The sequence below is a fragment of the Hevea brasiliensis genome, chromosome 1 (assembly GCF_030052815.1).
Source record: "Hevea brasiliensis isolate MT/VB/25A 57/8 chromosome 1, ASM3005281v1, whole genome shotgun sequence".
Classification (NCBI taxonomy): Eukaryota; Viridiplantae; Streptophyta; class Magnoliopsida; order Malpighiales; family Euphorbiaceae; genus Hevea; species Hevea brasiliensis.
Genome location: NC_079493.1, coordinates 116802483 through 116946661, shown reverse-complemented (window position 1 = coordinate 116946661; position 144179 = coordinate 116802483). Strand labels below are relative to the sequence as shown.

General features: G+C 32.4%; 2 protein-coding genes, 1 non-coding gene and 4 pseudogenes across 3 annotated transcripts in view; 5 read left to right on the top strand and 2 right to left on the bottom strand.

Annotated features, from left to right (window-relative positions):
• LOC110652377 (lupeol synthase) overlaps positions 1–7450 on the top strand; it is an 8205-nt gene extending 755 nt beyond the window's left edge. The window contains 17 exon segments of the mRNA XM_058148389.1: positions 1255–1558; positions 3681–3864; positions 4132–4180; positions 4182–4218; positions 4352–4518; positions 4644–4832; positions 4935–5048; positions 5256–5375; positions 5470–5592; positions 5703–5801; positions 5940–5996; positions 6111–6157; positions 6256–6399; positions 6485–6662; positions 6744–6824; positions 6940–7023; positions 7295–7450. Of these exon segments, the coding sequence (XP_058004372.1) occupies positions 1255–1558; positions 3681–3864; positions 4132–4180; positions 4182–4218; positions 4352–4518; positions 4644–4832; positions 4935–5048; positions 5256–5375; positions 5470–5592; positions 5703–5801; positions 5940–5996; positions 6111–6157; positions 6256–6399; positions 6485–6662; positions 6744–6824; positions 6940–7023; positions 7295–7417 (2100 nt within the window). The 3' untranslated portion in view covers positions 7418–7450.
• A 21870-nt stretch (positions 7451–29320) lies between these two features.
• On the top strand, positions 29321–57275 carry LOC110650236 (lupeol synthase-like; annotated as a pseudogene).
• Positions 57276–86368: 29093 nt separating this feature from the next.
• Positions 86369–91441, top strand: LOC131180759 (lupeol synthase-like). Its single transcript, XM_058148370.1, has 18 exons — positions 86369–86761; positions 86966–87151; positions 87241–87330; positions 87426–87623; positions 87741–87825; positions 87954–88120; positions 88274–88462; positions 88577–88690; positions 88808–88927; positions 89054–89176; positions 89269–89367; positions 89606–89662; positions 89904–89950; positions 90076–90219; positions 90283–90460; positions 90720–90800; positions 90889–90972; positions 91221–91441. The coding sequence occupies exons 1-18, from the start codon at positions 86561–86563 to the stop codon at positions 91341–91343; spliced, it is 2286 nt and encodes a 761-aa protein (XP_058004353.1). The 5' UTR covers positions 86369–86560; the 3' UTR covers positions 91344–91441.
• Positions 91442–91629: 188 nt separating this feature from the next.
• LOC131183621 (pleiotropic drug resistance protein 1-like) lies at positions 91630–92754 on the bottom strand (annotated as a pseudogene).
• Positions 92755–93906: 1152 nt separating this feature from the next.
• Positions 93907–99509, top strand: LOC131180758 (lupeol synthase-like; annotated as a pseudogene).
• A 3753-nt stretch (positions 99510–103262) lies between these two features.
• Positions 103263–103369, bottom strand: LOC131169549 (small nucleolar RNA R71). Its single transcript, XR_009140482.1, has one exon. It is a non-coding gene; the product is annotated as a small nucleolar RNA R71 (small nucleolar RNA).
• A 37532-nt stretch (positions 103370–140901) lies between these two features.
• LOC131183605 (lupeol synthase-like) overlaps positions 140902–144179 on the top strand; it is a 3872-nt pseudogene continuing 594 nt past the window's right edge.

Here is a 144179-nt window from a genome sequence, read left to right as displayed (position 1 = left end):
TAAAAAAATTTAAAAAGTTCAATTTCTCATTAAAACCTTTAAAGCCTTGTATGGGTGGAAGTAACTCGTTCGAAAACTCCAAGTTACAAGGAAGTGTAAAAATTTGTCTTATTTGATTGATATTTTATTTTAACTCCTAGATAAGCAATTTCTTTCGGTTCACACTACTTAGAGAGTGTTTGTTTTAGAAGTTTTAAAAATAAGTTAATTTGTTTATTTATAATAATTTTTAAATATATAAGTTGTGTTTATAAATTAAAAAAAATAAGTTAGAAATTTAATTTTTTATTTTTGTGTTTATAAGCTCTATATTTATAAATTAATTTAATTAAATATTTTATTATATTACTTTTATTTAATTTTTAAAATTTCAATAATAAATTTTATTTAATATGCTTTTTAGTTATTTTAATAATAAATATATTTATAAATTATTTTTTACTAAACACAATACTTATTTATCAATCATTTATCAACACTTAACCAAACTATTTTTTACTAAATATATTACTTATTTATCAATTACTTATCAGTACTTAACCAAATATATAAGTATTTAAAATTTTAAATACTTACAAGTTTAAATCAGCTTATAAACACTAGATACTTATAAGCTAACTTTTATAAGTTAGACCAAATAAAAGACATTTATGTTAACTTATAAACTCTAAAAATAAGTTAACTTGTTTATAACTATTTTTGTAAGTTAGACCAAATAAAAGACATTTATGTTAACTTATAAACTCTAAAAATAAGTTAACTTGTTTATAACTATTTTTGTGTTATAAATTGAGCTTACAACTTAAAAATTAAAGATAAAAAATTAAAGACACTTATTTTTTTATTTTAATGTTTATAAGTTAATTTAATAAAGTCTTTTATTATATTATATTTATTTAAATTTTAAAATTTTATTATAAATCTTATTTAATATTTTTTTAATTATTTTAATAATAAATATTTTTATAAGTTATTTTTCATTAAATACATTAATTCTTTATCAGCTATTTATAATCACCCTAATCAAATATGTAATTATTTAACATATTAAATACTTATAAATTTAAATTAATTTAAGCTTATAAATTACTTTAAATCCACTTTCAGCGAATGAAAAAATTGAATCAAACAAGACCACACACACACATATATATATATATATGTAAACTTCTCTTACCCTCAATCACTGTTACAAAAATCTCAAGGTATTGGATTATCATTCTAGTTACTGAAAGGACTTGGCTTGGAACGTAGTTTCTGAGAGAGAAAAAGTTCAAACAAACAATTCCTCAAGTAAAGATTTAGGACGGTGAGGAAATTACATCTGAAACTGCCGCTGCCGCATTAAGGAGGAGCATCCACTTGTTCTCAGCCTTGCAGGCTAGCGATGGCCACTGGTGTGCAGAAAATGCAGGACCAATGTTCTATTTTCTCCAATTAGTATTGTCCGCTTTGGCCCATGGGCCTCACGGATTTGTCCCTTGGGAGTTTTATTCCCAAAAGCGTGCTGACCAGGTGAGGAAGGCTCCCACATATATGGCCCAAATCTTTTCTTCCCGTTTCCGATGTGGGACAAGAAGTTTCCACCCCATTGCGTAGCTGGTTGAACAAGCACGTCCCAACCCCATCCCTGGGTCGTGACAAGCCCACCAGCTTCCGCCTGGTGCGTCCTCGCACCACACACCATACTAGAGGGAGTCCAGCTCTGATACCACAAATGTAACGGTCCGGCCCACTAGTGATATTGTCCGCTCTGGATGAAAGCCCTCACAGTTTTAAAACGCGTTACTAGGAGTTACGAACCACCAACTTATAAACCCAGCATCTCTCCCGTGTTTTGCTGATGTGGGATTTGCCTAGGGTATTACAATCCACCCCCCTTATGGGACTCAGCGTCCTCACTGAGGTTTGCCCCACCATCGTTCAAGGTTGCACGCGGAGCGGCTCTGATACCACAAATGTAATGGCCCGGCCCACTAGTGATATTGTCCGCTCTGATACCACTAAATGTGATGCCCCTTACCCGTTTATTGTATAGCCGAGCAAGAAGTGCAACATTCGGTGCCGGAGCACCCTATCTTGTCTTGTCATGTCTATTGTAAATTTTAATGTCATTTAAATCAGGTAATTTATGTATAGAATTTTTTTTTTTTAATATTATTTCTGTGGAGACCCGGACGGATCCTCCTCTGTTTTATTAGCATCTGGCGGGTTCCACTATCACCTGTTAACATATTCATAGTCTTCTCACATATTTCCATATCATATTCTCTTTTATCATATCATTCACAACTATTTATGAGATCTTAAAATGAAGTGTCATCTATTGCATTCATATGAAAATTCACAGATAATAAATTATAAGTTTTCATTTCAAGTCCAAAATAAAATACATCATAAACTAGTAATTACATAATGACTAAACATAATGAACCAAAATACTAGTCTATACATGGGCCCTACCAAAATACAAAAGACTGGTGAGGTGACTCTGGTCGGTGGCAGATCTGCTCGGAACTCTGTCCGAATACTATTGTGGCGGCTGTTGATCTTCAGTACCTACGCGATGGAAAACCAACGTGCTAAGCATAACGCTTAGTGGTGCATAATTTATAATAACAATAATTTAACAATTGAAATAATATCTACAAATCATAATTTCTGGGTCTTTTATATTTTTATTGCTCTTTGGAAACAATTAACATTATCGGGATCTTTCATGTTTACTTATTGTATATTCAGTATTAATTAATTATTATCAATGCCCAAGAAACCTATAACAAATTATAAAAGCTGGATACACGGGTGTATACTGGTTAGACAGCCATATGTCTGTCCAGTATACATCTGCCAGGCACGAAGCCAGCTGTCGGGCACGAGACCCGCTGTCAGGCTTGTAAAGCCAGAAATAAAATAGGCACAATGGCTAGTAAGTAAGCATATAGCCTGTAGAATAATCATACCAGACATATATTGTCAGTTTATGATTTTCTCAGTAGGCAGTACTGCTATCTGTAGTCCCTAATTGGTATACCAATTTATCCAAACTAAATAAATAAGTCTAGGTATACTATGGGCAATTAAACATTTTTAATTATTTTAGCACTATTCACTGTTACTATTTTTTGGTACTGTTCATTGATACAATTAATTTCATATTAATAGGACATTAGTCCCAATTTACATATTCATATCATTTTTAATATTTAATTATCCTTATGAGTATTTTAATTATCATATATAGCATTTTTCCCATGAACATTTCTTTAGGTTCATATTGATGTGTTATCTTTATCTAGGAATTTGACTAGGTTAGGATGTCTATTTAGTCACACTTCCTTCATAACAATTGCTCCTCTATGTTTAAACTTGAATTTCAGTTTTTGAATCACTGAATTTGGGATTATAGAACTCAAGTTATGGTCAAAATACCATAACTGGTCCGTTTGCCTCTAAGCTGTCCAGAATTTACAATTCCTGGTCAATAAACTTTGACCAGTGATTTGATCATTTTATGGTCATTTTTAGACTTAGGTTCCTTCACAAGATATGTTCCTCTATATCTTAGGGACTCCCAGGTACAATTTCATAATTTTTCAACCTTGATTTTCCAAGCTTCCACACACCAACTTATAAACTCAGCATCTCTCCCGTGTTTTACCGATGTGGGATTTGCCTAGGTATTACATTACACATTGAACGTCACAGTACCATGTTCTGTACAGTTCTTAACTATATATGTATGCGCATACTTGGCCAAGGACGTGATGGTGGAAGGGATAATGCTTGTAAAAGAGGGCGACAATGGATTCTTGATCATGGTGGTGCCACTGCCATAAGCTCGTGAGGAAAGACGTGGCTATCAGTACGCTTATATTTATAACATATTTACATCAATTTCCAATCTCCAAGGAATAATTTCTTTGGAGAATTTTTGGGTCTATTATAATAATGGTTGCTAATTCACAATGATTTTATTGTCTTCGCAAAACTCAAATGTCTCACAATTTCATCACCGAATTATAATTTTGTTTTTCTGACCATTGTTATAATTTACCTGAAATTAGTCTGCTAGATTCTTTTCAGATTGCTTTTATTTGTTAACTCTGGTTCTAATTGATTGAAATTTCAAATACTTGGTGTTTATGAGTGGGATGGAAGCAACCCTATGCCCCCAGAGGTTTTGGGTCTTTCCTACTATTTTTCCCATGCATCCAGGTTTGCAATTTATTTTTCCCATCCATCTTTCCAATTGTTTGGGCCATCCCTTTTCTGAATTTAGCTGCATACTTTGAATACATGTGTGCTTATGCCTCTCACATTCTAATCATCATTTATTACATAAATGCAGCAAAAATGTTTTGCTACTGTCGACTCACTTGCATGCCTATGTCGTACTTGTATGGTAAGAGGTTTGTTGGTCCAATCACAGCTATTATTTTACAAATAAGAGAAGAAATATATAATGAACCTTATCACGAAATCAAGTGGAAGAGTGTGCGCCATTTATGTGCAAAGGTGAATTGACATTCATTTTGATCTTCACACATAGTGGTCTGTAAAATTTTGAAGCATTTTTCTATCCTGTGAAACTTTATTTTGTGTTCAGATAAGCAGTGTGATCAATGAAAATGTTATTGCAGGAAGATAATCACTACCCCCACACTTTGATACAAATATTGATATGGGATGCTCTTTACACATTTGGTGAGCCTCTCTTCACTCATTGGCCCTTCAACAAATTGAGAGAAAAGGCTCTCAAAGTAACGATGGATCACATTCATTATGAAGATGAAAACAGTCGATACATTACCATTGGAGGTGTGGAAAAGGTAAAATAAGGACCCAAAAAAAATTTATACAGATGTAGTGATAATTTTTTTTCTATTGTTTCTTATCATCTAGAGATTTTTGTGCTGACTCAACTGGAACAGCCACTATGTATGCTTGCTTGTTGGGTTGAAGATCCCAATGGGGATGCTTTTAAGAAGCATCTTGCTACGGTAGCAGATTATGTATGGGTTGGAGAAGATGGAATAAAGATGCAGGTTGGTACACACTTCTCTGCCTAATAGTGCTAGAGATTCTGAAATTCCTGTTTCATTACTAATTGAAAGTGGACGATTCTTTTCTTAGTTTTGTTTGTACATCTACGTATTTAAACTCCCTTTGTGCCTAATAGTTGTCTTCAAAGCACTTGATTATTAAGTAACAAATAGCATACAAAAAGGATAAAGTGATGAATTTATCTGCAGAGTTTTGGCAGTCAAGTATGGGATGCAAGTCTTGTCCTCCAAGGTTTGATTGCTAGCAACCTTTCTGATGAAATAGGGCCCACACTTAAGGAAGGACACAACTTTATAAAGAATTCTCAGGTTTCCAAGTTTATGTCCTAACTGTTCTTTGTAGTATCAAGACATAAATCATAATTTCAGTCTCTCTTTTCTGTTCTGACTTAAAATTTGGAAGGTCACCGAGAATCCTCCTGGTGACTTCAAAAGTATGTTTCGTCATATATCCAAAGGATCATGGACTTTCTCTGATAAAGATCATGGATGGCAAGTTTCCGATTGCATTGCAGAAAGTATGAAGGTATTTAATTCTGTTTAAAGTTTAAACTATATTTCAAACAAATTCAGAATTTAAACATCATGATAATATTTGGCGAAGTTCATCATTAAGTTCTCCTATATGTTTCATAGTGTTGTCTGCTTTTCTCTATGATGCCCGCGCAAGTTGTTGGTGAGAAAATGGAACCTAAGAAGCTGTACGATTCTGTCAATGTCTTACTTTCTCTTCAGGTATGGATTAGTCGCAATAATACAGTGCTTGTTCATATCTTATTAACCTCAGAAAGTATTTCCTTGTGTTTGCTTCTTCCTCATGCATGGTTCTTAGAAAGAAATTAACAATCAGCTAAATTTTATAAAATATTGTAGAGTAAAAATGGTGGTTTATCAGCCTGGGAACCAGCAGGAGCAAGATTATGGTTGGAGGTAACTAATTCAAGATGGTGAACTAATCTTAAAGAAGTGAATTGAAAATCTTTTACATATATCATTCCTCCAAAGTTTTCAATGATTTTAATTACATTTCCCCTTTTTAATTAGTGGCTCAATCCTGTGGAGTTTCTTGAAGACCTTGTAATTGAGCACGAGTGAGATTCTTGCATCATTTCCTTCTATAGCATGCAAAGTTTTTCTTTAGAATGTCTAGATTATGTGAGTTCCTAGATGACGTAAAATAGTTATCCAGGTATGTGGAGTGTACTTCGTCATCAATCCAGGCCTTAGTTCTATTCGAGAAGTTATATCCTGAGCACATGAAGAAAGAGATCGAAACGTTCATCGTAAATGCTGTGCAATTCCTCGAAGACATACAAAAGCCTGATGGTTCATGGTATGATTAATCTACTAATGATTGCTGGTTGTAAACCCAAAATATATGCAGAAATCAGTTATATATATAACAAGGATTACCACAGGTATGGAAATTGGGGAATATGCTTCCTTTATGGCACATGGTTTGGGCTTGGAGGGTTAGCTGCTGCTGGCAAGACTTACAACAATTGTGCTGCTATTCGTAAAGGTGTTGATTTTCTTCTCAAATCACAAAGAGATGATGGTGGATGGGGGGAAAGTTACCTTTCCTGCCCAAAGAAGGTAAGCCCCTTTGGCTTGTACTTAAAATTAGGTGCTTCCTTTGATTATTTCTTCACCAACCATGCGTATACTTTGTTACAGGTATATACTCCTCTTGAGGGTAGCCGATCAAATTTGGTACAGACTGCCCTGGCTATGATGGGTTTGATTCATGGCGGACAGGTGTCAGTTTATACTTGTAACTCGACATCTAATATCCAATCTCTTCCTGGATTGTTTTTATCCACAATTCAAACTCAGAGAGTAAATAATATATTTTCATGTACATATATGATAGGCCCAAAGAGACCCTACACCTCTACATCGCGCTGCAAAGTTGTTAATCAATTCACAGACAGAACTTGGTGATTATCCACAATAGGTATATATCTCATTGATTTGAACATATATATACGTGTATGGTATACAATCAAACATTGTTGCATTTCCATCTTAACCTTTTTTTCCTTTTAGAGTGTATTTCAATAGATGGAGATTTAAAATGAAATAGGATTTCAATCGGACATTATATTAAATAATCAAAGGTAAAGATTAGAGAAAGAGAAGAACCACAACATGTGTTAGTAAATTACAGTATGCTTTTTCTTCATATTCAAACGTTTACTATTGACATGCTTATGAATTTATGGCAGGAAATAATGGGAGTGTTCATGAGGAATTGTATGTTACACTACTCGGCATATAGGAATATTTTTCCCATGTGGGCTCTGGCAGAATGCCTCCGCCACGTTCCTTTGCCTTCCAAAAATATCTAAATCAAGTCTAAAGTGTTGGCAAATGTAAGATTTTTCTAAATAATTACTATAATTAATAATTAAGATAAAATAAACTATATTCATGTATCCAGAGAAATAAAGTTAAGTACCTGAATTAGGATGATTAAATAATTATTTGTATATCTGGGAATGTGTGATTAGACAATGACCTTTGTATCTAACAATGTGTGCTAACCTTATTGTATTATATTATATATGTGAAGGGTATGGAAATGACTACGGAGATGAAGTGGAAGGCTATGCAAATAAAGTGAATGTTTATGGTTATGAATGTGTGAATCACCTCCTTCCCTTCCATGTATTTATCCGTTTATATCACAATTTAATTTTAATATTTTTGAATCCTATATAATTAATAGATTTGAAATATTAAATTAAATTATCAATTTAATATAAGTTGTGTCTATAACTCAAATTGACAAAAAATTAACAATCAAACTAACTAAATAATTACTCGTTTAAGTAAATTGATAAAAAATTTAATAGGTGTTATTTTTTTAGCGTCTAAAAATATCTATTGAAAATAAGCATGAAAGTGGAGCAGTGGTCAAGTGGATGAAGTGGTGTGAATGGATAGTTGTGGGAGTTATGGGTGGTTACAAGTAATTATGAGTGGTTATGGATAGTGAGGGAATGGTGAGAAGAAAGTGTAAGTGGTGGTGGAGGTGATAACCACTAAACTTGACCATCAAGCAAATATTTTTCTATAAATGGATGTGTTAGGCTTCATTTAGGAGGGCACAACAATAATCTTGATAGACATAATGACTTAACTCAATTTTTTTCTAGTTTAACAATCTCTTTATATTTTTAAGTAATTTTTTATATTTTGGTCTCGTCTCAATTTCAATTTTAGTATTTCATTTTTAATTTAAGCAATCAATTTATTTTTTCCCTGCAAATATTTCTATCCTTATAATCAATCTTTTCAGTTTTCATTACAATTTATAATTTTTTGTTCACATTCTAGTTTCTGCAAATCAGCTCTTTAATTTCAAGCAAGTTAACAATTTTCTACAAATGTTTACATTTTTAAGCAAATTAGTCTTTTAATTTCTTAAAACTCTCAGTTACATTTGTTGCACATATTTATATTTTCTCAATGGTTAATTTTTTCAATCAAGTATAAATTTTATATTTTCTGCACATATTTACTTTCCAAAGCAATCAACAATGATCAGCGTTTACTTTTCAAGCACAACATTTGCTCTTTCATATATAAGTGATCTTTAATTTCTTAACAGTCAGTTTCAGTTCTCAAACTTTTCAAGTTGATCAAATAAAGATCTTGACAAAGCACATCCCAATAAAATCAAAGAATTCAAGAGAAAATTTAATTCTTTATTTCTCACCAATTGCTCCAATTAAAAGTCAGACTGGTGTAAATACACTTACAAATAGGATTATACACGTCCTTGGTACGCCCACAATCCAACCCTTACGTACAATTAGTTTACATGAAAATACTATCAATTTTGATTTTGCTAACAAGTGGTATCATAATTGCTAACATAAAGAACATGCTAGTTAGGTTAGGCAACCCCTATTTCCATAGCCACACTTAGGCCACAATTAATTTAATCAATAATAATTATATATGCTAATTAATATATAATCCCATGATCACTATCTTCATCCCATATTTGTAGCCTACGACTCCTCTTATGCCTTATTCAATAAGGATGTGACGCCCCTTACCCGTCTACTGTATAACCGAGTAAGAAGTACCACATTCGGTGCCGGAGCACCCTATTTTGTTTTAGAATATCTATTGTAAACTTTAATATCATTTAAAAGTAGTAATCTATGTGTAGAAATTTTTTTTTTTTATAACTTATTTCTGTGGAGACCTGGACAGAGCCTCTCCCCTGTTTTATTAGCATCCGGCGGGTTTCACTAATTACCTATAAACATATTCATAGTCATCTCACACATTTCCATATCATATTCTCTTTAATCATATCATTCACAACTATTTATGAGATCTCAAAATGAAGTATCATCTATTGCATTCATATGAAAATTCATAGATAATAAATTATAAGTTTTCATTTCAATCTCAAGTTTAATTACAAGTTCAAAATGAAATACATCATAAACTAGTAATTACATCATGACTAAACATAATGAATCAAAATAACTGTCTATACATGGGCCCTACCAAAATACAACTGTAGAGGTGACTAGTAAACACTGGCAGATCTGATCGGTCTCTGTGTGAGCACTACTACTGCTGCTGCTGCGGCTACGGGGACTGATCTCCAGTACCTACGCAATGAAAGACCAACGCGCTAAACATAACGCTTAGTGGTGCATATTTTATAATAACAATAATTTAACAATTGAAATAATAGTTGTAATTCATAATTTCTGGGTCTTTTACATTTTTAGTGCACTTTGGAAATAATAAAAATTATTGGGATCTTTTCTGTTTACTTATTGTATATTCAGTATTAATTAATCATTATCAATGTCCAAGAAACCTATAACAATTTATAAAAGCTGGATGCACGAAAGTATACGGGTTAGACAACCATATGTCTATCTTGTATATATCTGTCAGGCACGTGGCTAGCTATCGGGCACGAGACCCGCTGTCAGGCTTGTAAAGCCAGAAATAAAGTAGGCACAATGGCCAGTAAGTAGGCATATAGCCTGTAGAACAATCATACCAGATATATATTGTCAGTTCATGATTTTCTCAGTAGGCAGTACTGCTATCTGTAGTCCCTAATTGGTATACCAATTTATCCAAACTAAATAAATAAGTCTAGGTATACTATGGGCAATTAAATATTTTTAATTATTTTAATACTATTCACTGTTACTATTTTCTGGTACTGTTCAGTGGTATCATTAATTTCATATTAATAGGACATTATTCTCAATTTACATATTCATATCATTTTTAATATTTAATTAGCCTTGTGAGTATTTTAATTACCATGTATAGCGTTTTTCCCATGAACCTTTCTTTAAGTTCATTTTGATGTATTATTTTTATCTAGGAATTTGGTTAGGTTAGGATGTCTATTTGGTCACACTTTCTTCATAACAATTGCTCCTCTATGTTTAAACTTGAATTTCAGTTTTTGAATCACTTAATTTGAGGTTATAGAACTCAAGTTATGGTCAAAATACCATAACTGGTCCCTTTGCCTCTAATCTGTCCAGAATTGACAATTTCTGATCAATAAACTTTGACCTGTCACTTGATCATTTTATAGTCATTTTTAGACTTAGGTTCCTTCACAAGATATGTTCCTCTATGTCTTAGGGACTCCTAGGTACAATTTCATAACTTTTCAAGCTTGGCATAGTGAGTTATGGTCTATGTATTGACCTGGACTCTTAATCCTATAAAGGCAATAGTCAAACTTCAGGTTAGTATGTTTGGCCCTCTTTTTAGGGTCTTTACACTTAGAATTTGGCAAAGGTGTCTAAATAAACATTATAGGCCTAAGTATCATGTTTCCAGATCATATTGGCACATCTCAAATGGAATTTCCTAGTGAGAGTTATGGCCAAATGAACACACGGATATAAAATGACATTTTGGGTTCAACTTAACATTTTTCAGATTTCAGTTCCTAATTTTGGCTAATATTTTCCCTATGATGCAATTGGTTTTGAAGCTTGGTCAAAAAAATTGTTGAGCTATGTCTTATAAAACTTTTGACACTGGTTTCACTCAATTTGCTACTTTGGAGATCAAGTTATGGCATTTTTTTCCAAAACTGGTCAAGCATACCAAAGGAACAGTGTTTTGGTCAATTTCTGGGTTGGCAGTTTTAGTGACCCAAACTATGCTAACAATTTGACTTGGTTAAGGACAAATCTGGGTCAAGTGGTCTTTATAAAAAGTGTAGCCCTATGTCTAGGCTTTCCATTGATATAAATTTTAGGTCATTTGAACTAGTACAGAGAGAGTTATGACCAAATGAACACGTATTGTTCCTTTGGTCATTTTCTGGGTTTCAGTGTTTGGTCATCTAGGTTTGGGCAGAGAATTGATCATGATTTTGACAAAATTTAGGCATAGTGTCTGCATAAAAAAGGGGCTATTTTGAGTCTAATTTCACCTCCAATTGGCCTCATATCAATTGGAGTCATACATTTTTAGTTATGGTTCAATAAAGGGACTGGACTCCTTAAGTCCCAACCTACAGAAAATCAAACACTCCCAATATCTCAATTCCTCCAACTTCCTTACCTTCATTTGCATGCAATACACTTCTATAAGTAACAATCTCAACTCAATAGGTCAATTTCAAGCATTTACACAAACCCTAGTTTTCAAAGTTTCAAATTTACACAAACACTACACAATCAAACTCCCAAACATTTCAACTCATCACACATTCTCATGGAACCATTTTTCATCACTTAAAAGCAATAACTTCAAGTTCTATGGCTGCCAAAAATTTAAGGGTTCTTTTCTCAAGATTTTATTTTTATTTCATGCACATTTTCACTTGATTTAGCATGATATTCATGCTTAAAGTAGAGATTAAAAGTTTAAAGCACTAACCTTTGTGGTGATCCAACTTCAAGCTTCCTAAACTTCAACTTTTCTCTTTTTTATGGGTATCTATAGCTTCCTTAGGGTATGGGGAGTATTTTTAATGAAGGGAACTATGGGTTTCAATGTGTGTAAGATTAGGAAAACAAGCTTAAAAGCTTGACAAAAATGGTAGAGAGGGGGCACAAGGGTGAACGGCACAAGGAGAAAGAGAAGAAGAAGAAGAAGAAGAAGTGAGTTGATGGGGTTTTGTCCTCTTATGCTATATATATTTATATATTTATGTGTACTTAATTTGTTTTAATTTTCATAGACCTTTTTTCTTTTCTTTTCCTTTCCTTTCTTTTCTTTTCTTTTCTTCTTCTTTCTCTTCTCATTTCTCTAATTCAAATTCATAATTTTTAATTTGTGTTAATTATTTTATTCTCTAAATTTTTTTTTTAACATTTAGGTCAAAATTCACCTTTGGGGGTGAAATGACCAAAATGCCCTTCATAATGCATATCGAGTCACTTTTATTATTTTTGTACAAGTTAATGAATTCTCTAAATTTTATTTTATTTTTCTCTAAATTTTTCCTATATTTTCTTAACATTTATTCCATCAGTTTATGCCTCTTCATTATAGTTTAAATGTAGTTCCAGCCATTTTGACTGTCCGAATAGACATTCGTCGTCGGAACAGTAAAATGTACGAATTACCTATGGTGAGGGCGTTATAAATGATTAACAATAAAAATATAAATTATTTTAGTGACAAATGTGCCTTTTTTATTTAAATAGGGATAAAAAGAATTGCCGTATTTCATATATCTCAAATGCAACCATTTGTATTCAATAATGTTAGGTAAAATTTTTCAGTATAATTAATTTCAATTTAAATTCTTATAATGCCAAAAATAACTTAGATATTACAAAAGTAAAAGTCATTGATAATAATGATATTGTGATTAGAGAAGGGGTATTCGAATCGACCACAAGTGTACTAGCCTCCAAAATTTTAAAAAATTTTGAGGGTACATATGTAATTTACAATCCCTAAAACCCTTAGTGCATCTGTAGTAGACCCAAATTTCATTCCGCTAAAATTCCAGCGGACAACTAAGTTTTTTTTTTTTTTTTTCCATTTTCTTCTCCTTCCCACAAGATTATCAAAGCTACAGCTATCAAACCAAAAAGTAGGTTTTCTCTCAATTCTTAGTAACCATTTTTACTCAATGTATGTGAATTTTAGTAGAAATAAGTTCAATTAAGCCCCTTAATTTTTTTTCTCAAACTCCAAATAAGCTAAATTTAAACATAATTTTGGTTCAAATAATTCAAAAACTTTTCATTTAAGGTGTCACACCTTACCCCTCTGTAAGGCATAACATGATCCCGTAGAATACCTAATGAACTACCGAACTTCACCTACAAATAACTCATTAAGTACCCCGCAAGGGATTTTAAACAATTTTCTTACTTTTGATAAGTGGTGAGCATTTTCTAATAGGTATTTAAAACATATGATTAAAATTAAATCTAATTAATATTTTTGGTCCATTTTAGTTTTCCGCAAATTTTATAAAAATTTTGACAGAGTTCTGTCTGTATTTTGAGAAACCAGTTCTTCAAATACCTGTAAAAAGCACTTCTAAAAGTTTTTCTCAACCACTACTTCGATTTCACCATCAAACTCAATCAAGTTCACAATCATTTCAATAAATTTCTCAAGTTCAAAATTCAATAATCCTCAACATACTAGCAATACATTTCATTTAAATTAAATAAAATAGTTGTACTCATATTTCATTAGAGACAACACAATTTATGTACATTCTTACAAAATTTACATCAAAAGAAATATAAACTAAACTTTATTACAAACTTCATACAAATTTTTGTACAAGCTGCTCAAGACCCATTTGCACGTCCATACATTTATATGCAGTACATACATGAAAAGAAATATTTACAATTAGGGTATAAATTATACCCGAAGACTTTAAGCTGATAGCTCCTCATGCCTCAGCAGCTCAGTCTGCTGCTCCTCTAGTCTCTGTATCTGCAACAGCAATAGAAGCCATCGCTGAGTACTAGGACTCAGTGGTGCACAATATAATAAAATAATCTTTATGCAGAATATAATCACATTTATTCAAAAATTTGACTAAACATAAGCATTAAACACAAAACATGAATTATGAAATTTTAATGCAAACCAAGTTCATTTTGAAGTATCAAAATACATTTCATAAAACCCACAGTTAGATCATGCCATCCGAAACAAATAGAATCTCAATAGCCAGAGGCTAAAGAGAAATCACATCACAAAGCTAGCTAGCTCAAATATATGGATATCCATTCACATCCTCTTCTACTGGCACACCTCAACACTTCTCCAGAGAAGGAATCAAAATTCGAAACTAATTACCTTCACTAGTCGTGCTAGTGAGGTGTTCAAATATATGGTCATGACACTGTGGTTTCAAAACTTATCTTAACAATTTGCTAAACATTGTCATTTCAATATACATAATAACTTTTAATAATTTAAATCAAAATATCATAAGAATGCCATAATTCAATATTTCACATCATTCAAAACAGTATGCAAAAAGATGATTATAAAAAGTATACGTTGTGCACAAACCTCAAGCGAGTCGCCTCTTGGCCTTGACTTGGTTCCTCGGGTTTTTTTCCCGATATTCTTTTCAACTGAAACACACAATTTTACAATGTTTCAGTACTAGAACTTAACAAAAATCCCAAAATAAATTTAGCTTCACATTTACCTAGTTCTAACGTGTTAAATTCGACGTTCTCGAAATTTTTGTGTTTTGGGTTACTATTCACTACACTATTCAAGTCAAATAATTGACTTTCTAAGGCTTAATAGGTATGGGAACTCCAACTTCACCCACATACCACATTTTGGTCACTAAACTTGTTGGTTTTGGTTGTTTACTCAAATCCTAGGTCTTTTAGGCAAATTTAGTAAATTTCAGTTTTGGAGTCCTAAGTTGCACTGTTCCATTGGTCACTTTATTGTTGGAATTTGGCAAAACTTTCTTCATAGAAAATGTTCCCCATTGTCTTAAGTTTATTCTCCTTTTTGAATCACCCCAATTGGAGTTTTATAGGTTCAGTAACTCAACTTTGCTCAATAATTTGATTAGGTTAATGGCATAATTTGAGTTGGTGTTCTTCATGAAAGTTTTATATCTATATCTTATCCAATTACTGGTAAAATTTCAGGTCATTTTGACCTTCCTAGCTCGAGTTATGACCAAATGAATAGTTACTGTTCATTTGGTCAGTTTGTGCAGTGGTAGACTGCTCTTAACCAACTTTGGTCAATTGGTTCACTAGGTTTTGGTCAGTTTTTGGGCATGGTTCCTTAACGAAAATTGTGTCATTTTATGTCTATTTTCATCCCCAATTGGTGGCATATCAATTGGACTTATAAAATTTCTGTTTTGGTCCTTCAAAGTTGGCTTGGTCATGCTGCCAGCAGCATGACCATTTACCCTACGAATTTGACTTTCATTCTAACAATTCCCACACATCTCCTTTGGTCATTATTAACCATTTTTCACTTCACAATAGGTCAAAGTCATCATTTATGCATTTTTTCAAAATTTACCTCAAAACCCTAGGCCTCCAAACCCTAATCTCACTACTTAATTACCATTAGTAATTTCAAAGTTCCCAATTATAATCATTCAACTAAAGGAGGTCCATAACTCATTCAAACCCATTAAATTCATGCAAATCATGGCCCCCTTCAAGCTGGCCGAAAATTCAATAATGGTCCTTCCCCCATATTTTCATTTCATTTCATTAATTCTAAGCTCATTTCAACCATCACATATGCATTTAAAATGAAAAAATGACAAGTTAACAAACTAACCTCAACCTAAACACCAAATCTTAAATTGTTCTCTTTCTTTCTTCTTTCTTTCTTGTTCTTAAGTTGAGATTGCAAGGTCTAGTGAGGTTTTTAGGGGAGTTATGTAAATTGGGTGAAGGAATTTAAGCTTAGATGTAAGCTTAGATGAAGGATTTTCATGGGAGTTTATGGAGGAAGATGGGGCAGCAATTGGGAGAAGAAGAAGATAACTAGTTAAATTTTTTTTTCTTTTCTTTTCTTTATGTATTTTGGCTTATGGAAGACCACAAAAACCTAATTAATTAATTTATTAATTATACCTTTTATGGCATCATGCATGATGTCATGCATAATGTCATCACCCTTTTTACTTTTTCATTTTTCTCTTTTTTTTTTCTTTTTTTCTATTCGTTCTTTAATTTAATTCTCGATTCCGAATTTTTTTTTTCTCCGATTTTATTTGTGATTAGGTCGAGTCGACTCGTGGTCAATTGACCAAATTGCCCCTCGGCGATTCATCGGTTTGCAAGTAATTCCATATTTCTTCCCGCTCACGACCTAATTATTTGGTAGCTTAACAGCTTCTTTTCGTGATTTTCTCTTTCCCACTGTGTTCATAAGGGTCCTAAGGACCGCAGCGTCACTTTTTACGGTTCGAAATTTGAGTTTAAAATGACTTCGCAGTCATTCCCGAGAAGGTCACCCATCGCTGTGACTCTCGGCTCGTTTAACTTCTTCTGTTCTAGTTTTCTTGTTTATACTTAACTAATTGAACATTACTAATTATTTGTGTTTATGGTTTATCTAGTTGTCTTAAGTGCGGTTCTAATCCCCTTAATTGTTCGGACCGACACCGGTCACCGGAACAGTGAAATATACCAGGCTATACAAATAGGGGTGTTACATAAGGCCATTTAACTCTAACATCTAACAGCAATCAGGCAAGTTACATACAAGTCTAATAATAGAGAGTGAAATTTCCTCAAGGAGAAAGAAATATAATAATATTTGTACTTTGTCCCGTTTAACTTTGTGACAAATAAATATAATAAGAGGAAATATTGTTATATTTGTTCCAATGACAATGGACTGATTTCCTGAAGGAGAAAGAAATATAATAATAGGACATAAGAATGGAGAGAAAAGAAGAAAATGGAAAAGAAAAAAGAAGCTAGAGGAGGTGATTACTGATGTCTTTTAGTGTTATGTATTTATTAGGTTTTAATTTCTTTACTAAAATAGAGAAAGAAAAAACAATGTAAAAGGAAGTGTTAATTCCTAATTACACCTTAAATGGTTAGGCAAATCCATTATCTTAGGTATCAGTTTATTTTAATATAGATTTATACAAGTCATTAAATTATTTTATATATCAAAATAATTAACCAATTTATTGTTATAATTCAACCTTATATTCACCTTTTTCATTTCCAATGCTCTAGCATGTGAATGTATCCCACTTTTTAACAACTTACTTGCAAATAAGCCACAAGTATTTTTCTTCTGATCATAATGTTTTAAAGGTTGTTACAAATAAGCCAAGAAAATAATATAAGTTGTCAATATGTAACTGATTTAAGTTGTAAACAATTTATGATTGATGTGGTATTTAATTGTTATTTTAATTTGATCTTATTATTTTCTAATTATATAAATTTTTGCTAATTTTTTTTTTCTCTATTTTATGTATACTTACATACAATTTTGTTTGAAAAAGTGTAACTTAATTCAACTTAACTCAACTCAACTAAGCCTTTATCCCAAAAATTTGAGGTCAGCTATATGGATTCGCTTTCTCCACTCTAAACGATTTTGGGTTAAATCCTCAGAAATGTGTAATGCTTCTGGGTCATGTTGTACTACTCTCCTCCAAGTCAATTTAGGTCTACCCCTTTTTTTCTTTCTATCCTTTAACCTAATGTGCTCTACTTGTCTAACTGGAGCCTCCGTATGTCTACGCTTCACATGACCAAACTACCTCAATCTCCCTTCTCTCAACTTATCTTCAATTGGCACCACTCCTACTTTTTCTCTAATACTCTCATTACGGACTTTATCTAGTCTAGTATGGCCACTCATCCACCTTAACATTCTCATCTCTGCAACTCTGATCTTAGACGCATATGACTCTTTCAGTGCCCAACACTCACTACCATATAATATAGCCGGTCGTATCGCTGTACGGTAAAATTTTCCTTTTAACTTATTGGGGATCTTACGATCACATAAAACTCCCGTGGTATGTCTCCACTTCAACCATCCGGCTTTAATTCTATGACTAACTTCCTCCTCACATCCTCCATCTACTTGAAGGATTGAGCCTAGATATTTAAAGTGATTACTTTGGGACAGTACTACTCCATTCAAACTAACTCCTTCCCTATCACCATTTTGGCCTTCACTGAACTTACAATGCATGTATTCTGTCTTCGTTCTACTTAACTTAAAACCCTTTGACTCTAGAGTACTTCTCCAAAGTTCTAGCTTTCTATTGCCTCCTTCTCGTGTCTCATCTATCAGAACAATATCATCCGCAAACATCATGCACCAAGGAATACTCTCTTGTATATGTTTCGTCAATTCATCTAAAACTAATGTAAAAAGGTAAGGGCTTATGGCTGATCCTTGGTGTAATCCAATTGAGATCGGAAAATCTCTTGTGTCCCCTCCCGCTGTGCGCACAATAGTAGTTGCTCCTTCACACATATCTTTCAACACTTATATGTACCTAATAGATACCCTCTTTTGTTGTAACACATTCTATAAGACATCTCTTGGAACACTATCATAAGCCTTCTCTAAATCAATAAAAACCATGTGTAGATCTTTCTTCACATCTCTATATTTCTCCATCAAGCTTCTAATGAGAAAGATCGCTTCCATAGTTGAACGACCGGGCATGAAACCAAATTGATTGAGAGAGATAGAAGTATCATGACGTAGTCGATGCTCCACAACTCTCTCCCACAACTTCATAGTATGGCTCATGAGTTTAATTCCCCTATAGTTTGAGCAACTCTGTATGTCTCCCTTATTTTTAAAAATAGGTACTAAAATACTCTTCCTCCATTCATCAAGCATTTTCTTTTAATTTAGAATCTTATTAAATAATTTAGTTAACCATGCCACTCCCATATCTCCCAAATACTTCCACACTTAATTGGTATTTCATTGGGTCCACAAGCTTTACCCACTTTCATTCTCTTAAGTGCTTCCTTTACTTCTAAAGATCTAATCCTTCTAGTATAATTCACATTCTTTTCTATTGTTCTATAATCTATATTCATGCTATTACCATTTTGACTAGTATTAAAGAGATCATTAAAATAATTTCTCCATCTTTCTTTAATGTCCTCATCTTTCACCAACACTTTTCCTTCTTTATCCTTAATGAACCTAACTTGATTGAGATCTTGACATTTCCTTTCTCTTCTCCTTGCTAATCTATAAATATCTTTCTCCCCTTCTTTAGTTCCAAGTTTTTCATATAACTTTTCAAAGGCCTGTGCTCTTGCTTGACTAACTGCCTTTTTGGCCTCTTTCTTTGCTATCTTATACTGTTCATATGTCTCATTATTATACTGGTATACTCTCGGACCGAGGAAGAACACGTGTGGCACTTGAGGATGGTGTTGCAGACGTTGAGGGAGCACCAGCTATATACCAAATTTTCAAAATGTGAATTTTGGCTAGAAAGCATCTCATTCTTGGGACACGTGGTTTCTAGTGACGGCATTCAAGTGGATCCCAAGAAAATTGAAGCTGTAACTAATTGGCTTAGGCCTACAACAGTCACTGAGGTGCGAAGTTTTCTGGGTTTAGCTGGCTACTATAGGCATTTTGTACAAGATTTCTCCAGGATAGCGGCTCCCCTAACTAAGTTGACCAGGAAGAATGTTCCATTCATTTGGATGAGATATTTGTGAGGTGAGTTTCCAGAAGCTCAAGGAGTGTCTAACCACTGCCCCTGTGTTGACACTACCTGTGAGTGGTGAAGGATACACCGTGTATTGTGACGCCTCCAGAGTTGGCCTAGGGTGTGTTTTGATGCAGAATGGAAAGGTAGTGGCTTATGCTTCAAGGCAGCTGAAGAGGCATGAGCAGAACTACCCCACCCATGATTTGGAAATGGCGGCTGTAATCTTTGCACTAAAGATCTGGAGACACTATCTGTATGGTGAAGTGTGCGAGATATACACCGACCACAAGAACTTGAAGTACATCTTCCAACAGAGGGATTTAAACTTGAGACAGAGGAGATGGATGGAGCTTCTGAAAGACTATGATTGCACCATCCAGTACCACCCTGGAAAGGCCAATGTTGTGGCAGATGCCTTGAGCAGAAAATCTTACAGCGGTTTGGCGCACATTTCAGTAGAGAAGAGACCATTGATTCAGGAGGTACATGAGTTGATGGATCAAGGTTTAATCCTAGATCTTTCAGATGAGGGGGTATTGTTGGCTCACTTTTCAGTGAGGCCAGACTTGAGGGACAGAGTTAGAGTTTCCCAGCACAGAGACCAACAATTGATGAAGATTATAGAAAGAGTACAGCAAGGTGAAGGTGGTGAGTTTGGATTTGCCAATGATGGAGCCCTAGTGCAAGGTTCTAGGATATGTGTGCCCGATGTGGATAACCTCAGGAATGAAATCATGCGAGAGGCACACTACACACTGTACAGTGTCCACCCAGGTTCCACCAAGATGTACCATGATGTGAAAGATAGCTATTGGTGGAATGGCATGAAGAGAGACATAGCAGACTTTGTGTCCAAGTGCTTGACTTGTCAGAAGGTGAAGTTTGAATACCAGAGACCGTCAGGGAAGCTGCAAGAGCTCCCTATCCCAGAATGGAAGTGGGAAATGATCACCATGGATTTTGTGACTGGGTTGCCTCGTACCACGCGAGGATATGATTCGATATGGGTAATTGTAGACCGTCTAACCAAATCAGCTCACTTCTTGCCTGTGAAGACTACATATTCTGTGGCACAGTATGCCCGACTCTACATTCGAGAAATCGTCAGATTGCATGGAGTTCCAGCTTCCATAATATCCGGCGAGGGCTGATTCACTTCTCGGTTTTGGAGAAAGTTGCAGAGGCACTTGGCACACGCTTGAACTTCGATGCGGCTTTCCACCCTCGCATGACGGGACAGTCCGAAAGGACAATCCAAACACTGGAAGACATGCTTCGCATGAGTGTCTTGGATTTTGGAGGTCAATGGGATGAGCAGCTAGCTTTGGTGGAGTTTGCCTACAACAACAGTTATCACTCCAGCATAGGGATGGCACCCTATGAGGCATTATATGGAAGAAAATGTAGGTCTCCTCTGTGTTGGACAGAAATGGGGGAAGCGAAGGTGCATGATGTAGACCTAGTGCAGTACACTTCAGAGGTAGTTCCTTTAATCGAGAGCAGTCAAACTTTCAGTGGGCAGAAGAGTTATGCAGACCCCAGACGGAGGAATGTGGAGTTTGCAGTGGGCGACTATGTATTCCTGAAGGTTTCTCCAATGAAGGGAGTCATGAGATTTGGAAAGAAGGGAAAGTTGGCACCTCGGTATATTGGACCTTTTGAGGTTACTGATAGAGTTGGAGCAGTTGCCTACCGGTTGGGGCTACCACCCAACCTTTCTCACGTTCATCCCGTGTTTCACATCTCCATGCTTAGGAAATACATTCCAGATCCTTCTCATGTACTACAGCCGGATGTGATAGAGCTAAAAGGGAACTTGACATTTGAGGAGCAGCCTGTAGCCATAGTGGACTACCAAGTGAGACAGCTGAGATCCAAACAGATCCCTATGGTTAAGGTTTTGTGGAGGAGTCAGTCAGTGGAAGAGTGCACCTGGGAGTCAGAACGGGACATGCGTAGCAAGTACCCTTATCTGTTCAATGTATAATCATGTGCTTTATTCTGCCTTGTGTAAAATTCGAGGACGAATTTTCTGTAAGGGGGGAAGAATGTAACACCCCAAAATTTTAAATTTTATGAGCATTTTTGGTATTTTAATTTTATTTAAATTTTAGGAATTTTTTTGAGATTTTTCGGATTTTAAAAATCAGGTTCGATTTTCCGAAAATATAAACTTTGATGAATTTTAAAAATTTATTTAAAGACCACGTGGCAAAACTAAAAATATATTTGGAGTCTACGTATTTTTCTGAGTTTTCTGGAATTTTTTCGGAACTTTTGGACCTCGTTTTCGGTCCCGAGGCAGAGTAAAAATTCAAAATTTTATATTCTGAATCGAACCGGCCGAATCGAACCGAACCGGTCGAATCGGACCGGTCTTCTTCTCTTTTTCTCCTCCCTCCCGCGCGCGTCGACCCTCCCCTCTTCTCTCTCTCTTTTCTCTCTCCTCCCTCCTCCCCTTACCGCGCCGCCGCCTCCCCTGCGTCCCCACCTCGTCGGCGCCCCACCTCGGCCTTCCCCCACAGCCGGCCGCCGCCTGGAACGCCGGAAAACGGCCTTGGAATGGACACGCAGCCCGCGCGCGACTGTTGGACTTCCCGGCCAAAATTCGGCCGATCCGGCCACCAATTGGACCGGGTCTTGTGTCTAAAATCATCTACTCGGCGAGAGCTTTCCATAGACACCAAGAACGCCGAAATCCATCGAGCGGTTTGTCCGATTTTTGCTCGGGAAGATTTTAGCCCATTTCAACTTTTGGGCTAGATTTCTCGAAACCGTGAATCCCACGAGAAAACCGAGGCTACCAGCGCGCTCCACTCGTCGAGAGCTTCGCGGCGACATAAATTTCGAATTTTTCCTACACCGTTTTTCGGTGGGTCCCACGGAACTTCGCAGTGTTTTTCCGAGCATTAAATGAGCTTAGAAAATTCTGAAAAATTTATGTACTAACCCCCGTGTTATGGGCTTCGTGTAGGTATCCTCGATTCGCGGAAATTCGACGATTGGCCAATGCGAAATTCGGCGAACAGCACGTTACCGGAAAAGTCTCCGAATTGGACCGAGGTTTTGGCTAGCCCCCTATTGTCAGACGTCCCGAGCGCGTTCCCGAAGTCGGAATCGGCAAAGGTAAACCCGAACCTTGTTTTTACGTAATTTTCTAGTGCTTAAATAGGATTAAAAATCCGTAAAATATTCGTGGTAGCTTAGAAAATTATGATTCTTTTTGCAATAGCTTAGTAATATTGCTAAGGACCGCGGGGCAAAGTTTTAGAATTTTTAGAGCTTATTTGGGCAGTTTTTGCAAAAATGGTCAATTATAAGGACTAAATTGAAATATTACATACTGTGATGGATGATTAATTTGATGGGCCCAGGAGGGGCTGTGTGATATGATTGAGTTGTGGATATATGGATTGTGAGTATAGAAGTGTGTTTTGAACCCTTTTGCAGGTTGGGTAGGTCCTAGGTATAGGGGAGACTCTGCCGGATTTTCGGCACGACTTAGGACGTATTGGTCTTTTTCTTTGTTTGTATTGAGTCAGATTGTATTAAATAATTGTAATATAATTGTCAGGTGAGCCGGGACAGCCTTCTTCCTCCGCCCAGCCGCCACAGTGATTGTCGTCAAGTCTGTGAGTAAAATATTAATTTTAATTGTAATTTCGATATTATTATATGTTTAGCATGCCCATGCATCACTTATATGCATATATTTATGTAGTTAAACTCTAGGCACGATTTATGTTGCATTGATAACTGTTAAAGTGCCGTGAATGTTGTTGCGGTAATTTGGAGCAGTGTGCGTGCGTTGGCGTGCGTGTGATGTGGTGTGGACTACGGATAGGACGGGTAGTCACGGCTTGAGTTCTTCGCTGGGACCCGATCCTTCGAGGGGTAGTCACGGCTTGAGTTCTTCGCTGGGACCCTCGATTTGGTTATTAAGTGGAAGTCCGAGCTGAGTTCTTCACTGGCACCAGGTTGGATTTAAGAGAGCTGTATAGGGGATCAGCTCCCATATATTATGATTGATGTTACAGGGTGCGTGAGTGCTCCAAATTACCTTTTTGATGTTATGATGTGAAAATGTTGTGTATGTTGCATTTCACTCCACAGGGTGCATTAGTTACAGATAATTATAGAGATTATGGTTAAAATTGATATTTTACTCTCTGAGTCGAACGCTCACTCCTGTTCAAAAATTTTTACAGGCCACAGGAGGATATTTTTTGAGGTTAACCTGCTTTCTCCCTCGCAGGTCAATTATTACTGTTTGTATAAACTTGTTAAACCTTAGAATTTCCGCATGTGTTAGAAATGTTTATTTGATTTGGATCTGTAAACTAAATTATTATTTTGGGACCTGTAAACTTAATATGCTATGCATGTTTGATGGATTGGATGAGGGAGCTGAGCTCCCATTTATTATTATGTTGATGAGTATGTGGAGGGTGAGCTGAGCTCCCCAATTGACTATATATTGTGTTTACAGGTCGGGTGAGTAGAAAACTCTCCGTTGGTAAGTCCATTTTATGGCCGGACTCTGTCCATTTGTTTTCTTGAAATTGGGCCCAAATGGGCCTTAGAGTTGGGTTAATGAACAGTTAGGCTTACTACGGGCCTCGGGGGCTTTAGGCTGGCCCAGGTCCTAGTGCCGGTCCGGCCCATAGGTTGGGTCGTGACAATGCCACTCCCCGCCCTCATCGGACCACTTTCCCGGGTTGGGTCGTCACAAGCCCACCAGCTTCTGCCTGGTTCTGTCTCGAACCACATATCTACTAAAAGGGGTCCGGCTCTGATACCATCTGTAACGCCTCTGCTCCAACCACTAGAGGAATTGTCCGTTTTGACCTACCCCATCCTGAGCCTTACGGTTTTGTCCCATATGTGAAATTGAGAACTTTTCCAGGAGGTCACCCATTTTAGCATTTCTCTCAAGCGAGCACGCTTAACCTCGGAGTTCTTCCAACTCTCCTACCAAAAGGCGCCTATAGTGATTAGTTTTCCCCATTTCAATGTATGATTCGATTTATTCCTATGCCCCACATTCCACTACCCTAAGTAGCTTTGCCATCCTAGAAGTCTGCCAAGAGTTTACTCTCTTATGCCACTCCCTGCCCTTATTGAAAAGTTTGACTACATTGATGATATTTCAATATATATGCATATATTGTATATTTCATTAAAATTTTAATTTTTATGAAATTTGTGTATTTTATAATATAAATTTAAGCAATAATCATTTTTAAAGAATTGTTTTATAATCTATAAGATTAATAAAAAAAATTAAACTTTATAAAATTTTAAAGATATAATATTTTTTAAAAATAATATAATAAAATATTAATTTTAATAAATAATAATTGTTTATATTTTTTATTATTAAAATTAAATAGTGCAACTCATTATTATTAATTTAATATAATTTTTTATTATATTAAAAATAAAAATTATAAATTACTCATAAAAATTGAGCTCATATTTGCTGCAACTCGGTGGTGGTAGGCTCTTATCTACTTAAGAATTTCTTTCCCCGCAATGTGGGGCGAGAGGGAGTGATTCCGTGTCCACGAGGAACATGAGGGTATCTGGTCGTCAAGCGCACATCTATCGTCCGAAAAAAACTTTAAATTGGGTTCTGTTTTCGGTTATATCAAATTTAATTTGCATTTTAAGCCCTCCTACTTTCTGATATTTGAAATACTTCCCCGTCAAATTTTTAAATTAATGGAATGAGTTTAATATTAAGTTGTCCATGGCCTACCTAAAACAATGTTTCATTATATTTGTAATTTTATTATGATATATTAATTAGAATCTTTAAGTATGAATAAAGTTTTGTAAAAGAAAATTTTAATTTATTTAGCCTCCATTTATTTTATAAAATTTTTTTGATAAAAAATACTTTTCTAATAAAAAATTAAGTTAATTTTTAAAAGAATGATTTTTTATTTTTAAAGAAATAAATTATTTTTAAAATTTAATAATTATATTAAAATATAAAAATATTTATACATAATATAAAATATATATTATTAATTTAACATCTAAAAAAAAATAAAATAACCATTAATAAAAAAAATAAAACTTTGAAATTTGATATTTCTTATAAAAATATATAAAAAAGAAAACTCAACTTATCTTTCACTTGCATTAATTGTGCCCAACTGTTGTGTTGATTATATTGGCAAAATAGTCAACATAGTTTCTGACAAATATCTCTTTTCCAGCCTCTAAAATTATTTGTGCATTATTATGGGTACAACAATTTGATGCAAATAAGCTATCACTGATTGTGTGAGACTTTTGACCTTATACTTGTATTACATCGATTGATTAGTTTGAGATATGTGTATATAAATATGACAAATATATTATTTAGTTAGTAATTATTTGAATATATGTATTTATATATAAGTCTTATATGTATATATAAATTAAAAGAAAAAAATTAATTTATGTGTGAGCGAGTCAGTAAGCGGGTCAGTAAGCTATTATGCTGATTATGTGAGGTTTTTAGTTTTGGACTTGTCTCACATCGATTGATTAACTTAGAGTGTGTGTGTAAGCATGGCAGGTGCACCGTGTGTGCTTATACAATAAATCTTATGCATATGTAAATCCTTTGCTTTTAAAATAAAAGACCAACTTTTTGAACTCATTCTAATTTTACATTATTTTCTTACAAGGCTCTCCTCATATTAACATAACAAGAAAATAATACATTTAGAGGCAGTTTGAAAAAGAAAAATTATTATTACTTTTATGATGAGAAAATAAAATAATTATTTCTTGTTATGTAACTTACCGATTGTTATCCAATTTATTGTGCTCTATTAAATTAAAAAATATATTTTTTTTTGTTAAAATACAAAGAAAAAAAAAGAAAAGAGAGAAATTTGTAAAGGTCATTAAACGTAGAAGATAAGGGCATATTAAGCTTACTCTATTTTTCTATATAAGAAGAGGGTTAATTAGAAGAAGGGGTGTGCATTCAACCTCGAAATGAGGGAATTGTAATTTTAATTAATTAAAAATTTAATTAATTTTAAAATATTAATCAAATTCAATAAAAATTTTAAAAAAATTAAACTTAACTGAAATTGACAATATTTAATTGATTATCAGTTAATATAATTCATGTTTAGTTAAAGAATAATTATAAATTGTATTATTAATAAAATTATAAATATAATAATTATAATAATATATTATTAATAATTATAATATATATTAATTAATAAAAATTTGAATATTTGATTACAAAACAAAGATAATAAAATTAATAACTAAAAAATAAAAAATTATAGGAATTATTAAATGATAATAGAACCAAATTTATTAATAAAATAAAATGGTAAATAATTTTAGTAACATCAAAACGAAATCAATTTTGAATATTACTAAACTAGTATTGCAAGATTTAATTACCAAATCTGAGAAGATTTAATTTGGCTTAATTGTATTCAACCTCATAGAATTAAGTAATTAAAAATGTAAAATGAATTTCAAATCAAACATATAATCAGCCTGAAAAATTTATCAATTTATACCAAACTAAGATTTTATAAGATTTTGGTGGCTTTTCAAGTTGATTTTAATATAATGTCTGACCTTTTGCTCCTCTCTAAAACAAGAGAAAGTTCCCTGCAAGGTTTATGCACAAATTGATGGTAAAATTTATCAAATGTTGAAATTGAAATATTGTATCTTTGAAAATATAAAAACCTAGATATTCTGGCACTTTGATTTGTCATAGTATAGTAGGGTCATTGTCACAGCATCACTCAATTTTTTAAGTACTTTCATAAAAATTATTAAATTTTATTTTTTTTTATAAACTTATTAAATTTCAATTTAATTTCATAAAAATTACTATAGACAAAAATTAAAAAATTTCAAATTAACCTACTGATCTGTCGATTGCTTTATAAATAAAATTACCTTATTCTTTTAATTTCTTTAAAAAAGTGAAAAAAAATTACCTTCAAACTATTTCTCTTTCTCTTTTTTTCCTCACTAGTAAATACTAGTTAAGTAATTTTATTTGTAAAATAGTTGATAGATCATAAGGTTAACCTAAAAATCTTTAATTTTGGGTCACAATAATTTTTATGAAATCAAATTAAGATTCATTGAATTCTATGAAAGAAATTAAAATTTAGTCTTTTATGAAAACATTCATAAAGTTAAATGATCGCATGTGATAATTACTTATATATAGTAATAATTTAATTAATTTTAATAAATTGTATAATTATGCAATTTAACAAGGGTTCAAGGTTTGAAATTAATGTTTCAAAATATTAAGTATATTAATTATGATATAATATTTTGAACCTTTAAATAGCAAAAGAAAACTTTATTATAATTGATTTAATGCATTTATAACTTAAAGTTTAAAAAAATTAAGGAAAATTTATTTTAAAAATTTAATACATTTATAATTATAAGTTGTTGAGAAAAATTAGTGGAGTGAGAGAGATAATATTAACGTGATTATAGTACATTTAAAAAAAGTTTCATAATATTTATAATTTTATTATGATAGAGTAATTAGAATATTTAAGCATTGATAAAATTTTGTAAAAAAAAATTTAATTTAATGCATTGATCATTATAAATTGTTAAGACAAACTAAATTAATCATTATAAACTGTTAAGACAAACAAAATTACGTACCATTATTATAAATGTATACCTACTATTATTAATTATTAATTTAATACATTAATAATTATAATTGTTAAGACAAACTAAACAGTAATACGCTAATCATTATTATAGATGTATACCTGCCATCATTAATATTGTTAATCATTATATATAATCAATTATTATAAATGAATTATATATGGGTGTGTAGTTCTAGTCTAATTTCAGTTTGATTTTTTTGTAAGACGTAGAATTAAAATCCAATTTCAATTCCTTATTTTTTTTTTAGAACTAAAAGAGGAATTAAATTTTGATTTTAGTTCTAATTCAGTTTTAAATGTTTTCAGTTTCAATTCAATTCTAATTTTGTTTCTGATTTCCATTTTAAATTTGTTTCTGATTCAGTTTGATTCTCCATTATTATACTCAAATTACAATATTATTGTATTCTTTAAAAAAAATAATTATATATTTTTAACATTAAAATATCAATAAGAATAATGACTATCCAGATACTGTCCCTGGATTGACATCCATAAAAAAACTCAAGCCAAAAAGTCACTCCCCATTTATGACCTAGCTCTTGAAATCCTACGCAAAGAAGGATATCAACCTCCTTCTCCTCCGGCTGAGATCCCACCTGCCATACCTTTAGTCCAACCATGTATGATGTTTTCTCTAATATTATATGATTCAGACTTTTCTCCTAATAATTATCAATATTAAAATAAAATATTAATAAAGTAACATAAATATAATAATTTATTAAAACAATATTAAAATTAAATTAATAATTTTTACATAAAAATTATATCAGATACCCTCAATAAATTATTTACTATTTTCATCTAAATTATAAAATAATAGCAAAGAAATAAGTATAATATGAGTTAGAATCAATGTAACTATTTTCATCCAAATGCAGGTTTTCTCTCTGTATATTACAGGCCATCTTAATACTGTGTTCTCTGCAGAGCATCGCAAAGAGATCCTACGTTACATATACTGTCATCAGATGTGATGCTGCTGTTTAACAATTAATTGTGTAAAAGAACTCATATTTTTTATAATTAAGAGTTACCCTTTTCTTCATTTCTTGTTCTGAATTCTGATTTTGGTAAATGGTAATGGTAGAATGAAGATGGTGGGTGGGGATTACACATTGAAGGTCACAGTACCTTGTTCTGAACAGTTCTTAACTATATATGTATGCGCGGACTTGGCCAAGGACTTGATGGTGGAAGGGATAATGCTTGTGAAAGAGGGCGACAATGGATTCTTGATCATGGTGGTGCCACTACCATAAGCTCATGGGGAAAGACGTGGCTATCAGTACGCTTATATTTATAACATATTTACATCAATTTCCAATCTCCAAGGAATAATTTCTTTGGAGAATTTTTGGGTCTATTATAATAATGGTCACTAATTCACAATGATTTTATTGTCTTCGCAAAACTCAAATGTCTCACAATTTCATCACCGAATTATAATTTTGTTTTTCTGACCATTGTTATAATTTACCTGAAATTTGTCTGCTAGATTCTTTTCAGATTGCTTTTATTTGTTAACTCTGGTTCTAATTGATTGAAATTTCAGATACTTGGTGTTTATGAGTGGAAGCAACCCTATGCCCCCAGAGTTTTGGGTCTTTCCTACTATTTTTCCCATGCATCCAGGCTTGCAATTTATTTTTCCCATCCATCTTTCCAATTGTTTGGGCCATCCCTTTTCTGAATTTAGCTGCATACTTTAGATTCATGTGTGCTCATGCCTCTCACATTCTAATCATCATTTATTACATAAATGCAGCAAAAATGTTTTGCTACTGTCGACTTACTTACATGCCTATGTCGTACTTGTATGGGAAGAGGTTTGTTGGTCCAATCACACCTCTTATTTTACAAATAAGAGAAGAAATATATAATGAACCTTATCACGAAATCACGTGGAAGAGTGTGCGCCATTTATGTGCAAAGGTGAATTGACATTCATTTTGATCTTCACACATAATGGTCTGTAAAATTTTGAAGCATTTTTCTATCCTGTGAAACTTGATTTTGTGTTCAGATAAGCAGTGTGATCAATGACAATGTTATTGCAGGAAGATAATCACTATCCTCACACTTTGATACAAATATTGATGTGGGATGCTCTTTACACATTTGGTGAGCCTCTTTTCACTCGTTGGCCCTTCAACAAATTGAGAGAAAAGGCTCTCAAAGCAACGATGGATCACATTCATTATGAAGATGAAAACAGTCGATACATTGCCATTGGATGTGTGGAAAAGGTAATATAAGGACCCCAAAAAAAAAAAAAAAAAACGGATGTAGTGATAATTTTTTTTCTATTGTTTCTTATCATCTAGAGATTTTTGTGCTGACTCAACTGGAACAGCCACTATGTATGCTTGCTTGTTGGGTTGAAGATCCCAATGGGAATGCTTTTAAGAAGCATCTTGCTAGGGTAGCAGATTATGTGTGGGTTGGAGAAGATGGAATAAAGATGGAGGTTGGTAGACCCTTCTCTGCATAATAGTGCTAGAGATTCTGAAATTCCTGTTTTATTACTAATTGAAAGTGGACGATTCTTTTCTTAGTATTGTTTGTACATCTACGTATTTAAACTCCCTTTGTGCCTAATAGTTGTCTTCAAAGCACTTGATTATTAAGTAACAAATAGCATGCAAAAAGGATAAAGTGATGAATTTATCTGCAGAGTTTTGGCAGTCAAGTATGGGATACGAGTCTTGTCCTCCAAGGTTTGATTGCTAGCAACCTTTCTGATGAAATAGGGCCTACACTTAAGGAAGGACACAACTTTATAAAGAATTCTCAGGTTTCCAAGTTTATGTCCTTAACTGTTCTTCCTTTGTAGTATCAAGACATCTATTATAATTTCAGTCTCTCTTTTCTATTCTGACTTAAAATTTGGAAGGTCACCAAGAATCCTCCTGGCGACTGCAAAAGTATGTTTCGTCATATATCCAAAGGATCATGGACTTTCTCTAATAAAGATCATGGATGGCAAGTTTCCGATTGCACTGCAGAAAGTATGAAGGTAGTTAATTCTGTTTAAAGTTTAAATTATTTTTCAAACAAATTTAGAATTTAAATGATTGCGTATTTCGCATGTATACGGATCGTTCAAGTAGTAAAAAAAAGATATCGTCTCACAAAGAATTGTTGTTTGAGTACCAAACTATAAAGGTCACGATTATTTGGGCTATAAATAATTTGTTCCAAAAATAAAGTAAAAGATGCAGCAAAATAAATTGAGAAAGTAAGGAAATTATAATGAATTAAGCAATTAAAATTCTAAGCATTATACTAATTTGCTAAAATTTCAGCAAGTGACAAAAGATTTAATTAATTAATGGTAAAAATTGATTCCAGAGTTAAAGTTCAAATTTCATTGGGATTTGGGTAGGCAAAACCAAGATTAAGGAAAATACATGTTTGAAGGAAGTTGATTCTGATTTCCTTCAATTTTTCTTTCAAGTAAACTAAAGTGTGTTTTAAAGGAAACTAAACCCCATTCTCATACGATGTTTAATTACCCAAAACCCTTTAAGCACTTTAATCAACTTGAAATTCCTCTTAACCCACTAGTTTATTTCTAACACTAGGTGATTAAGCTCATTATCTTGATTATCTATCATAGATTTTCACCTTTCGATCTGATGGGCATATCTGCAAGTATACGGGTCGTCTCAAGTAATAGAGTGATGAATCAAGTATCGTTCCCACGAGGATTTGCCGTTTGAGTACCAAACTATGAATGAAGCGATTATTTGGGCTAACGATTGATGAATAAATGATAAATGTAAATGAGCAAGGTAAATTGATTAATCTAATTAGAATGGGTAAAGAGCAAATAAATAAACTCTAAATCTAGTTTGTAATTAAACTAAATTAATAATGGGTAATTTAAATCAAAGTCTAATTATGTTAAAAGTGATTCCGGAGTTGGAGGTTTATGCATAAATTAATTGGGATTTGTCTTGGGCATTCCAATTTTTGGGAAAAATAGAGTTTGAAGGAAATTGATTTTAAATTCTTTTGATATCTTTTTCAAGCAAATCAAATTATGTTCTAAAATAACCAAACCTACTTTCGTATGTTATTTGATTACTTTAAAACCCATTGAGTTTTGTAACCAATCATTAATTCCTCTTAAAATCCTAGTTTATTTCTTAATCTAGGCGATTTTAAGTTCCAATCCTTGATTATCTATCAATGACTTTCACCTTTCGGTCCTTCAATGAAAGATTAACACAGTACCCAATGGGTACCAACATTAGGTAAATAAATCAAGCACATAAGGAAGGAATCAAAACTTGTATTTATGTAAAATAAGGAAATACCCAGTCCAAATTCATAAATTAATCTAAAATATATTTCCCAACTCTGAAATCTAAAGAGTTTACTCACTCATAATGGTATTTACAAGAAAGATTGATGGAAAAGTAAAGAAAAACATGATAAGAGGACTAAAATAGAAAAACTCAGGTAGAAGAACCCAAAACTCTGGTTTCTGGAGCTCTAAAAGATGGTTGCAGCAGCTCCTCTCCAGAAAAAATGGCATTCTCCTCCTCTCTATTTATATTTCTTTCCTTTTTCTTTTCTCCCGTTTCCTCTTATGGCAAAAACTAGGAAATGATGAATTTATATGGTCCCAAAAAGTTTCCCTAAAAGTAAATAGGAGCCAAGGAGTGGATAGGAAATGAGGTATAAAATTATCCAAGTCAGCAGCATTATTCACATTCTGGCAGCTTCTTACCAAATTTCAGCCTCTGGTTGTACTGTCTGGTTAAGGTTAAGTAGACCCTCAACAAATCTTTACATACTTGGAGTAAAATGGACTTTTCTGCTCATGCTTGACTTTCAGCTTGACTTGTGCTGCACCTTAAGCACTACCGCTTTACCCAAAGCAGGATCTTAAGCAATTCTGGGTAGGTTGTAGAGTAAAAGCTTGAATATGTAGGATTTAAGCCGTGCTTGACTTTCAGCTTGAACAGGCTTAAGGTTAAACTTATATGACATACCCTAAGCAACATCATAAGCAAAGTCTCAAACAAATTTCGGCTAACTTGCTCTTTCAAAGCTTGATTTCTTCAACTTTCCTCTATGCTTAAAGAATTCCAAATTTCTTCAAATCACTTCCTAATGCACTCATTGATCTTTGATTTGCCACAAAATCCTATCAAAAATAATAAAATTATAAAAATCAAATATAAAGTATCTAAAGTTAACAAATAAGCTAAAATGAAGTTAAAAACATAAAATATACTAAAATATAAGGGCAAAATGGATGCAAAACTACCCTAAAATGCCTATATGAAATGAGTATAACAAATTTCCCCAAACTCAAACCTTTGCTTATCCTTAAGCAAATTAAAAACAATTAATGCAATTTGGGGTACCTTACCTTAAATTTATGAAAATTACTTATCCAAACTCTCAAGCTTGCTTTTAGCCACCAACAAACCATATACCCACTTTTAAGATACAAAGAGTTTAATCCTCACCAAAGTTATCACCGCTTAGCCTTGGGTCAATTATCCATATCATCAAAGCCCAAACCAATCAATCACAAAGAATAATCATGCCTAAATAGACTATAGGGTAATCCATAAACTAAAGTGTCTCAAATAATGATGGAAGTAAGTGAATGGATTAATGATATCCCAATCCCATAGGCAATTCTCCTATTCCAATCTCCACTAGTGTAGCAAAACACCATCAAAAGATCAAAAGGACTTTCAAGGGTTGTAATGGGGCTAAGGGGGTGATAATGTGGCTAACAAGGAAAGGATAAAGGTAACAAAATATGAGAATAATTAAATTATTAAAAGATCAAGACACACAAAATTATATATATATATATATATATATATATATATATATATATATATATATATATATATATATTTGAATCAAATGGGAGAAGGAACTTTACAACTATTCACTAATGCTAGCATATAATTTTGAAGCTTTTGGAGGGACTACATAAATAACATTGACTTTGAATTACAATTGTCCCTTTCAATTCACCCCCAAATTCATTTCTTTGTGTACTTGAGTGGTGAATTACTTTACATACCATAATTGAATTTACTAGCATTTTTACTTTAGTCACTTCTCCCAACTAATTATTATATATATATATATATATATATATATATATATATATATATATATTTTTTTTTTTTTTTTTTTTTTTTTAAGTGTATTTATCACTCAAAGAATTATTCTCATAGAGGGTGGGTAAGTGTTTGGGTTTATGGCTAGGCATTGATGTGGGTTCTAAAGGAATAAGAGAGATAAATGTAGGCTCAAATTGGTTCTAAATGTAATGGCCCAGCCCACTAGTGAAATTGTCCGCTCTGGGCTGAAGCCCTCACGGTTTTAAAACGCGTCAATAGGGGTTACGAACCACCAACTTATAAACCCAGCATCTCTCCCGTGTTTTGCCGATGTGGGATTTGCCTAGGGTGTTACAATCCACCCCCCTTATGGGACTCAGCGTCCTCACTGAGGTTTGCCCCACCATCGCTCAAGGTTGCACGCGGAGCGGCTCTGATACCACAAATGTAACGGCCCGACCCACTAGTGATATTGTCCGCTCTGGGCCGAAGCCCTCACGGTTTTAAAACGCGTCAATAGGGGTTACGAACCACCAACTTATAAACCCAGCATCTCTCCCGTGTTTTGTCAATGTGGAATTTGCCTAAGGTGTTACAATCCACCCCCTTATGGGACTCAGCGTCCTCGCTGAGGTTTGCCCCACCATCGTTCAAGGTTGCACGCGGAGCGGCTCTGATACCACAAATGTAATGGCCCGGCCCACTAGTGATATTGTCCGCTCTGGGCCGAAGCCCTCACGGTTTTAAAACGCGTCACTAGGAGTTACGAACTGTCAACTTATGAACCCAGCATCTCTCCCGTGTTTTGTCGATGTGGGATTTGCCTAGGGTGTTACAATCCACCCCCCTTATGGGACTCAGCGTCCTCGCTGAGGTTTGCCCCACCATCGTTCAAGGTTGCACGCGGAGCAGCTCTGATACCACAAATGTAATGGCCCGGCCCACTAGTGATATTGTCCGCTCTGGGCCGAAGCCCTCACGGTTTTTAAAACGCGTCAAAAGGGGTTAGGAACCTCCATCTTATGAACCCAGCATCTCTCCCGTGTTTTGTCGATGTGGGATTTGCCTAGGGTGTTACAATCCACCCCCCTTATGGGACTCAGCGTCCTCGCTGAGGTTTGCCCCACCATCGTTCAAGGTTGCACGCAGAGCAGCTCTGATACCACAAATGTAATGGCCCGACCCACTAGTGATATTGTCCGCTCTGGGCCGAAGCCCTCACGGTTTTAAAACGCGTCACTATGAGTTACGAACTGTCAACTTATGAACCCAGCATCTCTCCCGTGTTTTGTCGATGTGGGATTTGCCTCGGGTGTTACAATCCACCCCCCTTATGGGACTCAGCGTCCTCGCTGAGGTTTGCCCCACCATCGTTCAAGGTTGCACGCGGAGCGGCTCTGATACCACAAATGTAATGGCCTGGCCCACTAGTGATATTGTCCGCTCTGGGTCGAAGCCCTCACGATTTTAAAACGCGTCAATAGGGGTTAGGAACCTCCATCTTATGAACCCAGCATCTCTCCCGTGTTTTGTCGATGTGGGATTTGCCTAGGGTGTTACACCAGTACTACTCCCCAGGTTAATCTTCAGCCCGTCGCTGCCACAAAATCCTCCTCGCTTGAGAAAGAGGTCGAGTTCATAACTCGAAGTGGGAGGTGTTACGGGAACGAAGAGAAAGAAAAGAGAAAAGGGAAAGTAAAAATGGGAGAGTTACTGAAGAATACAGAAGAGGAGGTTGAGAAAACGGAGGAAGTAGAACCTACCGGACATAAAGGAGAGGAAGAACTGCTGCTCCAAATAATGAAACAGAGTGAATACGATGTGGTGGAGCAGTTGAGAAAGACACCCGCCCGAATTTCATCATATCACGATCCTGAGCTCAGAAGTGCACCGACAAGCCTTGCAGAGAATCCTGGATCAGGCCTTTGTAAACCCCGATATCACTCCGGGGCAGTTTGAGAAGATAGTGGGACAAATCCAGGCATCCAGTTTTGTTACTTTCTCGGAAGACGAGATAGACCCAGCGGGTTTAAGGCACACTAAAGCTCTGCATGTAACAGTGAAATGTAAGGGTTGTATAGTAGCCAAGGTACTTATTGATAACGGATCAGCTCTCAATGTACTGCCCAGTGCTACCTTGGCTAGATTGCCAGTTGACCAATCAGATATACGTCAAAGTGCTATGGTGGTAAGAGCCTTTGACGGTACCAGAAGAGAAGTGTTGGGAGATATTGATTTACCACTCCAAATTGGCGCATGTACCTTCAACGTCACATTCCAGGTGATGAATATTGAACCGGCCTACACTATGTTGCTGGGGAGGCCGTGGATCCATTCTGCGAACGTCGTTCCCTCAACTCTGCACCAGAAGATAAAATACATTATGGACGGCAAAATCATCACTGTAAGAGGAGAAGAAGCCATTTTGGTCACCAAGCCACAATCACTCCCTTATGTGGAAGCGGCTGAGGAGTCGTTGGAAAGCTCCTTCCAGGCCCTTGAGTTACAAGAAACCAGAAATGAAGGGGCTATGGCTATAGTAGCCAAGATAATGTCGAGGAGTGGGTACGAAGAAGGCAAAGGCCTAGGCGCCACATTACAGGGAATCGTGGAACCCATACCGGCTATCCAGAAGGTAGGCCATTGTGGTTTGGGATATGAGGAAGACGCCCTTATGGATGGGCGATTCTGGATGAGGAAAATGCTTCGGGATCAAAGATTTGACCAGAAAATGGGAAAAAGGAAGGTAGCCCCGAGAATCGCAGAGATCTTCACTAAACCGGTCATTGAAAATCCGGCAGATGTGGAAGAATCACCTGATGAACCATCCATTGATGTCGTCCACCTGGATTCCTTATATGAGGCTCTGGTCTCGCCAATAGCTGAGGGCAAGAGCTAGACAACTGGACAGCAGAGGACATCCCTGTACTCAATCTCGAGTAAAGTACATTTGGTTATCTACACATGATCATTTTGTCCATGGTGGCAAGTGTAACTCTGTAAATGGACCTTTTTCTTATGGCATAAATATTAATGAATTAATAGTGCATTTTAAATCCAATTCTCTCTTTCTTTCCTTTTGAATTCCATCCTTATAATATGTTCTATTTTCATTCATTCAGGACCATTCATCAATTAACACCTAATAATTTAATAGACTCAGAAATTCCTCTGGTTAATTTTGAAATCCCCATGACTGCCATTACTTCAAGGAATCTGAGGAAGATCTTACAGAAAAAAGAGGTGAAAATGATGAACCTTCCCTAGTGCCTTGTGGAGACAAAACATGCACCATAAACTTAGGCACTAAAGAAGTAAAAAGGGAGCTTAAGATAGTGGAGAGTGAAGAATCAGGAGACATGATCAGTTTGCTTAGAGAATTCCTCGACGTATTTTCCTGGAGCTATGATGATATGGTTTGTTTAGACCCCCAGATAGTGACGCACAAAATTCCCCTTATTCGGGGGACAATCCCTGTGAAGCAGAAACTAAGAAGAATGAATCTTGACACACTGCTCAAAGTTCGGGATGAAGTCAAGAAACAGTATGATGCTGGGTTCCTAGAAGTAGTCAAACTGTTAAAGTGCCGTGAATGTTGTTGCGGTAATTTGGAGCAGTGTGCGTGCGTTGGCGTGCGTGTGATGTGGTGTGGACTACGGATAGGACGGGTAGTCACTGCTTGAGTTCTTCGCTGGGACCCGATCCTTCGAGGGGTAGTCACGGCTTGAGTTCTTCGCTGGGACCCTCGATTTGGTTATTAAGTGGAAGTCCGAAATGAGTTCTTCATCGCACCGAGTTGGATTTAAGAGAGTCAGATAGGGATCAGCTCCCATATATTATGATTGATGTTACAGGGTGCGTGAGTGCTCCAAATTACCTTTTTGATGTTATGATGTGAAAATGTTGTGTATGTTGCATTTCACTCCACAGGGTGCATTAGTTACAGATAATTATAGAGATTATGGTTAAAATTGATATTTTACTCTCTGAGTCGAACGCTCACTCCTGTTCAAAAATTTTTACAGGCCACAGGAGGATATTTTTTGAGGTTAACCTGCTTTCTCCCTCGCAGGTCAATTATTACTGTTTGTATAAACTTGTTAAACCTTAGAATTTCCGCATGTGTTAGAAATGTTTATTTGATTTGGATCTGTAAACTAAATTATTATTTTGGGACCTGTAAACTTAATATGCTATGCATGTTTGATGGATTGGATGAGGGAGCTGAGCTCCCATTTATTATTATGTTGATGAGTATGTGGAGGGTGAGCTGAGCTCCCCAATTGACTATATATTGTGTTTACAGGTCGGGTGAGTAAAAAACTCTCCGTTGGTAAGTCCATTTTATGGCCGGACTCTGTCCATTTGTTTTCTTGAAATTGGGCCCAAATGGGCCTTAGAGTTGGGTTAATGAACAGTTAGGCTTACTACGGGCCTCGGGGGCTTTAGGCTGGCCCAGGTCCTAGTGCCGGTCCGGCCCATAGGTTGGGTCGTGACAATGCCACTCCCCGCCCTCATCGGACCACTTTCCCGGGTTGGGTCGTCACAAGCCCACCGGCTACGCACAGTTACATCTCGAACCACATATCTACTAAAAGGGGTCCGCCTCGATACCATCTGTAACGCCTCTGCTCCAACCACTAGAGGAATTGTCCGTTTTGACCTACCCCATCCTGAGCCTTACGGTTTTGTCCCATATGTGAAATTGAGAACTTTTCCAGGAGGTCACCCATTTTAGCATTTCTCTCAAGCGAGCACGCTTAACCTCGGAGTTCTTCCAACTCTCCTACCAAAAGGCGCCTATAGTGATTAGTTTTCCCCATTTCAATGTATGATTCGATTTATTCCTATGCCCCACATTCCACTACCCTAAGTAGCTTTGCCATCCTAGAAGTCTGCCAAGAGTTTACTCTCTTATGCCACTCCCTGCCCTTATTGAAAAGTTTGACTACATTGATGATATTTCAATATATATGCATATATTGTATATTTCATTAAAATTTTAATTTTTATGAAATTTGTGTATTTTATAATATAAATTTAAGCAATAATCATTTTTAAAGAATTGTTTTATAATCTATAAGATTAATAAAAAAAATTAAACTTTATAAAATTTTAAAGATATAATATTTTTTAAAAATAATATAATAAAATATTAATTTTAATAAATAATAATTGTTTATATTTTTTATTATTAAAATTAAATAGTGCAACTCATTATTATTAATTTAATATAATTTTTTATTATATTAAAAATAAAAATTATAAATTACTCATAAAAATTGAGCTCATATTTGCTGCAACTCGGTGGTGGTAGGCTCTTATCTACTTAAGAATTTCTTTCCCCGCAATGTGGGGCGAGAGGGAGTGATTCCGTGTCCACGAGGAACATGAGGGTATCTGGTCGTCAAGCGCACATCTATCGTCCGAAAAAAACTTTAAATTGGGTTCTGTTTTCGGTTATATCAAATTTAATTTGCATTTTAAGCCCTCCTACTTTCTGATATTTGAAATACTTCCCCGTCAAATTTTTAAATTAATGGAATGAGTTTAATATTAAGTTGTCCATGGCCTACCTAAAACAATGTTTCATTATATTTGTAATTTTATTATGATATATTAATTAGAATCTTTAAGTATGAATAAAGTTTTGTAAAAGAAAATTTTAATTTATTTAGCCTCCATTTATTTTATAAAATTTTTTTGATAAAAAATACTTTTCTAATAAAAAATTAAGTTAATTTTTAAAAGAATGATTTTTTATTTTTAAAGAAATAAATTATTTTTAAAATTTAATAATTATATTAAAATATAAAAATATTTATACATAATATAAAATATATATTATTAATTTAACATCTAAAAAAAAATAAAATAACCATTAATAAAAAAAATAAAACTTTGAAATTTGATATTTCTTATAAAAATATATAAAAAAGAAAACTCAACTTATCTTTCACTTGCATTAATTGTGCCCAACTGTTGTGTTGATTATATTGGCAAAATAGTCAACATAGTTTCTGACAAATATCTCTTTTCCAGCCTCTAAAATTATTTGTGCATTATTATGGGTACAACAATTTGATGCAAATAAGCTATCACTGATTGTGTGAGACTTTTGACCTTATACTTGTATTACATCGATTGATTAGTTTGAGATATGTGTATATAAATATGACAAATATATTATTTAGTTAGTAATTATTTGAATATATGTACTTATATATAAGTCTTATATGTATATATAAATTAAAAGAAAAAAATTAATTTATGTGTGAGCGAGTCAGTAAGCGGGTCAGTAAGCTATCATGCTGATTATGTGAGGTTTTTAGTTTTGGACTTGTCTCACATCGATTGATTAACTTAGAGTGTGTGTGTAAGCATGGCAGGTGCACCGTGTGTGCTTATACAATAAATCTTATGCATATGTAAATCCTTTGCTTTTAAAATAAAAGACCAACTTTTTGAACTCATTCTAATTTTACATTATTTTCTTACAAGGCTCTCCTCATATTAACATAACAAGAAAATAATACATTTAGAGGCAGTTTGAAAAAGAAAAATTATTATTACTTTTATGATGAGAAAATAAAATAATTATTTCTTGTTATGTAACTTACCGATTGTTATCCAATTTATTGTGCTCTATTAAATTAAAAAATATATTTTTTTTTGTTAAAATACAAAGAAAAAAAAAGAAAAGAGAGAAATTTGTAAAGGTCATTAAACGTAGAAGATAAGGGCATATTAAGCTTACTCTATTTTTCTATATAAGAAGAGGGTTAATTAGAAGAAGGGGTGTGCATTCAACCTCGAAATGAGGGAATTGTAATTTTAATTAATTAAAAATTTAATTAATTTTAAAATATTAATCAAATTCAATAAAAATTTTAAAAAAATTAAACTTAACTGAAATTGACAATATTTAATTGATTATCAGTTAATATAATTCATGTTTAGTTAAAGAATAATTATAAATTGTATTATTAATAAAATTATAAATATAATAATTATAATAATATATTATTAATAATTATAATATATATTAATTAATAAAAATTTGAATATTTGATTACAAAACAAAGATAATAAAATTAATAACTAAAAAATAAAAAATTATAGGAATTATTAAATGATAATAGAACCAAATTTATTAATAAAATAAAATGGTAAATAATTTTAGTAACATCAAAACGAAATCAATTTTGAATATTACTAAACTAGTATTGCAAGATTTAATTACCAAATCTGAGAAGATTTAATTTGGCTTAATTGTATTCAACCTCATAGAATTAAGTAATTAAAAATGTAAAATGAATTTCAAATCAAACATATAATCAGCCTGAAAAATTTATCAATTTATACCAAACTAAGATTTTATAAGATTTTGGTGGCTTTTCAAGTTGATTTTAATATAATGTCTGACCTTTTGCTCCTCTCTAAAACAAGAGAAAGTTCCCTGCAAGGTTTATGCACAAATTGATGGTAAAATTTATCAAATGTTGAAATTGAAATATTGTATCTTTGAAAATATAAAAACCTAGATATTCTGGCACTTTGATTTGTCATAGTATAGTAGGGTCATTGTCACAGCATCACTCAATTTTTTAAGTACTTTCATAAAAATTATTAAATTTTATTTTTTTTTATAAACTTATTGAATTTCAATTTAATTTCATAAAAATTACTATAGACAAAAATTAAAAAATTTCAAATTAACCTACTGATCTGTCGATTGCTTTATAAATAAAATTACCTTATTCTTTTAATTTCTTTAAAAAAGTGAAAAAAAATTACCTTCAAACTATTTCTCTTTCTCTTTTTTTCCTCACTAGTAAATACTAGTTAAGTAATTTTATTTGTAAAATAGTTGATAGATCATAAGGTTAACCTAAAAATCTTTAATTTTGGGTCACAATAATTTTTATGAAATCAAATTAAGATTCATTGAATTCTATGAAAGAAATTAAAATTTAGTCTTTTATGAAAACATTCATAAAGTTAAATGATCGCATGTGATAATTACTTATATATAGTAATAATTTAATTAATTTTAATAAATTGTATAATTATGCAATTTAACAAGGGTTCAAGGTTTGAAATTAATGTTTCAAAATGTTAAGTATATTAATTATGATATAATATTTTGAACCTTTAAATAGCAAAAGAAAACTTTATTATAATTGATTTAATGCATTTATAACTTAAAGTTTAAAAAAATTAAGGAAAATTTATTTTAAAAATTTAATACATTTATAATTATAAGTTGTTGAGAAAAATTAGTGGAGTGAGAGAGATAATATTAACGTGTTTATAGTACATTTAAAAAAAGTTTCATAATATTTATAATTTTATTATGATATAATAATTAGAATATTTAAGTATTGATAAAATTTTGTAAAAAAAAAATTTAATTTAATGCATTAATCATTATAAATTGTTAAGACAAACTAAATTAATTATTATAAACTGTTAAGACAAACTAAATTACGTACCATTATTATAAATGTATACCTACCATTATTAATTATTAATTTAATACATTAATAATTATAATTGTCAAGACAAACTAAACAGTAATACATTAATCATTATTATAGATGTATACCTACCGTCATTAATATTGTTAATCATTATATATAATCCATTATTATAAATGAATTATATATGGGTGTGTAGTTCTAGTCTAATTCCAGTTTGGTTTTTTTGTAAGAAGTAGAATTAAAATTCAATTTCAATTCTTTATTTTTTTAGAATTAAAAGAGGAATCAAATTTTAGTGTCAGCTTTAATTTAATTTTAAATGTTTTCAATTTCAGTTCAATTCTAATTTTATTTTTGATTTCTATTCCAAGTTTGTTTCTAATTCAGGTTGATTCTCGATTATTATACTCAAAATTATAATATTATTATATTCTTCAAAAGAAAATAATTATATATTTTTAATATCAAAATATCAATAAGCATAATGACCATCAAGATACATGGATTGATATCTAGCAAAAAAATCACTCTCCATTTATGACCTGGCTCTTGAAATCCTATGCAAAGAAGGATATCCACCTCCTTCTTCTCCTTCTCCTCCGGCTGAGATCCCACCTGCCTTACCCTTAGTCTAATCATATATGATGTTTTCTCCGACATCATGTGATTCAGATTTTCCTCCTAATAACTATCAATATTAAAATAAAATATCAATAAAGTAACATAAACATAATAATTTATTAAAAAAATACTAAAATTAAACTAACAATTCTTACATAAAAAAATACCAAATATCCTTAATAAATTATTCATTATTTTCATCTAAATTATAAAATAATAGCAAAGCAATAAATATAATATGAGTTATAATCAATGTAACTTAAGCAAAAAGTATAAAATTACATAGTTTTGGGCTGTAGATAAATTATTTATTATATTTTTACTTAATCTTTTAAAGTCAAAACTTTGTAGGGCAATATAAATTTTTAATAGTTTAAATTATGGTTCATAATAATAAGTATTAAAAATAAAAAAAATAATTTGATTTTAATATAATAAATGCTTAAAAAAATTGGGTTGATTATAATTAAAATTTTTTCAAATTGAAAATAAAATACTTAATATTCACTCTTATATACTATTTTGGTTTAAACTCTCAATTATCACTGTAGAAATTATAAATTATTTTATTTGAATTACATCATTGACCTTATAAATTAATTCACTTATAACATATATTTTAATAAGTACATTCTATTATCTTATATATATATTTAAATTATATAATTTTTAATTATAAAATATACTCTATGATTAAAAAGTAATTTAACCATATGATTAATGACCATAAAACAATTTAATGTATTTATAATTAAAAATAATAAAAAATTAATATTATGCTACATATATACACTTTATAATTAATGACAAATTAAGTTATATATATATATATATATATATATATATATATATATATATATATATATATATATATATATATATATATATATTCTTAATTCCATATAATATATATAATTTTATTTAAAATAGATAATATATCTAAAAAATATAAAAACCACAAATATTACATACTTAATTCCATATAAATATATAATAATTATATTATTTATGTAATATATCTGCAAGATTATGGAGAAATACATTAGTGTTTTTTTTTTATATATGCATTTCAATTCTTTTCAATTTAATTAAAAAAAAAGAACTGCACACATCTGTAATAAAAAATAAATTACAAATAAAATAAACTTAATAGAAAACAACCATAAAAAAAAAAGTTTGAAATCTTTATTTTTTTCAATATAAAAAACTTTTTTTTATAAGCAAGAATTTTATTAAAAATAAAAATATAAAGGAAAAGGAAAAAAAGAAAGAACAACTACAAACCATGTGAACGTGAACAAATCATAAGAATATTTGCTTTCAAAATAATTATTCTAATTTTTATTTTCTTGCAAAGCTGTAGACATATTTCTATCCATTTAATTAATAATTATGTTAACATCGCATGACAATAATAGGCTTAGAGGCTCTTAGACAGAAAATTGCCAGGCTATTGCATTCGTTAACTTTTAAATTGACAATAATATGCTCTTTTTCAGCAATCTAATTAAATTGAATAAAACTCTTTAACTTTTAAATTTAATATTCTCTCAATTTATTTTTATTTATCATTTAAGATTTTATATAATAATTAAAAAAATAATTAAATTATATAAATTATAATAAAATATTTATTAATTTAATTAAATTATTTTTTATCTAAGAGAGATGATAAAATAAGTTTTGAGAAATTATAAAAATAAATATTATATTTAATAAAAGTAAAGGTAAAATTAAAAAATTTATTAATATTTTTTAATTTTTGAAAAATGGCTGATAATTAAAAAAAATAAAAATAACATATAAAATCAACAGATAATTATGTATTTTTTATAAAAAAACTTTCCTTAAAAGCAATGAAGTGTCAGAGATTGAATATCAATATCACATATTATATTATAAAATATCAATCGTTCTGTGTTGTCCAGGATTAGGATAGCATTGAATAAAAGCCACTGAACATGTTAGGTTGCAGCAGCTATTATTCCCAATCCAAACTCAACAACAATCCATCGGACATCAATGCTTTTTTAATTAGAGTTGCCACCCGCAGACTGGAAGTACCAACACAGCACTGATAATGGGTAAAAATTCTTCATTTGAATTTAAATTAAATTGGTAATTTTAATATTTAAATTTATTTAAATTCAATTCAAATTTTCAAATTATTTAAATAATATCCAAATCCTTTTAATTTATATATTAATTAATAATATATATAATATAATTTTTATTAATTATTTAATTTTAAAATTTAATAATTTTATAAAATATTTAAATTTTATTTATTTAAAATATATATATATTTAATTATTTATTTATATAAATAAGTTTAAGCACCATTTCTTATCTTGCATATCACTCCAAACCGACTAGCTTCAGTGAGTGCACTAGCCAACCCAGAGACCCTACTAGCCGTGTGGCACTTATCCAAGGGCTTACTTGTTTGCAGATAGGTGAATTATATAAATAACTTATATAGATAATTATGCATAATTAGTTTATAATTTTTATTTTTTAATTTAATTTTTAAATAAAATAAATTATTACTGTTACATTGATTTTAAATTAATATTTTTTTCTTATATAATTTAATTTAAATAAATTTTAACTTATTATAATAATAAAATTTTAATTAATTTATGATATAATTAATTAAAATATCTATTTAAATTTTTTATACATATATTAATAGTAATTTTATAATTATTTTATTTAAAATGTAATACAAGTATTTTATTTAAAAAATAATTTAAATTTCATAAAATATTTATATTTTATCTCATAATTTATATAAATTAATATTTATTTTATTTAAATTATAAAAAATATATTAAATTAATGAGAAAATAATATTATTTTAAAAATATAAAAATATCAAATTATTAATAATGAATTAAATTATTTAATTTTAATAATAGTGAAAATATATAATATATTTATTAATTAAAAATAACATTTTATTATATTATTTTAAAAAAATACTATGGTTAAGTGTAATTTTTTTATTAATTTAACATATTTTTTATAAAATAATTCTTTAACAAAGATGTTATCAATTTATATAAATTTGTAATATAAAATAAATTATATATTTCATAAATATTAAAATTTTAAAATATCATCATTTTCTATTAATATAATAAATATTAAAAATATATATTATTTTTTAAAAGATAGATTCTATAATTTTAATATTGTAATTTTAATTTTTTTAATCATATTTATTTATAACTAAATGTTCTATGCAATCATATTTGCAATTTATTTTTAAAATTTTATTTTTATATAAAAATATAATTGAGAAATAATTTTTACATAAAAATATAGATATTTAATTAAAATTTTAAAATAATTATACTGAAAATTAATAATAATAAAATATAGATAATCAAAATATTAATTATAATTATATTCAATATATAATTATGATGAAATAAAATATTCAAAAATTTTTAGAAATATTAAATAAAAAATTTATAAAAAATTAATAATTAAATAAGTATTAATTAAATATATTTAAATAAAAAATTTTGAGAATAATAATTAATAATTTTTGAAAGAAATAATAAAAAAAAGTACAAATAGAAAAAAAAAGATTTGAGAACATTTAGGTGAAATAAAAATACTTGGTGAGAGAGAAGAGTGCTTAATATATATCAAATGTCTTATACGATATACCATATATAGACAAATAAATAAAAATTATTTAAATAAAAAATTAATTTATAATTAAATATTATTTAATTAAAAATAGTAACAAAAATATTTAAATTTAATTTTGTACCAGTAAAATATTTTCTATTTATTTAGCCATTTCAATTAAATGGGTATAATAATAATAATAATAATAATAATAATAATAATAAGTATTAATTAATCTTAGAAAGTTGAAATAAAAAGAATATGTAACACACTAGGCAAATCCCACATTGGCAAAACACGAGAGAGATGCTGGGTTTATAAGTCTGTGGTTCGTAACCCCTATTGACGCGTTTTAAAACCGTGAGGGCTTCGGCCCAGAGCGGACAATATCATTAGTGGGCCGGGCCATTACATTTGTGGTATCAGAGCCGCTCCGCGTGCAACCTTGAACGATGATGGGGCAAACCTCAGCGAGGACGCTGAGTCCCATAAGGGGGGTGGATTGTAACACCCTAGGCAAATCCTATATCGGCAAAACACGGGAGAGATGCTGGGTTTATAAGTCGGTGGTTCGTAACCCCTATTGACGCGTTTTAAAACCGTGAGGGCTTCGGCCCAGAGCGGACAATATCACTAGTGGGCCGGGCCATTACAGAATATTTAATTATTAACATAAAAAATAATATACACTAATTATAAATTAGTCAAATTTCTATATTTTATTTTTAAAATTTTTATGTAGACTATACTTTTTATCTCTCAAATTTTTTAATAAGGATTTCATAATTAAAATAATAAAAAATATAATAATATAATAAAATTATTTATTGAAGATATGAAATAATTTAATGTTGATTAAATTATATAATAGTTTATTATGAGATTACAAATTAATGGTCAATTTTCTTTAAATTAATAATTATCAATGACCAAGTATTATTATTATTATTATTATTATTATTATTATTATTATTATTATTATTATCTTTTAAATTATTTTTTATTTTAAACTATTATTATTATTTAGAAAGAGGAAAATAAAGTTTATAAGTTGTTTTCATTTATTTAGAAAAAAGAAGAAAAATAAGAAGAGAGAGGAAAATTTGTCTTATTTTTTATTTATTTTCTTTTTAATTTAAAGAGAAAATAAGAAATTAAAGAGTTAAAGTACTCATTTTGTTATTTTTTATTTTTCATCATCTATTTTTTTTTACTTATCCAAACATAAGAAGGAAAAATAAGTGATGAAAAATAAGAAAATATTTTATTTTATTTTATTTTATTTTCTCTCTAATTATTTATTCAAATAGAGTGTTAATATCAAAATTTTGTGAAGCGTTAAAATTAACGTGAAGCTCTTAGTATAAAATTAAGAAAATAGAAATGAAAAAGCAAGTTATACTCAGATGAGTTAAAAATTAAAGATAAAAATTTTGAAACTTAAGGATAAAGATATGATGATAGAAGATATTTACAAACATAAAAATTTTATAATTAAAGACATTCAAGAATTTAAGTTATATATAATTAGTAAATTTTGAGTCAACGTAAAAATTTATTAGGATATAACTCAAAATTTTAATGGTATTTAAAATTTTCTTTTCCTAATTTTTAAGTGGGAGAAGATTTTGATTAATGAAAAGAGAATTATTTTCTATATAAAATATGACTATTTTCGTAGTAATGAAATTAGGATTAAGGGGAATAGGGACGAAAAACTTTTTACATTTATTTAAATTATTAAAAATCTTAATTTTAATAACTAATTTTATTAATTTGTTTCTAAAATTTTTTCTTTAAATTAGAAAATAATAATTTTATCAAACTTAGTATTTAATAACAATGTCAATTTATACTTTTTGTCTCAATTTTAACGTATTGTGCAAGATTGGCGGCTCACGTAGACATTTTTATAGTTATATTGCATTGTCCATGCATTAATTTGTCCACTCTTGTCTATGTATTTTTTTTTTAATTTTTATGGTTGTACTGCATTCTCATATGTATGAGAATGCGCAACTCATTGTCACTTTTTTTTTCTACATATAATTTACATGTATGATTTATCAAAAAACAATGAATATGATTACTATTTGATAAAAGATATAAATTTTTACTCATTGGACTCTGAGTCTACTCTAACTGTAACACCCTAGACAAATCTTACATCGGGAAAATACGGGAGAGATGCTGGGTTTATAAGTTGGTGGTTTGTAACCCTTAGTAACGCGTTTTAAAACCGTGAGGGTTTTGGCTCAGAGCGGACAATATCACTAGTGGGCCGGGCCGTTACATTTGTGGTATCAGAGCCGCTCCGCGTGCAACCTTGAACGATGGTGGGGCAAACCTCAGCGAGGACGCTGAGTCCCACAAGGGGGGTGGATTGTAATACCCTAGGCAAATCTCACATCGGCAAAACACGGGAGAGATGCTAGGTTTATAAGTTGGCGGTTTGTAACCCCTAGTGACGCGTTTTAAAACCGTGAGGGTTTCGGCTCAAAGCGGACAATATCACTAGTGGGCCGAGCCGTTACACTAACTTGTGAATCTTGCCTTCAGGGCCAAATGACTAGATCACTCTTTGTTGGACAAGGGCTAAGAGCTGAAAATATTTTGGAGCTAATACATAGTGATGTATGTGGTCCATTTAAAGAAATGGCTAGAGGCGGTTTTCATTACTTTATTACCTTTACTGATGATAAATCAAGGTTTGGGTATTTGTATTTGATGAAATACAAACATGAATCCTTTGAAAAGTTCAAAGAATTTAAATCTGAAGTAGAAAATCAAACAGAAAAGAGTATTAAAGCTCTTTGATCAGATCGTGGAGGTGAATATTTGAGTACTGAATTTGATGAATACTTAAGAGAGCACGGCATTGTTTCCCTGCTAACTCCTCCATGAACACCACAGCTGAATGGTGTATCTGAAGGGAGAAATCATACCCTATTGGATATGGTACGTAGTATGATGAGCTATACTAATATACCAATCTCTTTTTGGGGATTTGCATTAGAATCAGCTTTGTATATTCTGAATAAGATTCCATTAAAATCAGTATTTTCCACGCCTTATGAGATATGACATGGAAGAAAACCAAGTCTTAAGCATGTTAAGATTTGGGGTTGTCCAGCTTATATCAAAAAGCTGAACACTGATAAATTGGAAACCAGATCAGAAAAAGGTCGATATCCAAAAGATAGTTTTGGATATTATTTTTATTTGCCTGCATCACAAAAGGTTGTTATAAGTAGAGATGTCATATTTCTTGAACAACAGTTTGTTCAAGAAGGAGGCAAAGTAAGGCAAATAGAGTTGAAATTGAAGAATTATGACCAATCAACAAATCAGATGGATATAGATCCATCTAGTCAACCTACACCTATTAATGAAACATCTACAGCTGTTCCTCATAGAACAACCAGGGTATCTCACCCACTAGTGAGATATGGTTTCCTTCATGAAGAAGAACAAGAGTTGTCAACTCATGAAGAAGTAGATCATGGAGATGATCCACTTACCTATGAAGAAGCTATATCAGATATAGATTCTTTAAAATGGATTTATGCTATGAAATCCAAAATTGATTCCATGTATAAGAATCAAGTTTGGGATCTTATTGACCCACTTGAAGGTATTGTACGATCTTGTTGACCCACTTCAAGGTATTGTACCTATAGGGAACAAATAGGTTTTTTCAAGAAGAAAATTGGTTCTGATGGAAAGGTAGAGACTTATAAGGCAAGGCTAATAGTGAAAGGGTTTTGCCAAAGGCAAGGAATCGACTATGAGGAGACTTTCTCGCCTGTTGCCATGCTTAAATCAATTATGATTCTATTACTAATAGCTGCATACTATGAATCCCAAGATGGTTCCAAAGTGCGCAAGCTAAAGCGATCTATTTATGGGTTAAAACAATCTTCGAGGAGTTGGAATGCCCGTTTTGATGAAGCCATTAAGTCATTTGGTTTTATAAAAAATGAGGATGAGCCATGTGTATATAAGAAGGTTAGTGACAGTGCTATCACTTTTCTTGTCTTATATGTGGATGATATTCTGTTAATGGGTAATGACACAGGTATGTTGACAACTGTAAAGGTATGATTGTCAAATACATTCTCCATAAAAGACTTAGGGGAGACAACCTATATTCTTGGGATTCGCATCTATAGAGATAGAGCGAAAAGAATAAATAATTTATCCCAGAGTCTATACTTGGAAAAGGTGTTAAAGAGGTTTAACATGCTTGATTCCAAGAGATTCCAAGAGAGGATTGTTACCAATGAGACATGTTATCCACCTTTCTAAAGAGATGTCTCCAAAGACACCTTAAGAAAGAGATAAAATGGCCAGGATTCCTTATGCTTCAGCTATTGAAAGTTTGATGTATGTAATGTTGTGTACTAGGCCGGATATTGCATATGCTGTTAGTTTGATTAGCAGGTATCAATCCAATCTAGGTTTGAAACACTGGATAGCTGTCAAGAATATCCTTAAATACTTGAGAAGAACTAAGGATTTATTCTTGATATATGGAGGTGGAGACTTGCAATTGGATGGTTATATTGATTCTGATTTCCAATCAGATATCAATGATAGAAAGTCTATCTCTAGGTTTGTGTTCATTTGTAATAGAGGTGCAATTAGTTGGAAGAGTTCCAAACAGAGTATGACTGCAGATTCCACTATCGATGCCGAGTATATTGCTGCATCAGATGCTGCAAAAGAAGTTGTTTGGATATAAGGAACCCTGGTCTCACTAGAAACCCAAACACATAGAAAGGCCCTACCATATTATCAGAGAGATAGTTGGGCAAGGTGATATAGCCATGCAGAAAATAGCATCAGCTAAAATATCCAGCTGATTCATTCATTAAGCTTTTGTTACAAGCTCAGTTAGACCAACATCTTGAGAAGATGGGTCTAAGGTAATGTAATGAATAGCTTTAGTGCTAGTAGGAGATTGTTAGTAGTATGCCCTAGAGCATATCATTTAGTATGTATCTTATGCATGTTTTATTAATAAAAGGCATTTTCACTTTTTCGTTTATATAATATATTTATGGGCAATAGAAAAGGTTCATTGATATTTTGTTAAAAATTCTGTTCTTAAGTTGTTAAGAATATGAGTATCAGTATTTTGATGTGGGCGAATCCGCAAGTATACGGGTCGTCTCAAGTAATAAAGTGATGAATCAAGTATCGTTCCCACAAGGATTTGCTGTTTGATTACTAAACTATGAATGAAGCGATTATTTGGGCTAATGATTGATAAATAAATGGTGAATGTAAATAAGCAAGATAAATTGATTAATCTAATTGAAATGGGTAAAGAGCAAACAAATAAATTCTAAATCTAGTTTATAATTAAACTAAATTAATAATGGATAATTCAAATCAAAGTCTAATTATGTTAAAAGTGATTCCAGAGTTGGGGGTTTATGCATAAATTAATTGGGATTTGTCTTGGGCATTCCAATTTTTAGGGAAAAATAGAGTTTGAAGGAAATTGATTCTAAATTTCTTTGATATCTTTTTCAAGCAAACCAAAGTGTGTTCTAAAATAACCAAACCTACTTTCGTATGTTATTTGATTACTTTAAAACCCATTAAGTTTTGTAACTAATAATTAATTCCTCTTAAAATCCTAGTTTATTTCTAAATCTAGGTGATTTTAAGTTCCAATCCTTGATTATCTATCAATGACTTTCACCTTTCGGTCCTTCAATCAAAGATTAACACAATAACCAATGGGTACCAACATTAGGCAAGTAAATCAAGCACACAAGGAAAGAATCAAAACTCATATTTATGTAAAATAAGGAAATACCCAGTCCAAATGCACAAATTAATCTAAAACATATTTTCCAACTCTGAAATCTAAAGAGTTCACTCACTCATGATGGTATTTACAAGAAAGATTGATGGAAAAGTAAAGAAAGACATGATAAGAGAACTAAAATAGAAAAACCCAGGTAGAAGAACCCAAAACTCTGGTTTCTGGAGCTCCAAAAATGGTTGCAGTAGCTCCTCCCCAAGAGAAATGGCGTCTTCTCCTCTCTCTCTCTATTCTATTTTCTTTTCTTTTTTTTGTTTTTCCTCCCTTTCCTCTCTTTTTTAGCAAAAATTAGAAAATGATGAATTTATATCATCCCAAAAAGTTGCCCTAAAAGTAAATAAGAACCAGCATTATTCACGTTCTGGGCAGTCTGCTTAGGGTTCTGCTTAACCCTAAGCAGCTTCTTAGAAAATTTCAGCCTCTAGTCGCACTGTTTGCTTAAGGTTAAGCAGACCCTCAGCAAATCTCGACAGACTTAGAGTAAAATAGACTTTTCTACTCATGCTTGACTTGTGCTGCACCTTAAGCACTGCCGCTTTACCATAAGCAGGATCTTAAGCAAAGTCTCAAGCAAATTTCGGCTAACTTGCTCTTTTAAGACTTGATTTCTTCAACTTTCCTCTATGCTTAAAGAACTCCAAATTTCTTCAAATCACTTCCTAATGCACTCATTGATCCTCGATTTGCCACAAAATCCTATCAAAAACAACAAAATTACAAAAATCAAATATAAAGTATCTAAAATTAACAAATAAGCTAAAATAGAGCTAAAAACATAAAATATACTAAAATATAAGGGCAAAATAGATGCAAAACTACCTTAAATTGCCTATATGAAGTGAGTGTAACATATTTCTAGCACAAAGTATCATAAATAAGTTCACAATCGAGGATACTTCACAATAAGGACATGACTTATCTAGAAAGATTGTAATCATGTTTGTTCTCAAGTTATTTATATGAGATGTAAATAAGATAGAATAGTGAGTCTCATGCCATAAAACAAATATGATAGGCACTTATACATGATAAGTAGGTCGAACCAGTGACATTTATGATAAGCACATAGAGTTTACTCTTGTCAATGTATTGTCATAAATTATATCAGTGCATATAATCTTTAGATCTGAGATAGCACAGTTATCTTATATATAGGTGGTTTGAGTTTGATATTGCTTTCATACTTGTACTGTGTATGGGTATATGGGGCATGTGTTGGCTCCTACTAGTTATATATGGAGGTAAGTGTTGATCAAGATGGAATATGTACCTCTAAGTAAATAGGGATAAAATCCTATATTCATTTAATTGTTCTTGATGTTTCAAGTTCCTGGCAAGGACAGATAGATTTAATCAGAAAATAATTTCTGATGAGAAAATCTTTTTAATCAAGAACTGGAAGTAAAAGAGAACATAATATTCATAGCAAATGGAGTTTGGCATAAAACATGACTCCAGCTCGAATTGGGATTTTGTAACAGAGAGATTCTAGTGCATGGTAACATATGATTATAGGTTCATTTAAGGTAAACCTTATTACTGATTGGGTGGCCATGACATGCTATGCTTGGTGTTAACCATGGTCTATGAGGTGTATAAAATGATTTAGAGAAATCATTTATGGTAAGAAGAGTTCTGATGATATTAAGAGTTGATATCATGTCTCATTGCCAATTAGTGATGAGCCTAGTCAGTCACACACATACACAAGTAATCACCAAATTAAATATGATTTAATTAATTATTTAAAGAGTTTAATTGATTAATTAAAGATGTTTGGTTTGCAATTAGATTGCAAAGTCCCTAGCATGGCTTGAAACCAAATATAGATTATTAGATGTATAGTATAAGTTAAATTTATATTTAAAGTGTTTAAATATGAATTTAATTAATGAGAAATTAATTAATAGAGATTAATTAATTAATTTATATTTGATATAAATTGATTAGAATAAGAGAAATAATTATTTTGGGTTGAGAACTTAAAATTAAAACACAAGGGTATTTTGGTCATTTCACAGGGTGACATGTGGTACCATGAGATAGTGACACATGGCACTACACATAAGCTTGCCATATGTCTTTTAATCATGTAAGATGATTAAAATCAAGATTAAATATAGGTTTGACACTTGGCACAATGTAATTGGGTCAATTAAACTTATAGCCAATCATAAAGTAACATGTGGCAAGGGTTTTAAGTGGTGACCTAGCTATATAAGTATTGTTATGAAAGAGTAAAATGTGTGGGCTACTATTCTCTCTTTGTGCCGCTACCCTTGGCTGCCCTCTTCCCTCTTCTTCTTTATCTCTCATCAATTCAAAGAGATTAGTAAACAATCTCTTGAATTAAAAATACTAGAAATTATTTCTAGTGTCCTGTTTACATCTATAATCTCTTAAAAGGTAAAACTTAATTTTCTAATTTATAGAAAAAGCTTTAAAAGCTGTTCAAGGGCTGCCATAGGTGATCTTGGTGTGGACAAGCTAGAGGGACAACATCTGGTGTCCTAAAGACGCATCCCAAAGGTGCCAAACACACTGCTGTGCATCAAAATGTTAGTACACTTGTTCTTGATCTAATCTAGGGTTCTAATGAATTAATCTGTTAATTCTAAAATTTTAATAGATCCAAAAATATATTAAAAGAGTTTTAATATGTTGTTTATCATTGAAATCAAATAGATAAAAATAAATATTGTATGATGCATGTGACTCTAGATGAAAAATTTTGAATTTTAATGATCTAAACTTGTGTTTTTCATGCTTCCGCTCCTTCAGTTATGTCCTGAGCACAGGAAGAAAGAGATCGAAACGTTCATCATAAATGCTGTGCAATTCCTTGAATACATACAAAATCCTGATGGTTCAGGGTATGGTTAATTTACTAGTGATTGCTGGCTGTATAAACCCAAAATATCTGCAGAAATCAGTTATATATATAACAAGGATTACCTAAGGTATGGAAATTGGGGAATATGCTTCCTTTATGGCACATGGTTTGGGCTTGGAGGGTTAGCTGCTGCTGGCAAGACTTCCAACAATTGTGCTGCTGTTCGTAAAGGTGTTGATTTTCTTCTTAAATCACAAAGAGATGATGGTGGATGGCGAGAAGTTACCTTTCCTGCCCAAAGAAGGTAGCCCCTTTGGATTGCACTTAAAATTAGGTGCTGCCTTTGATTATTTCTTCACCAACCATGCGTATACTTTGTTACAGGTATATACTCCTCTTGAGGGTAGCCGATCAAATTTGGTACAGACTGCCTTGGCTATGATGGGTTTGATTCATGGCGGACAGGTGTCAGTTTATACTTGTAACTCAAACATCTAATATCCAATCTCTTCCTGGATTCGTTTTTATCCCACAATTCAAACTCAGAGAGTAAATTCTATATTTTCATGTACATATATGATAGGCCCAAAGAGACCCTACACCTCTACATCGCGCTGCAAAGTTGTTAATCAATTCACAGACAGAACTTGGTGATTATCCACAACAGGTGTATATCTCATTGATTTTAACATATATATACGTGTATGGCATACAATCAAACATTGTTGCATTTCCATCTTAACCTTTTTTTCCTTTTAGAGTGTATTTTAATAGATGGAGATTTAAAATGAAATAGGATTTCAATTGGACATTATATTAAATAAGCAAAGGTAAAGATTAGAGAAAGAGAAGAACCACAACATGTGTTAGTAAATTACAGTATGCTTTTTCTTCATATTCAAACGTTTACTATTGACATGCTTAGGAATTTATGGCAGGAAATAATGGGAGTGTTCATCAGGAATTGTATGTTACACTACTCGGCATATAGGAATATTTTTCCCATGTGGGCTCTGGCAGAATACCTCCGCCACGTTCCTTTGCCTTCCAAAAATATCTAAATCAAGTCTAAAGCGTTGGCAAATGTAAGATTTTTCTAAATAATTACTATAATTAATAATTAAGATAAAATAAACTATATTCATGTATCCAGAGAAATAGAAAGTGAAGTACCTGAATTAGGATGATTAAATAATTATTTGTATATCTGGGAATGTGTGATTAGACATTGACCTTTGTATCTAAGAATGTGTGCCTAACCTTATTGTATTATATTATATATGTGAAGGGTATGGAAATGACCATGGAGATGAAGCGGAACGCTATGCAAATAAAGTGAATGTTTATGGATATGAATGTGTGAATCACCTCCTTCCCTTCCGTATATTTATCCGTTTATATCATAATTTAATTTTAATATTTTTAAATTTTATATAATTAATAGATTTAAAATATTAAATTAAATTATCAATTTAATGTAACTAACTAAGTCTATAATTCAAATTGATAAAAAATTAATAATCAAATTAATTAAATAATTATCTGTATAGGTAAATATTATTTAATAGGAATTATTTTTTTAGCATCTAAAAATATCTACTAAAAATAAACATGAAAGTAGAGCAGTGGTCAAGTGGATGAATTGATGTGAATAAGTAGTTGTGGCAGTTATGGGTGGTTACAAGCAGTTATGAGTGGTTATGGATAGTGGGTAATAGTGAGAAGAAAGTGTAAGTGGTGATGGAGGTAGTAACCATCAAACAAATATTTTTCTATAAATCGATGTGTTAGGCTTCATTTAGGGGGATACAATAACAATTTTAACAGACATAATGTCTTAACTCAATATTTTTTCTAGTTTAACAATCTTTTTATATTTTCAAGCAATTTTTTATATTTTAGTCTAGTCTCAATTTCAATTTTAGTATTTCATTTTTAATTTAAGCAATCAATTTACTTTTCCTCTAAAAATATTTCTATCGTTATAATCAATCTTTTCAGTTTTCAATGCAATTTATAATTTCCTGTTCATATTCTAGTTTTTGCAAATCAGCTCTTTAATTTCAAGCAAGTTAACAATTTTTTACAAATGTTTACATTTTCAAGCAAATTAGTCTTTTAATTTCTCAAAACTCTCATTTACATTTGTTGCACATATTTATATTTTCTCAGTAGTTAATTTTTTCAATCAAGTGTAAATTTTATATTTTCTACACATATTTACTTTCCGAAGCAATCAACAATGATCAGCGTTTACTTTTCAAGCACAACATTTGCTCTTTCATGTATAAGTGATCTTTTAATTTTTTAACAGTCAGTTTAAATTCTCAAACTTTTCAAGTTGATTAAGTAAAGATCTTGACAAAGCAAATCCCAGTAAAATCAAAGAATTTAAGGGAAAATTTAATTATTTATTTCTCAACAATTGCTCCAATTAAAAGTGAGACCAGCGTAAATACATTTACAAATAGGATTATACGCGTTTTTGGTACGCCCACAATCCAACTCTTACGTACAATTAGTTTACAGGAAAACACTATCAATTTTGATTTTGCTAACAAGTGGTATCATAATTGCTAACATAAAGAACATGCTAGTTAGTTTAGGCAACCCCTATTTCCATAGCCACACTTAGGCCACAATTAATTTAATCAATAATAATTATATGCACTAATTAATATATAATCCCATGATCCCTATCTTCATCCCATATTTGTAGCCTATGACTACTCTTATGCCTTATTCAATAAGGATTAACAATAAGAATATAAATTATTTTAGTGACAAATGTGCCTTTTTTTATTTAAATAGGGATAAAAAAAGAAAATTGCTGTACTTCATATACCTCAAATGCAACCATTTGTATTCAATAATGTTAGGTAAAATTTTTTAGTATAATTAATTTCGATTTAAATTCTTATAATGTAAAAAATAACTTAAGTATTACAAAATTAAAAGTCATTGATAATGATGATATTGTGATTAGAGAAGGGGTTATCGTACGACTACAAGTGTACTACATATGTAATTTACAATCCTCCTTAATGCATCTGTTATAGACCCAAATTTCTTTCTACCAAAATTCTAGCAGACAACTAAGTTTTTTTTTTTTTTTTTCCTTCCCACAAGATTATCAAAGCTACAACTATCAAACCCAAAAATAGGTCTTTTCTCAATTCTTAGTGACCATTTTGACTCAATGTATGTGAATTTTAGTAGAAATAAGTTCAATTAAGCCCCTTAATTTTTTTCTCAAACTCCAAATAAGCTAAATTTAAACATAATTTTGGTTCAAATAATTCAAAAACTTTTCATATAAGGCCATTTAACTCTAAAATCTAACAGCAATCAGGCAAGTTACATACAAGTCTAATAATAGAGAGTGAAATTTCCTCAAGGAGAAAGAAATATAATAATATTTGTACTTTGTCCCGTTTGACTTTGTGACAAATAAATATAATAAGAGGAAATATTATTATATTTGTTCCAATGACAGTGGACAGATTTCCTGAAGGAGAAAGAAATATAATAATAGAACATAAGAATGGAGAGAAAAGAAGAAAATGGAAAAGAAAAAAGAAGCTAAAGGAGGTGATTATTGATATTTTTTAGTGTTGTGTATTTATTAGATTTTAATTTTCTTACTAAAATAGAGAAAGAAAAAATAATGTGAAAGGAAGTGTTAATTTTTGATTACACCTTAAATGGTTAGGCAAATTCATTATCTTAGGTATCAGTTTATTTTAATATTAATTTATTTAAGTCATTAAATTATTTTATATATTAAAATAATTAACCAACTTAATGTTATAATTCAACCTTATATTTACCTTTTTCATTTCCAATGCTTTAGCATGTGAATGTATCCCACTTTTTAACAACTTACTTACAAAAAATTTTCTTCTGATCATAATGTTTTAAAGGTTGTTACAAATAAGCCAAGATAATAATATAAGTTGTCAATATGTAACTGATTTAAGTTGTAAACAATTTATGATTGATGTGGTGTTTAATTGTTATTTTAATTTGATCTTATTATTTTCTAATTATATAAATTTTTGCTAAATTTTTTTTCTCTATTTTACGTATACTTGCATACAATTTTGTTTGAAAAAGTGTAACTTAATATATATATATATATATATATATATATATATATATTGAAAAAATAAATAAATATACAGACTCCATAATTTTTTTAATATCACTTTTTATTATTATAATAAATCAAATTTAAACTTATTAATATTATCATTATTATGAATTATAATTTGTAAATTTTTATTCAATATGTAAATACACAGTGGCCTAGACTCTACTACTAGTTTGTTTCATTATCATCTCCTTAATTTTAATTTGTATCATAAAATATTTAAACTTTAATTTGATATCATCTAAAATTCATCTAACTAAATTTTATTGAGTGCTGCAACTAAAAATTGATCTAAACATGTCTAGATTGATTAAACATAATAAAAAATAATTTAAGATTTGATATTTTCTAAGCTAAGGAAAAATTAAATGAAATAAAAGAATTATAAGTAATATTTTAATGACAATTAGAGAGGTTGTTTTTTCCACTGATTAAGAGAGATTTTTTTTTACTGTATTTAATCTATCTAAATATGTTCAAATTAATTTTTGACTAGAATATATGTAATAGAATTTGACTACGAAGATTTTAGATAATATTAAATTTAAATTTAAATATTTATGTGATATAAAAAACAACCTCAAAGCTAAGTAAAATAGGTGAAGAGACATGGTGATAGCATTGAGCAGGTGGTTTGATTTTAATGAGCAATTTAGATAATTTACCATTAAAAAAAAAAGGAAGGTTTTAAATATGAAAAATAATAAACAGAGAGGAGCCTCATCATGATGTGATGAGAAATTATTTTGTACGAGTAAGTCTTATTTATATTTATGTGTATATATTTTATTAATTTATAAATGTTATATTATATAAAAGGACTCCTAGGTTCTTTAATATTTTTAGGGTTTTAGAGTAAGGTTAGATTATTTATTACGTTTACAGGCGGCACCAAAGAAGTCTAGACTGAGACTGAGAGGAGAAATTCTTAGGTAGGCTATACGCTGCTTAGGAAAATGGTGCGGCAGGAAAAGGTTTACTCAGTGTGCAGAGTGTCTTCCATGTTAGTAGACTATCAAATAATTTTATGATATGTCGAACTATCTTAATAAATGAAATAGATTTTTTTAGTTTAAATAATAATTTAAAAAAATATATTTTTTAAGTATATATATGATCTTAAATTAACTTTTTGAAAAAAAATTCTTGAGTGACTTAAAAAAAATTGCTTAATATTATTAGAATAAATTATAATTTAATTTTTGACATTTAATAAAGCTTCCCTATTAGTTTTCATTGATATTTTAATAAAATAATTGAATAATTAAATAAAAAGATTAACTTATAGATTTATTTAAATATAAAAGGTTAAATAGATAAATTTATTAAATTTAATAGATTAAATTATATATATGTACATGAGTTTATGTCCTTGTCAGGTACTTAAATCCTCTGCATGATTCAATTTTTCAATTTATTTGCCTTTTTTTCCCTTCTGATATTTGATTGTGAAAGTAAATTGTTTGTGGTTGAAAAATTTAGCTGGCTTATTTAACTTGGATGGTTTCAGTGTCTGTCCAACCTCAACTATGATTTATGGTTTCAGAATTATGAAGACATAACATATATATATATATATATATATATATATATATATATATATATATATATATATATATATCCCTTTTCAAGTTAGAAAGAAATCTGCAAGAGTGTAATAATTTTGTTCTTTTATTATCGGAGACAGGTACTTACCAAAGACCATTAATTGGGCTGTTCTTATGTCATCATTCATGGTAAGTGTTAGTTATGCTACATCTATTTTCTTCCTTCGTTAATGCTTGCCACTGAAATGTCAATGTTGCAGATTTGCTTTCAAAATAAAGGAGCAGACACTTGAACTTATTCTAATTTTTATTTTCTTGCAAAGATGTAGATGTATTTCTACCCACTTAATTGATAATTATATTAACATCACTTGAACAAATTCTTGGAATATTTGCTTTCAAAATAAAGGAGCAGACACTTGAACTTATTCTAATTTTTATTTTCTTGCAAAGCTATAGACATATTTCGATTCACTTAATTAATAATTATGTTAATTTAACATCACCTGACCGTAATAGGTTTAGAGGCTGTTGGAAATAAATTTGCCTGTCCATTGCATTAGTTTGAAATAAATCATTTGTAAGAAATAAATTTAATTAAATTTTTATTTAATTATTTTTTTAAATTTTTTAAAAGAATTTTTTAATTTATAAAATATTAAATCATGAAAATTAATTAACATTTTTACATGATAATAAAAAGATAATTAAATCACATAAATTATAATAAAATATTTATTTATTTAATATTTAAATTTATTTAAATTCAATTAAATTTTAAATTTATTTCAAATTTTATTATTATTATTTGAATATTATCTAAATCTTTTTAATTTTATTTATTAATTAATAATATATATAATATAATTTATAAAAAATTATTTTTTTAAATTAAATAATTTTATAAAAAATTATTTTATAAAATTAAATAATTTTATAAAATATTTAAATTTTATTTATTTTAAATATGATGTATAAAATATTTATAAATATTATTATAAAATATGTGATTTATATATTTAATTAATTATTTATACAAATAAATTTAATTACCATTTTTTGCATATCACTCCAAACCCACTTGCTTCAGCAAGTGACTGCACTAGCCAACCTTGAGGCACTCCAAGCCATGTGGCACTCATCCAAGGGCTTACTTGTTTGCAGATAGGTGAATTATATAAATAATTTCGTTTTGTTATTTTCTTTATTTATTTGTGGGTTTTAATGCTTTTTGGTAAAATTGTTGATGGTGGAGTTGAGGTGACATTTAGAATGACGTGCATGCCAGAATGTCAAAGTTTCGTGGGAAGTTAAAATTAACGTGAAGCTTTTAATATAAAATTAATAAAATAAAAATAATAAAAAAAAATAAAAAAAAATAATGTATATTTAAGATGAATTAAAAATTAAAGATTAAAGATTTAAAATGAATTAAAATTATTATAATAAATCAAATTTAAACTTATTAATATTATCATTATTATGAATTATAATTTATAAATTTTTATTCAATATGTAAATATAGGCCTCTCAAAGAAAATTTTCAGAGTACAACTGATTTATTTTGTTATCATTCCTTTAATTTTAATTTATATCATAAAATATTTAAATTTTAATTTAATATCATTCAAGATTCATCTAACTAAATTTCATTGGGTGCTGCAACTAAAAATTGATTTAGACATGTCTAAATAAATTAAACATAATAAAAAATAATTTAAAATTTAATCTTTTCTATAATAAGGAAAAATTGAATGAAATAAAAGAATTTTAATCATAATTAAAGAGATTATTTTCCACTGATAAAAAAAAAATTATTTTTTATTATATCTAATCCAAATTAATTTTTAGCTGAAATATACCTAACAGAATTTGACTATAAAAATTTTAGGTGATAGTAAATTAAATTTAAATATTTGTGATAAAAAAAAACCTCAAAGCGACGTAAAGATAAACAGAGAACAGTCTTATCATGATGTGATGAGAAATTATTTTATACGAATAAGTCTTATTCATATTTATGTGTATATATTTAATTAATTTATAAATGTTATATTATATAAAAGGACTCCTAGGTTCTTTAATATTTTTAGAGTTTTAAAGTATGGTCAGATTATTTATTACATTTACAGGCGGCAACAAAGGAGTCTAGAGTGAGACTGAGAGGAAAAATTCTTAGGTAGGCTGTCCTCTACTCAAGAAAATAGTGTGGCAAGAAAGGGTCCACTCAGCGTGGAGAGTGCCTTCCGTGTTAGTAGACTACCAAATAATTTTATGATATGTCAAATTATCTTAATAAATGAAATAAATTTTTTTAGTTTAAATGATAATTTAAAAAATATATATTATGATCTTATGATTTTTTAAGTATATACATGGATTAACTTTTTGACAAAAAAAAAATCTTAAATTTATGCGCTTAATAAAAAAATTATTTAAATACTATTAGAGTAAATTATAATTTAATTTTTGAAGTTTAATAAAATTTATTTATTAATTTTCGTTAATATTTTAATAAATTAGTTGTATAATTACGCAAAAGATTAATTTATAAATTTATTTAAATATAAAAAATTAAATTGATGAGTTTATGTAAATTTACTAAATTTAATAGATTAAATTATACAATGAGTTGTGCCTATATTCATTTTTTTAATATATATAATAACATAATATAATATATGAAAATATTATAAATTGATATATATATATATATATATATATATATATATATATATATATAACTCCACCTAAGTAGTTTGCGCTTAGCCGGTCCCAAGCCCGGATAAAGGAGGAGGGTTGCAGTAGGTGACAACCAGCGTAAAAATTTCGTTACACCTTATGATATGGATTCAAATGATATAAACGTTGGGGCGTCCTCTACTAACGACGCGCTACATCGGAGCCCGGGTGTAGTGAGAAATATGCAAGGGTGTAAGGCATTCATCGAAAGCGACGCGCCATGCCGGCGCCCGGGTGTGGTGTTAAGTGAGAAAGGGTTCCCACATCATGGACTGGTGTGGGTAAACAAGTTAGTCCATAGGACAGATAGTAGAACAGATAGTGGAACAGAACACAAGATAGACATAGAAAACAATAGAAGATATCATAGAAGGAGACCAATTAGGAAGGAGCAGGATAGGAGGAGGATCAAGGTTGGTACTTGGAATGTTGGATCGCTTACAGGAAAATTAATGGAGCTTGTGGATACCTTAGAAAGGAGAAGGGTGAATATTACTTACATTCAGGAGACTAAATGGGTAGGAGAGAAAAGTAAGGAAGTAGGTAATTTAGGGTACAAACTGTAATTTATCGAAAAGGAGAGAAACAAGAACGGAGTGGGCATAATCATAGACAGGACATTGAAAGACGCAGTAATAGCTGTGAAAAGAGTAGGAGACAGAATTATACTAGTAAAGCTAGTACTAGAAGGAGAAATAATAAATATAGTTAGTGGTTATGCCCCACAAATAGGACTAGACAGTGAGAGTAAACAAAGGTTTTAGGAAGATATGGATGATTTAATGCAAAGCATACCGAATGAAGAGAATGTTCATTGGTGGAGATTTGAATGGACATGTTGGAAGTGATAGACAAGGTTATGCGAATGTTCATGGAGGTTTTGGTTTTGGCAGTCGAAATGAGGAGGGAAAAAACATCCTGGATTTTGCTATGGCATACGACCTAATACTAGTAAATACCTACTTTATAAAAAGAGAGTCACATTTAGTGACTTTCAAAAGTGAGCAACATAGAAGCCAAATCGACTTCCTCTTAACCAGGAAGACAAATAGAGCTCTATGCAAGGATTGCAAGGTCATTCCAGGAGAGGCTTTAACAAGTCAACATCGGTTGGTGGTCTTGGATGTTAAATTTAGGAACAATTCAAGTAAGGTCAGAAGAAATAGTGTAGCTCAAACAAAGTGGTGGGAGTTCAAAGGAGTAAAGCAAGTGAAGTTCAAAAATGAGCTTCTCGAGTCCGAAGTATGGAAGCTGGATATGGAGGCCAATGATATGTGGATACAGATGGCATCAAAGATTAGAGAAGTAGCTAGAAAAGTACTTGGAGAGTCTAAAGGACATGGACCACCCTCAAAAGAGAGATGGTGGTGGAATGAGAAAGTACAAAAGGCAGTGAAGAGAAAAAAGGAATGGTATAAGAAATTACCTAAATGTGATAATAATGAGGCATATGAATAGTACAAGATAGAAAAGAAAGAGGCAAAAAAGGCAGTTAGTCAAGCAAGAGCACAGGCCTTTGAAAAGTTATATGAGAAATTTGAAACTAAAGAAGGAGAGAAAGATATTTATAGATTAGCAAGGAGGAGAGAAAGGAAATGTCAAGATCTCAATCAAGTTAGGTGCATTAAGGATAAAGAAGGAAAAGTATTGGTGAAAGATGAGGACATTAAAGAAAGATGGAGAAATTATTTTAATGATCTCTTTAATAATAGTCAAAATGGTAATAGCGTGAATATAGATTATAGAACAATAGAAAAGAATGTGAATTATACTAGAAGGATTAGATCTTTAGAAGTAAAGGAAGCACTTAAGAGAATGAAAGTGGGTAAAGCCTATGGACCCGATGAAGTACCAATTGAAGTGTGAAAGTGTTTGGGAGATATGGGAGTGGCATGGTTAACTAAATTATTTAATAAGATTCTAAACTCAAAGAAAATGCCTGATGAATGGAGGAGGAGTATTTTAGTACCTATTTTTAAAAATAAGGGAGACATACAGAGTTGCTCAAACTATAGGGGAAGTAAACTCATGAGCCATACTATGAAGTTGTGGGAGAGAGTTGTGGAGCATCGAATACGTCATGATACTTCTATCTCTCTGAATCAATTTGGTTTCATGCCCGATCGTTCAACTATGGAAGCGATCTTTCTCATTAGAAGCTTGATGGAGAAATATAGAGATGGGAAGAAAGATCTACACATGGTTTTTATTGATTTGGAGAAGGCTTATGATAGTGTTCCAAGAGATGTCTGATGGAATGTGTTAGAACAAAAGAGGGTATCGATTAGGTACATACAAGTATTGAAAGATATGTATGAAGGAGCAACTACTATTGTGCGCACTGTGAGAGGGGACATAAGAGATTTTCCGATCTCAATTGGATTACACCAAGGATCAGCCATAAGCCCTTACCTTTTTACATTAGTTTTAGATGAATTGACGAAACATATACAAGAGAGTATTCCTTGGTGCATGATGTTTGTGGATGATATTGTTCTGATAGATGAGACACGAGAAGGAGCCAATAGAAAGCTAGAGATTTGGAGAAGTACTCTAGAGTCAAAGGGTTTTAAGTTAAGTAGAACGAAGACAGAATACATGCATTGCAAGTTCAGTGAAGGCCAAACTGGTGATAGGGAAGGAGTTAGTTTGAATGGAGTAGTACTGTCCCAAAGTAATCACTTTAAATATCTAGGCTTAGTCCTTCAAGTAGATGGGGGATGTGAGGAGGATGTTAGTCATAGGATTAAAGCCAGATGATTGAAGTGGAGACGTGCCACGGGAGTTTTATGTGATCGTAAGATTCCCAATAAGTTGAAAGGAAAATTTTACCGTATAGCCATACGAACGGCTATGTTATATGGTAATGAGTGTTAGGTACTGAAAGAGTCGTATGCGTCTAAGATAAGAGTTGCAGAGATGAGAATGTTAAGGTGGATGAGTGACCATATTAGACTAGAAAAAGTCCGTAATGAGAGTATTAGAGAAGAGGTAGGAGTGGTGCCAATTGAAGATAAGTTGAGAGAAGGGAGATTGAGGTGGTTTGGTCATGTGAAGCGTAGACATACGGAGGCTCCAGTTAGACATGTAGAGCACATTATATTAGAGGATAGAAAAAAAAAGGGGTAGGCCTAAATTGACTTGGAGGAGAGTAGTACAACATGACCTAGAAACATTACACATTTCCGAGGATTTAACCCAAAATCGTTTAGAGTGGAGAAAGCGAATCCATATAGTCGATCCCAAATTTTTTGGGATAAAAGTTTAGTTGAGTTGAGTTGAGTTTATATATATATATTAAAATAATAACTTTTTACAAGTTGATCAAATATCAATTGTATTTGATGTTGAATTATAATTTATATATAATTTTCAATTTATATATATAATTTATTATTAGAGTTCACCTAAATCATAAGTTACATTCTGAATGACCAATGTAAATTTTCTTAAAAAGTTGAGTATTACCTTTTAAATTATTACTACAATGGGATAATATTTTTTTTTTCTCTTTTTTCTTTTTATTTGATTTGAGTTATGATCATTTAATTGATAATGTGCTGCATATGTTATTTTAAATAGTCAAATTCTTTAGCTAATGTTTTAATATTAGATGGCTAATTTTAAATATTTTCTTCCAATGAATTAATATTTTTTAATTAAATAATAATTAATAATAAAATAAAATTTTGATTTAAATGACTTCTTATTCCTTACCGATAAATAGTTGATATAATGTATCATTTTAGATACACAAAAAAAAATTATTAGAAAAGTATTTTCTTCTCATATTTTGCTTTTAAATTTTTCTCCAATTTGCTCTATTTTTATTGTTTTTATTCAAAATTTATTGGTCTCATTATCAAAACTTATTTATATTTTTATTGATTCCTGATTTTCTATATAATTAAGAAGAGTATTGAATCCTGGAAGATGGTGGCTTGGGTTAAAATTATATCTTTAAGGACAATGTTGCCACACCTTTGACTAATATTTTAATTTTTTTTATCATTTTATTATTATTAATTTTCTAAAGAATTACTTTCCAATTTTAGTTAAATAACTATATTTTTATGCAGAAATTATCTTTCAAATAGATTTATATGCAATAATAGAGCTTCAGTAACACCCCTGCTCCAACCACTAGAAGAATTGTCCGCTTTGGCTCACCCTATTCTGAGCCTCACGGTTTTGTCCAATAGGTGAAATGGAGAACTTTCCCAGAAGGTCACCCATCCTAGCATTTATCTCAAGCGAGCATGCTTAACCCCGGAATTCTTTCGACTCTCTATGCCATTCCACTAAAAAACGCCTCTAGTGATTAGTATCATTCTTGTGCTCCGCATTCCACTACCCTAGATAGCCTCGCTATCCTAGAAGCCTACCAAGAGTTTACTCTTTTATGCCACTCTCTACCCTCATTGGACCGCTTCCCTAGGTTTGGTCATCACAGGCCCATCCGCTTCCTCTTGGTTTGTTCTCGAACTACACATCTACTAGAGAGGATCCGACTCTGATACCATTTGTAATGCCCTGCTCCGACCGCTAGAGAAATTATCCACTTTAACCCACCCAATCCTGAGCCTCACGGTTTTGTCGCATAGGTGGAATGGAAAATTTTTCAGGAGGTCACCCATCCTAGCATTTCTCTCAAGCGAGCACACTTAACTAGGGAGTTCTTCCAACTCTCCAGGCCATTCCACCAAAAGATGCATCTAATAATTAGTTTCCCCCATTTTAATGTATGATTCGATTCATTCATGCGCCTCGCATTCCACTACCCTAGGTGGCCTCGCCATCCTAGAAACCTGCTGGGAGTTTACTCTCTTATGCCACTTTTCGCCCTCATCAGACTACTTTCCCAGGTCGGGTCATCACAAGCCCACCAGCTTCTGCCTGATTCGTTCTCGAACCACACATCTACTAAAAGGGGTCCGACTCTGATATCATCTGTAACGCCTCTGCTCTAACTACTAGATGAATTGTCCGTTTTGACCCACTCCATCCTAAGCCTCACGGTTTTGTCACATATGTGGAATTGAGAACTTTCCCAGGAGGTCATCCATTTTAGCATTTCTCTCAAGCGAGTACGCTTAACCCCAGAGTTCTTCTTCCAACTCTCCCACCAAAAGGCGCCTCTAGTGATTAGTTTTCTCCATTTCAATGTATGATTCGATTCATTACTATGCCCCGCATTCCACTACCCTAGGTAGCTTTGTCATCCTAGAAGCCTGCCAAGAGTTTACTCTCTTATACCACTCCCTGCCCTTATTGAAAAATTTGACTAAATTGATGATATTTCAATATATATGCATATATTGTATATTTCATTAAAATTTTAATTTTTATGAAATTTGTGTATTTTATAATATAAATTTAAGCAATAATCATTTTTAAAGAATTATTTTATAATCTATAAGATTAATAAAAAAAATTACACTTTATAAAATTTTAAAGATATAATATTTTTTAAAAATAATATAATAAAATATTAATTTTAATAAATAATAATTGTTTATATTTTTTATTATTAAAATTAAATAGTGCAATTCATTATTATTAATCTAATATAATTTTTTATTATATTAAAAATAAAAATTATAAATTACTCATAAAAATTGAGCTCATATTTGTTGCAACTAGGTGGTGGTAGGCTCTTATCTACTTAAGAATTTCTTTCCCCGCAATGTGGGGCGTGAGGGAGTGATTCCGTGTCGACGAGGAACATGAGGGTATCTGGTCTTCAGGCGCGCATCTACTGTCCCAAAAAAACTTTAAATTGGGTTCTGTTTTCGGTTATATCAAATTTAATTTGCATTTTAAGCCCTCCTACTTTCTTATATTTGAAATACTTCTCCGTCAAATTTTTTAATTAATGGAATGAGTTTAATATTAAGGTGTCCATAGTCTACCTAAAACAATGTTTCATTATATTTGTAATTTTATTATGATATATTAATTAGAATCTTTAAGTATGAATAAAGTTTTGTAAAAGAAAATTTTAATTTATTTAGCCTCCATTTATTTTATAAAATTTTTTTGATAAAAAATACTTTTTTAATAAAAAATTAAGTTAATTTTTAAAAGAATGATTTTTTATTTTTAAAGAAGAAAATTATTTTTTAAAATTTAATAATTTTATTAAAATATAAAAATATTTATAAAGAATATAAAATATATATTATTAATTTAAATCGTATCTAATAAAAAAAATAAAATAATCATTAATAAAAAAATAAAACTTTGAAATTTGATATTTCTTATAAAAATATATATAAAAAAAACTTATCTCTCACTTGCATTGATTGTGCCCAACTGTTATGTTGATTATATTGGCAAAATAGCCAAAATAGTTTCTGATAAATATCTCTTTTGCAGCCTCTAAAACTATTTGTGCATTATTATGGGTACAGCAATTTGATGTGAATAAGCCATCATACTGATTGTGTGAGGCTTCTGAGCTTGGACTTATTCTATATCGATTGATTAGTTTGAGATATATTTATATAAGTATGACAAGTATATCATTTAGTTAGTAATTGTCTGAATATGTATATTTATACATAAATCTTATATGTATATACAAATTAAAAGAAAAAATTAATTCATGTGTGAGGCTTCTAGTTTTGGACTTATTTCAGATCGGTTGATTAGCTTAGGGTGTGTTTGTGTATAAGCATGGCAGGTGCACCGTGTGTGTTTATACAGTAAATCTTATGCATATGCAAATCCTTTACTTTCAAAATAAAAGACCAACCTTTTGAATTCGTCCTAATTTTGCATTATTTTCTTGCAAGGCTCTCGTCATATGAATATCACAGGAAAATAATGCATTTAGAGGCGGTTTGAAAAAAAAATATATAATCACTTTTATGATGAGAAAAGGAAATAATTGTTTCTTGTTATGTAACTTACCAATTGTTATCCAATTTATTGTACCTCCATTAAATTAAAAAAAATATATTTTTTTGTTAAAATACAAAGAAAAAAAAAAGAAAAGAGAAACTTGTAAAGGTCATTTAACATAGAAGATAAGGGCATATTAAGCTTACTCTATTTTTCTATATAAGAAGAGGGTTAATTAGAAGAAGGGGGTGTGCATTCAATCTCGAAATGAAGGAATTGTAATTTTAATTAATTAAAAAATTAATTGATTTTAAAATATTAATTAAATTCAATAAAAATCTAAAGAAAATCAAACTTAACTGAAATTGACAATATTCAATTGATTATTGGTTAATATAATTCATGTTTAGTTAAAGAATAATTATAAATTGTATTATTAATAAAATTATAAATTGTATTATTAATAAAATTATAAATATAATAATTATAATAATATATTATTAATAAATTATAATATATATTAATTAATAAAAAATTGAATATTTGATTACAAAACAAAGATAATAAAATTAATAACTAAAAAATAAAAAATTATAGGAATTATTAAATGATAATCGAACCAAATTTATTAATAAAATAAAATGGTAAATAATTTTAGTAACATCAAAACGAAATCAAATTTGAATATTACCAAACTATTATTGCAAGATATAATTACCAAATCTGAGAAGATTTAATTTGGCTTAATTGTATTCAACCTCACAGAATTAAGTAATTAAAAATGTAAAATGAATTTCAAATCAAACATATAATCAGCCTGAAAATTTATCAATTTATACCAAACTAAGATTTTATAAGATTTTGGTGGCTTTTCAAGTTGATTTTAATATAATATCTGACCTTTTGCTCTTCTAAAACAAGAGAAAGTTCCGTGCAAGGTTTAGGCACAAATTGATGGTAAAATTGATGGTAAAATTTATCAAATGTTGAAATTGAAATATTTTATCTTTGATTTGTCATGGTATATAATAGAGTCATAATTTATATAAATTAATATTTATTTTATTTAAATTATAGAAAATATATTAGATTAATGAGAAAATAATATTATTTTAAAAATATAAAAATATAATATTTTTATTATTAATATAATAAAAAAATATCAAATTATTAATAATGAATTGAATTATTTAATTTTAATAATAATGAAAATATATAATATATTTATTAATTAAAAATAACATTTTATTATATTATTTTAAAAAAATACTATAGTTAAGTGTAATTTTTTTATTAATTTAATTAAAGTTTTAAAATAATTATATTGAAAATTAATAATAATAAAATATAAATAATCAAAATATTAGTTATAATTATATTCAATATATAATTATGATGAAATAAAATATTTAAAATTTTAAGAAATATTAAATAAAAAATTTATAAAAAAATTAATAATTAAATAAGTATTAATTAAATATATTTAAATAAAAAATTTTGAGAATAATAATTAATAATTTTTGAAATAAATAATAAAAATAGTACAAATAGAAAAAAAGATTTGAGAATATTTAGGTGAAATAAAAATATTTGGTAAGAGATGAAAGTGCTTAATATATATCAAATGTCTTATATGATATACCATATATAGACAAATAAATAAAAATCATTTAAATAAAAAATTAATTTATAATTAAATGTTATTTAATTAAAAATAGTAACAAAAATATTTAAATTTAATTTTATAACAGTAAAATATTTTCTATTTATTTAGCCATTTCAATTAAATGGGTATAAGTTGATTATTATAATAATAATAATAATAATAATAAGTATTAATTAATTTTAGAAAGTTGAAATAAAAAGAATATTTAATTATTAACATAAAAAATAATATACACTAATTATAAATTAGTCAAATCTCTATATTTTATTTTTAAAATTTTTATGTAGACTATACTTTTTATCTCTCAAATTTTTTAATAAGGATTTCATAATTAAAATAATAAAAAATATAATAATATAATAAAATTATTTATTGAAGATATGCAATAATTTAATATTGATTAAATTATATAATAGTTGATTATGAGATTACAAATTAATAGTCAATTTCTTTAAATTAATAATTATCAATGACCAAGTATTATTATTATTATTATTATTATTATTATTATTATTATTATTATCTTTTAAATTATTTTTTATTTTAAATTATTATTATTATTATTATTATTATTATTATTATTATTATAAAGAGTAATATATGATAAATAATATTTTTATATAAATAAATTTATAAAAAAATAATATAAATAAATTTTAAATATTAAATTTAATTATAAAATATCTTAATTTTTAAAAAATTAAATTAAAAAATAATAATTAAAATAATAAATATTAAAATAGTATTATAAATAATAATGATAATTAAAAAAAATAAAAAAATTTAATAATAATTTATATAAAAAAATATTTATAAAAAATGATACATAATAAATTTAAAAAAAAATATCATGCATCATCTCTTTGGGGATATTATTCTGTTATATATATATATATATATATATATATATATATATATATATATATATATATATATATGTTTCGTTTTGTTATTTGCTCTATTTATTTATTGGTTTTAATGGTTTTTGGTGAATGAGTTGGAGGTACAAGCCATGTGGCACTCATCCAAGTGCTTTTTTTTTTTTGTATGCAGATAGGTAAATCATATAAATAATTTCGTTTTGTTATTTCCTTTATTTATTTATGGGTTTTAATGGTTTTTGGCGAATTAGTTACAGGTCGAGTTGAGGTGATATACAAAAAGTCGTGCATGCAAGATTGTTACTTTACACCTTGTTTGGATGGGTGAAAAGGGGAGAAGAAGGAAAATAGTAAGAAGAAAATAAGTTTGATAAGATGTTTTCTTTTATTTAGAAAAAAGAAGAAAAATAAAAAGAGAGAGGAAAATTTATCTTATTTTTTTTTTAATTTAAAGAGAAAATAAGAAATTAAAGAGTTAAAGTAGTTCATTTTGTTATTTTTTATTTTTTCATTTTTTATTTTATTTATTTATCTAAACACAAAAAAGAAAAATAAGTGATAAAAAATAAAAAAAAATTTCTTCTTTTATTTTTCTTCATCTCTAATTATTTATCCAAAAAGAGTGTTAATATCAAAATTTTGTGCAGCGTTAAAATTAACGTGAAGCTCTTAGCATAAAATTAAGAAAATAGAAATGAAAAAGCAAGTTATACTCAGATGAGTTAAAAATTAACAATAAAAAATTTGAAACTTAAGTATAAAGATATGATGATTGAAAATATTTACAAAAATAAAAATTTTATAATTAAAGACATTCAAAAATTTAAGTTATATATAATTAGTAAATTTTGAGTCAACGTAAAAATTTATTTGACTCAAAATTTACTAAGATATAATTCAAAATTTTAATGGTATTTAAAATTTTCTTTCCCTAATTTTTAACTGGGAGAAGATTTCATGATTAATGAAAAGAGAATTATTTTCTATATAAAATATGACTATTTTCGTAGTAATGAAATTAGGATTACGGGGGATCAGGGATGGAAAAACTTTTTCTATTTATTAAAATTATTAAAAATTTTAATTTTAATAACTAATTTTATTAATTTGTTTCTAAAAATATTTCTTTAAATTAGAAAATAATAATTTTATCAAACTTGATATTTAATAACAATGTCAATTGATACTTTTTGTCTCAATTTTAACGTATTGTGCAAGATTGGCGGCTCACGTAGACATTTTTATAGTTATATTGCATTGTCCATGCATTACTTTGTCCACTCTTGTCTATGTATTTTTTAAAATTTTTATGGTTGTACAATTATTGTCATTTTATAGTTGTGCAAAATACTTCACTTTTATATAATATGTATCAGAATGCGCAACTCATTGTCACTTTTTTTTTCTACATATAATTTACATGTATGATTTATCAAAAAAAAACAATGAATTTGATTACTATTTGATAAAAGATATAAATTTTTATTAATTATAATAAAAATATAAATTTTAATTTTAATTCTTTATATGTAATTCTGTGTTCGTCCCTGAAAGAGATTAACATCACAAATAGAAGAATTATCGAATAGGTTATTTAGCTTTGGTTCATGTGTGAAGAAATGACATAAAATTTAAAAGTAAGAGACTTTTATCTATTGTTATTTAAGCTTGTTGTTATAATAATTATTTGATGATAGTAGAAGATAATAGTATATTCATGAATATAATTATATATAAAGAGAGTGAATTACATAAATATTATTATTCTATTATTTAATTTATTTATTTTTAAATTAATGAATTGCATGGTAGATTACACTTATTAATAAGGTAATCCAATAAATAAAAAAAATATAAAATTTAAAATATTTAGCAAAAGCTTACAAACAATGTACTATCAAAAACAAAAATAATTACGATTACTATTTTTTCCGTACACACAAACTCATAAATCACACAAACTCATAATATCCCAACTATTTCGTGGGGTAACTCTGCACCTGCTTTTATAGCCATGGTAGATTTGAAAAATATTTCCAGTCAAACTTAAATTTGGACTTCTTGACACCATATATATATTACTTTTTTTTTAATCTTCGTAATTAAATTTTAGCTTCTAATTCCTAATTTTATTTAGACTTGAACTCAACACTAATAATAGTGGATATCCAAACATTATAAATGCCTATCTAAAGTTGCTATTCTTGTTTATTCTAGTGATTTTAGGCTACAGACAAAAGGAGAAACTATTGTGTTTCAGATAAGGAGTATAAGGTTGCCAACTTGAAAGTAACTTATATCTTGTAATTTTCATAGTTTCATCTCTAACTTCCCTCCCCCACAGATTTAAATCTATTAAACCTTTTACTTTTTTCCTTACTAATTGATACTGCCTGCCTAAAAATCAAAGTCAAATAGTTAAAGTTATATCGAACATAGAAGGTCAAAGATAGAAATAGCTCCAACATGGCAGAAAAAAAAGGATGTGGATCAAAAGAACAAAGTAAAGACAAAGACCAAACAAGAACTCCGTTCTCCCAAAGTGGCGAACAGAAGCCATACCGAACAAACATTTGCATTAATTGCTAGAAACTAGATTTCACGGACCGAGCAAAAATTACGCATTCAATCCAGTAAAAAGTGAATTTTTTGGATATCACCTTAGAGATTTAGCTAAGATCATCACCGTAAATAAAGTAACGGCTATTCCCTAAAAAAGCCTATAAATACCAACCAAAGGAGAGGAAACAAATACGCTTACTATCTCTATTATTCTCTGTTACTAAAGAATTCTTTAATCTCTCTCTAAAAGATTAAGATCTCTGACTTGAGCGTCATAGTGGCCCACTAGAAGGCCATCCACCTCATCATTTTTTCTTATTATAGGTCTACGTATCATCTGGATCAAGACTTAAAAAGACCACTGTAGCATCAGTGGCGCCGTCTGTGGAAAACCCCAAATCGCCAGCTGAAATATTTACATCTGAGATCACCTCTTTATCCTCCACAACATTCTCTCTTTTTTTGCTACCAGTAGTCTTTAAGTTTTTGAACCTAATTATTATGCAATTTTTTTTGGTTTTTTTCCTCTTTGATGTCTACAGATTTAAGAACCCCAAATAAAGGCATCATTTCTGTCACCCCTACATTGAGAGAGATCTTCCAGCATCGTCCTTAGTCCCAAAGTCGCGCCCACCATCCCTTCCGATGTGCCAACCCATCACACAACATGGCCCCAGATCAGCAAAACCCCTTCCAGGGAATGGCACCAGATCATATTTTCTAGTGCATCCGGGAGATGGAGGCCCAAATTTCATTCCTCAAAGGTTTGATCCCAGGGATAGGGACACTTGCCCCAAAAATAGGAAGAATCATAGAAGCAAACTCATCTGGAACAAAAGGAAAAACACAGGAAGTCACTCGGTCAACGAATAATAACTCAAGAAAAAAGAATGATTGAGACTTAGTGAGCGAACAAGAGGAGCAGTCCGATGAATCACCACTTCCACAGATATATTGGGGATTAGTGAGAGCAATACAAAAATACCAAAAAAGGTTGAGGAAGAAGACATCAGCATGGGAGATGAATCTCAACTGTTCAGGCCAATCCTAGTTGAACGGTTCCCAACTAAATTTAAGTTACCTATCCTCGATAAATATGATGGGACAATAGATTCAAGGAGCCACGTGGCTAACTTCCAAACAACCATGATGCTCCAAAACGTCAATGACTATCACCTGTGCAGAGTATTCTTGACAACACTGATCAACTTAGCACAAAAATGGTACTAGTGCCTCAAGCCCGGATCGATCCAAAACGTTCATCAGCTTGCTACCTAATTTAAGAATAAGTTTGTTTCTTCCATACCTCCTAAAAAGCTATCTTTTGATCTTCAAAAAATAAAACAGTACAAGGGAGAATCATTGAGAGGCTACATTGCTCGTTTTAACACCGAGGTAATACAAGTAGAAAACTTAAACCATGAAACAGTATGTGAAGCTTTAAAAAAGGGAATAAAAAATATTAAAAATTTCATACTCACTTATAAAAAACCCTACCAATTAAATGCAGAGGGCCTAAAAGTATGTCAGATTGGATGATGAGCGATAAGCCCTCGGAGAAGAAAGGAAGTCTAGGCAGAACAGTGATCAAAAGCAAAATAAAAAGAACTACAATTGGGATTAGACTTACCATTCAGATAGAAACAAAGAGCGGGACAGAACGAGATACCACAATTATACTCCTTTGAACGAGCCCAGATCTCGAGTACTTATGTGGATCAAGAAAATGGAGAACAGGTCAAGTGGCTTAAGAAATTGAACCCAAATACTGCAAATAGAAGAGACAAGGGAAAATTTTACAAGTTTCATGAAGATCATGGCCACACAACCAATGAATGCATCAAAGATGAAATAAAGCGACTAATCAGATATGGTTAACTCAGGAAATTCACCAGAGGCAATAGGGGTGAAAGAAGAACACCTACCCTAGAAATAAGGACATCATTTTGGATAAAGATGAAACTTCGATCGGAGTGATCAATGTGATAGCTAGGGGACCAAACACAAGCAAGATAGGCAACAAAAGGCCAGCTGAATGAGTGGTAGCTGAGCAATCCACTATGTTGATAGGAATGAATTAAGCAGAGGGGCGATCACCATAGGGTCGAGCTATAACTAGATAAATCAACCTCATATTGACCCTTTAGTTATGTCTGTGTAGATCAATAGGTACACAGTTCGACGAGTACTAATCGACGCAAGCAACTCGGTCAATCTTCTAATGAAGGAAGTATTGGAGAAGCTCGGGTACAAAATAGAAAATCTAACCAAGGTCATGTATCGCTTGGTCAGCTTGGGAGACAAAACAGTTTTGGTCCTAGGAACTGTAAATCTTGCCACTGTACTGGGTGACAAAGGGCACAAAAAGGAAATCTACACAGAGTTCGTAGTGATTGACATTCCCCTGTCCTATAACATCATCCTCGGTCAACCAATCTTAAATAACAATGACATAGTAATTAGAATGAAGTGGCTATGCATGAAGCTACCAGCCTCAAGAGGTATAGCGGTGGTACGAGGAAGCCAAAAATAAGCACGGGAATATTATAAAAAGTCAACAGAGGTAGTAACAGAGGTGTACCTATCGATTGAATTGCTCAAAAAGCCAGAAAGTCAAATCTCACCTGAACCAATTGATTCAATAATAGAATAAGAGCTAGATAAAGGAAAGAAAGTATGCCTTAGAACAACACTCAGCAGAGCAAGCAGGGAGGCAGTCATCCAGATGCTAAAAAATAGAATAACGACTTTCGCATGGAAGGAGAAGGACATCAAAGGAGTGGATCCAACAATAATAACCCATAGGTTAAATGTCGATCCAGAAGCCAAACCAGTCCAATAAAAGAAGAGGCACTTCGCACCAGAACGACAGTAGGTAATTGAAATAGAAATTAAGAAATTATTGGATGCGGGTTTAATTCGAGAAGTAAAATACCCAACCTGGATAGCCAATGTTGTCCTGGTAAAAAAGGCAAATGGAAAGTGGCGAATATGCATCGACTACACAGATCTCAATAAAACATATCCAAAGGACCATTATTTATTGCCGAGCATTGACAAACTTATAGACACAATAGCAGGACATGCGGTAGTATCACTGGTTGATGCGATATCAGGATATCACCAAATACGGACGGACCCAAAAGATAAAGAGAAAACTGCTTTCCTGATAGACTCGGGGGCATACTATTACAAAGCAATGCCCTTTAGATTGAAGAACGCTGGAGCAACGTATCAAAGGCTCATAGATCTGATGTTCAAGGAATAGAAAGGAAGAACAGTGGAGTTATATATCAATGACATCATCATAAAATCTAAAAAAGTAGAAGATCATGCCAAAGACATAACCTAAGCATTTGATGTGTTGGACAAAATTGGAATGAAGCTGAATCTGGATAAATGCACATTCAGAATAAAGGTAGGGAAATTCCTCGATTACATGGTTTTTAACCGAGGGATCGAGGCGAATCCAGAGAAGATCCGAGCAATCCTTGATATGCAACCTCCAAGCAACATCAAAAAGTACAACAACTAAATGGACGGATCTCCGCATTAGGGAGATTTATAAGTTGCTCAGCCAAGAAATGCCTACCCTTCTTCCAAGCACTAAGAACAAGGAAAAACTTCAAATGGGTCAATGAATGCCAGGTAGCCTTTGAACAAATTAAACAATTTTTATCTTCACTCCCATTGCTTGATTCTCCAAAACCGAGAGCGAGGTTCTTTATCTCTATCTTGCAGTTACAAAGGAAACCATTAGTTCGGTCCTTGTAAGAGAAGAAAAAGGCGAGCAGTGACCTATATATTACACCAGTCAAGTGCTGAAGGGATCAGAACTCAATTACCTAATCTTGGAGAAGCAAGTCTATGCAGTCATATCATTAGTGACAAAATTGAAGTCAGATTGGCGCATAATCGTGGAGGTCCAATAAATTACCTACTAAGAAAGATCTTACATAGACCAGAGACATCCGATCGATTAGTGACATGGTCGGTTAGCTTGGGAGTGAATGACACCGGGTGCATGCCAAGAATAATATTGAAGGCATAGGTACTCACCGACTTCATGGCTAAACTAACCCTAATACTCAAAAGGAAGGACAGTATCAGAGAACATTAGAATGTATGGACAGATGGAGCATTAATCCCTTTCAGTGCAGGAATTAGAATAATAATGGAAGGACAGCACAAAGTAAAGCTAAAGTACGTGGCAAAACCAACTTTCAGAGTAACAAATGACGTAGCAGAATACGAAGCCATCCTCATGGCCCTCCGAATTATCAGAGAGGTAAAAGCCCATAACACCAATCTTTATTACAATTCACAATGAGTTTTTAATCAAGTACGGGAAAATTTTTAAGTACGAGATCAGAACTTGGGAAGGTATGAGCTTTATATCCGAGAAATGCTGGCACTAATCAAGGCTAAGGGAGGAGAAGTTAACATCCTCCAAATACTGAGGGAGGATAATCAAAAAGCTGACAGTCTAGCCAAAGCAGCGGCAACAGGTGAATAACATTTCTCACAATCGATTCCATTGGAGGAGATTTCCATGCTAACCATTGAAAGAGAAGAAGAAGTTCTCCCTATTAAAATTACAGAAACTTGGATGACACCAATCTTCTATTACCTTGACCAAGGCATGCTCCTGGATGATCAACTTTAAGCCAAAAAAATTGTACAAAGATTGACAAGATACAGTATACTCGATGGATGGTTGTACAGACGGTCTCACCTTCAACCATGATTAAAATGCGTTAGTAGAGAAAACGATTTGTTAGTACTACTCGAGATCCATGAGGGGTTATGCGATGCCTACAAAGGAGCAAGAGCGATCACCGAGAAAGCATTTAGGCAAGGATTTTTCTAGCCCACAGTAGTACAAGATGCCAAAGAGTTAGTCCAGAAATGTCAGAAATGCCAAGCACATAGCAACATCCCTCGACAGCTAGCAAAGATAATTTTAGCCATCGGCAGCCCTTGGCCCTTCTATCAATGGGGCATTGACATATTCGGCCCATTTTCCAAATCATTAGGATCATGCAAATTTGTCATCATCGCCATCGATCACTTCACCAAATGGCCAGAAGCAGAAGCATCACAACACGTAACAACATACCAAGCAATTACCTTCATCAAAGAAAATGTCTTCTATAGATTCGGAGTCCCTAAAATCATCATAACAGATAATGGCACACAGTTCGCTAGTGAAAAAAGCAAAAAAACTATGCACCAAATGGGGGATTGACCTCCGCTTTATTTCAACTTACCACCCTCAGACAAATAGGATGACCAAAGTCAAAATCGAACAATTCTTTAAGAACTTAAGAAGTGGTTAGGAGAAGCCAAAGGAGCATAGCCCAACCATCTACCAAACGTCCTATGGACCTACAGAACAACACCAAGAACGGCAACTGTAGAAACACCATTCTCACTTACATATGGATCAAAAGTAGCAATACTAGCAGAAGTCAACATTCCATCTACTCGAACAGAACACCCTAAAGAGGCTTTGCAAGAAGATGAACTACGACTAAACCTTGACACAGCAGAAGAGCTCAGAGAAACTGCTTTCATCCGGATGGGACATTATAGACAGAAAATGATGAGCATGCACAACAGGAAAGTGAGAAACCGAGCGTTCATGGCAAGAGAACATGTCCTTAAAAGAGATGACGTCACTGAAGGATTAGTAAAAGCAGGAAAGTTAGGAGCAATTGGATCAAATCTTATGTAATTTCAAAAGTTATCCACCCAGGAACCTACAAGCTGGCTGAGACAAGTGGAAGAATACTAACCTGAACTTGGAATATATGTAATCCTCAAAAATATTATCAATAAAAGTATCTGTTCATTTTTTCAGAAGTCTTTCCAATGGTGCTTAGCCCATCCACAGCGATAGTCTGCCGGACTAAACTAATCTAAGGGTGCTTAACCCATCCATGGCAATAGTACGCCAAGTTAAAATAATCCAAGAATGTCTAAGCCATCTGAATCAAATTGAAGATATTTACAAACCCAAGGATATTTAGCTAATTCACCAAACGATAACATATCATAGAAAACACGTTGATAAGCTACTCATATTAAATCAAGGTAAACCACAGTTACTTTTATAAATTTATATTACCTTATCTTTTCGAATTGTTAAGATGATTGCTACATAACCGAATAATTTGGCAATTAATATGTGTCTATAAAATTAACTCGGCCGGAGGGTCCAAGCGGTAAGAATTCAACATACAAGAGAATGAAAAAAATAACTTCTTTCATTTATAAAGTTTTTTACAAAATCATTACAAAAGTTTTCAAGCAGAGGGGCTTACATCATCACCCTCGCCCACCTGCCCGCCCTCCGTATCTTTCTCTCCTTCCCCCCTTCCAAGTTTCTCTACCCAGGAGAAATCATCTTCCAGGTAGTGCTTCTGCAACTCAATGACCATATCATTTTGTGATTTCACATAAATCTAAGCGATCTAATTATCGGTCACAGTAAGCTCTCCCTTAAAAACTTTAATTTTCTTGGTTAAGCTCTCTTGCATAGATGAGTGACTCTCCCAAGTAACAGCTAGTTCATCTTGAAGAGTAGTAAATTGATCCTTCATTTGTTGCAGCTCGCCCTACAAGTCTTTGGCTCTCTTCTCAGAAGCAGCCGTAGTGTTAGTAAGTAAATGAAGTTTAGTCTCCTACGAACTAACTTAGCCACACAAAGCTCTATTTTTCTCGCACATAATGTAAGTACAAGCCAGTTTTTCCATCAAAAGTGACATCGATTATAGGGCCAGGTCGTCATCATGCTCCCCCTCCAACCTAGATCATTCAAGCAGAAGAGTATACTTATTGGCTAACTAGTTAGCCAGTTCGAAATTATCCACCACAGATTCACTGGCCAGAGCTTGTTCGACCGACTGTTTGTGCAGTGGAGGAGGAGGAGGAACAGCTTCAGTTCTCTCAATCTCTAGTTAGGAAGTCTGGGTCTCCAGAGTAGGAACACTTGAAGGCGGGGAAGGAGGTGGGTCAACCCTCACCCGTTTAGGATCCAACGGGGATGCATCTTCGATCGGACGAGCATCTTTTTTCTTCTTTCGAATCAATAGCTCAATATTTTTTGCCCAACTTTCCATATCTATAAAAAGAAAAGAATTTCAGTAAGTAAAAATAAAATAAGAGAAGAAGCAAAAGTTTTTATGCTCCAAAGGCAACTTTTATAGTGTTTAGCTGCCATAGGGTCCCGGTCACATAAGTCAATTCCCACCATCTGGATTTGGCTTCCAGTAGAACTTTTATCGATATCTTATTGTCTCGAATAAGGGATTTTATTTTCCTCTCAACAGCTTTTTCTTTGGCGTCCAGTCTCAGTTTACGGACCTTTTGTGCACCAAACAATTCCAAGATGTCCGGATTCCACCCCATTGCTCGTTGCTTGTATCCTCTACAAAGAATAATTTATCTTTCCAATTTTTCAACGAAGAGGAAAGCCCGACAAATAATCCCATCCTTTTTTGAGAATGAAAATGTCAATATTCCTCATTCTCCTGAATGTTAAGCTGGAAAAACATAGAGAACATGCGGGCTAAAAGCATGCAACCTCCTTTTTCGGCACAAAGCTTGGAATCCTGAGAGTAGCCTCCAAGAGTTGGGATGCATTTGAGACATGGACACTTGGTAGTATTTCAAAATTTTCACATCCAGAGGGTCTAATGGCAAGCACAGGCCTGACCTCAATTGCTCTTCATATATCGCTACCCGCACAGGATGAAGAAAGATACTATCAGCTCACCCGCTTGCTCCAGTGAGTGAGAGACAATATCACTCGATAGATATCCCGTAGATCCTTGAAAATTCTAGAACATTCCACCCAATGAGAGAAGACGAAGTCTCAGAAACCCCTCTAGGCGCATTTCCTCTCGATGAACCCGCTTTAGCACCTAGAATGGAACCACCAGCATTTGGACCTGTAATCTCGGGAAACTTCACCCCTTATGCTGGATTCTTGCTGGAAAACAGTTCTCGGGTACTTGAATTCTTACTATAGACAACCTTAAGTGACTAGGGAGTGGCACTCGAATCACCGATGTCGCTCAAATCACTCATTTCTCGACGAAAACAGAAAAGAAAAAAGAAAAATATAAATGACAATGCAAAAAATACCTTCAATAGAGTGACTCAAAGGAAATCGAAGACAAAGATGAAGCACACTACCAGAAATTCCAAAAAAGAGAAGAAATTAAAAGAAAAAACGTAAAAGGAAGAGAAAGAGAAAGAGGGGTTTTTTTTTTAAAAGGAAAGAGGCAATTAATTACTCTGATAAATGAACCGTCACCTGCCACCTTCTAGCTTACCAAGAAAAATTTAAATAGTGCCAGCTCATAATAAAACAACCACTCAATGAATGCCTAATAGCTTTCCCCAAAAGTTATAAAAACAATGATCGAAGAAGTCACGTGAGCAGTCATATCACATTATGGCCAAACGATCAAACAACGAACATGAATGTATGCAAGACAAGAAGGGACAATGAGAGCGGTGCAAAAATAAAATAAAAAATAACAAATAAATAAAAATAAATCCATTTCATTTCCAAAAGATTAGATTACATTATTGGGTGGATCCTTTCCAGCCTGATCATCAATTACAGATGTATCTACATTCTACTCTACCTATATTCTACCCATTTTGCTTCCACAACTCGGACACCTCCACAGTTCAGACACCTCCCGATCTCAAGATGTCGTTTAAGATATATGTGGAGATTGGGGGGATACCCAAAAATCAAAGTCAAATAGTCAAAGTTATGTCCAGCATGGAAGGTCAAAGATAGAAATAGCTTCAATGTGGCAGAACAAGAAGGACATGGATCAAAAGAACCGAGCAAAGACAAAGACTGAACAAGAACTTTGTTCGCCTAAAGCGGCGAACAGAAGCCATACTGAACAAACATGTGCATTAAATGGCTAGAAACTAGATTTCATGGACCGAGCAACAATTACGCATTCAATTCAGTAAAAAACACATTTTATTGATATCACCTTAGAGATTTAGTCAAGATCACCACTGTAAATAAAGCAATGGCTATTCCCTAAAAAAGCCTATAAATACCAATCAAAGAAGAGAAAATAAGTACGCTTACTATCTCTATTATTCTCTGTTACTCAAGAATTCTTTAATCTCTCTCTAAAGGATTAGGATCTCTGACTTTAGCGTCAGAGTAGCTCACCAGAATGCCATCCACCTCAATTTTTTTTCTTATTGCAGATTTACGTATCATCTGGGTCAAGACCAAAAAAGACCATTGGTAGCATCACTAACCATCTTAGTGTTTTTCAATTGTTAATTATCAGGCATAATCGAAACTAGTAATATAGAAGAAGATAAGCTACCAATGTGGAGGCTAAAGATAGCAGGAGGCAATGATCTTCACATGTACAGCACAAACAATTTTCTTGGAAGGCAAATATGGAAGTTCGATCTTGATGGTGGTTTCCCATAAGAGCGAGCTCATGTTGAGGCTGCTCGTAAAAATTTCTGGAAATATCGATTCCAAGTCAAGTCTAGCTCTGACCTTCTTTGGCAATTCCAGGCACATATATATAATAAACATCCCACTACATATATACTCAACTCCTCTCTCTCTCTATCTCTTTACAAAACTTGCTCAATTACTAAAATTCAAAAAATTCAATAATATTGATGAAGCAGGTAGATTTTTTAATTTTTTTTAGATTTTATTATTTATTTTAAAAGATTCACACAACAAGTATCTAGATTGAAGTGCTCAACAAGTTTAATTTTATTAAACATAATAATATTTTAAAATTTTAATGGTGTTAAAAATTTATTTTAATAGGGTTATATAAGTAATTTAATACAATAATATGAAAATTAAAAAAAAAAGAGAATAATTTTTTTCTTTTACATAAATAGACACATAAATGACTCAGTGACAAATAGACCACTGACTCAAAACCCCACTCAATAATCAATTGTAGGCAGATCCGCCCAATGTGATACCAAACTAAGCTTTTATAAGATTTTGGTGGCTTTTCAAGTTGAATTTAATTTCTTGTCTGACTTTCTGCTCCTCTCTAAGCTAGAGAAAGTTGCCTGCGTCTTCCTAGTCTATCTCTATAAATAGATGTATCCTGCAAGGTTTAGGCACTCATATATATGCATATAGAAGAAAAGTTGGCATGTGGAGGCTTAAGATTGCGGAGGGTAGCAAAAGCCCTTACATATACAGCACAAACAACTTTCTTGGAAGGCAAACATGGGAGTTTGATCCTGACGCCGGCACTCCTGAAGAGCGAGTTGAGGTTGAAGATGCTCGTCAAAATTTCTGGAAAAATCGATTTCATGTCAAGTCCAGCTCTGACCTTCTTTGGCAGTTTCAGGTATATATATATATACCTATTGATTAATTAATTAATTAACTAACCAATCCACCTGCCACGAAAATTATATTCCTTGGCAAAGCTCCTGATACTTGTTAATGGCATTGGCAATGTTTCAAACCATTAGGCCTGAAAACTGTCTCAAAGCAAAAATTTTCCATTGGATAACCTTGCCATTTCCTCATTTCTTGTAATCAAATACAGTTTCTAAGGGAGAAAAAGTTTAAACAAACAATTCCTCAAGTTAAGGTTGAAGATGGCGAGGAAATCACAAGTGAAACTGCTACAGCGGCTTTAAGGAGGAGCGTCCACCTGTTCTCAGCCTTGCAGGCCGGTGATGGCCATTGGTGTGCAGAAAATGGAGGGCTACTGTTCTTTTTGCCTCCTTTGGTGATTATTCTCTGAATCTCCATTTCCGTTATGATTACTAATTATTAGCATTACTATAAATCCATTATCTAACTCATCATTTCTTGCAGGTTTTTTCTCTGTACATTACAGGACATCTTAATGATGTGTTTTCTGCAGAGCATTGGAAAGAGATGTTGCGTTACATATATTGTCATCAGGTAACATTGGCATGTAAAAGAAATAAGATTTTCCATAATTTGAAGCTACCCTTTTTCTTGTTCTGAATTTTAAAAGTGGAACTTCTGCCTTCCAGAATGAAGATGGTGGATGGGGAATACACATTGAGGGTGAGAGCACAATGTTTGGTACAGTTCTCTGCTATGTATGTATGCGTATACTTGGCGAAGAACGCGACGGTGGCAAAGAAAATGCTTGTGAAAGAGGGAGAAAATGGATTCTTGATCATGGTGGGGCAATTGCTATACCATCTTGGGGAAAGACATGGCTTTCGGTATGATCATATTTACAGTTGGTAGAGTGAATTTGTTTGTCTTCTAGATTAATTCTAATTACATCGATTCACTATAGTTAATTTAGTTCCAAATGGTCGAAATTTCCTCTGCTGTAGATACTTGGTGTGTATGAGTGGGATGGAAGCAACCCTATGCCCCCAGAGTTTTGGGTCTTTCCTACTATTTTTCCCTTTCATCCAGGTTTTCATTTTTATGTTAATTATTATTCTTTTGGGTTTACAAGATTAAGTGTTTAATATGAATAAGGGGAGAAACTGATCTTCTAATCTTCTTACATAATCACCTTATATATTATTTCATAACTGCAGCAAAAATGTTCTGTTACTGTCGGATCACTTACATGCCTATGTCGTACTTGTATGGGAAGAGGTTTGTTGGTCCAATCACACCTCTCATTTTACAAATAAGGGAAGAAATCTATAATGAACTGTACCACAAAATCAATTGGAAGAGCGTGCGCCATTTATGTGCAAAGGTGAGAGTTTGATCTAATGTTCACTTTTTGCTTTTCAAGAATTGATCTGCAACTGTAATTTCACAACATTTTTCTTGTTCAAGGCAACTATTGAGTCCATTAATTGTTCAGACAAATAGTGTGTGATTATACGAAAATGAATTGTTATTGCAGGAAGACAACTACTATCCCCATCCTATGATACAAAAATTGATATGGGATGCTCTTTACACTTTTAGCGAGCCTCTTTTCACCTGTTGGCCCTTAAACAAATTGAGAGAAAAGGCTCTCAAAATAACGATGGATCACATTCATTATGAAGATGAAAACAGCCGATTCATTACCATTGGATGCGTCGAAAAGGTAATTCAGTTATGGTTCGATAGAAGAAATATATTATGGATATCTTACTAATAATTTTTGTCTGCTATATATTGGTTCTCATTCTTTGAATTCTTGCATATTCAAATGGACCAGCCACTTTGTATGCTTGCTTGCTGGGTTGAAGATCCCAATGGGGATGCTTTTAAGAAGCATCTTGCTAGGATAGCTGATTACATTTGGGTAGGAGAAGATGGAATAAAGATGCAGGTTGGTACATAATTCACGCTTACATTTATTAGCATGTTTTATTTTGAAAGTATCCCAATAGAAGAAGTATACCAGAAGTTAGAATAGAATACATTACTATGCTGAATTCAATTGTAGAGTTTTGGCAGTCAAATATGGGATACAAGTCTTGCCCTCCAAGGTTTGATTGCTAGCAATCTCTCCGATGAAATAGGACCTACACTCAAGGAAGGGCACAACTTCCTCAAGAATTCTCAGGTTTCCAATTTTATGAACTAAAATGGTTTCTTCTTTTTACCATCAAGAATATGATGTATAACAAGTGATTTTTTTTTTACTATTTTGTTTTGTTCTTTGTTTTCTGATCCCATTCAACTCCAAAAGTTAACTGAGAATCCTTCTGGCAACTACAAAAAAATGTTTCGTCATGCATCCAAAGGAGCTTGGACCTTCTCTGATAAAGATCATGGATGGCAAGTTTCTGACTGCACAGCAGAAAGTTTCAAGGTAATTATATTGTTTTTGTGAAAGTTTAAACAGGATGAGAATTAAGCATTATGATAATTTCTATATTAACTAAATTTTATTGTTTTCCATAGTGTTGCCTGCTTTTCTCATTGATGCCTCCTGAAATTGTTGGTGAGAAAATGGAAACTGACAAGATGTATGATTCAGTCAATCTAATGCTTTCCCTTCAGGTAATGGTTAGTTGCACTGAAAAAATACCATTAGATTAATAGTATAATGATCCAATGTTTGCCTTCTTGTGTAGGAAATCATAAATTCAAATTAATCCTGTCATTCCTTTCCTCTTTCCTTTGAACAAAAAAAAAAAAGATTATTCTAACACCTTTATCATATTCACTTATATTTGCTCCTTGCTATTGCATAGTTTTCACAAATTAACATCCTGCATAATTTTACAAACTATTGCAGAGTAAAAATGGTGGTTTCTCAGCTTGGGAGCCAGCAGGAGCGAGATCATGGTTGGAGGTAACTAATTCACGGTGAACCAAACTTATTAATAAAACTTTCTTCAAAATGCTACTTGCATTTTATGAGAGATATCGAAACCAAAATTTGAATCCTTACCTAACTTGAAGTTTATATGTTTGATTTTTTAATATGGCCTTTGAAGTATTTTTCCAAAGGGTCCAGAGGTATTAATTTGTTTGAATGGTTGTTTGACAAAATTATGATATATTGATTGACCTGTGCCAATTTTTTCAACTAGTGGCTAAATCCTGTGGAGTTTATGGAGGACCTTGTAATTGAGCATGAGTAAGGTTCTTATACCATTTTCATTTGTAAAAAGCTACAATAGTCTTAAAACCTTTCCTTTTCCTCTAGGTATAGCCTATAGATACCTTAATTTCCCTAGAAGACTAATAAAAATAGTGATTCAGGTATGTGGAGTGCACTTCATCATCAATCCAAGCATTAGTTCTGTTTAAAATGTTATACCCAGAGCACAGGGAGGAAGAGATTGAAAATTCCATTGCAAGTGCTGCAGGGTTCATAGAAGACATTCAAAATCCTGATGGTTCATGGTATGGTTAATTTGGTTTTTTCTTCTTGTTAGCCCAAAAAATAACAAATATCTATTATGAAAGGTATGGAAATTGGGGAATATGCTTCACCTATGGGACATGGTTTGGACTTGGAGGATTAGCTGCTTCTGGCAGAACATATGAAAATTGTCTTGCTATTCGTAGAGGTGTTGATTTTCTACTCAAATCACAAAGAGATGATGGTGGATGGGCAGAGAGTTACCTTTCATGTCCAAAGAAGGTATTGCCTTGGTTTATATATATATATATATATATATATATATATATATATATATATACACACACACTTTTTTTGAGTATCTTGGAAGGCAATGATTGTCTATTTATCAGAATTTTTTGAGCTTCTGATCTCATGCACTATAAGACGACAGACGCTCAACCGTATTACTAAAAAGATATCTTACATAATAGTTAGTTGGGTTTTTCTTCATTATATAAGTTCCATCCACGTGTACTTTGGCTCATTGATTTGAATACAGGTTTATGTTCCTTCTGAGGGTGATCAATTCAATTTGGTTCAGACAGCATGGGCTTTAATGGGTTTGATTCATGGAGGACAGGTTAGTTTACAAATCAAATTAACATACTCCTATAGTTACATGATTGCTTTTTTCATTCAAAGTTGTTCAAACTTTTCTTGTAAACAAGGCAAAGAGAGACCCTACACCTCTTCATCGTGCTGCAAAGTTATTAATCAATTCTCAAACAGAACTCGGTGATTTTCCACAGCAGGTATCTCCTATTGCTCCGCAAACTTCAAAACAAAAAAAAAAAAAAATCCGGAACCGTTAATCCAATAACTAAACTCTATAAGCTTACAATTTTGTTGTGCCTGGAATAGTGTTTGAATTTGCTATATACGTCCATTGTCTAACTACTTGTGCTCGACTCCAGTGATAAAGTGAGATCACTTTAGGAATGGATGTCTGGATTTGAATCTTACCAATATAAAACTGATGATTTGCTTACATTTACGGCAGGAGCTCTCAGGATCATTCATGAGGAATTGCATGCTACACTATGCATTATTTAGGAATATTTTCCCCATGTGGGCTTTGGCAGAATATCGGAGGCATGTACCATTACCTTCCAAAAATATATGAAATCAATCAGGGATTATGAGTGGTTCCAACACCGAATCAAGAAGCCTGCTGATTAATAAATGGGTATTTGAATCAAATGTGTTCGCTGCTTTGTAATAATAGATGAATTGTGATTTATGATTGATATCAGGGTAATCAATCTAAATTGCACCTTATTTTTCGGTACATTGCTTTACCGATTACGATTTTCATACATGATAATGATGCTTATTAGCATCACTAGTAACTAATGATGCTTATTAGCATCACTACTAACTGATGATGCCTAACGGGTGCATATATATTACTATTTCGAAATAAAAAAATGAAAGTTCTCTAAGAAAATGATACATGATATTTTTTTTTGGCCCTCCAATCTCCTCTGGAAATTAAAGGGCCTAATAGAAACAGCAAAAGTAAATGCAAATAGGAATGTAAATCCAAGAATCACAGCTGCAACCACTCCCAGAAAGTCATGTTTGATGCCATAATAATCTCTCACGAATTGTTCCACTGTTTGGCCACCTTCAAGAGTATCCTTAATGTCTGCAAACTGGGATGCAATTAATCGATACAAGGTCCATGACATTGGACATCCCTGATAGTAGCATCTCGACCACACAGGCATCCTCTGTTATACACAGATCAGAGAAATGGTTTAGTCCACAGGATAACTCCATATACAAAACAGAAACGGTGAGAATTTCAGAGAATTAGGGGTGGTTAACTCTCACACTTCCAGGGATGACGAAACCTGAAAAGTCGTTCCATATTACATAAAATGCTGAAGAAATTATGGATCCAATGTGGAGGTTTGGTGTCACGGCGACGGCCATCATTCCATAGCAGGTGAAGCACAGTTATGTGAAGTACATGAACAGATACCGAAAGAACTTAGCAGCAGTCCATTCGAATCCGATCATTGCATATGTGATAAGAGCATTTACAACCGTTTGTGCGAAAATGTATGGAATCTCAACCAGGATCTGTTTCAAAAGATGAGGTTGGTATAAAGATTCGGAACATTCTCCATGGTAAAAATTTCTTAAAATATGTAATAACTTATTACCTGCGCATGTGCATAGGGCAAAGCTGAATACATCCCTGCAGCTCTTTCTCTATAGAAGACAGTTCTTTCAACTGCGACTGCTGGCTGCACAGTTGATGCATTTTGTATCCCAAGGAAGAGAACTGTTGCGTATATTAAACCAGCAGAATTGCAAATGTCTTGTTCCTTGGACCTACAATGCATCGGAAATGGGAATAAGAAAAAAAAAGGGTGGAAGCAAACAGTATATTGTAATCAGAAATGCTTTTTGACACAAAAAAAAATGTCACAAATGGCATAAATGGATATAAATTGTCTAACTCACCCTTTATATGAATGGAGGGAATATTGGGAGGGAAAATGGTGAACCAAACTTGGTGCCATTGTTGCTCATTAAAGTTAAATAATTTACCAGTTAATTTATAAATATTGCTTGTGATAATTCTAAAAGAATAATTAACAAAGCCAGCTGTCGTTTTGCATTAAATAAAAAAAGTTTAATTAATATTACAATAAAAGTAACCTATCAGAATGAAATAATCTTAAATGGAACTACTAAAAGAATAATAATCTTGTTTTGAATCTGTTGATTCATATAACTCTTTGAAGATGAAAGTGACAAACGAAGTAATGCGTAGAAGGGTAGTTGCTGATGCATTCGTATATAGTGAAGATGACAATGTTTTCAATGAAGAAGATAACACAGTTGATGAAGATACTATCATAAATGAAAACTCCATGAATGCAGGAACGAGGAAGTGAACTCCATGGAGGACGGTCTTCATATTTTTGATCAAGGCGATGATGAAGACGTTGAAGGTGTTGGCATGAGTGAAACTGCCATGAATGAAGGTATGCAAGGAAGGAATTTTGTCGAGTATGTTCAACGTAATTCTGTAGATGAGAGTCCACGACCAGGTATGTGGTTTCTAGGTGTGGACAACATGTTTGAGTTTTATCAAGAGCACGCGAGATTCTAAGGTTTTAGTGTTGCAAAAAAATTATGTTCAAAGGGCCAAAAATATGATTGTATCAGTTGTGATAGGGAAAGAAAATTAAATGCTAATAAGTCATAAAAAGGATTTGTTCAATGAAGAGTTCTTAGAAAGAAGATGAAGATAAAAACAAATAAGGGTTTGTTCAATATGGACCATTCTTTTCTTAGTTTTGTTTGTATATCTACGTATTTAAACTCCCTTTGTGCCTAATAGTTGTCTTCAAAGCACTTGATTATTAAGTAACAAATAGCATACAAAAAGGATAAAGTGATGAATTTATCTGCAGAGTTTTGGCAGTCAAGTATGGGATACAAGTCTTGTCCTCCAAGGTTTGATTGCTAGCAACCTTTCTGATGAAATAGGGCCTACACTTAAGGAAGGACACAACTTTATAAAGAATTCTCAGGTTTCCAAGTTTATGTCCTTAACTGTTCTTCCTTCGTAGTATCAAGACATAAATTATAACTTCGGTCTCTCTACTCTGTTCCGACTTAAAATTTGGAAGGTCACCGAGAATCCTCCTGGTGACTTCCTAAGTATGTTTCGTCATATATCCAAAGGATCATGGACTTTCTCCGATAAAGATCATGGATGGCAAGTTTCCGATTCCATTGCAGAAAGTATGAAGGTAGTTAATTCTGTTTAAAGTTTAAATTATATTTCAAACAAGTTCAGAAAGTATTAAGTTCTCGTATATGTTTCATAGTGTTGTCTGCTTTTCTCTATGATGCCCTCGCAAGTTGTTGGTGAGAAAATGGAACCTGAGAACTTGTACGATTCTGTCAATGTATTACTTTCTCTTCAGGTATGGATTAGTCGCAATAATACAGTGCTTGTTTATATCTCATTAACCTCAGAAAGTATTTTTGTTTGCTTCTTCCTCATGCATGCTTCTTAGAAAGAAATTAACAATGAGCTAAATTTTATAAAATATTGTAGAGTAAAAATGGTGGTTTATCAGCCTGGGAACCAGCAGGAGCAAGATTATGGTTGGAGGTAACTAATTCAAGATGGTGAACTAATCTTAAAGAATTGAATTGAAAATCTTTTAAATTATCATTCCTCTAAAAGTTTTCAAGAATTTTAATTAATTACATTTGTCACACCTTACCCCTCTGTAAGGCATAACATGATCCCGTAGTATACGTAATGACTTATCGACTCCATCTACCGATAACCCATTAAATATACTACAAGGAATTTTAAAACAATTTTCTTTCTTTTTGAAAGTGGTGAGCATTTCTAGCAGGCATTAAAAACATTTAATTGAAGTTTAAAAGTTATGTAAAATTTTTGTCCATTTTTATTTTTCCGCAAATTTTTGAAAAATTTCGGCAAAGTGCCGACTGTAATTGAGAAAAACTAAAAATTTTACCTGTAGAAAACACTTCCAATATAACACTTCAATCAATCTCAACCACCATTAAAACTCAAGTCAACATAATTTTCCCCAATCTCCACAATTTAAATCAATTTTCAACTCAATTATTTCAGAAATAATACTAAATAGTTTTCATTCACATTCAATTCAAGAAACATTAATTTACATTCATCAGTATAAATTACATAAGAAAATCCAAAATAATATTATTATAAAATCTGTACAACTGCTCATGACCACTTTACAAATGTACTACAGTCAATTACATCAAAATAAATATGTACAATCAGGATATAAAATTATACCCGACAAAAGACCAGAGGTAGCTCTGAAATCCTCAGCAGCTCACTCTGCTGCTCTACTAGTCTCTCTATCTGCGACAGCAATAAACAGTCATCGCTGAGTACTATGACTCAGTGGTGTACAACATACTAAAATAAAATCTTATACATAAATCAAATCACGTTTATTCAAATATGGTACTGAAAATGAAAACATATACAAACACAATTTATAATTTTAGTCAAAACAGTCTCATTTCAGAAGTCTCAAAACAGATTTCATAAAAACACACAGTTATATCATGCCATCAGCACAATGTTCATCTCAATAGCCGAAGGCTTATGAGAAATCTCAAGGCTAGCTAGCTCAAACTATGGGTACCCATTCAATTTCTTCCTCTACTAGCACATAGCTCAACACTTCAGCCAGAGAGGGAATTCAAAATTCAAAACTAATTCCTCCTACTAGGTATGCTAGTGAGGCATTCAGATATATGGTCATGACACTGTGGTTTCAAAACTATCTTAACATTTTACTAACCATTTATTGGCAATTCAAACAAATACAACTAAATTGCTAATAATTTAGGTCAAAAGTATAATATTCATTTCATTCACAAATATGCAATAAAAATAAATCATAATTTATTCATCAAAACAAATTGTCAAGAGAATTTACAGAAAAATTTTATATTGTGCACAAACCTTATGCGAGTCGCCTCTAGGCCTTGACTCGATGTCTCGGGTTCTTTTTCTGTATTTTTTCAACTGAAACACATAATTTTACAGTGTTGTTGTTTTATAAAATATAATAAATTCACAATTACTTTTGTCTAGCTCTAATATGCTTAATTTAACATTATTTGAATTTTGCATTTTAATGTTATTATTCACGACACTATTCAAGTCAAATTGTTAACTTTCTTATGCTTAATAGGTATGAGAATTTCAATTTCACCCACATACCACATTTTAGTTGCTTAATTTGTTGATCTTGGTTGCCCCTTCAATTTTTAGGTCTCCTAGGCACAATTTTAAATTTTCAGTTTTGATGTTACATTTTATCTTGTTCAATTAATCTTATTGTTGTGGGAATTTGGCTAAGTATTTTTCATAGAAGTTGTTCCTTATTGTCTTAGCTTTAATCTCCTTTTTGAATCACTACATTCAGAGTTTTGTAGCCCAAGATATAGCCATTTGAACATGGCTAGCCGGATTGGCCTAACTTTCAGTTACAGGCACCTAATTTGGTTACAGTAGTTTTGGACTACTAATTTTAAGTGGCAAAATGACTGGGTTATGGGCAGAATTTGGGTTGGTGTTCTTCATTAAAGTTGTAGTGCTATGTTATACCTTTCCAATGCCATAAAAATCAGGTCATTTGGACCTGTATAGCCCAAGTTATGGCTAAATGAACAAACACTATTCATTTGGTCATTTTGGTACAATAGTAGTGCACCACACTCGGGTTTGACCTAATTATTCACTATGTTAATGTCATTTTCTGGGCATTGTTCCTGAATGAAAAATGTGCCATTATGTGTTTATTTTCATTCCTAATTAGCCTCACACCAATTGAGTTAGTAAATTTTCAGTTTTAGTCTCTGAAAAAGACCTAGTTCAAGCTGCTAGAATAGTGACCCTAACCAATCCGAATTGCACTTGGTTTCTACCAATTCAAACATATCACAAATGGTCCCAATTGACCATTTCTCACCTCAATTAAGATCATTTGCATCAATTAACCATTTCCTACAATTTTTCTCCTAATTTCAAGAGGTTAAGAACCCTAATTACACAATTATGCAATCTAATGCAATTAAAGTTTATAATCAACCTCTATACACTCAATTCAACTTAACTAATACTTCAATTCCATCAAAATCATGAAATTTCAATACCCTTATAGGTTGGCCGAAAATCCCATTCAGTCCCCCAATGATAATTTTCTTTTGATTTAAGTTCAATTCTAGGTTAACTTAACTAAGAACATGAAAATTTAACAAAAGATGTCAAGTTTAAGTACTAACCTTTGTTTGATCTCTACTTCTTCAATTTCTTCCTTTTTCTTCCTTTCTTTCCTTCCTCATTCTTCTTCTCAAGTGAAGATAACAAGCTTTAATCAAAGAAATTTGAGGGATTTATGGGTAATTTAGGGGTTTAAGAGTTTGATTTCATGCTTTAATGGAATTTTTTTTTATGAGAGAACAAATGGGAGAGAGAGAGCTACAAAAATTTGGAGAAGAAGAAGAAAAAAATTTTGTCTTTTTAATTTTGTTTTTATCTCCATTTATGCCATAATTGACTTAGTCAAAAATTCGGGTAAAATAATTTTAATTTTAACATTATTCATGATGTCACCTAATGATGTAATAATCCATTTCTTTTCCCTTTTTCTTTTTCATTAATTTTTTATATAGTTCTTTAATTTAATTCTCGATTCTAAAATTTTTATTTCTCGATTTTATTGGGCCAGTTAAGTCGAGTCACCTCTAGGGTGAATTAACCAAATTGCCCCTCGCCGATTCGATTCGTTTGCAAGTAATTCGATATTTCTTTCGAATCCCTGACCTAATTATTTGACCAACTTATCAGTTCTTTTCTGTGGTTTTCTCTTTTCCACTAGGTTCACAATAGTCCTAAGGACCACGGCGTCACATTTTTTGGTTCAAAATTCGAGTTAAGACTGACCTTGCAGTCACTTCCCGGGAAGGTCACCCATCGCTGTGACTCCCGACTCATTTAATCTTTTGTGTTCTGTTTTTCTTATTTATACTTAACTATCGACAATCATTAATTATTTACATTCGGGCTTATCTAGGCGTCTTAGATTATCGGACCGACACGATCCAGACGATGAAATATACCAGGCTAGGCATATAGAGGTGTTACAACATTTCCCCTTTTTAATTAGTGGCTCAATCCTGTGGAGTTTCTCGAAGACCTTGTAATTGAGCATGAGTGAGATTTCTATAGCATGCAAAGTTTTCTTTAGCATGTCTAGATTATGTGAGTTCTAGATGACATAAAATAGTTGTCGTGGAGTGTACTTCATTATCAATCCAGGCCTTGGTTCTACTCAAGAAGTTATATCCTGAGCACAGGAAGAAAGAGAGTGAAACGTTCATCATAAATGCTGTGCAATTCCTTGAACACATACAAAAGCCTGATGGTTCAGGGTATGGTTAATTTACTAGTGATTGCTGGCTGTATAAACCCAAAATATCTGCAGAAATCAGTTATATATATAACAAGGATTACCTAAGGTATGGAAATTGGGAATATGCTTCCTTTATGGCACATGGTTTGGGCTTGGAGGGTTAGCTGCTGCTGGCAAGACTTACAAAAATTGTGCTGCTATTAGTTAAGGTGTGGATTTTCTTCTTAAATCACAAAGAGATGATGGTGGATGGGGAGAAAGTTACCTTTCCTGCCCAAAGAAGTTAGCCCCTTTGGATTTTACTTAAAATTAGGTGCTGCCTTTGATTATTTCTTCACCAACCATGCGTATACTTTGTTACAGTTATATACTCCTCTTGAGGGTAGCCGATCAAATTTGATACAGACTGCCCTGGCTATGATTGGTTTGATTCATGGCGGACAGGTGTCAGTTTATGCTTGTAACTCAAACATCTAATATCCAATCTCTTCCTGGATTGTTTTTATCCCACAATTCAAACTCAGAGAGTAAATTCTATATTTTCATGTACAAATATGATAGGCCCAAAGAGACCCTACACCTCTACATCGCGCTGCAAAGTTGTTAATCAATTCACAGACAGAACTTGGTGATTATCCACAACAGGTCTATATCTCATTGAATTGAACATATATATACGTGTATGGTATACAATCAAACATTGTTGCATTTCCATCTTAACCTTTTTTCCTTTTAGAGTGTATTTTAATAGATGGAGATTTAAAATGAAATAGGATTTCAATTGGACATTATATTAAATAAGCAAAGGTAAAGATCAGAGAAAGAGAAGAACCACAACATGTGTTAGTAAATTACAGTATGCTTTTTCTTCATATTCAAACGTTTACTATTGACATGCTTATGAATTTAAGGCAGGAAATAATGGGAGTGTTCATGAGGAATTGTATGTTACACTACTCGGCATATAGGAATATTTTTCCCATGTGGGCTCTGGCAGAATACCTCCGCCACGTTCCTTTGCCTTCCAAAAATATCTAAATCAAGTCTAAAGTGTTGGCAAATGTAAGGTTTTTCTAAATAATTACTATAATTAATAATTAAGATAAAATAAACTATATTCATGTATCCAGAGGAATAGAAAGTTAAGTACCTGAATTAGGATGATTAAATAATTATTTGTATATCTGGGAAGGTGTGATTAGACATTGACCTTTGTATCTAAGAATGTGTGCCTAACCCTATTGTATTATATTATATATGTGAGGGGCATGGAAATGACTATGGAGATGAAGTGGAAGGCTATGCAAATAAAGTGAATGTTTATGGATATGAATGTGTGAATCACCTCCTTCCCTTCCAAGTATTTATCCGTTTATATCACAATTTAATTTTAATATTTTTAAATTTTATATAATTAATAAATTTAAAATATTAAATTAAATTATTAATTTAATGTAACTAACTAAGTCCATAACTCAATTTGATAAAAAATTAACAGTCAAATTAATTAAATAATTACCCTTATAAGTAAATATTATTTAATAGGTGTTATTTTTTTAGCGTCTAAAAATATCTACTAAAAATAATCATGAAAGTGAAGCAGTAGTCAAGTGGATAAAATGGTGTGAATGGCTAGTTGTGGGAGTTATGGGTGGTTACAAGCAGTTATGAGTGGTTATGGATAGCGGGCAATGGTGAGAAGAAAGTGTAAGTGGTGGCGGAGGTGGTAACCATCAAACAAATATTTTTCTATAAATCGATGTGTTAGGCTTCATTTAGGGGGACACAACAATAATTTTGATAGACATAATGTCTTAACTCAATTTTTTTTATAGTTTAACAATCTCTTTATATTTTCAAGTAATTTTTTATATTTTAGTCTAGTCTCAATTTCAATTTTAGTATTTCATTTTTAATTTAAGCAATCAATTTACTTTTCCCCTGAAAATATTTCTATCCTTATAATCAATCTTTTCAGTTTTCAATACAATTTATAATTTCCTGTTCATATTCTAGTTTATGCAAATCAGCTCTTTAATTTCAAGCAAGTTAATAATTTTCTACAAATGTTTATATTTTCAAGCAAATTAGTCTTTTAATTTCTCAAAACTCTCAATTACATTTTATGCACATATTTATATTTTCTCAGCAATTAATTTTTTCAATCAAGCATAAATTTTATATTTTCTACACATATTTACTTTTCGAAGCAATCAACAATGATCAGCGTTTACTTTTCAAGCACAACATTTGCTCTTTTATGTATAAGTGATCTTTTAATTTTTTAACAGTCTGTTTTAATTCTCAAACTTTTCAAGTTGATCAAGTAAAAATCTTGACAAAACACATCGATAAAATCAAAGAATTCAAGGAAAATTTAATTATTTATTTCTCACCAATTGCTCCAATTAAAAATCAAACCGACGTAAATACATTTACAAATAGGATTATATGCGTCCTTGGTACGCCCACAATCTAACTATTACGTACAATTAGTTTACACGAAAACACTATCAATTTTGATTTTGTTAACATGTGGTATCATAATTGCTAAAGAACATGCTAGTTAGTTTAGGCAACCCCCATTTCCATAGCCACACTTAGGCCACAATTAATTTAATCAATAATAATTATATACACTAATTAATATATAATCCCATGATCATTATCTTCATCCCATATTTGTAGCCTACGACTACTCTTAAGCCTTATTCAATAAGGATTAATGATGCATACATTTTGCATAGTCATTTAGGTCTAATTTCATAGTCATTTTATTTTATTATTAGTTATTTTTAGCTAATTTCATTAGTTATTTAGTTAGTTTTTCATAATTGTCAATTTTGGATTAATTTGTAATTTTTACTTTGTTTTGTAGGAAAAATGGTGTTTTTGAAGGACTGAAGAGAAATTTTGCCATTGAGGAGTGACTTCTACAGCCAAAGATGTCAAAAACAAGTTTTTAAGCTGAAATATGCATTGACCAAATTGTGCATAACTTGCCGCATAAGCTATCTGGTTGCATAAGGAGAAAAATTACTGTTCCAATACTGCGAAATGTGCATAAGGAAGTGCATAGCTTATGAACATTCACGCCTCCCTTATTCACTTTCACAGAATTGTGCATAACCTATGCACCAAGTCATGCGATTTCGCATAAGTGAACGAAACCAGCCCAAAACTGCATAAGGGACTGCATGACTTATGCAGTCCACTTATGCAGTCCCATAAAGAGTTCATTAATGAGCTGGCAGAAGATTCTCTCAGAAAATCTCTCCTCAAACACACCATTTTAGGGCTCCATGTCAGAAAATGCTATAAATAGTCCCATTTCCCATTTTAGAAGGGGACAAAAAAGAGCGAGAAAGGAAAGGAAGAAGAGAGAGGCGGTGAAGAGTCACTTTTACCTTCCCCACCATTTTCAACCAAGATTTGCAGATTTCTTTATTTCCTTATATTTTTCCTACATTTCTAGTGTTTAGTTTCTTGTTCCTTAGCTTAGATTAAAGCTTTATTTCCATTTAAACTCAATATATCTTGTAAGCATTATGGATAGTGTGTAGTTTTATTTTGATTCTGGAGTAAGGGTTGTAATATTTGAGATATTTTATGGATTTTGATTGGGTAATCCATATTTAGTGGTCTTAATGAGTTTTATTCATTTCTTGTGTGCTTAATGACATGCTTAGTGTAGGATCCCATTAAGTGATATTCTTAATCCATGGTTGAGGCACCGAAAGGAGAAGGCCCTGTGATAGATAATCAAGAAATTGGACTTAATTAACTTAGACCTAGAAATAGGCTAAGGATTAAGAGGATTCACAGATTAATTAAAGAACTTAATGGGTCTTAATTAACTCTAAGTCCATGAAAGTAGGATTAGATTGATTAAGGCACTCTTTGTCCCACTCGAAAGGGTATTCAAAGGATTCAAGAATTAATCTCCTTAAAACCCGTAAGTTCTACGAGATTGGATAACCAATTTAAAATCCCAAAATAGCTTGAATATGAAATCCCGAACTCCAAAATCGCCTTTTTATCTTTGATAATTTTCAGTTGAATTTAATTGCTTGCCAATTTAAATCTTGCCATATTTGAACTTGCTTATTTCAATTTGATGCAATTTTAGTTTAATTAATACATTGTTGGATAGATTATTAATTTTGCACAAATAGATTTAATTCTCCAATACCCATCAATTTATTGCTTTATATCTCAAGGATAGTTCTATTTAGTCAACTTTTTATATCAAAAATTCAATCATTAACACAACTCCTCGTGGGAACGATATCTTTTCTATATTACTTGTACGACCCGTGCACTTGCGGTTGGGCCACATCAAGTTTTTGGTGCCGTTGCCGGGGAGTTGTTTCTTTAAGATTGAATTCTTGATTATTTTAGTTGCTTATAGTTTTATTTTTGTTATCTTTTCATTTTGTGTTTGTTTGTTCTTTTTCAGGTACTTTTAATCTTTTATGAGAAGAGCTAGAAGCATAAGTGACACATCCTTATTGTTCAATCCTGAAATTGAGAAATTTTGTAAAGCCAACAAGAAAGAAACCAGAAGAAGAAAAGAAGCTTTGAGAGAAACTGAATTAGAAGCAGACATGGCTGATGAAAGAATTAGAATTGGTGGTAATGCTAGAATTGATTGAAATAATGAAAATACAGCCCAAGGTGAAGAGATTATAAATGCTAATGTGCCTAGGGGAAGTATGATGGATCATGCTTTTCCTCGTTTTGATGACTTGAGAGAGAGCATAGCAAGACCAAGAATTGATGCAAATAGTTACAAGATGGATTTTGGGGTTCTTCAAATGATTCAAAATTCTCAATTTGGAGGACATCCTTCTGAAAATCCACACACACATTTGAAAAAGTTTGCTATGATTTGTGACATGCAAAAACAACCTGGAGTGTCTCATGATGCAGCAAGATTGAAGCTATTCCCATTCTCTTTGAAAGATAGAGCATTGGATTGGCTGGATTCTTTACCTCACAACTCTATTACAAATTGGAAGCAACTCACTGATGCGTTTCTTGCACAATATTTTCCACCTGGAAAAACTCAAGAATTGAGGAATCAAATGACAGCTTTTAGACCAAGAGAAGATGAAACTCTTTATGAATCATGGATGAGATGGAAGGAATTAGAGAGACAATGCCCACATCATGCCATTCCGAAATGGATGATAAACCAGAATTTCTACACAAATGTCACTCCTGCAATTAGAGGGATTATTGATGCTCAAACAGGAGGAGAATTTATTATGAAGCATGAAGATGAAGCTTATGAGCTATTGGAGAAAATTGCAAAGAACACTCATCTTTGGAGTAGTCCAAGAGGACCAGCTCCAACTCAAAAAAGGCAAGCTGCTGGAATGTATGATCTTGATCCGTTCAACATGATTAATGCAAAGTTTGATGCACTTACAAATGTCTTGGCTAAGAAGATGGAAGATTTAAGTATGTTGGTTAGTTCATCATCATCATCTGGAAGTTCACAATAAGTGGCTTATGCAGAGGGAACTACCAGCTGTGGAGTAGATTATGGAGAACAAGCTGCATATGTTGGTAATTATGGAAACAAGTAAATGGGGAATTCTTACTCTCAAACTTATAATCCAAATTGGAGGAATCATCCCAACTTTTCATGGGGAAATCAGCAAAGTCAAGTTCCAAATCAGAATTTTCAACCACAACAGCAACAAGGAATTCCATATCAGCAAAATAGGCAACCATTGCCTAATTTTCAGTGAAAACTATGAATCCTCCACCAAAACAGCAGAATAAAGTTCCACCACGAAGCTTTATTACATGATTCTTGCTAACCAAAATAAGCATGATGAGGAGATGAGAGAGATGAAAGCAAGGATGGAATAAATGCAAACACATAACAGAATGCTGGAAAATCAGATTGCACAACAAGCATCCTCCTCAGGTACCAAGTCTTTTGGAAAACTTCCAAGTCAACCAGAAAACCCAAGAGAGCAATGTCAAGCTATTACTTTAAGAAGTGGGAAAGTTGTAAATGATGAGAAGAGTGAAAATAGTGAGAAGAGAGAAAATGAGAAAGAAAGCGTGAGAGTGAAAAACAAGAAAGTGAAAGACAAGAGAGTGCAAAAAATGTAAAGAGGAAATTGAAGAGAAGGAAGAGAAGTATATACCTCCACAGGCCCTACAAGCCACAACTTCCCTTTCCACAAAGATTTCACAAAGCCAAGCTTGATAAGCAATTTGGAAAGTTTTTAGAGGTTTTGAAGAAGCTTTATATAAATGTGCCGTTTGTTGATGCTCTTTCACAAATGCCCTCTTATGCAAAATTCTTGAAAGAAATTCTCTCAAACAAGAGGAAACTTGAAGATCATGAAACTGTAGCTTTGACAGAAGAATGTAGTGCTATCCTCCAAAGGAAACTTCCTCCAAAGCTCAAGGATCAGGAGTTTTCAATTCCATGCCATATTGGGGAATCATGTTCTACAAAAGCTTTATGTGATTTAGGGGCTAGTGTTAGCCTTATGCCCCTTTCCATTTATGAGAAGCTCAATATGGGAGATCTTAAACAAACCCACATTTCTCTTCAGTTAGCTGACAGATCAATCAAGTATCCTAAAGGGATTTTGGAGAATGTGCCTCTGAAGGTTGGAAAGTTCTATATATCTGTTGACTTTGTCATCCTGGACATGGAGGAGGATTCTAATATTCCAATTATCTTGGGAAGACCCTTTCTAGCTACAGCAGGAGCATTGATTGATGTTAAGGGAGAAAAATTGACTCTTAGAGTTGGTGAAGAGCAATTGGTTTTCAATATTAATAACACTATGAAGAAGCATCATTCTGAAGCTGATACTTGCTTGAGAGTTGATATTATTGATGAGCTGGTTGAAGAACACTTCAGAAAGAAATATCCAGAAGATCCACTTGAAAATTGTTTGGTTCATGGAGGAGGCATAGACTATGACAACCCTCATGTGGCTGCATATGCTCAACATTTAGAGGGAAGTCCACCATTCATTTCTGCTCCAGTTTTTCAACTCACACAAAAGGAAAAAGCAGAATCTAAGCAACCATCATTCAAGGAAGAAGATGCACCTAAGGTAGAACTTAAGCAACTTCCTTCTCAGCTCAGGTATGAATTTCTTGGCACCAATAACACTTATCCAGTAATTGTAAATGCAAACTTGAGTACCTTAGAGGCTGATAAGTTGTTAAGAGTGTTGAGGCAATTTAGGAAAGTTTTAGGGTATACCATAGATGACATTAAGGGAATAAACCCACACTTTTGCATGCACAGAATCAGTTTGGAAGAAAATTGTAAGCCATCTATTGAACATCAGAGGAGGTTGAACCCAAATATGAAAGAAGTTGTTAAAAAAGAAATTTTGAAGTTGCTTGATGCAGGGATCATATATCCCATCTCGAGACGATGCCAGGTGAGCCCAGTACATGTTGTCCCAAAAAGGTGGAATGACGGTGGTCAAAAATGAAAATAATGAATTAATTCCCACGAGCAGTGACTAGTTGGCGAATGTGCATAGATTACAGCAAATTAAATGTAGCCAATAGAAAAGATCATTTTCCACTTCCCTTCATTGATCAGATGTTAGAAAGACTGGCTAGGCATTCTTACTTTTGCTATTTAGATGGATATTCGGGTTTTCAAATCCTATCCATCCAAATGATCAAGAAAAACCACTTTTACTTGTCCATATGGAACCTTTGCTTATAGGAGGATGCCATTTGGGTTGTGTAATACACGACCACTTTTCAAAGGTGCATGATGGCAATCTTCTCGATTTCATTGAAGACATAATGGAGGTTTTTATGGGCGATTTTTGTTTATGGATCTTCATTTGACATATGCTTGGCTAACCTTTCTAAAGTTTTGCGGCGATGTGCGAATCTTGACCTTGTGTTAAACTGGGAAAAGTGTCATTTCATGGTTCAGGAAGGGATAGTGCTTGGACATTTGGTATCTAACAGAGGAATAGAGGTTGATAAAGCCAAGGTTGAAGTGATAGAGAAGATGGCTCCTCCTACCAATGTCAAGGGAATTCGAAGTTTTCTAGGACATGCCGGGTTCTCTGAGGCCTTTATCAAGGATTTTTCTAAAATAGCCAAACCTTTGTCTAATTTGTTAAGTCATGACATACCATTTGTATTTGACCAAGAGTGTTTGGATGCCTTTTGCAGGTTGAAGCAAGCTCTTATCACTGCACCAATCATGCAACCACCTGATTGGAGCCTACCTTTTGAAATTATGTGTGATGCTAGCAACTATGCAATTGGAGCTGTTCTTGGTCAAAGAAAGGACAAAAAGGCTTATGCTATTTATTATGCTAGTAGAACACTGGATGAGGCTCAAACAAATTATGCAACAACTGAAAAGAAATTTTTAGCAATTGTCTTTCCATTGGAAAAGTTCAGACCTTACATTATTGACTCAAAGGTGGTTATATTTTCAGATCATGCAGCCATCAGGTATTTGCTCCGTAAAAAGGAGGCTAAACCTAGGCTCATTAGGTGGATTCTAATGCTACAAGAGTTTGACTTAGAGATTAGAGATAAGAAGGGAGCTGAAAATGTAGTTGCTGATAATCTTAGTAGGTTGAAATTGGATGATGAAGAATTGGATGAAATCCCTATTGATGAGTTTTTCTTGGATGAACAACTTTTCTCTCTTATTGCTAAACTACCTTGGTATGCAGACTTTGTGAATTATCTATCTTGTGGAGTTTTACCTCTAGGAATGACATGGCAACAAAAAAGTTTTTGCATGAGGTGAAGTTTTATAGATGGGATGATCCTTTACTCTTTAGGAGATGCTGTGATGGTTTAATAAGGAGATGTATTCCTGATGATGAGACACAGAGTATTATGCATCATTGCCATGCTTCTGATTATGGAGGACATTTTGGAATCTCCAAAACAGCTAGTAAAATTTTGCAAGCTGGTTTCTTTTGGCCAAATCTTTTTAAGGATGTGAGGAAATTTGTGTTGGAATGTGACAAATGTCAAAAGAGTGGAAATTTGTCAAAAAGAGATCAAATGCCCCTAAATGATATTCTTGAAGTGGAATTATTTGATGTTTGGGGAATATATTTTATGGGGCCATTTCCTCCTTCATTTGGTAATAGATACATCTTAGTTGGAGTTGACTATGTGTCAAAGTGGGTGGAAGCTATTGCAACTCCAACTAATGATGCTAGAGTGGTAGTGAAATTCCTGAAGAAATTTGTCTTGAGTAGATTTGGAGCTCCTAGGGCTGTAATTAGTGATGGGGGTTCCCATTTTTGCAATAAGCAATTTGAGAGCTTAATGAGGAAGTATGATGTAGTGCACAAGATAGCTACCCCATACCACCCTCAAACTTCAGGACAAGTTGAAATTTCTAACAGAGAGCTCAAACATATCTTGGAGAAAACAGTGAACAATTCTCGGAAAGATTGGTATATCAAACTAGATGATGCTTTATGGGCATATAGGACTGCTTACAAAACCCCTATAAGAACTACTCCCTTTAGGTTGGTGTATGGTAAGTCTTGTCATTTACCTATGGAGCTAGAACATAGAGCATATTGGGCCATTCAGACCTTGAATTTTGATCTTAAGCAAGCTGGTGAGAAAAGGCTATTGCAACTTAATGAGCTTGAAGAATTGAGGATGGATGCTTATGAAAGTGCCCGTATTTACAAAGAAAGAACCAAAGTTTGGCATGATAAGCATCTTAGGAAAGAGGAATTCAAAGAGGGTGATTTAGTTTTATTGTTCAACTCAAGATTGAAATTGTTCCCTAGAAAACTTAAGTCAAGGTGGACTGGTCCATATAGATTTTCTAAGGTTTTCCCTTATGGAGAAATTGAAATTTTGAGTGAAAAATCTGGGAATTTTAAGGTCAATTGTCATAGATTGAAACATTACATAGGAGACCCAATAAAAGGAGCAAGCTGTTACAAGCTCTCCAATCCCTCACCTCTTTTGATGAAATACATGAAAAGTCCATTAAGGACTATAAATTAGCCCTCTTGGGAGGCATCCCAAGTCCTTTTATTTTGCTTTTCTTTGATTTACTTTCATTTTCATTGCTTTTGTTTTATCTTGAATCTCCCCAAATTCAATTTTTGACATTGTTGAATCTTGTCCCTTGTAGATGTATTTAAATGCAGGAAGGTTGGTGAACATCTGGTGAGTGATTCTTAACATGAAAAATATGTCCTTCAAACTCTACCAAAAACTTATTGGTTTTTGCTGCATAACCTGTACAGGAGCTGCTATCTGGTTTATGCAGAGGAAAAATGAAATCTGCGACAAAGAGGGTGTCTGCGGATGGCTTATGTTCTTGGTGAGGTTGGGTGTGTAACTTTTAAGTATATGTGCTTTTAATGTTAATATGGTGGTAAGTGAGTCATTTTTGCAGTTATGAGCTTATTTGGGATGTGAGATTTAAGGTGGAAATTGTAACACCCCAAATTTTATTATTTATGAGTATTTTTGGTATTTTAATTTTATTTGAATTTTAGGAATTTTTTTGAGATTTTTCGGATTTTAAAAATCGGGTTCGATTTTCCGAAAATATAAACTTTGATGATTTTAAAAATTAATTTAAAGACCATGTGGCAAAACTAAAAATATATTTGGAGTCTACGTATTTTTCTGAGTTTTCGGAAATTTTTTTCGGAATTTTTGGACCTCGTTTTCGGTCCCGAGGCAGAGTAAAAATTCAAAATTTTGTATTTCGATCGAACCGGCCGAATCGAACCGGACCGGATCGGACCGGTCGAATCGAACCGGCTCCCTTTCCTTTTTCTTTTCCCGCGCGCGTCGTCCCTCTCTTTTCTCTTTCTTTTCTCTCTCCTCCTCCCTGCTGTGGCGTCGCTCCGATTTCTCGGCCAAATTCGGATCCGTACCGATTGGGCCGGGTCTTGTGTCTAAAATCATCTACTCGTGAGCTTTCCATAGACACTAAGAACGCCGAAATCCATCGAGCGGTTTGTCAGATTTTGCTCGGGAAGATTTTAGCCCATTTCGACTTTTGGGCTAGATTTCTCGAAAATCGTGAATCCCACGAGGAAAGCGAGGCCACCGGACGCTCCATTCGTCGAGAGCCGCGCGACATAAATTTAATTTTTCGACACCGTTTTTGGTGGGTCCCACGGAACCGCGGTGTAATTTCGAGTATTAAATGAGCTTAGAAAATTCTGAAAAATTTATGTGCTAACCCCCGTGTTATGGGCTTCGTGTAGGTATCATCGATTCACGGAAATTCGGCGATTGGCCAAGATGCGCAAATTTGGGCGAACGGACCGTGGCCAGGAAAAGTCTCGAATTGGGCGAGGTTTTGGCTAGCCCCATTGTCGGATGTCGGCGCGTCCCGAAGTCGGAATCGGCAAAGGTAAACCCGAACCTAGTTTTTACGTAATTTTCTAGTGCTTAAATAGGATTAAAAATCCATAAAATATTCGTGGTAGCTTAGAAAATTACGATTCTTTTGCAATAGCTTAGTAATATTGCTAAGGACCGCGGGGCAAAGTTTTATAATTTTTAGAGCTTGTTTGGGCGGTTTTGCAAAAATGATCAATAATAAAGACTAAATTGAAATTTTGCGTATTGTGATGGATGATTGATTTGATGGGCCCGGGAGAAATTGTGTGATATGATTGAGCTGTTGATGTATGGATTGTGAGTATAGAAGTGCGTTTTTAGCCCTTTGCGGGTTGGGTAGGTCCTAGGTATAGGGAGACTCTGCGGATTTTCTGCACGACTTAGGGCGTAATTGGTCTTTTTCTTTATTTGTATTGAGTCAGTTGTATTAAATAAATGTAATATGATTGTCGGTGAGCGGACAGCCTTCTTCCTCCGCCCGGCCGCCCGATAATTTGTCGTCAAGTCTGTGAGTAAAATATTAATTTTAATTGTAATTTCGATATTATTATATGTTCGGATGCCCATGCATCACTTATATGCATATATTTATTTAGTTAAACTCTAGGCACGATTTATGTTGCATTCATAAGCTTAATATGCCATGGATGTTGTTGTGGTAATTTGGAGGCGGTGTGCGTGCGTTGGCGTCGTGTGATGTGGTGTGGACTATGGATAGGATGGGGTAGTCACGGCTTGAGTAATTCATTGGGACCCGTTCCTTGAGGGTAGTCACGGCTTGAGTAATTCATTGGGACCCTCGATTTGGTTATTAAGTGGAAGTCAGAGCTTGAGTAATTCTGGCACGGGTTGGATTTAAGAGAGGCGTATAGGATCGGCTCCCATATGTTATAATTGATACTACGGGTGTGTGAGTGCTCCAAATTACCTTTTTGATGTTATGATGTGAAAATGTTGTTTATGTTGCATTTCACTCTCTGAGTGCATTAGTTGAGATAGTTATAGAGATTATAGTTAAGATTGATATTTTACTCTGCAGTCGACGCTCACTCTGTTCAAAAATTTTTCTGAGCCACGGAGGATATTTTGTTGCAGGTTAACTTTGCCTTTTTACCTCGCGAGTTGTTTATCAATATTGTGTAATTTTAATTACTCCTAGAATTTCCGCATGTGTTAGCGGTAATTATTTGAAATTGATGCGTAATATTATATTCATGTTGGACTGTAAACTTAATATTTTAAGTCATTTGATGGATTGGATGAGGAGAGTGAGCTCCCATTTATTATTATGTTGATGAGTATGTGGAGGGTGAGCTGAGCTCCCCAATGGATTGTTTATTGTGTTTACAATTCGGGTGAGTCTAAAACTCCCAGTTGGAAAGTCCATTTTATGGCCGGAATCTGTCCGTTTGTTTTCTTAAAATTTGGCCCAAATGGGCCTTAGAGTTGGGTTAATGAATAGTTAAGGCTTACTACGGGCCTCGGGGCTTTAGGTGGCCAGTCCTAGTCTTGTCCGGCCCATAGGTTGGGTCGTGACAAATGTGGTATCGAGCTTAGGCTCCAGTTCTTAGGGAATGTTGTCTAAAGTGTTGGAAAAAGTCTAATAGGAGTCACATGCGGAAAAATAGGGTCCATATTATTCGTCTTGCATTGTCGTCTTTGCTTCTAGTTTACTTCATATATTGTGTGTAAATATGAGTCTATAGAGTGTGCAATGTGCGATTTTGAATTTTGTGGGCTAATGCTCTTGAATTTCGGAAAATGCGTAGAAGCGAGAGCTGCCCTTGCACGAGCGGATGTGCTGGCGAGGTGTCGGCCAGGATGGCGCTGCCAGGAGGCGGGGTAGGAGGCCTAGAGGCTGCTCAAGTAGAAGAAGCGACTACCCACGATTCGAGCAGTCTTTCATGGCACGAGGTCCCATGGACCCCATGGCGGCTACTCTAGGCGATGCGAGAGAACCATCGACATGATGGCGCGATATATAGTCCACCCTCCACAGCGGCGATCCACGCACCAAGAGGAACCTTACAAGCAGATCATAAATTTTAAGAAGTTGGTGCACAGTACCTATGATGTGTCGAGCGATGCATATCGATTTTTGGATTCTGAGACGGCGAGGAGAATTCTGATTGGTGATAGAAGATTGATAGAATGTATGCAGCATGTCATGGGGCCCATGCCTAGACAATGGATGAATGACTACGTATTACCCCGGATGGAGGGTTTGACATGGGCTCAGTTTGTGAAACTTTTTATCAATCGGTTTGTGCCAGAAAGCTTCAGAGATCAGAAGCGGTGGGCCTTTGAGGCCTTAAGGCGAGAATGGCAGTGCAGTAGATGAATATGCTCTGAGAATTTACGGAATTGAGATATGCCCCTACAGCAGTAGCTACATAAACTATGAAGGTGAAGAGGTTCCTAAAGGGGCTTGACAGGAGGTATGCGAACCTGGCCATGATGTCGGATCAGTCTTTTGATGTGGTGGTTGATCGAGCCAGACAGATTGAGATTAGCTATCTTTGTGCATGGCATGAAAGAGCAAAGAAAAAGCAGGCGAGAGGGTTCCTCGGTGTCCCTTCCATGGGTACTCCGGACGGTGGTGGCGAGTAATTACGAGAGGAAAGGGTAGGAGCAAGAAAGTGGTTTTGAACCACGGACCACGAGATTGACCGAGTGCGGATCAGCGGTGGTCACGATTGAAATCGCGATTAGTGCAGTTGAGATCCTCCTTGGCACCTTGTGCAGTGTGGAAGAGGACATTGAGGACCTTGTTTGATGGGATTAGGAGTATGCTTGAGTGTAGCCAGCGGTCACTTTGCTGAAGAATGCCCCATGTTGGCGAGCCACGGATGGGGTCACGAGGTTACATTGCGAATGTTCCTCGGCGATTGTATCGGTGCTTCCAACATGGCGGCGATCGATTCGATGGCCTGAGGCCGAGACAAGGGGCGTGGATTTGGAGGCGGTCGGGAGGTAGAAGTCGATGTCGAGTTACGCCACTCGGGGTAGAGTCAAGCTCGGGTTTTCACGACCCACCGGGATGCTCAAGCTTCAAATGCGGTTGTGGCGGTATTCTTACAGTACATTCTTATGAGGCTCGTGTTTTGATAGATCCGGGTGCTACGCACTCATTTGTCTCCCCTGTGTTTGCCATGAGGTTGGGTAGAAACCCCACAACTTTAGAGTGCCCTTTGTCAGTAGCTACCCCACTTAGTGACAACATAGATGTAGACATGGTATTTCCGGGTAGCCCAGTGGTAGTGGATGGAAAGATCCTCCCGGCAGACTTGGTTCCTTTACCGATGTGGATTTCGATGTAATCACAGGGATGGATTGGTTGGCAACTCACTATGCCACCTTAGGCTGAGGAACAAAAGGTGTATTTCCACATACAGTGTGGAAGAGTTTAGTTTTGATGGTGACAGGAGCGTGGCTCCATATAATTTGGTGTCAGCAATTAGTGCTAGAAAAATGTTGAGGCGTGGATGCCAAGGGTATTTGGCATTGGTGAGAGATACATCTGTAGAAGGTGTCAGCATGGAAAATGTTCCTGTTGTCAGAGAATTTATGGATGTCTTCCCAGAGGAGCTTCCAGGGTTGCCACGAGGAAGGGAAATAGAGTTTTGCATCGATGTTGTGCAGGTACAAACCCCATATCGATGCCACCTTACGAGGATGGCACCAGTGAATTGAAAGAGTTGAAGGAGCAACTACAAGAGCTTTTGGACAAGGGTTTCATACGTCAAGCACTTCACCACAGGGTGCTCTGTTTTATTTGTGAGAAAGAAGGATGGGTCATTGAGGTTGTGTATCGACTACAGACGGTGAACAAGGTGGTATGAAGAACAAGTATCCACTTCCTCGGATCGATGATTTGTTTGATCGGCTCAAGGGGCTAGATTCTTTTCCAAGATAGACTGCGATCGGGTTACCATCGATTGAGAATCGGGAATGAGGGCGTGTCCAAAGCGGCTTCGAGGACAAGATATGGTCATTATGAGTTCTTGGTGATGTCTTTTGGACTCACTAATGCACCAGCGACCTTCATGGACTTGATGAGCAGGTGTTTAAGCCATTTTTGGACCGTTTTGTCATCGTATTCATAGATGACATTCAGTATACTCTCGGACCGAGGAAGAACACGTGTGGCACTTGAGGATGGTGTTGCGGGCGTTGAGGAGCACCGGTATATGCCAAATTTTCAAAATGTGAATTTTGGCTAGAAAGCATCTCATTCTTGGGACACGTGGTTTCAAGTGGCGGTATTCAAGTGGATCCCAAGAAAATTGAAGCTATGCCCGATTGGCTTAGGCCTACAACGATCCGAGGTGCGAAGTTTTACGGGTTTAGTAGCTACTCTGAGCGTTTTGTACAAGATTTCTCCGGGATAGTGGCTCCCTAACTAAGTTGACCGGGAAGAATGTTCCATTCATTTGGACGGATATTTGTGAGGTGAGTTTCGAAGCTTAAGGAGTGTCTAACCACTTGCCCTGTGTTGACACTACAGTGAGTGGTGAAGGATACACCGTGTATTGTAGCGCCTCGAGTTGGCCTAGGGTGTGTTTTGATGCAGAATGGAAGGGTAGTGGCTTATGCTTCAAGGCGGTGAAGAGGCATGGCGAACTACCCCACCCATGATTTGGAAATGGCGTTTGTAATCTTTGCACTAAAGATTTGGAGACACTATCTGTATGGTGAAGTGTGCGAGATATACACCGACCACAAAAGTTTGAAGTACATCTTCCAGTGAGAGGATTTAAACTTAAGGCAGAGGAGATGGATGGAGCTTACGAAAGACTATGATTGCACCATCGGTACCACCACAGGAAGGCCAATGTTGTGGCGGATGCTCTGGCGAGAAAATCTTACAGCGATTTGGCGCACATTTGATGAGAAGAGACCGTTGATTCGGGAGGTACATGAGTTGATGGATCAAGGTTTAATCCTAGATCTCGGATGAGGGTATTGTTGGCTCACTTTTGGTGAGGCCGGACTTGAGAACGAGTTAGAGTTTCCCGGCCACGAGACCAACAATTGATGAAGATCATAGAAAGAGTACTGCAAAGCGAAGGTGGTGAGTTTGGATTTGCCAATGATGGCGCCCTAGTGCAAGGTTCTAGGATATGTGTGCCCGATGTGGACAATCTCAGAAATGAAATCATGCAAGAGCCACACTACACACTTTAAAGTGTCCATCAAGGTTCCACCAAGATGTACAATGATTTGAAAGATAGCTACTGGTGGAATGGCATGAATAGACATCGCGGACTTTGTGTCCAAGTGCTTGACTTGTCGGAAGGTGAAGTTTGAACACGAGAGACCGTCGGGAAAGCTGCAAGAGCTCCCTATCCCGAGAATGGAAGTGGGAAATGATTACTATGGATTTTGTATTTGGGTTGCCTCGTACCGCGAGGATATGACTCGATATGGGTAATTGTAGACCGCTTGACCAAATCGGCTCACTTCTTACCTTAAAGACTACATACTACGTGCACGGTATGCGGCTCTACATTGAGAAATAGTCAGTTGCATGGAGTTCCGCTTCCATAATATCTAACAGAGGGCCCCGATTCACTTCTCGGTTTTGGAGAAAGTTGCGGAGGCACTTGGCACCTGATTGAACTTGATCTGACCTTCCACCCTGAGACAGACGGACAGTCCGAACGGACAATCCATACACTGGAAGACATGCTTCGCATGAGTGTCTTGGATTTTGGATGTCAATGGGATGACGGCTAGCCTTGGTGGAGTTTGCCTACAACAACGATTATCACTCCCGGCATAGGGATGGCACCCTGAGGCACTATATGGAAGAAAGTGTAGGTCTCCTCTGTGTTGGGCGGAAATGGGGAAGCGAAGGTGCATGATGTAGACCTAGTGCGGTACACTTGAGGTAGTTCCTTTAATCGAGAACGGCGAGGGCGGCTTTCGATGAAGCAGAAGAGTTATGCGGACCCAGACGGAGGATGTGGAGTTTGCGATGGCGACTATGTATTCTGAAGGTATCTCCAATGAAGGAGTCATGAGATTCGGAAAGAAGGGCAAGTTGGCACCTCGGTATATCGGACCTTTTGAGGTTCTTGATAGAGTTGGAGCCGTTGCCTACGGTTGGAGCTACCACCCAACCTTTCTCACGTTCATCCGTGTTTCACATCTCCATGCTCGGAAATACATTCCCGATCCTTCTCATGTCTGCGTAGGATGTGATAGAGCTAAAGGAGAATTTGACATTTGAGGAGCAACTGTAGCCATAGTGGACTACCAAGTAAGGCAGCTAAGATCCAAAGCAGATCCCTATGGTTAAGGTTTTGTGGAGAGTCGATCGGTGGAAGAGTGCACACAGGAGTCGAGCGGGACATGCGTAGCAAGTACCCATACTTGTTCAATGTATAATCATGTACTTTATTACGCCTTGTGTAAAAATTCGGGCGAATTTTACGTAAGAGGAAGAATGTAACACCCCAAATTTTATTATTTATGAGTATTTTTGGTATTTTAATTTTATTTGAATTTTAGGAATTTTTTGAGATTTTTGGATTTTAAAAATCGGGTTCGATTTTCAGAAAATATAAACTTTGATGATTTTTAAAAATTAATTTAAAGACCACGTGGCAAAACTAAAAATATATTTGGAGTCTCGTATTTTTACGAGTTTTGGAAATTTTTGAATTTTGGACCTCGTTTTGGTCCAGGAGTAAAAATTCAAAATTTTGTATTTCGAATCGAGCCGGCCGAATCGAGCCGGACCGGATCGGACGGTCGAATCGAACCGGCTCCCTTTCCTTTTTCTTTTCCTTGCGTCGTCCCTCTCTTTTCTCTTTCTTTCTCTCTCCTCCCCTCCCCTGCTTGCGCGTCGCTCCGATTTCTCGGCCAAATTCGGCGTCCGATTGGACCGGGTCTTGTGTCTAAAATCATCTACTCGTGAGAGCTTTCCATAGACACCAGAGCGCGAAATCCATCGGCGGTTTGTCAGATATTTCCTCGGGAAGATTTTAGCCCATTTCGACTTTTGGGCTAGATTTCTCGAAAATCGTGAATCCCACGAGGAAGCGAGGCCACCGGCGCGCTCCATTCGAGAGCTTAGCGACATAAATTTGAATTTTTAGACACCGTTTTTGGTGGGTCCCACGAACCGTAGTGTAATTTCGAGCATTAAATGAGCTTAGAAAATTCTGAAAAATTTATGTGCTAACCCCCGTGTTATGGGCTTCGTGTAGGTATCCTCGATTCACGGAAATTCGGCGATTGGCCAAGATGCGCAAATTTGGGCGAACGGACCCATGGCCGGAAAAGTCTCGGGTGGTGAGGTTTTGGCTAGCCCCCATTGTCGACGTCGGCGCGTCCCGAAGTCGGAATCGGCAAAGGTAAACCCGAACCTAGTTTTTACGTAATTTTCTAGTAATTAAATAGGATTAAAAATCCATAAAATATTCGTGGTAGCTTAGAAAATTACGATTCTTTTTGCAATAGCTTAGTAATATTGCTAAGGACCGCGGGGCAAAGTTTTATAATTTTTAGAGCTTGTTTGGGCAATTTTTGCAAAAATGATCAATAATAAGGACTAAATTGAAATTTTGCGTATTGTGATTGATGACTGATTTGATGGGCCCAGGAGAGGGCTGTGATATGATTGAGCTGTTGATGTATGGATTGTGAGTATAGAAGTGCGTTTTTAGCCCTTTTGCGGGTTGGGTAGGTCCTAGGTATAGGGAGACTCTGCGGATTTTCCGCGACTTAGGGCGTAATTGGTCTTTTCTTTATTTGTATTGAGTCAGTTGTATTAAATAAATGTAATATGATTGTCGGTGAGCGGGACAGCCTTCTTCCTCCGCCCGCCCACAGTAATTTGTCGTCAAGTCTGTGAGTAAAATATTAATTTTAATTGTAATTTCGATATTATTATATGTTCAGCATGCCCATGCATCACTTATATGCATATATTTATTTAGTTAAACTCTAGGCGCGATTTATGTTGCATTCATAAGCATTAATATGCCATGGATGTTGTTGTGGTAATTTGGAGGCGGTGTGCGTGCGTTGGCGTGCGTGTGATGTGGTGTGGACTATGGATAGGGCGGGGTAGTCACGGCTTGAGTAATTCGGGGACCGTTCCTTGAGGGTAGTCACGGCTTGAGTAATTGTTTGGGACCCTCGATTTGGTTATTAAGTGGAAGTCAGAGCTTGAGTAATTGGCACGAGTTGGATTTAAGAGAGGCGTATGGGGATCGGCTCCCATATGTTATGATTGATACTACGGGGTGTGTGAGTGCTCCAAATTACCTTTTGATGTTATGATGTGAAAATGTTGTTTATGTTGCATTTCACTCTACGAGTGCATTAGTTGAGATAGTTATAGAGATTATAGTTAAGATTGATATTTTACTCTGAGTCGACGCTCACTCTGTTCAAAAATTTTTACAGCCACGGGAGGATATTTTGTTGCAGGTTAACTTTGCCTTTTTACCTCGCGAGTTGTTTATCAATATTGTGTAATTTTAATTACTCCTAGAATTTCGCATGTGTTAGCGATAATTATTTGAAATTGATGCAGTAATATTATATTCATGTTGGACCTGTAAACTTAATATTTTAAGTCTGTTTGATGGATTGGATGAGGGAGCTGAGCTCCCATTTATTATTATGTTGATGAGTATGTGGAGGGTGAGCTGAGCTCCCCAATGGATTGTTTATTGTGTTTACAGGTCGGGTGAGTCGAAAACTCCCCGTTGGAAAGTCCATTTTATGGCCGGACTCTGTCCGTTTGTTTTCTTGATATTGGGCCCAAATGGGCCTTAGAGTTGGGTTAATGAATAGTTAAGGCTTACTACGGGCCTCGGGGGCTTTAGGCTGGCCCAGGTCCTAGTGCCGGTCCGGCCCATAGGTTGGGTCGTGACAGAAATGCTGCATTTTTCTTGGCATGACTTGGGGAGTTCATCATTTGTAAATAAATGCAACTTTATGCAGATTTTATTGAGTTTTAATGTGCCAAATGTTGATTTGCAGAATTTGAGTCAAAATGGCATGGGTCACATATACCTTTTATGCAGGATTCACTTTTACAAGCATGTGTGATGAAATTTTGATTGATTTTGTATATATTGATGTGTTTTTGGTGAAAATTTCTCATGATTTATGCTTAATAGAATTATATTTCTTCATTCTAGGGTATTTTTCACACTTGCAAATCATTTTCCATTGCAATCTCAATCTTGTTGAATTGTGCATAAGCAACTGCATAGCTTATGCAATCCTGCATAACCACAATTCTTGCTATTTTCACCTCTGTTGCAAACTGCATAAGATAGTGCATAGCTTATGCAACTCTGCATGGCCACAATTTTGTCAAATTTCATACCTACCGAGACTTGCATAAGCGTGTGCATGACTTATGCACATTTGCATGACTTCAAACCCTGCATTTTCTCTCTCTGTCGAAGTCTGCATAAGGAGGGTGCATGACTTATGCACTTCCGCATAACCAGAAACTCTGAAATCCAAAATCTGCCGAGAGGTGCATAAGCAGAGTGCATAGCTTATGCACAACTACATGACCACATTTTCCAAACACCAAAATCTGCCGAGACCTGCATAAGGAGGGTGCATGACTTATGCATACGTATAACCGCAAACCACGAAAATCAAAACCCACCGAAAAGTGCATAAGCAGAGTGCATAGCTTATGCACCTCTGCATGACCACTCTCCCTGAAAGTCAAAACTTGCCGAACAGTGCATAAGGACAGTGCATAACTTATGCACTTTTGCATGAGCTATTTCTCTGAAGTCCAAAACAAGTCGAAACATGCATAAGCAGGGTGCATAAGTTATGCACACCCATTAATCCCCTTATGCAGTCTTACACAACCAAATCCAAAAATTTTCTTCGACTCCCATTTTTCCCACCTCCCGACTTTTCTGTTCACTCTGTCAGTTCCTCCCATTTATTAGGCATTACCTCTTTCCTTTCTTCTCCACGCTTATTTCCGCCGCCTTAACCCTAATTTCTCCCTACATTTTTCATTTCCGCCCTCATCTCCTCCACCCTCACCATCGGGAACCATGAAGTCGCCTCCTCACTCTCCTCCAACTTCCCCTCTCCAGGTTTCGCCATTGTCAACGCTACCTCCTAACCCTAATTCCCCTCCTGGCGACACCCCACCACACTCCACAGCCTCGTATAATCGAAAAATCAGGTCGAAATCCACTAGGCCCATGTCCTCTGCTCCTCCTCTCTAAACTCGAAAATAACCACCAACCACCCCTAGGTAAGAGCCTCCACCCAAATTGCCAAAGACTTGACCTCCACACCCTCTTCGGCAAAAAGCAATTGTCAGCAACCTCACAGGTCTCAAAACTCCCTTGGTCCCTTTCTGATGCAACTCACAAAGCAATATTTAAACGACTTAAGGAAAGGAAGGTGCAACCCACTAGGTATATTTCTGTGGACTCTCTCCAGTCACTTGGTTTATTTGATAATGTGGTTGCCTATCTAGATGGTATGGGTTGGATGGAATTTGTGCACAAGCAAGAAATTGTTTACCCAGCTTTAGTTTTGGAATTTATTTCCTCATTCTCTGCCACCCTAAAATTGCATGATGTAGATTTTAAACCAACTATGAAATTTAGATGTTTGGGGCAAAATAGAGAGTTATCATTGGATCAATTTCATAGCATTCTTGGTTTTGCAATTGATGGGCTATTTAGAGTGCCATGTACAGTGGTAGAGGTAGCAAACAAGGGTATTTGGAATGCTGCTCAATTTTGGAGAATTATCACAAACCAACCTCAGACTTTTTCTGCTGGCAGATCAAAAACCTCTCAAATACTTGACCCTGCACTTAGGTTTATTCATAGACTGATTGCTAGCACTATTTTGGGCAGAGGCACTAGTTACAGTCTTTGTGAAATCTGAATTATTCATGTTATGGTGTGCTTTTCACAAGGTCAAGGTTTCTCTGGTTATTTCTTTTGTGAGCATGTGTTGCATATTGCCACCAAATCCATAGGTGACATTGTCTTGGGTGGGCTCATAATAGTTATAGCCAAGCATTTTGGTTTTAATCCTGAAGAGCACCCAATACCAGCACTTGTGGACAGCTTATATTTTGATGCTGCACACCTATCCAAAAGCGAGTTGATTTGCCACATTCGACATTGCACAACCAGCGTGGCCAGAACCCATTGCACAACGAAGCCCAACTGTCCAATCGGTCCCACGGCACTTTCTTGAACCTACCCCACCCCTCAATGCGCACGGAGACCCGGCTTACGCTCGGCCCCACCTCCTCTGGTGAACCTTCCTCATCCACAGCCCCTCCTGCATTCAACACTAAAGCCTTATTCACCTATCTTGAAAGGCTTAGTGATGATATATACTTTGTGGATAGGAAGCTTGACACTGGTCTTAATACTCTCAAGGATCGTCATGATCACCTATTTGACCTTGTCATGGACACCAGGGACACGCAGAAAGAATTGAAGGAGATGATGAAGAAACTCATGATTTTTAGGAATGCCACCTCCACCTCCATCACCTCCTCCGGCACCATCATTTCGGCGACGGATGCAACCAGCCCCTTAGCAACATCTATGGACAAGGGCAAAACAATAGAAGCTGGATTAGTTTTGTTTTACTTTTGTTCAAACTTGTAGGACTTTTCTTTGTACATATGTGCAAACAATTATAGTTTGTTTTGAATTCTGTTAGTTTATTTTGAATTACTTTGTTTTGAATTCTGTTTTTCTTACAGTTCTATTGGATGGCCATTACATTAGTTTTTCATTGATTTTCACTGCCTTTACTGCCCTTTTATGCATAATTGTCCATATATTGTATAATTTTTGCATGCTTCTCTGAGTGGTTGCACATTTTCCTTGCTAATCATCATGCGTGACTTTTGAATATCTTGCCTGTTTGTGAATTCCCTTATGCAATTATTTTGCATAGCCTGTGCAGCCCTTTATGCCACTTATGCAGAACTGCACAGGCTATAATCCCCTTATGCAAATGTCTTGCATAGCCTGTGCAGCCCTTATTGCCACTCATGCAAAACCACGGCTTATGCACCCTACTTATGCACACATTAGATGACATTTTATTCTGCATAACCTGTGCAGCTTCTTATGCATTCCCATTATCTCTTGACTTCTCATCTGCTCTATACCAGGTAACCTTTTCTTTTTGCTCTTAACATTTCACAATTCCTGGTAATTACTATTTGCTTTAAGTTTTGATAATGCATTGCTTGAGACATTGAGGACAATGTCCAATTTTGAGTTTGGGGGTGCACATTTTGATTTTTGTTTCATTTTTCACATTTTGAGTATAAGAGCATCTCATCCCATTCCATTTACATATACTGTAGATATTTTACATATACATTACTGTAGATGTTTTACATATACATCCATACATACATATACATTACACATTTACACACACACATTACACATCACTTAGAAATTGTACACATTTCACACAAATAGACTAGTTAATGCATTACTCATTTTTAGGAATCATGCATCATGCATTAAAATCTTTTGCCAAATCCCTTGAGTATTGAAAAGTTGCCCATGAGAGTGATTTGACTCACCCTTTAGTTGGGTTTGTGGATTGAAAGTTTCCTAAGAGGTGCAAGGTTTTAAAGTGCCTATCCCTTGCCTATATCTTCTTAGCCAAAAAGCCACCCAACTAGTCCTTTAGAGATTGGAGTGTTTAGAGGGAGTTATTGGATATAAGGTAGTTAAATGATGTCTCACCAATCCTAGAACAAATTTTCTAAACCTTTCAAGGCGAAATACCAGCTTGTACTTGAAAAGAGAGATGATTAGGCATTCTTTGATTTAAACCTTCTCATTTTAAGCCTTTGGCCCTTTTCCTAATTAAATTGACCCTTGCAAACCCCTTTGAGCATTTTTTCTCTAATTTTTCTTGAAATCCTTATTGTTACCTAGCCAATGAACCAAACACTCCAACCCTTTTCATGAGAATAATTATTTATAACATTAGGCACATATATATATATATAAAAAAATACAATAAAAGGGAGTAGAATTACTTGTCATCTTGTAAAAGTGCTAGTATATGTGCTTTTCACTAATGTCATTCAAAATGAAAGAAATCCACCCAAAGTATTAAAACAAATGAGCTTGGGGGTGGCAATTTTAGGGACAATCATCAAAAAGAAAATGCAAGATACAATTTAAAGTATCAAAATGTCCCTCCATTTTTATGTGTTTTGTAAACTATGCTAGCACTTGACAATCCCATTGTGTATTTCTCTCCCCTATATATAAAAAAAAAGAAAAAAATATAATAAAATAAGAAGTGTACCTTATGTTTCAAAAATTGAAAATATTCTCATGCCTTGAATCCTTTTTACCCATCTTTCTTCTTAGCCTCATTTTGAACCCCATGGCCCCATTACATCCCTAAAAAGACCTTTGATCTCTTGATAGTACTTGCTACATTAGTGGAGATAGGAGTAGGAGATTTGCCTATGGGATTGGAAAAATTACCTATTCATTCATTAATTCCATCATTCTATATAGAGACACTTTGCCTATTGATTGTCCTAGAATTCCTTTTGAGCATGACTCTCTCTTTTGATTGGTTGGTTTGGAGATTTTGAATGATAATTGACTTGATGGCTAAGCGGTGAAAGTTTGGGTAAGAATTAAATTCCTTGCATTTTGAAGGATGGGTATATGCATTGCTGGTATGGCTAAAGGGGTGTTAAGTTACTTTAATAGGTGATTTTCATAGCTTTTTGGATAAGGCAACCCCTAAAAAAATTTGCATCACATTTTAAGGTTTGCTTGAGGACAAGCAAAAGCTTGAGTTTGGGGGTATTTGATGCATACATTTTGCATAGTCATTTAGGTCTAATTTCATAGCCATTTTATTTTATTATTAGTTATTTTTAGCTAATTTCATTAGTTATTTAGTTAGTTTTTTATACTTGTCAATTTTGGATTAATTTATAATTTTTACTTTGTTTTGTAGGAAAAATGGTGTTTTGAAGGATGAAGAAATTTTGCCATTGAGGAGTGACTTCTGACCAAAGTGTCAAAAACAAGTTTTCAAGCTGAAATATGCATTGACCAAATTGTGCATAAGTTGCCGCATAAGCTATGCGGATCTGCATAAGGAGAAAAATCACTGTTCCAATACCTGCCGAAATGTGCATAAGGAGACTGCATAGCTTATGCACATTCACGCCTCCCTTATGCACTTTCACGGAATTGTGCATAACCTATGCACCAAGTCATGCAGTTTCGCATAAGTGAACCAGAAACCAGCGCATAAGGGACTGCATGACTTATGCAGTCCACTTATGCAGTCCCATAAAGAGTTCATTAATGAGCTGGCAGAAGATTCCCTCAGAAAATCTCTCCTCAAACACACCATTTTAGGGCTCCATGTCAAAAAATACTATAAATAGTCCCATTTCCCATTTTAAAAGGGGGGGACAAAAAAAAGAGGAGCAAAAAAGGAAAGGAAGAAGAGAGAGGCAACAGCTGAAGAGTCACTTTTACCTTCCACACCATTTTCAACCAAGATTTGCAGATTTCTTTCTTTCCTTATATTTTTCCTACATTTCTAGTGTTTAGTTTCTTGTTCCTTAGCTTAGATTAAAGCTTTATTTCCATTTAAACTCAATATATCTTGTAAGCATTATGGATAGTGAGTAGTTTTATTTTGATTACAGTAAGGGTTTTAATATTTGAGATATTTTGTGGATTTTGATTGGGTAATCCATATTTAGTGGTCTTAATGAGTTTTATTCATTTCTTGTGTGCTTAATGACATGCTTAGTGTAGGATCCCATTAAGTGATGTTCTTAATCCATGGTTGAGGCATCGAAAGGAGAAGGCCCTGCGATAGATAATCAAGAAATTAGACTTAATTAACTTAGACCTAGAAATAGGCTAAGGATTAAGAGGATTCACAGATTAATTAAAGAACTTAATGGGTTTTAATTAACTCTAAGTCCACGAAAGTAGGATTAGATTGATTAAGGCACTCTTTGTCCCACTCGAAAGGGTATTCAAAGGATTTAAGAATTAATTTCCTTAAAACCCGTAAGTTCTACGAGATTGGATAACCAATTTAAAATCCCAAAATAGCTTGAATATGAAATCCCAAACTCCAGAATCGCCTTTTTATCTTTGATAATTTTCAGTTGAATTTAATTGCTTGCCAATTTAAATCTTGCCATATTTGAACTTGCTTATTTCAATTTGATGCAATTTAGTTTAATTAATACATTGTTGGATAGATTATTAATTTTGCACAAATAGATTTAATTCTCCAATACCCATCAATTTATTGCTTTATATCTCAAGGATAGTTCAATTTAGTCAACTTTTTATATCAAAAATTCAATCATTAACACAACTCCTCGTAGGAGCGATATCTTTCTATATTACTTATGCGACCGTGCACTTGCAGTTGGGCCACATCAATTAACAATAAGAATATAAATTATTTTAATGACAAATGCGCCTTTTTTTTATTTAAATAGGGATAAAAAAAGAAAATTGCCGTATTTCATATACCTCAAATGCAACCATTTGTATTCAATAATGTTAGGTAAAATTTTTTAGTATAATTAATTTCGATTTAAATTCTTATAATGTCAAAAATAACTTAGATATTACAAAATTAAAAGTCATTGATAATAATGATATTGTGATTAGAGAAGGGGTTATCGTACGACCACAAGTGTACTGGCCTCTAAAATTTTAAAAAATTTTGAGGGTACACATGTAATTATAATCCCCTTAATACTTCTGTAGTAGACCCAAATTTCTTTCCACCAAAATTCTAGCAGACAACTAATTTTTTTTTTTTTCCATTTTCTTCTCCTTCCCACAAGATTATCAAAGCTACAACTATCAAACCCAAAAGTAGGTCTTCTCTCAATTCTTAGTGATCATTTTTACTCAATGTATGTGAATTTTAGTAGAACTAAGTTCAATTAAGCCCCTTAATTTTTTTCTCAAACTCCAAATAAGCTAAATTTAAACATAATTTTGGTTCAAATAATTCAAAAACTTTTCATTTAAGGCCATTTAACTCTAACATCTAACAGAAATCAGGCAAGTTACATACAAATCTAATAATAGAGAGTGAAATTTCCTCAAGGAGAAAGAAATATAATAATATTTGTACTTTGTCCCGTTTGACTTTGTGACAAATAAATATAATAAGAGGAAATATTGTTATATTTGTTCCAATGACAGTGGACTGATTTCCTGAAGGAGAAAGAAATATAATAATAGGACATTAGAATAGAGAGAAAAGAAGAAAATGGAAAAGAAAAAAGAAGCTAGAGGAGGTGATTTCTGATGTCTTTTAGCGTTGTGTATTTATTAGGTTTTAATTTCCTTACTAAAATAGAGAGAGAAAAAAGAATGTGAAAGGAAGTGTTAATTCCTTATTACACCTTAAATGGTTAGGCAAATCTATTATCTTATGTATCATTTATTTTAATATAAATTTATACAAGTCATTAAATTATTTTATATATCAAAATAATTAACCAATTTATTGTTATAATTCAACCTTATATTTACCTTTTTCATTTCAATGCTCTAGCATGTGAATGTATCCCACTTTTAACAACTTATTTGCAAATAAGCCACAAGTATTTTCTTCTGATCATAATGTTTTAAAGGTTGTTACAAATAAGCCAAGATAATAATATAAGTTGTCAGTATGTAACTGATTTAAGTTGTAAACAATTTATGATTGATGTAGTATTTAACTGTTATTTTAATTTGATCTTATAATTATTTTCTAATTATATAAATTTTTGCTAAATTTTTTTTCTCTATTTTACGTATACTTGCATACAATTTTGTTTGAAAAAGTGTAACTTAAAATATATATATATATATTGAAAAATAAATAAATATACAGACTCCATAAATTATTTAATCACTTATTATTATTATAATAAATCAAATTTAAACTTATTAATATTATCATTATTATGAATTATAATTTGTAAATTTTATTCAATATGTAAATATACAGTGGCCCGACTCTACTACTAGTTTGTTTCATTATCGTCTCCTTAATTTCAATTTGTATCATAAAATATTTAAACTTTAATTTGATATCATCTAAAATTCATCTAACTAAATTTCATTGAGTGCTACAACTAGAAATTGATCTAAACATGTCTAGATTGATTAAACATAATAAATAATAATTTAAGATTTGATATTTTCTAATTAAGGAAAAATTAAATGAAATAAAAGAATTATCAGTAACATTTTAATCACAATTAGAGAGGCTGTTTTTTTCACCGATGAAGAGAGATTTTTTTTTTTTACTGTATTTAATCTATCTATATAAATTAGACTATCCAACAGAGAGTTTTTAATTCATCCAACTGTGAACATAAAATAACTCAACATATCTCAATTTGGGGAGCTCAGCTCACCCTCACTATCCTCAATATAGTCAATCAAATAAATGGAGCTCAGCTCCCTCATCCAAAGAGGTAACTCTCTCAATATTCACACATAATCATAATAAATTACAATAACATCAAAAGATTTAAATTATACAATTCCTGACAAAAGCAGAATATTAATAGTATATGTGGAGTTCTATATTTCAAATCAATAGAAAGAAATATACATATTTGCTGTTAATAGACCTACGAGAAAGAAAGCAAGTTAATCACAAAAATGTCCTCCTGTAACCTGAAAAAATAGGGTGAACAGGAGTGAGTGATCGACTCATAGAGTAAAATATTAATTTGATACAATTTACGTAACTATCTAAGTCTAATGCATCTCAATATGAAATGCAACACATTTACATATTTCAAACAAATCAAATCATATTCACATAAAAGGTAATTTGGAGCACTCATACAATCGTGTGTCAAATCCATCCATACATATATGTATATATGGGAGCTGATCCCCAATGCAACTCTTTTAATTTTAATATCTGCCAACAAGATCAACTAGAGCCAAATTTTAGCGTAATAATCCAAATGTGGAGTCGGTGAGATCAACTCAAATCGTACTCACCCGACTTATCCATAAAAAGAATAGGGTCCCAGTGAGTCAAGCTCCAGTCGCGTCTACCCGTCCTATCCATATCTATACTCACATCACACCCACGCCAACACACACACACACACACACAGAGTTCCAAATTACCGTAAAGTAACATCCACAACAAATTCATCATATACATATGTAATACAAGGCGTACATAATAATTAACTACATACATATATTTATACGTAAATGGATGAGCATGTCTTAAATATATAATTATATTGAAATTATAAATAAAATCCATATCTTCTCACAGGTCAACTAGAAGCTCTTTGTGGCGGTTGAGTGGAAGAAGAGAATGACTATGATCACTTAAATAATTATATTATACTTTCATTTGTACTAACTCAAAATAAGACTTTAAAGAGACAAAAGATATCCTAACTTTTGTGAAAATTTGACAATTTTTACGTACCTATGACCTACCTAACTGCAAAGTAGCTTAAATAACACTTCTAAGGTCACAGGCCTCAAGTTCACATCTTAGTAGCATCACATGGCCACTCCTGAGTCCTCCAAATCAGGCAAAATTCACATAATCAAACAATTCATTTATAATCCTTAAAAGCGACATTGCAAAAATTATCCAAATTAGCTCTAAAAATTATAATATTGTGCCCCATGATCCACCAAAATGCTATAACATTATTACAAAAAGAAATACAATTTTCTAACCATCCACGAATATTTTATGGATTTTTATTCTAAACTCAATATTAGACAAAAATGAACAATTAGAAGTTTGGGTTTACCTACCTAATTCCGGCGCTTGAAACACATCAGAGGCATCTGAAAATGGTGGTGAAGCGTAATTTTGACTGTTTCTGGGCTGCTCCAGCACTCATCTGTCGACTTAAAAATACAGATCGGTAGCGGTGAAATTTCTCTGAAGCGAAGGTATCTCTGTGAACTTCACAACATCAAGAGTTAAAATATAATTTTTATTTAATTAAATAAGCTCATTAAATGCTCGAAAAAAGTACTGCAAAGTTCGCGGGATACATCAAATTTTCGGTGTCAAAAAATTTTGAAATTTATATCACCGTGAAACCCTCGCCGAGTAGAGCGCGCCGGTAGTCTCGGATTCACTGTGGGATTCCAACTTATATTATTAAATATAATTTCCACTCAGTGTGCAGAGTGCCTTCCATGTTAGTGGACTACTAAATAATTTTATGATATGTCGAACTATGTTAATAAATGAAATACATTTTTTTAGTTTAAATAATAATTTAAAAAATATATATTTTTAAAGTATATATATGATCTTAAATTAACTTTTTGAAAAAAAAAATCTTAAGTGACTTAAAAAAAATTGCTTAATATTATTAGAGTAAATTACAATTTAATTTTTGACATTAATAAAACTTACCTATTAGTTTTCATTGATATTTTAATAAAATAATTGAATAATTACATAAAAAGATTAACTTATAGATTTATTTAAATATAAAAGGTTAAATAGATAAATTTATGTAAATTTATTAAATTTAATAGATTAAATTATAGATATGTACATGAGTTTATGTCCTTGTCAGGTACTTAAATCCTCTGCATGATTCAATTTTTCAATTTATTTGCCTTTTTTTCCCTTCTGATATTTGATTGTGAAAGTAAATTGTTTGTGGTTGAAAAATTTAGCTGGTTTATTTAACTTGGATGGTTTCAGTGTCTGTCCAACCTCAACTATGATTTATGGTTTCAGAATTATGAAGACAGAACATATACATATATATAGATAGATATATAAATGTATCCCTTTTCAAGTTAGAAAGAAATCTGCAAGAGTGTAATAATTTTGTTCTTTTATTATCGGAGACAGGTACTTACCAAAGACCATTAATTGGGCTCTTCTTATGTCATCATTCATGGTAAGTGCTAGTTATGCTACATCTATTTTCTTCCTTCGTTACTGCTTGCCACTGAAATGTCAATGTTGCAGATTTGCTTTAAAAATAAAGGACCAGACACTTGAACTTATTTTAATTTTTATTTTCTTGTAAAGATGTAGATGTATTTCTACCCACTTAATTGATAATTATAGTAACATCACTTGAATAAATCCTAGGAATATTTGCTTTCAAAATAAAGGACCAGACACTTGAACTTATTCTAATTTTTATTTTCTTGCAAAGCTGTAGACATATTTCTATCCACTTAATTAATAATTATGTTAAGTTAACATCACCTGACTGTAATAGGTTTAGAGACTGTTGGAAAGAAATTTGCCTTTCCATTGCATTAGTTTAAAATAAATCATTTGTAAGAAATAAATTTAATTAAAATTTTATTTAATTATTTTTTTTAATTTTTTAAAAGAATTTTTTAATTTATAAAATATTAAATCATGAAAATTAATTAACATTTTTACATGATAACGAGAAGATCATTAAATCACATAAATTATCATAAAATATTTATTTATTTAATATTTAAATTTATTTAAATTTAATTAAATTTTAAATTTATTTTAAATTTTATTATTATTATTTGAATATTATCTAAATCTTTTTAATTTTATTTATTACCTTCAGGCACTCCAAGCCATGTGGCACTCATCCAAGGGCTTACTTGTTTGCAGATGGGTGAATTATATAAATAATTTCGTTTTGTTATTTTCTTTATTTATTTGTGGGTTTTAATGCTTTTTGGTGAAATTTGTTGATGGCGGAGTTGAGGTGACATTTAGAATGACGTGCATGCCAGAATATTAATTTAATGTCAAAGTTTTGTGAAAAGTTAAAATTAATGTGAAGTTCTTAATATAAAATTAATAAAATAAAAATAAAAAAATAATTTATATTTAAGATTAATTAAAAATTAAAGATTAAAAATTTAAAATTTAAAATTTAAGCATTTATAATTCAAAATTTTTGTGGTATTTGAAAAACAAAATTTTTAAATTTTCAGTGGGAGAAAATTTCTCAATTAATGAACAATAGATGATTTTTATATAGAATTTTACTCCTATTTCAATAGTAATGAGATCAGAATTAAGAGGAATACAGACGGAAACAATAACAAGGCGAGAGCTACCCCCCCCTCTTTTAGATATTTAAATCCTATTATTTTGATTTTTAAATTAGGAGATATGTAAATGAGTTCCTAGCACCACCTTTTGTTATTAAAAAAAAATAGATATAAGTATTTAATGACTTTTTACATTATTTAAATTATTAAAAATCTTAATTTTAATGACTAATTTTATTAATTTGTTTCTAAAAATTTATCTCTAAATTAGAAAATAATATTTTTTTCAAACTTAATGTTTAAAATTAAATGTACCATCAATTACAAAAAATAGATTAAATATTGAAATAAAAAAATGTCACGACTTAAATTGTGGGTCAAATCGATACTAGGACTTTAATCAGTATAAGGCTCCTAAAACTAGTAGTAAGTCTAATCGTTCTTAACCCAACTATAAGGCCTATTACTGTATCTCAATTTCAAGAAAATAAACGGACATAGTTCGGCTATAAATTGGACTATCCAACAGAAAGTTTTCAATTCACCCCACTGTGAACATAAAATAACTCAACATATCTCAATTTGGGAAGTTCAACTCACCCTCACTATCCTCAATATAGTCAATCAAATAAATGGAGCTCAGCTCCCTCATCCAAAGAGGTAACTCTCTCAACATTCACATACAATCATAATAAATTACAATAACATCAAAAGATTTAAATTATACAATTCCTGACAAGAGCATAATATTAATAGTAAAAGCGGAGTTCTATATTTCAAATCAATAGAAAGAAATACACATATTTCTTTGTTAATAGACCTACGAGAAAAAAAGTAGGTTAATCACAAAAATGTCATCCTGTAACTTGAAAAAATAGGGTGAACAGGAGTGAGCGTTCGACTCATAGAGTAAAATATTGATTTTAGATACAATTTCTGTAACTATCTAAATCTAATGCATCTCCGAATATGAAATGCAACACATTCACATATTTCAAACAAATCAAATCATATTCACATAAAAGGTAATTTGGAGCACTCATGCACTCGTGTGTTAAATCCATCCATACATATATGTATATATGAGAGCTGATCTCCTATGCAACTCTCTTAATTTTAATATCTGCCAACAAGATCAACTCAAGCCAAACTTTCGCGTAATAATCCAAATGCGAAGGTCAGCGAGATCAACTCAAATCCGTACTCACCCCGACTTATCTACAAAAAGAATAGGGTCCCAGCGAGTCAAACTCCAGTCGCGTCTACTCGTCCTACTCATATCTATAACCACACCACACGCATGCCAATACACACATACACACAGTTCCAAATTACCGTAAAGTAACATCCACAACAAATTCATCATATACATTTGTAATACAAGGCGTACTTAATAATTAACTACATACATATATTTATAAGTAAATGGATGAGCATGTCTTAAATATATAATTATATTGAAATTATAAATAAAATCTATATCTTCTCACAGATCAACTAGAAGCTACTATGGCTGTTGAGTGGAAGAAGAGGACTGACCCTCATCACTTAAATAATTATATTATACTTTCATTTGTACTAACTCAAAATAAGACTTTAAAGAGACAAAAGATATCTTAATTTTTGCCGAAAATCTGGTAGAATTTTTCCTATATCTATGACCTACCTAACCTGTAAAGTAGCTCAAATAACACTTCTAAGGTCACAAGCCTCAAGTTCACATCTTAGCAACATCACGTGGCCCCTCCTGGGCCCTCCAAATCAGGCAAAATTCACATAATCAGACAATTCATTTATAATCCTTAAAACTGACATTATGCAAAAATTATCCAAACTAGCTCTAAAAATTATAATATTGTGCCCCGTGATCCACCAAAATGTTATAACATTATTACAAAAAGAAATATAATTTTCTAACCATCCACGAATATTTTATGTATTTTTAATCTAAATTCAATAGTATACAAAAATGAACAACTCAAAGTTTGGGTTAACCTACTCTAATTCGGCGCTTGAAACACATCAGGCGTCGAAAATGAGTGGTGAGGACTGTAATTTCGACCCATTTCTGGGGTTGCTCCAGCAGCTCATCTGTCCGGCTTAAAAATACAGATCTAGGCGCGGTGAAATTTATGTGAAACGAATGTATCTATGCGAAGCTCACAACATCAGGAGTTAGAATATAATTTTTATTTAATTAAATAAGCTCATTACATGCTCAAAAAAATACTACAAAGTTCGTAGGATCCATCAGATTTTCGGTGTCGAAAAGTTTTAAAATTTATATCACCGTGAAACTCTCGCCGAGTAGAGCGCGCCGGTAGTCTCGGATTCGCTGTGGGATTCCAACTTATATTTAATAATATAAGTTGTCAATATGTAACTGATTTAAGTTGTAAATAATTTATGATTGATGTGGTATTTAATTGTTATTTTAATTTGATCTTAATATTTTCCAATTATATAAATTTTTGCTAAATTTTTTTTTCTCTATTTTTCGTATACTTACAATTTTGTTTGAAAAAGTGTAACTTAAAAAAAAAAAAAATATATATATATATATATATATATTAAAAAAAAAATAAATATACAGACTTCATAATTTTTTTAATGTCACTTATTATTATTATAATAAATTAAATTTAAACTTATTAATATTATCATTATTATGAATTATAATTTGTAAATTTTTATTCAATATGTAAATATACAATGACCCCTCAAAGAAAATTTTCAGACTTTATTACTAGTTTGTTTCATTATCATCCCCTTAATTTTAATTTGTATGATAAAATATTTAAACTTTAATTTAATATCATCCAAAATTCATCTAACTAAATTTCATTGAGTGCTGTAGCTAAAAATTGACTTAGACATGTCTAAATAAATTAAACATAATAAAAAATAGTTCAAAATTTGATCTATTCTATAATAAGGAAAAATTAGATGAAATAAAAGAATTTTAATCATAATTAAAGAGATTGTTTTCCCATTTATAAGGAGAAAATTTTTTTTTATTGTATCTAATCCATCCAAATATGTCCAAATTAATTTCTGGCTGAAATATACCTAACAGAGTTTGACTATAAAAATTTTAGGTGATAACAAATTAAATTTAAATATTTATGTGATAAAAAAAAACTTTAAAGCTACGTAACAATAAATGAGCAGAAGCCTCATCATGACGTGATGAGAAATTATTTTATATAAATAAGTCTTATTCATATTTATGTGTATATATTTAATTACTTTATAAATGTTATATTATAGAAAAGGACTCTTAATTTTTTTAATATTTTTAGGATTTTAAAATTTGATTAAATTATTTATTACATTTACAAGCGGCACTAAAAGATTCTAGAGTGAGAGTGAGAGTGTGAGAGGAGAAATTATTAGGTAGGCTGTCCTCTGCTTAAGAAAATAGTGTGGCAAGAAAGGGTCCACTCACGTGTGCCTTCCGTGTTGATAGACTACCAAATAATTTTATGATATGTCAAATTATCTTAACAAACGAAATAGATTTTTTTAGTTTAAATGATAATTTAAAAAATATATATTATGATCTTATGATTTTTTAAGTATATGCATGATCATAGATTAACTTTTTGACAAAAAAAAATCTTAAATTTATGCGCTTAATAAAAAAATTATTTAAATATTATTAGAGTAAATTATAATTTAATTTTTGAAGTTTAATAAAACTTATTTATTAATTTTCGTTAATATTTTAATAAATTAGTTGTATAATTACCCAAAAGATTAATTTATAAATTTATTTAAATATAAAAAATTAAATAGATGAGTTTATGTAAATTTACTAAATTTAATAGATTAAATTATATCTGCTCTTTACTTTAAGAGTTAAAACTGATGATAGATACGCCAAATCACGGAACTTCGATGCAAATGTCAATTTTCATTCTTCATTAATATTAGCTTGCCACTGAAAAGGCAATTTTGCAGATTTTCTTTGCCTAATATCAACACATTGAGAAATGACTGAAAATAAATCTAATTACTTGTTGGTGGGCCATAAACGTACATGTCTGACGGAAGCATTTAATAATAGAAATGACAATCAATAAAATTTCTAAAATTTAATTATTATTTTTTATATAATTATTATATTTATTTAATTTTATATAATTAATTATTTATTTATAATAAAAATATTTCTACAGTAATTTTTTTTAAATATAAAAAATATCGCCAATGTAATTTTTAACGTAAAGTAAAACATAATTTAAATTTTAAAATTTAATAAAATTTATAATTTAATTTTTTATATTTTTAAAAATAAATAATTTGATTAAGAGATTTAACAAAATTTATAATTTAATTTTTACATTAAAAATTTTAATTAAGTTATTATTAATTTTAATAAAAACTATCAAAATAGCTCTAATTTTATTTTTAATTTAAAAATAATTTAATTTTTAAAAATTTATTTTAAAAGTAATTTAATTTTTAAAATCAAGCTAAACTTATAAATTAATTCAAGTACTTTTTAATTAGTTTAATTATCGATATTTTAATAAATTTATAAGTTAATTCTTTTAATTTTTTATTAAATTTAATAAAAATATTAAAATATTTTAACTTTATTTTTAATTTAAAAATAATTTAATTTTAAAATTTTATTCTAATAATGAGTTGTGTCTATATTCATTTTTTTAATATATATAATAACATAATATAATATATAAAAATATTATAAATTGATATATATATATATATATTAAAATAATAACTTTTTAAAGGTTGATCAAATATCAATTGTATTTGATATTGAATTATAATTTATATATAATTTTTACATTTATAATTTTCAATTTATATATAATTTTCAATTTATATATATAATTTATTATTAGAGTTTACCTAAATCATAAGTTACGGATAATATATTTTTTTTTCTCTTTTTTCTTTTTATTTGATTTGAGTTATGATCATTTAATTGATAATGTGCTGCATATGTTATTTTAAATAGTCAAATTCTTTGTAATGTTTTAATATTAGATGGCTAATTTTAAATATTTTATTCTAATGAATTAATATTTTTTAATTAAATAATAATTAATAATAAAATAAAATTTTGATTTAAATGACTTCTTATTCCTTACCGATAAATAGTTGATACAATGTGTCATTTCAGATACACAAAAAAAAAATTATTAGAAAAATATTTTCTTCTCATATTTTGCTTTTAAATTTTTCTCCTATCTGCTCTATTTTTATTGTTTTTATTCAAAATTTATTGGTCTCGTTATCAGAACTTATTTATATTTTTATTGATTCCTGATTTCCTATATAATTAAGAAGAGTATTGAACCCTGGAAGATGGTGGCTTGGGTTAAAATTATATCTTTAAGGACAATGTTGCCACACCTTTGACTAAGATTTTAATTTTTTATCATTTTATTATTATTAATTTTCAAAAGAATTACTTTCCAATTTTAGTTGAATAAATATATATTTATCAGAAATTATCTTTCAAATATATTTATATGCAATAATAAAGCTTGATAACACCCCTGCTCCAACCACTAGAGGAATTGTCCACTTTGGCTAACTCTATTCTGAGACTCACGATTTTGTACAATAGGTGAAATGGAGAACTTTCCCAGAAGGTCACCCATCCTAGCATTTATCTCAAGCGAACATGCTTAACTTCGGAATTCTTCCAACTCTCCAGGCTATTCCACCAAAAAGCGCATCTAGTGATTAGTATCATTCTTGTGTCCCGCATTCCACTACCCTAGGTAGCTTTGCTATCCTAGAAGCCTACTAGGAGTTTACTCTTTTATGCCACTCCTTGCCTTCATTGGACCGCTTCCCCAAGTCGGGTCATCACAGGCCCATCCGCTTCCTCTTTGTTTGTCCTCGAACCACACATCTACTAGAGGGGATCCGGCTATGATACTATTTGTAACGCCCTGCTCCAACCACTAGAGAAATTATCCGCTTTGACCCACCCCATCCTGAGCCTCACGGTTTTATCGCATGGGTGGAATATAAAACTTTTCTGGAGGTCACTTATCATAGCATTTCTCTCAAGCGAGCACACTTAATTAGGGAGTTCTTCCAACTCTCCAAGCCATTCCACCAAAAGATGCCTCTAATGATTAGTTCCCCCATTTCAATGTATGATTCGATTCATTCCTGCGCCTCGCATTCCACTACCCTAGGTAGTCTCGCTATCCTAGAAGCCTGCCAAGAGTTTGCTCTCTTATGCCACTGCCTTCCCTTATTGAAAAATTTGACTAAATTGATGATATTTCAATATATATGCATATATTGTATATTTCATTAAAATTTTAATTTTTATGAAATTTGTATATTTTATAATATAAATTTAAGCAATAATCATTTTTAAAGAATTATTTTATAATCTATGAGGTTAATAAAAAAAATTATACTTTATAAAATTTTAAAGATATAATATTTTTTAAAAATAATATAATAAAATATTAATTTTAATAAATAATAATTGTTTATATTTTTTATTATTAAAATTAAATAGTGCAATTCATTATTATTAATTTAATATAATTTTTAATTATATTAAAAATAAAAATTATAAATTACTCATAAAAATTGAGCTCATATTTGCTGCAACTAGGTGGTGGTAGGCTCTTATCTACTTAAGAATTTCTTTCCGCGCAATGTGGGGCGTGAGGGAGTGATTCCGTGTCTACGAGGAACATGAGGGTATCTGGTCGTCAGGCGCACATCTACCGTCCAAAAAAAACTTTAAGAGGGTGTTTGGTTTACCTGTTGGGTTCAGTTGATAGCTGATAGACATCCAAACAGGTAAATTATGGTGTTTGACAAGCTTAAAAAAATAGAGCTGATAGTTGATGGGCAACTGATATGATACCCATCATTGCGATTTGCGGTTTATTTTTTAAATTTGTTTCTCATCAGCTGATAGTTGATCTGATTTTATTTTTTATTTTGATCATATTATCCTTTTTTATTTAACTTAAAAATTAATATTTTTAATATTTTTATTTTTTTATTTATAATTTTAATATTTTAATTAACGTATTTCAATTTTGTTAAAATATTTTTTATTAATAACATAAAATATAAAATATTTATTTATATCCAAAAACTTAAAATTAATTATAATTTTTCTATTAATATCAATAATTATTTTATTATTTTATCTTTATTTTTTAAATTATTTAATTATCTTAAAAAAATAATTATTTTCTTATTTCAATAATAAAATAAATGATATAATATAAAAGATTAATAATTATATATTTATTTAAATAATATAATATATTAATTTAATAATTATATATTTAATTTAATAATAAAATAAATAATATAATATAATAAATTTATAATTTTATATTTATTTAAATAATAAAATAAATTATATGATATATACCATTATTAGTCATTTCACATATTAACACTAACAACAAAATATAATTTTACCAAACACTTAATATAAAGCAGTATTATCATTTATCGGTTATATTTATCATTATGATAATAGCTATCAGCTAATAGCTATCAGTTGTATTCAACAGTTAATCCAAACAAGCCCTTAATCAATTTTATTAGAAATTTAAGCCTAACATTAAAATTTAGATATTAAACAAATTACCAAGAGATTTCAAAATTTATAAGTGATATACTCATATCTACATAAGCCTGCAAGAAAATGACCAAAAAAAAAAAATGGAATTATGCTCTTATGTCCAACCTAAAAGCAGGTGCTAAGGTGGGCCATCAAACTATAAATAGGTCTCCAAATCTGGAAGCAGGCAATAAGGGGAAGAGAAGGGCAGCCAGAAAAAATAGAATAGATGGAAAAAGACAAATGGAATAGAGGGAGAGAGAAATACAAATAAGGGAGAGAGGTGGAAAGAGATAAAAATAAAAAAAAATGCAAACAACTATAAAATTTTAGATGAAATTATAAACTATTGTAATATTTAATGGTCAAACAGTAAATTATTTAAATATTAATAAAAAAAACTAATTATGTGATAGAAGGAAAATTAAAGGATTATTTTTTTTCTCTAAAATAAATATATAATCTACGTGCCAGAAATATATACATGAATCATTTACGAACAAAATAAATTAAATATAATAAGTTATAGTATGCCTACCATATTGAGCCAAGCCTCAAAAGAAATAATAATAATAAAACAAAGAAAAAAAACAAATTATTGTTATGGTTACACATGTTATAAATTTTAGGATAATTTACAAGTTGATTTTAAAGTAATGATAAAAATTATAATTTAATGTCTATTTTTAAGAGAAAAAAGTTATTTTCTTAATTATATTTTTGTTAATATTTAATAGAATAGTCGTTTATTTAAATTCATTATTAATGAGTTGAAGGCTTTAATAATTTAGTTCATCATATTTTACCCTTTTATAATAATTTAGATGATATTTGATTTAATTTTTAAAGGCAACAAATAAACATTTAAATAGATGAACCTGTTTAGTAAATTTATTAAAAATATTGTTTACAAATACACTTTGTATTAATTCTGCTTTTATTTCTCTGACTAGTAGTTAATTTGATTTTTATTTATGTTATATTATTATTTTAAAATTTATTAGTTATAAAATTAATTTTTTATCTATTAATTATTTAAAGTTATATATATATTATTAATTATTTTACATATTAATAATTTACACATAATTTTATTAAATAATTATAATTAACTATTAATTATTATAAAATAATTATACTTGATTATATCTAATAATTAAATCAAATAGATCTCGGTTGTTAGGTTTAGACTAAGGGAGTATTTGATTTACTTGTTAAGTGCGGTGATAGTGATAGACACCCAAACATGTAAAGCGTGGTGTTTGGTAAGTTTAAAAATAGAGTGATAGGTGATGGGCAAGCGATATGATACCCATCAAGCTGCGGTTTATATCACTCTATTTTTAGAGTGTTTCTCATCAATGATAATTAATCTGATTTTATTTTTTATTTTAATCATATTATCCTTTTTATTAACTTAAAAATTAATATTATCAATACTTTTTTTATTTATAATTTTAATATTTTAATTAATATATTTTAACTTTATTAAAATATTTTTTATCAATAACATAAAATATAAAATATTTATTTATATTCAAAAACTTAAAATTAATTATAAATTTTTCTAATAATAATAATTATTATTTTATTATTTTATCTATATTTTTAAAATTATTTAATTATCTTAAAAAATAATTATTTTTTTTTATTTTAATAATAAAATAAATGATATAATATAAAGATTAATAATTATATATTTATTTAAATAATATAATATATTAATTTAATAATTATATATTTAATTTAATAATAAAATAAATAATATAATATAATAAATTTATAATTTAATATTTATTTAAATAATAAAATAAATTATATAATATATATCAATCATTTCATATATTAATAATAATAATTAAATATAATTTTATCAAATATTTAATATAAAACAACAATCACCGGCTATTAATCATCAATTATCGCTAACAATAGGCTACAGTTATATTCATATGTTAATCCAGCCCTAAATGCTTCAACTTATCCAGTGGATAACCTTACCATTTCCTCTTTTCTTGTAATACAGTTTCTAAGGGAGAAAAAGTTTAAACAAACAATTCCTCAAGTTACGGTTGAAGATGGCGAGGAAATCACAAGTGAAACTGCTACAGCGGCTTTAAGGAGGAGCGTCCACCTGTTCTCAGCCTTGCAGGCCGGTGATGGCCATTGGTGTGCAGAAAATGGAGGGCTACTGTTCTTTTTGCCTCCTTTGGTGATTATTCTCTGAATCTCCATTTCCGTTATGATTACTAATTATTAGCATTACTATAAATCCATTATCTAACTCATCATTTCTTGCAGGTTTTTCTCTGTACATTACAGGACATCTTAATGATGTGTTTTCTGCAGAGCATCGGAAAGAGATGTTGCGTTACATATATTGTCATCAGGTAACATTGGCATGTAAAAGAAATAAGATTTTCCATAATTTGAAGCTACCCTTTTTCTTGTTCTGAATTTTAAAAGTGGAACTTCTGCCTTCCAGAATGAAGATGGTGGATGGGGAATACACATTGAAGGTGAGAGCACAATGTTTGGTACAGTTCTCTGCTATGTATGTATGCTTATACTTGGCGAAGAAGGAGACTGTGCCAAAGAAAATGCTTGTGAAAGAGGGAGAAAATGGATTCTTGATCATGGTGGGGCAATTGCTATACCATCTTGGGGAAAGACATGGCTTTCGGTATGATCATATTTACAGTTGGTAGAGTGAATTTGTTTGTCCTCTAGATTAATTCTAATTACATCGATTCACTATAGTTAATTTAGTTCCAAATGGTCAGAAATTTCCTCTGCTGTAGATACTTGGTGTGTATGAGTGGGATGGAAGTAACCCTATGCCCCCAGAGTTTTGGGTCTTTCCTACTATTTTTCCCTTTCATCCAGGTTTTCATTTTTATGTTAATTATTATTCTTTTGGGTTTACAAGATTAAGTGTTTAATATGAATAAGGAGAAACTGATCTTCTAATCTTCTTACATAATCACCTTATATATTATTTCATAACTGCAGCAAAAATGTTCTGTTACTGTCGGATCACTTACATGCCTATGTCGTACTTGTATGGGAAGAGGTTTGTTGGTCCAATCACACCTCTCATTTTACAAATAAGGAAGAAATCTATAATGAACCGTACCACAAAATCAATTGGAAGAGCGTGCGCCATTTATGTGCAAAGGTGAGAGTTTGATCTAATGTTCACTTTTGCTTTTCAAGAATTGATCTGCAACTGTAATTTCACAACATTTTTTCTTGTTCATGGCAACTATTGAGTCCATTAATTGTTCAGACAAATAGTGTGTGATTATACGAAAATGAATTGTTATTGCAGGAAGACAACTACTATCCCCATCCTATGATACAAAAATTGATATGGGATGCTCTTTACACTTTTAGCGAGCCTCTTTTCACCTGTTGGCCCTTAAACAAATTGAGAGAAAAGGCTCTCAAAATAACGATGGATCACATTCATTATGAAGATGAGAACAGCCGATTCATTACCATTGGATGCGTCGAAAAGGTAATTCAGTTATGGTTCGATAGAAGAAATATATTATGGATATCTTACTAATAATTTTTGTCTGCTATATATTGGTTCTCATTCTTTGAATTCTTGCATATTCAAATGGACCAGCCACTTTGTATGCTTGCTTGCTGGGTTGAAGATCCCAATGGGGATGCTTTTAAGAAACATCTTGCTAGGATAGCTGATTACATTTGGGTAGGAGAAGATGGAATAAAGATGCAGTTTGGTACATAATTCACGCTTACATTTATTAGCATGTTTTATTTTGAAAGTATCCCAATAGAAGAAGTATACCAGAAGTTAGAATAGAATACATTACTATGCTGAATTCAATTGTAGAGTTTTGGCAGTCAAATATGGGATACAAGTCTTGCCCTCCAAGGTTTGATTGCTAGCAATCTCTCTGATGAAATAGGACCTACACTCAAGGAAGGGCACAACTTCCTCAAGAATTCTCAGGTTTCCAATTTTATGAACTAAAATGGTTTCTTCTTTTACCATCAAGAATATGATGTATAACAAGTGATTTTTTTTTTACTATTTTGTTTTGTTCTTTGTTTTCTGATACCATTCAACTCCAAAAGTTAACTGAGAATCCTTCTGGCAACTACAAAAGAATGTTTCGTCATGCATCCAAAGGAGCTTGGACCTTCTCTGATAAAGATCATGGATGGCAAGTTTCTGACTGCACAGCAGAAAGTTTCAAGGTAATTATATTGTTTTTGTGAAAGTTTAAACAGGATGAGAATTAAGCATTATGATAATTTCTATGTTAACTAAATTTTATTGTTTTCCATAGTGTTGCCTGCTTTTCTCATTGATGCCTCCTGAAATTGTTGGTGAGAAAATGGAAACTGAGAAGATGTATGATTCAGTCAATCTAATACTTTCCCTTCAGGTAATGGTTAGTTGCACTGAAAAAATACCATTAGATTAATAGTATAATGATCAATGTTTGCCTTCTTGTGTAGGAAATCATAAATTCAAATTAATCCTGTCATTCCTTTCCTCTTTCCTTTGAACAAGAAAAAAAAAGATTATTCTAACACCTTTATCATATTCACTTATATTTGCTCCTTGCTATTGCATAGTTTTCACAAATTAACATCCTGCATAATTTTACAAACTATTGCAGAGTAAAAATGGTGGTTTCTCAGCTTGGGAGCCAGCAGGAGCGAGATCATGGTTGGAGGTAACTAATTCACTGTGAACCAAACTTATTAATAAAACTTTCTTCAAAATGCTACTTGCATTTTATGAGAGATATTGAAACCAAAATTTGAATCCTTACCTAACTTGAAGTTTATATGTTTGATTTTTTAATATGGCGTTTGAAGTATTTTTCCAAAGGGTCCAGAGGTATTAATTTGTTTGAATGGTTGTTTGATAAAATTATGATATATTGATTGACCTGTGCCAATTGTTTCAACTAGTGGCTAAATCCTGTGGAGTTTATGGAGGACCTTGTAATTGAGCATGAGTAAGGTTCTTATACCATTTTCATTTGTAAAAAGCTACAATAGTCTTAAAACCTTTCCTCTTCCTCTAGGTATAGCCTATAGATACCTTAATTTCCCTAGAAGACTAATAAAAATAGTGATTCAGGTATGTGGAGTGCACTTCATCATCAATCCAAGCATTAGTTCTGTTTAAAATGTTATACCCAGAGCACAGGGAGGAAGAGATTGAAAATTCCATTGCAAGTGCTGCAGGGTTCATAGAAGACATACAAAAACCTGATGGTTCATGGTATGGTTAATTTGGTTTTTTCATCTTGTTAGCCCAAAAAATAACAAATATCTATTATGAAAGGTATGGAAATTGGGAATATGCTTCACCTATGGGACATGGTTTGGACTTGGAGGATTAGCTGCTTCTGGCAGAACATATGAAAATTGTCTTGCTATTCGTAGAGGTGTTGATTTTCTACTCAAATCACAAAGAGATGATGGTGGATGGGCAGAGAGTTACCTTTCATGTCCAAAGAAGGTATTGCCTTGGTTTATATATATATATATATATATATATATATATATATATACACACACACTTTTTTAGTATCTTGGAAGGCAATGAATGTCTATTTATCAGAATTTTTGAGCTTCTGATCTCATGCACTATAAGACGACAGACGCTCAACCGTATTACTAAAAAGATATCTTACATAATAGTTAGCTGGGTGTTTCTTCATTATATAAGTTCCATCCACGTGTACTTTGGCTTATTGATTTGAATACAGGTTTATGTTCCTTCTGAGGGTGATCAATCCAATTTGGTTCAGACAGCATGGGCTTTAATGGGTTTGATTCATGGAGGACAGGTTAGTTTACAAATCAAATTAACATACTCCTATAGTTACATGATTGCTTTTTTCATTCAAAGTTGTTCAAACTTTTCTTGTAAACAAGGCAAAGAGAGACCCTAC

Bases quoted from the DNA above. Each gene is read 5' to 3' on its own strand.
- LOC131180759 (XM_058148370.1), top strand. From the start codon at position 86,561: ATGTGGAGGCTTAAGATTGCGGAGGGTAGCAAAAGCCCTTACATATAC. The intron at 87,331-87,425 runs GTAACATTGGCA...TCTGCCTTCCAG, and splicing joins GTTACATATATTGTCATCAG to AATGAAGATGGTGGATGGGG. The intron at 89,663-89,903 runs GTAACTAATTCA...TTTTTCAACTAG, and splicing joins GAGCGAGATCATGGTTGGAG to TGGCTAAATCCTGTGGAGTT.